The 131,813-nt window shown below is 38.9% G+C and overlaps 1 protein-coding gene across 2 annotated transcripts; it reads right to left on the bottom strand.

Moving 5' to 3' along the window:
- Window positions 1-34,373: 34,373 nt before the first annotated feature.
- Window positions 34,374-125,160, bottom strand: LOC119896029 (seizure protein 6 homolog). 2 transcript variants are annotated; one of them, XM_038709500.1, is made up of 18 exons: window positions 124,818-125,160; window positions 74,462-75,223; window positions 73,868-73,989; window positions 61,485-61,677; window positions 50,266-50,451; window positions 49,192-49,360; window positions 48,523-48,689; window positions 48,239-48,433; window positions 47,264-47,402; window positions 40,598-40,794; window positions 39,764-39,958; window positions 39,226-39,417; window positions 38,402-38,596; window positions 38,188-38,226; window positions 37,968-38,076; window positions 37,790-37,886; window positions 37,154-37,226; window positions 34,374-35,481 (listed from the first exon to the last, which is right to left on the bottom strand). In XM_038709500.1, the coding sequence occupies exons 1-17, from the start codon at window positions 124,900-124,902 to the stop codon at window positions 37,200-37,202; spliced, it is 3,069 nt and encodes a 1,022-aa protein (XP_038565428.1). In that variant the 5' UTR covers window positions 124,903-125,160; the 3' UTR covers window positions 34,374-35,481; window positions 37,154-37,199. The 2 variants fall into 2 exon arrangements, with proteins under 2 accessions (XP_038565428.1, XP_038565427.1); XM_038709499.1 differs by lacking the exons at window positions 34,374-35,481; window positions 37,154-37,226 and having other exon boundaries at window positions 37,237-37,886.
- Window positions 125,161-131,813: the final 6,653 nt, after the last annotated feature.

Raw genomic sequence — 131,813 nt, 5'->3', positions numbered from 1 at the left:
CCAAGCATTATTCCTCATTTTGTTTGAAAGGACAAGGATCACTAATGTTTATAATCTGTGGCGATAGACTGTCTCTTCTAGATGTTATCGCGCCGTGCTGGTGCACTGGTGAAGGAGATAGCGCCTTTCCCCACACAGGCTCCCAGCTCTGTTACTCCCTGATATACTGTATAAGCTCCCGACAGTATAACATTAAACGTGAGTGAAGGAGTTGCAAAATCTTTCTTGAACCAAAGAAATGGTTGTATGTCAGATTTTTTTTTTTGTATTGCACAGGCCACATCAAGAGCGCATAAATGCAAAATGTCAGTGCTTATCAGCTGATTGGCACTTTCTCTGTTGTTTTGTATGACAGCTGATTTCTTGGATAAAAAAGAACGTATTAAAACTTGTGGGCGGTGAGGATGTGTGTCAATGCCTCTGACAGGTTCTGTCCATTTTTAATTTAACTTTTGAAACAGCTACTGTGGGTCTAGCTCCAACAATTATTCAAATATAACTGATGAATCAATCAATCAATCAAATAAACATAAATATAGAAAGGAGGATAAGGGGTTTTGATTAATTGAACACCCCGTGTCCTATCTAAACAGTTTCCTAATTATTATTATTATTATTATTATTATTATTATTATTATTATTATTATTATTATTATTATTTAGTTTACAATACAATGTATTTATTTATAGATAGCAATGTATTTGTCATCTGGAGAAACTTGCAAAACTAAACATACTGCATGGTGAAAGAAAGACATACACATTTTTTAGAACCCAAATTCACTTGATATTTAGACATTTTTCTTGCATACAATTTGCTGCATAAACTCATAATTGTCAATGTCCTCATATATCCTAAAATATATTTTTTTAAATGCACCACAAGAATTTTATGGCAGTCTTGTCTGACTTGTCTAACTTTGAGCATGCTCTTTAAGCACCACGGACAGCACCACAAGGCACTCTTGAATACTTGCAGTACAAAAAAGAGTAAAACAGCGTGATAGTGTGAATAATATAATATATCAAGAAAAACATGTGTGACCTCACAACTTTCAGTGATTTAAAAAAAAAAATCAGGTTGAACATTTTCTCCTAACAATTACAGTTGCCAAACAACAGCTATACATTTATGTAGAATTTGATCGCTCCTGTAAATGAACTACCATTGAAAACAGAACTACAATGTATACAAATATTACTGTTGGGGATTTATTCCTTTCTTTTTGTATCATTTCTGAATTGGAAAGTATGTGTGGATGAGTGCAAAACCAGGTATTAAACCACAGAAACATAACACAACATATGTATGGAGGTCAAGAAATACATGTGAGACTACCATTAAGTAAAAAAGTAAGGTAGAGTAAATGCTTAAGACTTCTCGTGCATCTAATTTGGTTCCTCGAACCTGATCTCATTAGCTTAAATGTAACAGTGGATGACAGTGAAAAGACCAGAGAGCAAGGATCTCTGTGGTGTCCTACGTGCAAGTTGTGTGGATAAGTGTCTCCTTCTGAGTTTGTGTTTCTCCATTAGGGGTGTTGATTAGAAGCCAAGCCCAGTGAGCTGCCCCACCCCCCCTTTCACCACTCCATCACACAAGAGATCTCTGTGCAGCACTGGAATCTGGCAGGGCGCACGCTGTTTGTTTTGGAATGAAAAAAAGCATGTCATTAGTGTTTGTTAATTGCAGCTAATTGGCACTAATGAGATGACTAGGCCACCCACTGGGACCATTCATACAAATAATATGTAGAAAACAAAATGAATTACTAGATGCTAATTAAAGTCAATTAAAGCTGATTAGGCGGTGGTGGAATGGGAAAGTTGTAGACAGGAGGAAAATACCTGGCAACATGCAGGATGACATGACAAATACATCTGGCCACTCGCAGAGCTCCTTACTGTGGAACAGGAAGACCTATTCAGTCTCTATATGCTGAATGCAGCTTGACTGAAGTCTCCATTGTTCAATCAGAGTCTAACCTAAGGAAAGTGATAACATGATAACTGCCTAAAGAGCAGTCAGCTCTTTAGGCAGTCAGAAGTCAGCCCCACTTATTCACTCCTTCTATTATCCTGTCAGTTTAAGATGCACTTGGCTCCCCTTTTTACTCCCTTTAATGCCCTTCGCTACTGTTTGGTAGCTTGAGTTGTTATTTCTTGTTGAAAAAATTGCTGTATTTAGGTCAGCCTGACTGAACATTTCTAGTCCTCAGTTGGAGTAAAAGAAAAAAAAGAATCAGGGCAGCACTAAGGTTTCCTACTCAAGTGGCTTTCCAGGAAGTTATTAGCAGAAACATCTCTCTCAGCATGTGGCCCATTTAGAGTTTACATAGGTAATCTTCTTTGTATTATTATTTCAGTTTCAGAGCACTTGCTGAACAGAATTGTGCAATTTGAATTGTGCACTTCAGTGTGTCCACATAATTTAGGAGCACCTTAGCTGTTTACACACATTAGCTATAGCTTGTAAAGAAATAAAAAAAAATAATAAAATACAAAAAGAGGATCCATCATGCAGCCTCAAAACACATGAAAAAGTCTGATGTAGAAGAAACTTAAATTGAAAATTACATTTCCATTGCTTTGTTTTCTGGGTGGGACCATTGAAGGTTTTTCCAATAAAGAATGCCTAAAATGTCTTACTTTTGTACTTGTATTTTGTAATTCTGAGAGTTGCCTCTAATATTTAGTTTCCCCTCAATGACATATCAGAAACACTAAAATATAATAGCTATATCATCACAAACTACAGTCTCCAAACTAAAAGTTGAATTTACATTTACATTTTCAACATTTTTTATTTTTTTTAAAAATAAAATTATAACCTTCATGAAGGTAGGATTTATTGCAGGTTTGTTGCAGCAGACTGCATTGGTTTAACTAACAACTGTTGGTGTTAAGCACAGTTTAATATCCATTTCTGGTCAAGGAACACTCCACCCGTGCATTTTCTGCTCTCAGCCAACTGACCTCTTGCATTCATATTATTATTTTTTTTTTGAGTGCTGAGAAGTGGAACAGCTTGGCGTGACATTTGCAGTGCTCAGCATACAACACACAGCTACTGCTTGTACTTGACTACATTAGCATAACACAGGTAGCATAGAGAAATGCAAGGGATATACAGAGGTACTGTCAGAGGTACCAGTATGGGCTTGAAGAAAACAATTCTTCCTATTATTACTCAATAGCAGCAAAAGGTGAACATGGTGGTTAGGTTTAGAGGTAACAAAATGTACAGTCTGCCGGAAAAGAAGCTCTTCCACCCATAAGAACACATATTTCTAAAGCAGGAAAACCTATCACGGCAGGGCTGACAGCCGCAGAGTGAAGGGCAATCCATACTGATCACCTCTACATTGACCTGCCAAATCATATCAGGGATTTGTCTCATTCACACATGCATCTTTATCAGTTAGTAATGGTTTTCACTGGCACTGGTCATCAGTACTAACAGTGACACAGAAGGAGTGGGGATAGTTCTCCCAAAGTATATCCTATAGCCTCCCAGAGAGACAAGTCTATATTAAGTTAATGTAAAAACTCCCTTGTGTATAATCAAACAGCTATTGTGGAAACCAGTCAATTAATCAATTCTGCTGATCATGGGTGTTATCTGTTGGAATACAGAACACTATTAAAAATCCTTCTCCATTACTCAAATGGCCATTTCATGCCCAAAACTTGATTATCGAGAGCTGGTAAAATGATGGCAGCGTCTTGTGCAGCGAGTGGGACGGCGTTCAAGCAGCATCACATTGTTTGCATGAGTGAGTACGGGTGTGAGGAGTAGCAGGCAAGCAAGAGGAGACGCACAGAAGGGGAAACCTACCCCATATGAGGGGACAGAGGGTGATCTGCCTGAGGGGCCGTTCAGTGAGAGGGCCCAAGGGACAGAGTGCCGACGGCCCTGGTGATGATGGTGATTGATGCAGGCACAATTCAGACACCCCAGACGCTGTAGCAAATTAAAAGGCTATTTTGTAAAGTTGTAAAGGAGCAGAATGGCAAAGGGTAGCGAGGAGCCCCCCCCCCCCACACACACACACACCTCCTCTGCTCTGTCAAACCATCCGCTTCTGTTTGGTTTCCTTGGTGTCATCAGTCCCTTTGGGAGGAACGCTATTACAAGCCTTTCACTCTCACTCATACTAGATACACCGCTGCTTGTGCACATATGGGAGTGTGCATGAGTGTGAGAAAGAAGGGTAAATATGGATCCATGCACAAGGGAGAGACTGTAAAGCTATCTGTGAGTCAGTAGATGAAAGTCAACAAGCAAATATTGATGAAACATCCATGGGGATCTTGGAAGGAATATTTTAAAGTTCTCAAGTGACAAGCAGCAGTGCTTCCTCCCTCTTCTGCACATTAGTTCCCTATCTGTACATGATTAACAAATCATTTATACTCAATTTGAATTTAATTGACCTGGCTGACCTGAGGATGCACCCGTTGCCAGGTGTGTGTCCTGCCTGGGAGGGATGTGTGTGGGGAGAGGAGATAGAGAGACAGACTGTGTCAGGCCATAGGCAGAGCAGCCATCGGGGAGGACGACTCACATGCCAGAGGTCAAACTGGTGTCAAGTGGGGACTGAGGCCAGCTGAGCTGGCCTGGCCCATGCATTGTGCTCATCAACGCAGCTGCTGTCAGTTATCAGGAGTGTTTGCAAGGGGAGGAACAGTGGGCCAGGGGCGGGGGCGCAGGCTGTGTTGTTAGAAAGGAGCGTGCTTGTGTGTAACTTTGGGGGAAGTGGAGGGGCAGGGGATTGGGGGTTATTGGAGCTTGGGGGCATATGGTCCTACTACCCGAGGAAGGGCTCTTTTCCATGCAACACATGCCAAGTCTCTCACAAGCAGGTCACCTGCCTCACATCTTTAGGCTGCTGTAGTATGGGAGAAGTTTTAAATGTGGTCAGCATTTTTTTCTATAATATAAAATAAAACATTGAAACTATTAATTTAGAATAGAATAATGACAAAAACAAATAAATGAAAACATTTTATTGATTAATAATTACTATAATAATAATAATAATAATATAAACCCAACACAAAAGACTGATTTAAAAAAATGTGAATGAAAGTTTTCAATGTACAAGAAAGCCAAAAACCAGTGTACATCAGTTTAACATTTGTTAACTACACATTTATAATAATAATAACAAATAATAATAAAAGGAAAATGAATTAGGAGAGCAAAATAAACAAAATTAGATTAAATTAAATACATATTTTCAACACAGAAGACAATTTTGTAGTTCCTTCTGTTTGCTATCTGGTTATTATCATGTCCTATGTGCCAACTGTGCTCTCTGTCAGGGGTGATATATTTCAGGTTTGATTCTCAGACCTAGCAGCCCCCAGTGAGGTATAATCAGCCCTGCTGAAGTAAGGTCACGACTCGTGCTGGAATGGTTTGACTGGCCTATAGCAGCTTATCACTTGCTCCCACTCTGCCCAGCCCATCCACTGAATACTGACAACAAGGAGGGGGAGCCAACTGTATGAATCGATCTTTGCTCACACTGATATGTCCTGCTAAGAGGTCACCAAGGCTGGGTAATATGTACACTGGTGAGTCAATAGGAAAATATTAGCCAAACAGCTTAACAGAGAGGGAGTGAGGGGAACGCAGACGCTGCATGCATGAAAGGATAGATGTGTGCATGTGTCAGACATCCCAGTCTGCTTCCCCTGGTGCATCTGTCTGTCTCTGATCTCTGAGTTGTATGCAAGCAGGGGAGTTATAGATGCAGCATTAGAATAAGAGCGGACTGCAGGAGTGCTGCAGACAGACTGTGTCCTGATGCTGTCGCCCACCCTTGTCTTTTCAGCTGGGCCTTCTCATACTCAGCCTTTCATTCCAGCGGCTCTTTGGGACTGGGCTCGTCCCAATGCACTAAACAGATGGGCGTCTCACAAAGGCCCTGCTTCTTGGCAAGCTGGTGTCCTACATGGCTGATTACACCTAAATACCAAACCCAGAATTGATACAGTGGCTTATGTTCACATTGTGTGCAATGGGGTTACAGGGCAGTCAAAAAGCCCCAATAGATAATGTATGTTGAAACCTCTTTGTATTGTAGCAAAAAAGTATAAATACTACCTATGAGAAATGAGGGGTTTAGGAGCTGCAAGACATACAATATAGCACATACAATTTGCAACAAAAACTACAGCATGCACAGACATCAACAAGAGAAACCAACATGAACAATGTTCATATTTTAACAGAATAATCTCTTTTAGAAGATGCAGTAGATTTTTTTTCTTTGTTGTGTCAAGAATATAGGAGCTTCACATCTTCCACCCCAGACTGTATTACACCACAGTGCTGGTAACAGAGCAAGTATTGACTGGACACAGGCAATTTACAATTTTCTAGACGATTTTAGGTCACACCAATTACACAACAAAAAGGTAATGGAAATAAATTCTTACTGGGGTAGGATAAATCCAAATCAGGGTTGTTTCTTTAAATGCACATAGCCCCTATTCCACTCATCAACCACTCAATCAAAGCATCACATAGTCTCAAGTGAAATTACCAATAATCCTCCTTTGTACTAAAGTCACTCCATAGTTCCTCCATCCTTAACGCTATACCTGCCAAATTATCGCATGAATTGCATGGAGTCCATGGATTTGACCTAACTTTCTACTAATTATTAAACAGTTTATTTTTAATACACCAGTTGGTCTATAGTACAGCTAATTGTTATAAAATACATGTATTATGTAAAGGCACAAACATACACACAAGTTCCTCTGTAGTGGGCTGTGAGCAGTATTTGTTTCTCAAATCCATCCAATTCTCAAATCCAGTGTTTCCCTTCTTGATTTTATCTGCCTTCTAACTGATAGGAATGTTGTCACTGTGTGTGTGTCCATTCTCATCTGATATTGTGTATGTGTAGAGAACAGGAACAGAGAGAAGGGAGTGAGTACATGCCTGTAGCCAGACTATCTACATTTTTAATCAACATAAAAAACCAAACCAACAAACTGGGCTTCTTATCAGCAGCTGTGTCCTTTCCTTCCTCTCAGACTGTCCTCCCTTCCCTGTCTGGCCTCCCAGATATGCTAATCGCTATGTAAGAATATCCTGTCGGATAATTACCATACATTACTCTATGCTCATCTCTGGATTAATTCTTCATGTCCATAATCACATTTGGGCTTCTTTTCCAACCCAATGTTAAAGGTGAAACGTGGGTAAGTATAATTTATATTGCTTGAGCATTATACTATGGAATGTGTTGGCAATTCTTACCTCCAGGACATTGTCTGCAGACTGAGATGGCTGAATGAAGAGGATTATCTCTTCAGACATAAACTGTCCAGACTGCTGGATCTTAGAGAGTTGTAATTCCTGGCTGTTTTCAATGGTGGATATCCTTGCATTATCTTCTGTTATTTGATGGCTTTACATTCATTTGTATATTCATGTTTTTGCATTGATCCCAAACACAAAGCACAAAGCTACAATTTGCATAAAATAAAGCATTCTGCAATTTTTCATTTAATGAACAGATGAGCAATCAGAGGGCAAGACCAATATTTCAGTGCTGATATTCAATGTTATTCCACTTGTGTTATCACATCCATTTGGAAATCCTAGTTCTGACTTAAGTATCAGAGTAAAGTTGCTGTTGTCATCACAGAACACTGACGTTTAACAATTATAGACATTTAAATATGCTCTGAAAATGTGATACTTAAGGGGCCTCTGGTTGATAGACTGATCAATGCATTCTAGTCACATGATGCTACAACTGGAAACATCCCTGTATTGATAGCCCCACCCTTATTTTTATATCTCATTTGAATGTATTGAGTGGGCCATCTGTAAGCCATTTATCTACATCAAAAAGCCGTTAGAATAGCCATCTCCTCCCCCTGGCCGTGCCTCCAGCCCGGCCGCCACATACAAATCAACACATGCTTGCATATGTTGCTTGATGAAAGCAAACACACATATGACACAGACAAAATGCATGTGTGGATGATTTGTCCGATATGCCTCAAAAGCGTTGATGTATTATCTTATCACCATATTTTTTCACATCAAAGATTAATTTTTATCTTTCACCCTTTTACCGTTCTCTTTTAATCAGTGTCCGTTGAGTTCTTTCAGCTCTGTAACAGGGCTCGACATTCACTGTTCTTCATGGACATAGGAAGCTGTTTTAATACGATCCTCCTGACAACCAAATCCTATGTCTCTGTCTGCAGACCTTTCAACAAAGACCTGCTGTGCCGGTTGCACACATGACCCTCGTGAAAGAAACATAAAAGCACTATTACGAGAGTAATGACCAAATTTAACACTTTGCCACAGCACACCTGGGTTCCAGGCTAGGACTGTATATTTCCTCTGACAGTCCCAACATCTCTGCAGAGAGCAGCCAACCAGAACTTAACTGGCAGGGTCAATACCCTTGGAGAGAGAGAGAGGAGTACTTTAGAGACGGAGTGTATTTGTGAGTTCTCATTTGTGGCTGCATAAAGGCTCAAAGGGCACAGAGAAGGACTAACAGAGCTTTCTGATCATTCATACAACTCTGGAATGAGACAATAAAACACATACTTGGGGGAGTTGTCAGAAATTGGCCAGGTAAAGTTGATGGTTATCTCACCCTTACATTTTCTGTGTTTTATGCAAAAGGAGAAAGCCAGAGCTTTTTTAAGATCTTTTTAGATAAATGTGTAGTTCCATATTAATATGCATCAATCCAGAGTGGGAGAGCTTGATATTAAAACCTTTCTATTTTAAGCAAAAAGAGCTGGTTAATTGTCTGCGGATGTCAGTGAGCAGCAGTTGCTTTAACAGCCAGCATGGCCTGAGGCAGAGCCAGAAGCCTTCATTCAGCCTATGAGCTAATGTGCTAATCTGTTTTCTTCCAACATGCCCTAGGGTTATACACAGCATTATGGCCACAAAATAGACTTTTCCTTAAATTGCTTAATAGGTCACACAAAAGGGAGTGGCAGGAATAATAAAATGGAATTTTCCGACTACATTCACTACAGTTTTAAAGTGATAGTGTACTTTTATAGACTGCACTTATGCTTCACACCATGTGACTGTGTCTATCTGCTGTGAAACATTATCTTGTATGACAAAGCCAACAGCCATTATTTAAGGAAAACATGTATAAAAAAAAGCCAATATAAAACCAGAAATCAAGTGAGATCAAAACATGTAACTGATTTTACCCATCAGCCAGACACAGTTTGTAAAGCTGAACTGATATGCATCATAATATACTATTCACATTGCATTTGGTCGCACTTTGATCTGCCAGAGTACCAGAGTCAGCAGGGTAGTGGGTGATGAGAATCACGGGAGTGTGCAGAGAAAGTGCTAATGGTTTGACACAGTAGCGCTGATCACAGCTGTGAGTGTCTATCAAGGCCAGTGCTTCATGCCTCTTGACTAAGACATATGCTCTTAACAAAACACGTCTCAAACGTAGCTCTGGTGCCCTCACTGCTCTTTATTCAAACCTCCTACAGTCTTCTGGCTCACGTCCACACCCACCACACACATTGCCCTGCCAATACAGCAGCTACATGGCAGAGGGCAGGACTGGGATCTACAACAGCCCGGGATAGCCTGGGACAGCCTGGCATAATATAATATAGATCTCTTAGCCAAAACCATATAACACATTTTAAGTATCACGATATGTAACATTAACAAAGACAGGAAAACATTAGGGCCTTAAACAAAATATTTGAGAATTTATTCACTATGTTTTGAATCATTGTCCATTAATTGTTACACACATACATTGTTTCAATCAAGTAATCCTTTCCTTTCCTTTCCTTTATGTATGTTGATATGTTCATTTAGGTAAACTGCAAGACAACTCATTTTCACAATAAATTATTATTTTTATATATTATATTATAATAAATAAATATATTATATTAATAAATAATCAACCAAACTAATGGCTTCCTGTAGTGGCCTGGCATATTTTAACCGATGAGCTAATAAAAAGCAGCAATTTTCAATTGGTTTTGAAATTGTTTTCTTAACTTAAGACATAGGAGAATTTTCTCAAGGAATAAAGAGCTAATCGTTTAGTTTATCTGAAAAATTCAAAAGAACTGGAGATAGAAGGTTTTCTTTGGCCACTGACAATAATAAATGCATGATCTCAAATCACACTGATTGCCAGTCCTTATTGGTCATATGCTGTAAGTGACTCTACTCCACACTGCCAACACTGTTCCATTCCCATGCCAACTAATTGTCCAAACAACCTCGTCAATGCAGATGTTCCATTTGTCATGTCAATAAAGCTATTTGCAAGCAATTGATCAGTTGCAACCTCCCCGTTCCCGCAAGGGGCAAGTTAGAATTAAGGGACCAGAAGAAGGAGTGAGAATCACTGATTCTTCACATCTGACCCCAGATAATATCACAGGACCTGTGATCAGCTCTTCAGTGGCCTTGCTGCAGCACACCTATTGGTTCCTCTCCTTGGCGATAGTGAGAGATAAGAGAAGCCATGACACAAGACTCTCCCATCAGGAGTTGTCAGAGATCAGCATCAAAACCCTTGGGAGAAAGCAGGCTCTGATAGCAGGGTCGTTCCATTCTTTGGTATTTTCAACAGTACTACTTGGGACTGTGCCATTTTCTGGTCCTGCTCATGCACAAGGTAGGTAATGAAGCAGATCACTGCACTCCTGCTTACCCAGAATGCTTTTGGTTATCCCCACCTTGGGAGAAAACGAAGACGTATCTGTCAGTTGAACAAAGCTTTCCAGTTTTTTGCAAAGAAGAGGGAAAATCAATGGCTATCTCCAGTTTGTGGAGACACAATCAATTCTGTGTGGGTCTTATCCTCTCAATGGAGATGAGGGAACAATAACAGAATATGGTCATTTCAGGGTCACAGCAGACTTCGAGAGATGGCCTTTGGTTGAGGTGTTTGTGTTGGATCCTGAGTGTTGTGCTGTGTATTGATTTCACATCCTTTTCAACAGCCTGGTTTCCTTTACACAGAGAAGAGGCAAATCACCCCTTCATGGCTGCTTATCTTTTTCTCTCACTATCAACTCACTGTATTCTCTTTCGTTTGATAACATTAATCTGACAAGTGCTAAGAATGTTCCACAAGTATATATTGAACATATTTTCCATGGTTTCCCCCTTTTGAAGAGCTGAAAGTATGTTGAAGTCAAAGCATCACTGAACAGACTAATTTCACATTAGCTCTCATTATTTAAATTTAATACATAACTTCTTTGTAATTTGATAGCACACACACACACACACACACACACATATATATACATATATATACTAAAATAATTATCAAAAAATATATTTAATAATAAATAAATGTTTTTCATTCAAAAGGATACTAGATTAGGGGGAGACTTACAGTATAAACAGGATAAATTTGAGGTGCAAATTCATGGGAAGTAATTTTATCCTACAGAATTCTCCTACCGCACCAGAGTGTGCCGAATAGTGTGTAATAAATGTATTAGGCCAGAATCAGATAGTACAAAACTGTCTGATGTCATATGAAGAACATAATTTACAAAATAGGTGCGGTAAAAAATGTCATGATTATGACAAAGTATAAATCCCTCCTCACCAACACAGAGAATGAAAACACATAGGTGGATTTTGTATATTATAAGATTTCCATTTTAATCTCTATTAATCCCCTAAAATAATTCTTAATTCTATTTCTCACCCAGAGGATTAGGCTTCTTTATTTCACTCCGTCTGTTGTGTACCTCCTTTGATTTCATACACCTCTGCTTGCCTGCAACCAAATACTGTTCCTACCCATCATTCAATTTTTTTACTTTTGAACCCCAGATAATCCATGATTGGCATGGTACGGATCTCTGAAGTGTTACATCATGTGAACAAAGATTAGTCATATTCTTCATGTAAATTAAAACTTTGTTGCAGTGCATTTAATAATCCTCAATACAATAAAAACTAGTGTTGTTGCCCACAGTCAAATTTCCCCGGGTGGTGGAAAACGCATTGACAGGCAATGTATCACATCACACAGGGCTTTGCATCAGACATATTGCAGTCTGATGACCTTTGCCTCCACATCAGAGTCCATTCTGAGAAATGTGCTGGTCCAGAATCAGATATGACTAATGTGTGCACCACAGTTGAAAAGTCATTTGGAGGGAAAATCTATTTTACACCTGTGGCAGACACATTATCTACCCAGTAGTGGGGAATACAAGTGCTGACAGCCTCTTATCACTTTCATGTACTCTAAATTAAAGATATTTTTTCCATGAATATGGCAGCACACTTTGGTCAAAACCAACAGACCAATCTTTGACTCCAAAGATCACCACATCACATTGGAAACAACTTGCTCAGCCTGGACCTCATGGCCTACACCATCCATTACAGTGCATTTTATTTGGTCAGCAGCTGTTTCATTTGTCACAGTATATTTATCAAGGGGTCTCAATGTTAATGCTGGGGTCGGCAATTTATTTCAGAAGTTTTTGTTTGTAATATTTGTTATATTTGTTATAGTCTACATGTGCGCACTCTGCACTTGCACTCATTGCGCATAAAAAATGTGTTTTGGAGGAGAGGGTTTGGAGGGAGGCCTGAAGGAAACGGGTGGGATATTTAGTTGGATACTTTCAAAATCTAGCTATTTCTTGCTAGTTTCTCCAACGTTACCTACCCCAGTGCAATGAGTCCCTCTCTAATTGCTCATTTTGTGATTTGTCCAACACTTTCAAATGCACATGTTGTTTTCTCAAGAGGTGGTAAGCACTATCTTCAAATGGAGAATAAATCAACCTGTAGAGGATGTCGAGAATTAATGAGCTGAGGGACATTCTATAGAAAGATGGGAAATGAGAACTGGGACCATCTGTCAGTACTTGTGATGAATGGAAATGGACCTTACTTCTCCATTCTCAGCGATATAGTAGGCTTTTCTCTACCACCTTGGATGACATTTTCCTGATCAGTCATGTTTTGCACATTTGTGGCAAATTGCTCCATCAGACACTGCTAGCACCTGTCTGTCAGACAAAGGGAAAGCCTGATGTCTGACAGACAAGTGAGTGACAAGGACAAAACTAGAGGAGAAAACCAGAAGTAGTGGTGCGAAAGAAAAGAGGAGAGAAGAAAAGTCAGGGACTCCTTTGAACGTGAATTCCCCGGGGTGAAACAGTATCAGTCAATCTGGGGCTAATTCGTGTCAGAGTGTATATGCTATCTCCTTGAGAGGCCAACAGAGGGATGATAACATTCAGGTGTAAGATATAACACCAGTAAAGAGAACAGGACAAAGACACAATGTTTATTTGACTGATATCCATCTGATCTTGGACTAAATTCTTGCCATCTTTCTAACTCCCTATATGTTTGGAAGTGCCACTTTACTGTAAATGATTCACATCCCTTTTAAAATGCAAAAGTTTACAGTGGGGAGAACAAGTATTTGATACACTGCTGATTTTGCAGGTTTTCCTACTTACAAAGGTTGTAGAGGTCTGTAATTTTTATCATAGGTACACTTCAACTGTGAGAGACGGAATCTAAAACAAAAACCAAGAAAATCACATTGTATGATTTTTAAATAATTAATTTGCATTTTATTGCATGACATAAGTATTTAAAACATCAGAAAAGCAGAACTTAATATTTGGTATAGAAACTTTGTTTGCAATTACAGAGATCATACATTTCCTGTAGTTCTTGACCAGATTTGCACACACTGCAGCAGGGATTTAGGCCCACTCCTCCATACAGACCTTCTCCAGACCCTTCAGGGTTCGGGGCTGTCGCTGGGCAATACGGAGTTTCAGCTCTCTCCAAAGATTTTCTATTGCGTTCAGGTCTGGAGACTGGCTAGGCTCCTCCAGGACCTTGAGATGCTTCTTACGGAGCCACTCCTTAGTTGCCCAGGCTGTGTGTTTCGGGTCGTTGTCATGCTGGAAGACCCAGCCACGACCCATCTTCAATACTCTTACTGAGGGAAGGAGGTTGTTGGCCAAGATCTTGCGATACATGGCCCCATCTATCCTCCCCTCAATACGGTGCAGTCATCCTGTCCCCTTTGCAGAAAAGCATCCCCAAAGAATGATGTTTCCACCTCCATGCTTCACGGTTGGGATGGTGTTCTTGGGGTCATCCTTCTTCCTCCAAACATGGCGAGTGGAGTTTAGACCATAAAGCTCTATTTTTGTCTCATCAGACCACATGACCTTCTTCCATTCCTCCTCTGGATCATCCAGATGGTCATTGGCAAACTTCAGACGGCAAACTTCAGACTGTGGTCCCAGCTCTCTTCAGGTCATTGACCAGGTCCTGCCGTGTAGTTCTGGGCTGATCCCTCACCTTCCTCATGATCATTGATGCCCCACGAGGTGAGATCTTGCATTGAGCCACAGACCAAGGGAGATTGACCGACATCTTAAACTTATTCCATTTTCTAATAATTGCGCCAACAGTTGTTGTCTTCTCACCAAGCTGCTTGCCTATTGTCCTGTAGCCCATCCCAGCCTTGTGCAGGTCTACAATTTTACCCCTGATGTCCTTATATATGTCCTGATGTATATTATATATGGCCATTGTGGAGAGGTTGAAGTCTGTTTGATTGAGTGTGTGGACAGGTGTCTTTTATACAGGTAACGAGTTCAAACAGGTGCAGTTAATACAGGTAATGAGTGGAGAACAGGAGGGCTTCTTAAAGAAGAACTAACAGGTCTGTGAGAGCCGGAATTCTTACTGGTTGGTAGGTGATTAAATACTTAATTTTATGCAATAAAATGCAAATTAATTATTTAAAAATTATACAATGTGATTTTCTGGATTTTTGTTTTAGATTCCGTCTCTCACAGTTGAAGTGTACCTATGATAAAAATTACAGACCTCTACATGCTTTGTAAGTAGGAAAACCTGCAAAATCAGCAGTGTATCAAATACTTGTTCTCCCCACTGTACATCTAACTTTTACTACAAGCACCCTATTCACATCTATTCAGAAAAAGTCTGATAAACAAGTTCACAAAAAAAGTTTGCATATTTGAGGTTTAAGAGAGTTAAGGGAACTATTTATATTAATATAACATTTTCAGCAGCTAAAATAAGAAGAGCTGCTTAGAGATAAACCTGTCTCGCATTCAGAATAAAATGTTTAACTCCTAGTGAAGTGATAACATTGAACAACTGAATCATACAGGAGAACATTTGCTTTCATTTACATTATACTTAAATTGCAAGATAGATCCATGTAGTTAAATTATCTGTGAGAAAAAACATACACATGTTGTTTTGTAGGGTCTCTCAAATAATCAAAAAGTTCTATTTTCAGGAATATTAGCCCACTGTTCTATGGATTCCTATTTTTCACATCAAAGTCTGTATACAGGTCTTGCAAAGTACTACTGCACAAGTGAAAACAGTTGTATGAAGCCTGTTATGGCTCCAGGGAACACTGCACAAAGTCTGATACAGAGTGATACAAGTGACATCACAGCGTCGTTGGAGCTGAAGATTACAAGTTTAAAAAAGAAAATAATCTACAGACCTACAGGCAGCTGAGTTGCAATGTGGGTAACATACACTAAGAAGAATGCATGGAGAAAAAAAGACGGTAGCTCCGGTTCTGCACAATCGGTTTTAATCTCTTTTTTTAACTGCCCACTGTGAGTCTGACATGTTATAATGCAATGCTGAATCGGTGGAGTAGTCTTTTAATGAATGATGTTTGAACAAAATGGGACTCCTGTTGACCAAGCAACGGAATGACAGAGACCTGCCCGATCAACATCCCGGGTCACAATTTTGTTTTGTTATGCAGTTTAATGACTAATAAACAACCTTGTACATTGCACCTTAAATGGATTTGCTAAGATTTTATTTTATTTAGCTAATTCAGCTGAGATAAATGACTATGACTATGTTCTTAAGACTATTGTGTCAACTCTGAATTGCATAGCCTACTTTATGAAAATACTTTGACTAAGTCATCCAAACCTCGTTTAATGGACAACATAACCAAAATGAATAAATAAACAAATAAACACTGCACTTTTTTGTCATATTAAGTGATTGTATAAGATTGTAGTTAATGGAGATATGTTGATTTGAAATGTCACAATGTTTTCTGAAACCATATCCTTTTAAATGCGTCTACTTTCTTTATTTTTCATTTTGCAAATGCTGAACACTCAAAAAATACAAAGAAAACAATACAGTGATATTGAGAAAAAAAGAATTGGAGGAGGTGCATTGGGGTATCAGTCAGAGTCAGATGAGAAAGTAAAGCAGATGGTGAGGTTGAGGCTCTGTGTCAAGTACATAATGTGCCCTCGGGCCTGGGGAAGCAATGTCTAAATTAATATGATTTGTCCACCTTTGATATTTAAGAGGATTATACCTTATGTTCAAACACAGGGTTGTGAATAGCCTAGGATAAAAAGTGACACAGAGCAGAATAGAATTAACAGCTCCTGAAGGACTTCTTCATTCATTGTTAACTTCTTGCCTAATCCTTATTAGGATGTACAGGTCGGAGGGAGTTGGCCGTGGCTAAGGGGACATGTGCCCCTATTGTGTCTGATGGTTAATCATGCTGTCATGGCAGGGGGAGGGGAAAGCAAATGGGAAGAGCCTGAGGGATCAAGAAAGTGCATAAAGGCCCCCTGCTCTTTATGGGTGTTACCCAGTCTGGCTGAGCTCTGATCCTCCTCCATGGCATTAGGTATGAAGTGCAGAGCACAGGCACTGGCTCCCAGCATGTGCACATGAGGTTTATCACACGTGTTCACACACACACAGACCTGCAAATTACATACAGGCCTATTAAGGAAAAAAAAAACCCAGTGCTAATAGAACATGAGCAAAATTGGCATCATAAAACACTGATTTAGTTCCAGAAACCATTTAAAATCTTTCAGGCTCTGTGTGAACAGGGTCAAGGGGATGTTGGAATCAGCTCCTTTTCATTTGGTTCAGACTGGCAGTGTTTTTCAACAACATAACTGATCATTTGCAAAATTTGAAAGAGAAATAACAATATTTATTTTATATTTTAATATAGTTTTTAATTCGGATTAATGTTTTCTCTGCCATTCTATTAGCATTCTTTTCTACCCATTCAAGTGTTTTGGGATTTGTGTGTGTGTGTGTGTGTGTGTGTGTGCATGTGTGCAATGTGAGCGTGTCTACAAACTCAAGACAAGCCTCCTGATCCCCTTCTGATTTCTGTGACCTGTGACCTGACCTCCCAGCAGGGATCAACACCATGGAAACACAGTTTGGTCGTCCACTTCATTTATATGTTCACACTACAAGTGACTGACTATATGCCAACAAATAATTGTGTTTTATGACACTGTTGGTATTGTTTATTTGCTGTTCACTGAATAATAGCTTCATGTCAAACCATGAACACAGCTCAGATAAATCAGTATGTGGTAAAAGCTTTGACACAATTACCACTCTGCTCAGAGCAGAGCATCAATCAGTCTATCAGCATCTCTGATGAAAGTAAGCTACATAGACCTTTATCCTATTAATCTTGGAGCAAAATAGAGACGGAAGAGACAATTCTTTTCAGATATTCCTGTTCTAGACAAGTAACCTTGAGAGGGACGTGGGAAAGAATTTCTTCTTGATAACACTTGGCTTTTTAATGTGTGATATTAGATGTAATAACATATCTTTATTATTACAGCTTTTTATTCAATTCAATTTTATTCCTACAGTAATTGGTATATGGTAGCATGAGACATTTTTCCAACTGAGTCACACCCACTTCAAATCTCCCAGAGGAAAAACACAAACACAAAATCGGTCATGTGGAAAAAAAACAAAACAAAAAACCTGTTACCTTACCTTGGGCGAAAATGTTTAGTTTATGTAGGATCCAGTCACTCATAGCAAGAAGCTGATTTCTTTAAAATGAGAAGGATTAAGTTTCTATAACAGGACAAAAGAGCATTCCTCTGTCCGTGGTGCAAAAAACTTTACTGTCATAGGCTGATATTTAGTCGTACTTTCAGGATCAGGACAGCGCCAACATTATCTATATGAACAATTTATGAATATCTCTCTACTAGAATATTATGCATGAAGGTATTTATGATAACATAATGTGCATGTACATATGTCAAATACGTCACCTACAAATACATCCAGACATTTTCACCACAGAAATGAAGGAATAACAGTGAATTAGCAAGAATATGGATTAACAACAATGCATCATATTAAAGCATATTTATGTGGCTTTCTGCCACCTCTGTGTCAGTGTGATACAGCGCTGTCTAAAGACTGCAGCCCTGTGAGGCACTGTGCATCATGTGTTCTTCTCTCAGATAAGGAAACTGAGTAACAGGAATTATATGTGCTATTTGTATTCCTCAGGGTGTGCACCTTCCCCTCACCCCCACTCTCCCAAACATCAACATGCTTCCATCTAATGCCGCAGTGCACTAGTCTGACCCCAGCATGCTCACAGGGACACTGTGGCAATACTATCATGTAAATGAAGTTGGTCTCATTTTAAGTGCCTTTGGGAGATCAGTGGTTTATCAGAAACATGCCTGCCAGAGCAGCTCGATATTGTCCATTCACACCAATGCACAGAGCATGTGGGAGTCATATTCACAGCACAAAGGTCACCATTCATAAAAAGCAATTGAGGCTGTCGCTACCTATTGTTGTTGTCATGCTTAGAGGGTCTACTTTCTAATTCTTGATAATGATGAGAGGACACAATTTACATATCAAATCCTTCATATGTTTGTTCTGTTTTAAAGAACAATTTAGGAACTCCCTTCTAATATTCCTTTGTTCACTTTTGACATTTCCCATCCAAAAATAAAAATGCCACTAGTGTTTGAAGATTATGTACAGTTCATATGGGTAGGATTACAATGGAAAACAAATAGGTTTGGAAAAAGAAATCAACACTAGATTATTTATGAGATTGAATCCAGTTCAATATCTGCACTATCCTAATATGCCAAACAGTGCATGACATTGACAGCAATGTACTTTCTTGGTTATTCTTACGCCTGCAGAGCTCACCATCAAAATGTAATTAAATTATGAACTGAGACACAGTGGGCTCGTCACGCTTGTTTGTTTATCCATTACAAGAGGCAGGGAGCTTCCATTCTGTGAATAAGAAACAGGGCTGACCCAAGTGCTGTATGAAGCACACAAGGGCAGACAAATGAATTTAAACCTTTTGGTCTGGATGGAAAAGGCCCAAATAATAAGAAGGAAATTGTGTGATTTGCACAGAGAAGTGTACCTTCAGCCAGCCAGCAGTGAGAAATTGTTAACATAGGCAGAAGGAATTTCACAAAAGTTTTAACCCAATTCCATTTAAAAGAAATAGCAGCTGTTATTTTTTAAGTGCTCTGATTTTTTTCTGAAGATAAAAATACATGAAAATAACTAACCCTGACCCTTTCCAAACAAGCGACTGAGACTTTGACCCCTGAGTTGCTTTAAAAATGACCTTTTCCAAGACTGTTGCCATCACTCTTGCAACAATCCATTTTCCTGTTGCTGTCTTTTGTTCACCTGCTTGTGTACAGCTTTTGTCACGAGTGAAACACCGGCCTACTTTTGGTTTACACACACAAAACGGGAGGCACGTTATGTTTTAAGGGTGACATTTAATGCTCGTCGAGCAGCAATTCAGCCACATCCTTTCTTCAACAACTAATACAAGTTATAATGAGAGATGTTGTCATTCCCACTTAATATACTGTACGTCTCAAAAAAAAATAAATGGCATAATTGTAGTTGTTAGAGCAAATTATGACACTTGTGGGTAAACGTTCTGTAAACTGCCATTAGAGGTGAGGAGGCTTTCTGCACACTGTAAAACAGAACAGACAGCAGGTGGAGAGGCAACAGGCTTTAGCCACCACAATCTGCCATAATAACCCTCCCATTTACTGACACCTCCCATCTCCCATTCTTCTGTGTGATTGAAGTACTTTGACAGCTTCAGCACTTAGAAGGTCCACTTATGGTCCTATCTATATCAGGCACACATTTGTGTTCAAATTTGTTGTGTAGCATTATAAATGTTTTTTTTTTAATCTCCTGTCTCTTTCTATCCTGAAATAATCAAAATTAAAATATTAAAACAATAAAATTTAAAATCAAAATATTTTGTGGTTACACTTTGTTGTACACCTTAAAAGATGATTTAACATGAAGTATTTAACATGAAATATGCCAAGCTGTTGAAAACTACTTTGCACTGCATTTCTTATTATTGGTTAGTGCACACTATTCTTCCTTAAGTTATGGCTTAATATTCAACATAACGTTACAGACATGGGTTATGTGCTCAATCAGTTGTCGGGCAATCAGCAGAGACTCCAAGAAATGACTGCTCCCGACCAAGAAATAGACCAGGCCATAAATTCCCTTAAAACATACATTTTTGCACCTTGGTTTTTGTATGGATCAAACAAATGAGATATAACTATAATTTGTAAGCTTTACAGGTGCTTTTACTGCTAGCAGTTTTCAGCCTTTGTACTAAGCTAAGTTAGCCAGCTGCTAGCTGTAGCTTCATATTTAACATACAGACTTGCGAGTGATAGGAATCCTGTAATCTAACTCTTGAAAAGAAAGCAAGAGCGTTTCCCAAAATGTCAACCCCTGAAGTGGACATGTTCTATGCACATGAACCATACACAATCATAGGATGGATATCATACTGTTGAATTTCTCCTTAATTGACAGTAAGAGCTCTTCAGTTAAAGAGTCTTCCATTTTCGTGGTCACTCATCTCAGATATGGTACAATTAGAACAATTACACAAGCAAAGTGGCACTCTGTCTTCAGTGAGAAAAAGTGATAGGTGACCCTATGGCTGATTACCGTCTCCACTTCACACTAGCCATAATGAGAGTGGAGTGCATGGCTTACTAATGTTATGAACTCTAGCCGGACTTCTGATGCACTGGTATTCATTACTCTGTTGATGTTCTCTGATTTGATAATGATCCACTTGTGTCTGCCACAGAAACCCATCTTCTTAATCATCACGCAAAATGATTGTACATATAAATATTAAGGAACATGTTCAAAGCATTGTTCCTTCTGCTCTTATAGAAACAATCTAAATGATAATACTACAAGGCAAACTATAATTAGATCATATTTTGCCACAAACTATCAATATCTGTAATATTTCATGTTAAATATATAATGATAGTGTATGTTATGGTGTAAACAGTTTTAATAACACACACCTGACATCTATGCTGTCTAATTTGTCTGTAGCATTTAATGCGCTGAATCGCTCTGAAGTCTCTATGTATATCGGTGTGGTATAAGAAGTTGCAGCTTGCTGGTTTCAGTATTGAACGTTTTTCATCTCCAACCTTGACCTCAAATCTTCTGCTTCCAGCACCCCAGACTAAAACTTGCCATGCCTGGTTTGCAACAGTATTTACCCATTATTTTGTGACAGAGAATGGTTTCCCAACACAAAAAATTGTTCAGACAACACGACAATTAAATGAGTTGTTAAAAGAGTAAATCAAAAGGATAACAAGTGATCTTTTTGTCTTTATGCTGGCCACATTGAATTTTGTTATCTTCTTTTCTTTATTACTCTCTTGCAAGACTTCCCTTTATTGTAATCAGAGTACCAACACATTTTATGATAAATATTTTCAAAATGCTACAGTATCTGTCAACCTAAGGCATAGTTACATTTGCACAGAACTTCATGCTCATGCACTTATAAGCAGCATTCATCTGAGCAGTTTTGCAGCGTAGCAGCTGGCATTGAAAAATGGGTTTATGATGCTATATTATGTCTTAAAAACCTTTACAGGGTTGTTTTACTTGAAGAAGACAATTTGCACGTCAGCATCAGTACGCAGTATTTCAGTGATTACCTTGGTATATAAAACAATAAGCATATGTTTTGTCACTCTTTCACTGATTATCCAAGGAGAGTTAAAATCAAGGGCAACTGGACTCGCTTTAAGATTCTTGAAGACGTTCCGTCTCTCATCCAAGAGACTTCTTCAGTTCTGAGCAGCATCAGCACTGTGCTCTGTCTGATGGCTGGTCGTAGGAGGAGGAATTATCCATAGGCTTTAGAAATAGGATTGTTTGCTTGTTTAAGAAAACATATAATGCTTGCCCCCTTTCTCTGTAGTAGTCCCTACAACACAGATATAGTCCCACAACATGGATCTGGTTGCCCAAAGAATCCACTCTCCCCTTATGACAATATTCATAGCATAGCAAGCAAAAAAAATTTCTCCTAATCAGGGTCTTTTGGAAGCTGCTGTCACAGCTACAGAAGCATAGAGAGCTCAGCTGTAAAACCAAGGATCTTGGGAGATGCTCATGTTTTATCATTAGGGAAATACAGTCCATTATCAAAAGCCGAGAACACTGCAATTAACCCTCCAATCATTTATTCAGGCTCTATCTGTATGGGCCTCATACAGTACTTAATCCCCACATGTAGTTAAGCCTGGCATCATTAACTAGGCTTGTCAGGAATCTAATCTGGCTCATCATCTAGGCTTTAAAGTCCTTTCTCTTAGCCAAGTTGAACTAATAATTTTTTGATTCAAATAGTTATACCCGTGTGATCATGAACCAACAACCTATACAAGTCTCCATGAAACATCCATCCGTTGTCTATATTAGCTTATCCAGTGCAGTGTTTTGGGGGGATGGAGCTTAGCCCAGCTCATTGAACAAGAGACATTCATCTATAAATCATGGAAATTAACTGAAAGTTACATATGAGATTCTGTGGAAAATAATGCTTATTAGGTGCATCCATACTGGCCTTAAGTGAGATCTAACGACTCTGAGCTTACTTGACCTTATTGTTCCCATAGATTTAAATGGTTAAAAACTAGCTGCCACCTTTAATGCAAATGCAGACAATCAAACTTTGAGAAGCTAAATTAAGATAAGAAAGTACTGAATGTCAATATATCAAAATAAAAATACTAATAATTTATGTTACATAATTTTAGTATCAATTATAATACAATGTATGTGAAAAGTTCACATAAAAAAGGAGCGACAGTCAGAATCAATAACCAGAGTTAAGTAATATTTAGACATCACTTTCCAAATGCACGCATGCTAGGCTTTTTGTCTAACAGGCTGAAACAGTTACATTACATTGCTGCTTTACAAATGACTTTGGAATTGCATGTACACAGTGTGAAAGCTGGGATAAAGGATGACTAAGTATTCACAAATCAGGCCACTCCTCTTCAGGCATTGTGAATGTTACATTAATATGATGTCTAGCAAAACACTCAATATCCAGCAGCTGGCAGATTGTTACTACAAAATAGAAACAAAGAATTTCAGTCGTCCTCAGGAACAGGAAATATCAACACTTCTTTGATAGTGCACTCTAGATCTGTGAGATATTTATGTATTTTTAATTTAAACCTTTTTGTTAAATAAAGAATGACATTCTTTCGATGGAAATTTCCTTCAGCTTTCCCTCATATGTCTTCAGCCACAATTTAAACATAAAATGACTAATTATAGTATAATTTGAAAATTCATTTGCTGGTATGTGATTAATCAAGACACTTGTAAAATATAGTCCTGTAGTGCCTTCTGGTTAACATATTAAAGAACAGATTAATTTTTAATGTTTAATTATAAAAAGATCTCAAATGAAATATTTATGACTTTTAATGATCCAGGTAGTGATTTGGATTCTTATTTGCAGTTTGGATGCTTCTTCTACAGCTGCCTTTGATAAACAAAGATCTTGGTTGACAATTACACCTCTTCAATATATAACTCTTGTTTGGTAATTCTGAATCATTTATCAATAATTCAAATATCGTAAAAACATATTTTATTTCGTTGTTACACTAAGATGATCCTCGCCTGAAATTGGCCACAGAACAAGCACATCGCAGTGTGACTACTTTATGCTAATGGTTTAATGGTTTATGTAGAGCACTTGACAAATGAACCTGAACTTCAAACCAACAATGGTGTTATTAATGTTTAAATACCTGCTCAGCGCAGTCAGCATTAAAGTGACGTGTCCTCTTTGTTCATTTTTGTTCCTCGTCACCTGCGGTAAGGCCTCTCTAGTCAACAGAGATGAGATGTATTTGTTGAAATTTAAGATGTGTTGTGGGAAAAAATAAATATATAAGCCACTTTATTCGGTTGTGTGCTCCTGAAACAGGAGGTGAAGCACAGACATTTCTTTGGTTTTAAAGGCTTGCGCAGGATAATTGCTTTTTTCAATATCTTTTTTTGGTGATGGTTATGAGTCTCTCAGTGGATCCAAACAGAAATCATCAGGAAAAATGGCAGTGCCCAAGCTGTGCAAACTTGGTATTGTTTACTCCACCTTGAATTTCATGCATCCAAATTAGGCCATGTAAAAACAAACTTTACCTGGTGTCCCACAAATTCCAGATCAGTAATGTTTGATAATGATTATGCATCACCTTGCTGAGCCGAAATGCGGGAAGGAGGAGCGGGGAGGGACTGAAATCGATATAAACAGCACATTCTTCCCCTACATGGCGTAAAGAGATCTATTATGGAGAAATCATGATTTATGTCAATGGTAGGAGGGATGTCAGGTTGGGCAAGGGATGGAGGTACGAGCCAATAATGATTAATGCCCCCATTCACATGCCCACCCAGCCCCCCAGTACACTCTTCTGTAACCAGAGGTGAAGCTTTTCAGCACTTCTCTGCATTCACCCTCTCTTTATCTCACCACTGTGTTGGCTCTCTTCAGCATTGAAGAGACCTCACCCTGGTCCTCACCCTGGTCCAGTCTTGTGGTTCCACGCTCTCTTTTTGTCCGTCTTTTTTTTTTTTCCTAAATCAGATATAGGCCTCTCATCTTCTCTGTTGTGCTGCCCATCTGCTGTTGTCTATTCCATGTGATCTGTCTATGTGGAGACCAGTGCTACTCATCATGATGGATTCCAATGATCCAGTGCTTTAGGGAACAAGGAGCGAGGCAGTCACCTTTAAGCTGTGGCTGAGCAATCTGTCACTGTCAGACATCCCCCATACATGCAACATGGGCCAGACAGTGAACAAGAGGAAGAGGAGGGGATGAGGAAGAGAAATGGCCAAGACAGCATAGAGGAGAAGATCAAATGTACAAGATGGATATTTTTTTTAAAAACAAAAAAAACACGAATTGAGCAGGAGAAGCACAAATCCACTATTATCCGTTTTATTTTTTGTGGAATCTAAATATTTTGTGCAGTAGCAATTGAGACATGAAACATAAGTACATTTTGTAAATAAATCAGTGAGCTTGACATTTCTGGAGCTGATATTGATTTCATTTAGTTTAATTAGTTAGTATTGAGTTCTGCATCAATAAAATCTGATACAAGTGACAGCTTCATTCATGACAAAAGTGCGCTCAATCGGTCATCAATGAGAATTAGCATTAAACCATGCACCATGGTATCATTCATTGAAACGCATCATCAATAGTGATGTTGCACTGGAATGACTTTCTTTTATGAGAGCTATTTGGTATCTATTGAAAATGAGTGATGAACGTGGCCACCCTGACCTTTGCATGTTCTTTTAATTTGTGTTTCCTCCTAAAGTCCAAAGCAGGTAAGGTAAGCTGACAACTGTAGGACTGACCATAAGTGTGACTGAGTGATTGTCCATCCGTGTTAGACCAGTCAATCTCCGGGCTAACGCAGATAGACAATCACTCACTTTATTCCCAAGGAATCAAATGTATCTTAAACTCAACACGGCGTGTGCTTCGGCAAAATATCTGCTCTGCACACATTCAGCAGGTGTCTGTTGTGTATGTGTGGCAGGATCTTTTTCACCGCATGGTAGCAGGAGGGCAAGAGGCACCTAGTGTGTAATTGACAGTGACAGATAGCAGTCAGATGTGATTAGTTCCAGCTAGCAAAGCAGTCCATCGCTGTCCTTGCTGATAGATAAAAACAGGGAAGTGCAAAGGCAGCAGTGGAAGGAACCTAGTTGTTTGGACAGATTGCAAACACTCTAAATATCACAGACGGCATAGTCTATCTTTCCCAAAATGACTGAGATATTATTAAAGGTCTTAATTTCTTCCTCTATAAAAGAAAGTGCTACATTTCTTCAGTAGGTCACCTAAAAAGACCTTAATCTGCACCCAGTACCGGCTGAGCAGTAGGAGCTCATTTTGACCTAACACTACCTGTGCTTAACATTACATTATTTTCCACCAGCCATATGCTTTATATTACCTCCTGCAAAAGACCTTCTCGAATATACTAATGGTCTAATTTCTATATTTAGATAACCACATTTTTACTTTTCCCAACTATGAATTTACATATAAAACTGCCCCGGTTGATTGGGAAATAACTGCAATAAAATCTACTTAACATGCTGAGGTGCATGAGTAAATAAGACATCCCCGGCCACCCGCCCACTCAGATACCTCACTGCTCTTTTAAGCTTCTAGCAAACAGGATTGTCCGCTGCACATTTACATATAGGATGGATAAGCTATGATATCCCAACGCACCTGCATACTGTGTTTAAAAGGTTAGTCAAATTAGCTTATACCTATCACATAATAGAAAATTTCATTTATTTGGACAAGTACAAGAATCTTTTTTTTCTTATACCCTGCTAGAAAAGATAGAAAATGTTCTGAATCATGTTTTACTGCTTTGTTTTCAAAAACAGCAAAAAAAATGTTAAGCTAAAGACCTTAAGTAACTGCTACCCCCTGATGCTTTATAACATTTCATACAGTATCAAACTATCTAAAGGTATTAGTGATGCAAGCTGCATGTAGCTTAGTTCTAATATTAATGAAAGCAGTATTTAGCCTATGGCTACAGTTTAAGGATAAAGCTATACACATCATCTTTTCAGATTATAAGTTAGTTAACATGCTGTAAAGATTAGAGTTGTATGTTTCATGTGGACTGGTGTAGACTGAACAATAGCAGAGATACTGGTCCACAAACAGCTGCCAAAATGTCTCTGCTGGGCAGGAACATGATCTAAATACTAATCAAACATCATTTACAGCTGGCTTTATTTGAGGCTCCTGAGAGACTGTCCCATCCTGCTTCTTCGCCATGGTAACCAGGGATTCATTTCAAAGGTGTCATGCTGCATTATCATCTCACCAGCTCATCCACTCCCCTCCGCCCTCTGGCTCGCTTGCTTTTGTCCCTTCTCTGTTCAGACCCTTCAATCTCAAACCTTCCCAGCATCCTGGAAGGAAAATTTCTCCTATCTTGCTGTAGCTCAGATAATATACCAGTGTTATCTATCTGCCTTGCACATACACAGACACTTTCAGGTGCACATGCACACATACTACATATCCAACCATCATGGCGCCGATTCAAACAGACCAGCATGTAATGTTGCCAGCACATTTAAGTAACAAGGGCCACCTGCCATGCAAGGTGGTAACCTGATGATCTGCTCATTGTCTTGCCCAAGGACACTTCAACATGTAAACAAGAGGAGCTGAGGATCGAACCACCTGCAATTAGACGACAACCTGCTCTACCTCCTTAGCCACAGCCGCCCCTGTCAAGCCCACTTCTACGTGGTTCTCCACCCTCCTCCCTTGCTGCTCCATTGTCATCATTCATCCCTTTACCCATCCATTCATCCTTGCACTCATCCTGTTATTCCCTCCTACACTCAGTTTTGTGCACACCTCTCCCATCTCTCCTCCATGCTTCAGATCTACCATCTGGGGCAACAAAAGGGCTGACGCCTGAGAGACAGATTCCCAACACTGAGTCATTCTCTTTTTTCATCGTCACAATCATTTATCCTCCCTCTACATCCAGTCAACAGCTACATGCTAAAATTACATTGTTTAACCTTTAATCATCAAGTGGCAAATGTCTTGGCCAGTAAACAAAGCCGCTTTACATGTAGAAGTGCAAGGAGTGTCTTGCCTTTGCTGCATTCCACTGGTCAAAACATCTCAGGCTGCATCTGATCAGCCTTTCTGACAGCAGAAAGAGGTAAAGGTATTACTCTGAAATGGAAGAGAAATTATATCAATGCTGAAGTAGACGTGTGTAGATGTTTCACACCCTCAATAACCAGTGGAAAAACATTCAAGACTCAAAGAGTGGTCTTCAACTTCCTTTCTAGCCTTAATGGCAGTGAATTAAAATATCTTAAAGCATACACAAACAATATTCACTAAGATATTTAAAGACAGCGTGAACTTAATGTCTTTTGGCAGGAAATATAAAAAGGCACTGACAAATCATGTGAATCTAGATATCCTCTGAAACAGCGTTTCAGTTTAGAATATCTAGTGAGTCATTCGTTTATGAACCAAAAGCAATTTGATGTGCAATTCAAATAAACACAAGGGCTGAAAATGTATTTACCTCACTGTCTGAGATCAACTGTGCCAGTAGGTGTCTAGAGGTTGGAGATGGAAGCTAATTCAAGCACTTCTTTGTTTACATGAGTCTCAGTGATCTGGGGGCATTAGGGAAGCCCTGACCCCCTACATATGTGGGAGAGTGAGATTTGGCATCTTGCCACATCAAGCAACACCAGAGGTGTGCAGGGGGGTTACCCTTTGTTTTGTGCAAAATGGCTTCCTCAGGCTGCACTTTGTCATAACAAAGACAGTGAGCACTGTCTGTGCGATATGACATGGCGTCCTTCCTCATCAGCCATCGCTCCGTGGGGACTAGAACAAATACAGTACAATTGCAACCTGGAGAATTTTCTAACATGAAAACTAGCAATGAAGAAAAGAAGAAGAAGAAACGGAAGAATAAATGGAAGTAGAAGAAGAAGAAGAAGAAGAAGAAATACATTATTTAATATGGAAAGATTGAAAAGAAATCACTAAATCACTTGCAGTTTTGTCTTTCATGCTTGGACTCAATATTACACTTAATGTCAGTACTGAAACTGTGAAATTACCTACTGAGTTGTGGAAACACTTGCTAAACTCAAATTATTATTCAAATGAGGTTGAATTTCACATGTCTGTGATTCCTAAATAATCTTTATTTATGACTATATTTATTACAAATATGTATTCAATGAAAAAATATAACTGCAATTATTAGCTGACTAGTATTTGGAATGAAAAGTGTTCCATAAACTCCACTCAAGGTTTGTAGGTGTAAAAACAAGACAATAGTATTGTAAATATCAGTATTTTACTTTATTTTACTTCTAATAGCTAAGGTGCACAGGCAAACCTATGGTAAAAAAAAAAAAAAAAGTTGTGTGGTGGCCCATATACTGTAGGTTCTATGGGAACAAAGGTCAGGCTTCTGACGGTCACAGCCTCAGTGGGGCAACCAACCCTGACACCAATCCTCATTTCTCCTGCATCTGGTGCTACCTTACAGGAGAGGCAGTTTTAACCTGTCCAGGTCACAGAGTCCATATTTATCATATTCTACTGGCTTAATGGCATATTTATCAGATTAATAGGATCATGCTTTATGGAAGGAGAGCTGTCTGTCAATCTTGGCTAAAACACAGAAGTAAAAAATGACAGAAGCCTCAGCGTGAACCATCAAAGCCCTGATGCATCTTATTAAACCTCAAATACAGAAACAGACAGAAAGAGAATATTTATACTTTTTTTCATCCCCCCCCAACCTAAAAGGGATAAAAAGAAAGCTACTTTTACTAATCTCCTATATGGTAAGACAGGTGGAAAGGAATAGCCAGTAAATGCAACACTTTCATCTGACAATGATTGTGCCAGTGCATCATTGTGCAAAATGTTCACACAGCTAGTAAAAACACATGCTTGTTTGCTAATTTAACACTGAAACTAATTCATTTGAAAATGCATTCCTATTTTTTTTATGACAAACCACTGTATTGTCTTTCTACAAAGTTGTTCACCCATGTGTTTTACTGGGCACACTGTACACTGCCACTCAGTGTACAGTGTGCCCAGTGCTCAGTGCATACTGTACACTATAACTATTTTAATAGGCCATTACATTAAACTGTCTCTCATAATATGTATCCCACAGCCCCATGCTAAGCGTACTGTGTGCCCAGGGGCTGCTGACACAGAGAGGAGGTCTAATGGTCCTGTATTAGTGGGTTAATTGCCATGTCCTGGTCTCCACTGGATTGTGAGTAGGGTGTTTTAGTTTAATTGTGAACCATCCTGTCCTGTAACCCCCCACACCAAGAGGCCTGGCACTGGTGCATGGAGGGAGTATTAAGTCTTGGAGATGGTCTTCATGATCCCTCTTGGACAACTGAGATGGTAGTAGACTGCCACCTGCTGGCACCATGGTTAAAACAACCCTACAATAGAGTCCACACAAAATTGTGATTCAGATCTGACAGATTTAGAATGAATTCGGACACAGTATGTTGCCTACCATCACCTTTCACTGTGGTTTATCAGTTGCTGCATGCACATACAGTATATTAGGCCAGTGTTATAAAGTGCAACTAGAGACACTTTGGAGTTTCTTGTTCTCCACCTCCACCTCCCTACTCCTCCTCCCTCTACCTCCTCCACCTTCTTCTTCTCCACCTCCTCCTCCTCCTCACTTCTCCTCCTCCACCCTACTCCTGCTCCCTCTCCGCCTACTCCTCATCTTTCTCCTATCCCATCTCCTCTTTCAACTTCTACTGTTCCTCTTCCTTCACCTCTTCCTCCTCTCCATACTGCTCTTCCTCATCTTCCTTATCTTCCTCCTTCTGCTCTCTGGTGTCCTCTACCTCTTCCTTCATATCTTTCTGGATCCATTGTTCCAAAACTGGATGAACTGACTCTGGCCCTTTAACAGTTTTTTTTACAACTGCACAGTTTTCAAAACTATGTCTCCTTTTTTTCAAAACTCTACACACAATTCCCCAAACTGCCACACAAAATGCAATATGACTCATATGTCCTTCAAAATGAAACACCGCATTCAAAATGCCATAAGCACATCCCAAAATGAAGATGGGAAACATTTTTTTCATAATAGTAAATTATTGGATATACCATTTACACACTGTTGTTCTAAATCTTTTGTCTTTCATAGGCTTATGTGTACATTTCCATACAATGCTCTTGAGTGAAAGTAATCTGCTAAGAGGTGCTGAAAAGTACACTGTAAACACAAATGCATGTTGAAACAGAAAATATTTATTTAGCAAAACATTACGGTTGCAACAGCAGCAAAGTGTACAATATATACACATCATACAAGAAAAGGAAAACATAAATGCAAACTAAAAGTATAATTTATTGCTAAAAATTAAAACATATTTTACAATAGTGTACTGCTGAAATAACCATTAGATTGTTGCAACCTGTTCTACTTTCTGAAGGTTCAAATTATGGATGCCAATGTAAAGTGACTCAAGTTGGGCTGGACACTCAGGCCAGCTTCTCTCATTGTCAACCTGTGGTTGATCACATGATCAATAAGTGTGGCCAATCTCATGTGACTGACCACATGGTTCTCCTTCCTTCTCTTCTTTGCCATCATCCTCTTCCAAGTCCTCCTCCTCCTCTTCCAACTCTTCCTTCTTGAACTTGTCCTTGTTGTCGTCCCCTGCCTCTCCCTCCTACTCCCCTTACTCTCTGTCCATTGTTGGCATCCATTGTTGAAAACAGGTAATCTGACCTTTGACCTATTTATAGTGCTACTGTATACTAAAGCAATGATTGGTTAGTGATCACTCAAGCAGTTAATGTTTGCACATGTGAGGAGTGTGTGACCTGTTGAATAAGAGTAGCATTTGGATTGGTTGTGTTTTAAAAAGGAAAGCAAGTCACTTCCTGTTAGATTTTTGTGTCTTAGTAGAATTATGTGTAGTATTTTTTAAAAAAGGTGAAAATTGAGTGAAGGGCTGAGAAATAGCTTATGGCTTTGGATATTTGAGGTGAGGTTTTGCTCTTTGAGAGCGAGGTTTCAAAAATCATGTGACATATAAAGATTTTGTGTGTAAGCAGTTGTAAAAAACTGTATCTATCTATTGAAGGTTCTGATTGGTGTGTTATCAATTTTGACTCCTTGTGTTTCCACCTGGGTAGTTTTCTTAATGACCACATGGTGTAGGCAATGAGAAATCAAGGGATTTGTGTGTGTGGGTGTGCTTTTTGAAAAATGTCATGGTTTTGAAATTTTAGTTCAACAGCCTGCTTATAGTGTTTAAGCAAGTGAGAAAAACTGTAATAAGCAGATGCCATCTAACGTCCTGCCACAGAGGGAAATGTTGAACCTATTTCCAGTAGCAAAACTTAAGATGTTAATCCAAAAACCTTAAAACTAGCCAGTCATGGTGTTGGTTTCATCAGAAGCTTTTTCTTGAATTGTTTGCTCTTGTTATTCATGCTATTAGATGTTTTGTAATAATATCGGCATTGTGATTGGCTGTTGCATAAATTTAATGTAAAAAAAAGTTCAAATTGTTACTTATTTTTACTATATATTTACATGCAGCCTTTTAGTTCATTAAAAAAAGATTGCTAATTTGATCACTTCTTGAATCACAAACCTAACAGACTAACAGGGTTTAAACCACAATAATTACTAGTTAACCCTGAAACAATATGAAGCTTTATAATATATTTATATTACCCCTCAGTGGTATTCTTCATTTCTGTGATAGCAGACTATTGTTCTTTCAGTGTTTAATATGTGGACAAGGAGAACAAGCTAACACATAGATCCTCAGTTGTGGTCCTTTTTGTCAACCTTCACTGACTGCACAGGAAATTTACATTTTAATGGCTCAAACTGCTCAATGCCGCCTGTATCAGAGTGAAAGCTCAGCTGAAACCACGGGTGACTGCCCCCAAACAACTCACTGAGACAAACCAGCTCCCACATAAACACCGGCACAAAAACAAAAACCTTGACAATGTCATAAAAGCTTTTGGCTGCACTTCATATTATCAATAATTTTATTAGATATCATTTACTATTATGCAAATTAAAAGAGGCCCAGTGTCTTTGGTAGAATATTCTGGCAGGACAGCTAAAGCCCCTTCAGATTAGTCATCGTAACCTGTACCTACTGTCGCCATATGTGACAGTAGGTACAACAGAAATATGGTAGAATGTGGATTGAAAGTCATTGTCACGTGACATAATATACGCAGAGAATCCTCTGATGTGTTAATTATACTTTTCATTTACCTGACACTTTCAGATTTTCTTCATCTTAGTCCCTTTAATCAAACAACCAAAAACCTCATGTAAATCAAACTAGTGAACATGCCAAAAGCTATTAACCCCAATAAATTCCGTAATTCTCATTTGCCCCCCCCAGCAATTGGAGAGTTGGATTCGTTATTTAAGACTTTCCATACAGTTGATGTGATTTTATAATGCAGCGATGTTGAAGACAATAAACCTACTCAAATGTCTTCATTACCAGCCTTCCTCCTCTCTCCATGTGTAATTTAACTTCTAGTGTTTTATTTTTGTATGTCAAACACTAAACACATGAGCCGAGATTAATTGGATACACTGTATGATATAATGCACCAGTACAAGTTGAATGAGAATTATAGTGCAAGCAAAGGTTTGGAAATATGAACTTGTATGTGCGCCTCATGTCCTATTTGTTATATCATGCTGCCATCTTGAGGTAAACAGCTGTATGACAAATTTTATTTGGTGCCCCCTCCCATATTGTTTACACACTATTTGCTATATGTTTATAAATTAACATGTATGCTTCAATTACAAAGAGATAATTGGTTTAAGTAGTTTATGACAGAAATTCATAATGGTCCTGGTGTTTATGCTGCTGCTTCTAGCGCTTTACCAAGTCAAAGGGATTTCCTGATAATTTGAAATCTATCCATTCACCCTGCTGCACCTAGGATAGAAATCAACGGTGTTAGATAATTTTTGGATTTCTGGTCGCCTTTTTCACAGCAGACATTTTGACTTTGTCATGATAGGGGAAGCACATGTGTCACGTATAAATTTAACAGTGGTTCTGTTTAGTTCAGGAGTTCCAGTAAGCCATGACAGTGTGACAGTGAGCCAGCATGTATTACAGGACCCTGAAACCAAAGCAGATAAATGGAATACAGCCATCATTAATTTCATAATTTAAACCTGTAATTTTTCCCACTGTGACCTGTCAATATGTCCTTAGTGACAAAGGAATACTATCACAAATCAACTCTACCTTGTCAGGATGCAATTATCAGGCTTTTAAACTTACCTGTAAAGGTAATTCATGCAATATGAACCACTGTTTACATTTAGGTTTTTCAGATGTAATACTTATTTTAATTTGTTTGTTTGTAAGAAAAAATGCCCATGAACACTCATCAACAATATGGTATCAATTCAATTACTCACAATGAATGAGTCAATGACAATACTTTAACCAACAATTACTTTTATTATTAATCAGAGGATTATAGATATTGAATGTGATTTGGTTTTTCAGGGATGCGGTTGTACCAGCTATGGTACTGAAAGAAAGATTTGTTAGAGTATAAAGGATATGCACAAAGGATGTGAGGTCTATATACAAATTTAACACAAACACATGCACCTCAACAATGTGACCCAAAGTAAAAACCTGTTACAGAAGGGTCTATTTTGCACACTGTAAGATTTTAATTGTTGATTTGCAATGCAAGAACCAATCAATTGATGCTTGATTCAGCAGCCTGCATCAGTAACTTAACTAACTCATGTGTTTACTGTATGTTATCACTGGGTTTTATCTCAGGGTCTGCTAATGCTGAGGTGTAACCACATACACAAATTAACAAATTGCTACTTATCCTTTGAGGCAGACTGTACAGTGTGACATAAGAACAGAAAAGTATGCATAGCTGATGGGTCCCATATGAAAACATGTATCTGAGAAATCCTCTGAGGCTATATGCATTTGGAACCACAAATCAGCTAGTAGGAAAATATCTGGCATCATCTGTTTTTGTTTCTTGAAGTGAAACTTTATGATGGAAAAGACTTAATGTCAGGCCTACATATGCGAAATAATAGTTAAACAAAAGATTCTGTTCACATGTGATTTCTCAGGTTATAGTCAGTTGTGAGGCACTCATATTTGACAGGCAGTTTATTTACAAATAGCAGACCCATACACACAAAGAAAAGAAAATTTCCAAAGAATGCTGGGTAAAGGGGAATTTATGTTCAGGAGATTTCAACAATCAAAGCATCATTTCCCTCATTCTTGGCGTAAAGAGCATCAAAAAGTACTCAAAACATCGGTCATCAGCAATTTACTTTATAAAAATATCACCATGGAGATCCACAGATTCACAGATTTGACCGTGGAAAGAAAGACAGATTTACAGTAATCCACACAAAGGAAAAATGGAAAGAAATAATTTGGGAACACAATGGTCGGAGGAAAAGATGAGCAGTGCAGACAGAGTCCCAAAAGGCAAAGCTTGAGCAATTCTTGCTTTACGGTCTCTAAATGGACACCTCTTTACCTTTTCACTTGTCCTGTAAAGACCAGACAAATACATCTGTTAAACTGAATCATAATGATAGAGAATAGTACAATTTGAGATACAAATAAACATTTAAAATACAGTAAAATGAACTTTGCACTTTTGAAACTTTGGAAAAATGTAATAATGTACCACTATATAGTGCTGGCATAATAAGATTTATTATAAAAGAAATACTGTTTATCAGTATTGTCTTGCACATTTCAAATGTAGTTATTATAATTGAGGTTCAGGAACAAGACCACGCTTCTCTCTCTCACTAATCCAACCACCTGTGCTTCACTCATTTCATCCACCTGTGGCTCTCTCATCCAATCACTTGCACATATATATAAAAGCCCCTTTCAATGGGCAGCACTGTGGCCAGTGGACAGCAATGTGGCCTCACAGCAAGAAGGTCCTGGGTTCAGAACTCGGTCATCCCAGGACTTTCTGTGTGGACTTTGCATGTTCTCCCCGAATTTGTGTGGTCTCTGGTTTCCTCCCACCAATGACACCCATGCTGAAATTCATAATTCTGCCAAAGTAATTGTTCATAAAGCAAGACGCTTATAGAGACGTGCCCCCACCCTGAGTCTCTATCCAAGGGTTCCTAGCCGCTCTGGCCAGCACGAACCTGATCAGCCCCCTTCATCCCTCCCCTCTCGACTTCGCCATCCTTCCCTTCCTGAACCTTTGCGCTAACCTAAATAAACTCCCTGTTGTACCTCAATTTCCATGGTCTTAGTTAGTGAATAAACCTAAATTGAGAAAATATACAGTGAAATACCAACGTTCAGTATGACAAACATGACACAAACAGAAAAAATATATCATGAGAAGATATATTGTTGGATATGTTACTTTACAGTGGACACCTGTTAATTGCTCTAAACGTTTATGATCAAAAGCGCAATCTTTAATATATTCACAAATGATAAACAGCAATTTAATTAATGACTACTGCTGGACAAAGTTATCATCTGAAGTTACAACTATTTTAAGTATTTAAAAAAAATAACTAATGGATAAGATGTTTTTCTCTGATTCATACCAATTGAAAGATTTTATCTGATCCGGTTCTGACCATTATTTTTTCCAATTATTCCTTAACTTTTCTACATTTATTTATTTGTTGGCCACTTCAGTTATTTTGTCAATCTTTTCTTAAGAAACAAGCACATAACCAGATAACAAAATACTGACTTACATACACTAAAGCAAAGTACTGCTACTATATACTTTAAAAACACTGTTAACAAAATATGCATATGATGTAGACGTTACAATCACACATATACAGTTGTTATTGTACCCAACATTATACATGTTACTGAAATGTTAGAATGACAGAAATGCAACATTTAGAAAAAGTCAAACTCTTGAATAAATATTTTACTTTAATTTAGGGGTAAACAAACAAGAGGCTACGTGTCAACTGCACCAACACTGTGTTTCAAATTGTCACCAACCAGTAGTTGTGTATACGTGATCAGTAAAAGAAGAGAAGTAGATGAAAAAGGAGAGCGATTGGGTCCTTTGTAGAAAACTATGTCTACAAAGCACCAACTCAAGCAGTGAAACCAGATCAGAATGTGTGGCTGGCTGGGAGAGGTAGTCATAATAGCAGAAGTGTCATGTGACAGTGAGTGAGATGTGCTTTCAGCACTAGAGGGAGATCTCACCTCATAGTTCTTCAGCAGTAACAGCCAAAGTAGACAGTGACAGGGTTTAGTATCTAGAATGAGACTGCCAGTGCTGTAGGAGCAGGAAGAAGAAGACAGTTGGCTCTATATATATATATCTTTGTGATTACTCAGTCAGTTGGAAACCATTAGCACAGATACAATTAAAGCCACAAAACAGCTTTTTAAAGTAAAATAACTGTGATTGACCCATCCATCCAATAATACTGTTGTATGTTGTAATGTGCATTTACACACTATGTGTGATTGCAGCATAAAACATGATGACATGACATTTATATGTAGTGGAAAGGAGATGACATCACCACAATGTGAATAATGTAAAGTCTGACACGTCACTCTCACTCCTCCATGTAGATGAAGTATGGAAATCTAGGATGCAAAATGACCTCTAACCACAGAGTGAGAGGAGGAAACGTGTCCTTTCTTCTTCAGCTAAGACCATGACCACTAGCTCTCATTGATGATTACAGTGATGCAAGATGAGGTGGATGGTGCCCTCTGCTGATGAAACATGAGATGACGGCAGGATGACAGCCAGATGGGAAAGGATCAGGACAGCACACTGGTGTTCTGTGAATCCACGTCTTGCATGCTCATGACATCTGTACTTACTCCGCTCTCATATATAGGGTTGTCGAAAGCTGACTCTTCTGTCATGTTGTCGTACGGTGGCGAGGATGTTGGCATTCTGATAGCCTTCCCTTGGAGTCTGAGTATAGAAATGGGGAACATCGTGTAAAGGCTACTTGGATTCCAAATAAAACAAATACGGTTTTGAGTTATTACTTACTTTGCAAAGTAGACATAAATCCCGAGGACAACCACCAAGATGATCGCAGTTGGAATAAAAACTGCAAGAGTAATATTGGTTCCCTCCATGCTATAATCCATATTAACAACTACAATGGGGGAAACACAAAATAGATGAGATTTATAGGAAATATGCACAAAAGATAAATATTAATAATATTAATATATTGGCACTGCAATGTTTGAAAAAGACAACTCACCATCTAGCCTGCGTTCGTTTACATACTGATTTGTGGAAGCTACAAAGACACAATTGCAGCTTAGTACAGTGCATATATTAAACTTATGTCCAAAATAAGTACAGAGTCTGCATTCACAAACAGCAGCAAAATCAATAGCACATTATATAGTCTAGGTCGCATTTTATTTCTGTATGTTGATGAAACCTCAAAAGGTTTTGTGGGCATGGTTTACCTCTGCAGGCGGGGGGAGTGCTATTCCACTGTGATGGGTGTCCGGGGATACAGTATATGGTGGCCCCGCCCTGCAGCTCGTAGCCCGAGTGGCAGGAGAAGGTCAAAATCTCTCCTGCTTGATAAAAGGCCTTTTCAGAGCTCTGCACACTGGTGGAGGCAGCGCCAGGGTTCCTGCATGGCTCGTACTTTTCAGCTGGGAGGCAGGACAAAATTGTACGTCACAAAAATATTATATTTGTCTTTTTCAACAGTAGACAGTAACACAGACATTCATATTAGCACACGTGAAAAACAACAGGCACGTAAAAGGCAAGATAGGCCTTATATTTTGTACTTTATGGAAGTATAGATAAAGGCCCTAACTATAATGAAATTACAGGGACATGCTGTAGAAAAGAAATCTAGCAAAATTAAAATAGACACCTTAAAGATCTTGTATCTTGTATTGAATTAGTACATACGCACATGTTTTAAAATTCAGAGGATATCTGTCACAAAGTATCTGTCAAAACTTTACATAAAGTCGAGGCAAGCTGAAATTAATTAAAATTTAGAAACATGCTTCTTGAGTTCTTTGTCATAATGGCAGTGTGACATCATCAGTATCTACTTTTTTCTCCGTAGTTCTCCAAATGTGGCTACTGCAGAAGTGCAGAAGGACTTAATAACCCTCGTTGAACTTTTGAAGGCCATTGACAAAGAATAAATAATTCACTATACGTTGATTAGTTGTGGCTCGTCATCATAGAAACATTACAGTGTGTGTGCGTGTTAAGTATGTTTGCATGTTTAATATATGTGTTTCTGACTCCTGCGACTTACGGAAACACTTGGGCAGCCTCTCACTCCACTTGGGTGTGGCTGAATCTCGGTTGTAGCAGGTGAGGAGGCTGCTGCCAGACAGGATGTAGCCTTTATTACAGATAAACTGCACTGTCGATCCAACGGTGAAGCGGCTGCCTGTGAACACTTTATGACTGTGCTCCACATTTCCAGGGTCTTGACATGTCATAACTGGTGCATCACAAAAACAAATGACGATGATTATTTATCATTGTCATTAGTGGTAGTATAGTTGACTAATAAAAATTTATTTTTAACGGGGAAAGTAATTATACCCGTCTTAAGCCCACATAAGATAATTAAGCACTATTTACAGTATAGACAAGGATTTTTGAAGTACACCCCAAAACTGGAGATTGGCAGTTTAAAAAAAAAGGATCAACACTGATGCAGCAGATTTAGAGAAGGAGCCACGACAGGCTTTAAACAACCTTTTACACATTTGCAATAGCACTCCCTGAGACCTGTAAACAGACTTTGATGTATAAAATACTAGATTTTGTGTGCTTCCTCTCACCTTCCTCACATCTCGGCACATCACCGCTCCAAGTAAGATCCCACTGGCACATGAGGATCTCAGAGCCTACCAGCTCATATCCAGGGTAACACTGGTAGGTGATGACTGTGCCGTGGATGAGGTCAGGGTGGGAAGTGCTTTTCCAGCCATTGGTGATCTCTGGCAGCTCAGAGCAGGTGTCGTTCCTCGGCACCTCTGTTGGTGTTGCATTGTGTTGGCAGGAGAGGAGACACAAAATAGGAAATGGAAAACTTAGACAATGGTACTGGGAATACAGAAATACTTAAATAATTCCACATTTTCTTGTGTAATGAATGTTACATTTTCATTCTTTATATGGGATCAAGATTGTAAAGTTAGACAAGGAAAACACTGCATTAATATGCAACATCCTCCTCTGCAGGGAATGAATACAACCTCAAAATTGTCTGTTTTGTGTGTACTATACAGCTGCAGTTTGGGAGGACAATGTAAATAGAGGCTTGCAATGTTTGCTGGGAGGAACATAGCAAATGGTTTGGCGCCCGTCAATCTGAGCCTCCCTAACTGCCACATACATGGCCAAGAACACAAAGCACTGGGCGAAAACAGCTGATGTTGAAGTGTACCCTATTATTGTGTTTCTATGTTTGTCGCTATCTAATCCTGTGCACCTGGGATAAGTCAGAAGACAGACAGAGGCACAGCACGGAAGGAAGGAAAAATTTTCTTTTTCAGTTACCTGCTGGGTTCTAGGTATGAGAACATTTTAAATTCCACACTTGTTACCATTTTTTGGTTTCCGTCTGTCTTGCAATTTTACTGAAAAAGAACAAAACAAAACCACAGTCCTACCAAAGAAGTGGACAACAAAGCCATTGTTGTAGCCATAGATGTTGGTGGCAGGATCTGACTGAAATTGAATAGTGACATCAGCCATGGAGGTATAGAGCTTGAAATGTGGTCGTGTGCCGCTGTATTGGCCCAGTATGTTCGCTGTAAGGTCATCGCCATCATAGAAGGTCAGCAGGTCATTCTTACCAACATGGAGACTGGAACAGACAATAGAAAAGTGGTTACAGTTGCATTTCTTCCTAATGAATATACAGAATGCCCCATATCTGTGGTTATGTGGCCTGTTTACTGTGTTTTTTGCTCAGAGCCTCAGAAAACTTAAGTGACTGGTATCCTCCTCGGCTGATGAAACCAAAAGCTGATGACATAAGGCGATGTCAGCAGTACTTTTTAAATTATTTCTTATTAATTCTGTTTATATTGGATGGATCTGATGTGAAGTAAACATTAAATAATTCATGATGTCTGTCTCTGCGCAAACCCCCACCCCCCAAACACACACACACACACACACACACATATTACTCACATGAATATGTAGTGTAAATCTTCAAATATGAGCATAATATAAAATGATACTTTAGGTCACTACACCTATACAAAAAAGCTGCAATACATGGCAACCAGGATTAAAGAAAAAGAATGAGGACGAATGGCCACTACATAACTAAAATAATTAATAAAATAATATAATAAATAAATATCCAATAAATTATCTAAACATCTAAATGCTCATATAGAATTGAATATGAGGTAGCCGATCCATAGTTCGACAGAATCTCCGCTGTTATTGATTAACGTAAGAATGCATTAACCTTTTCCATTTGGAGATTTATATGTCCTTGCTGCCCTTTATACAGCGTCAGTAAAGCTTGACATTTATTCATACACAGGGGATGGGGAATGGTGAAAAAAATGACAAGCCACAGAAGATGTAGTTCCCTGCTGATATAATAAGCAGGGTAAACTAGTTGCTCTTTGTGTGCCTTGAGGTGGGTGTCAAAATAGAAATGCAGATTGACTGTATGATTGTTTTGTGTTAATATTCACAAGCTCTGCTGAACAGAACTTAAGGAGCAATTATTTTGTAGCTATGAATCACCTGTCCCCTGCATTAGCTCTCCACCACCATTTACTGTGCATGATCAAGCAATCAATCAAGGGCACAAACTATTTTCAGGAAACCAGTGTTTTCCCAAAATACTACAGATAATAAACCTCCCAGCTTTTCTCTATTCCTTTTGCTTTAACACAAATTACAAGCTGCACTGCCTGAAAATCGTATCCCCAACTCCTCTCACAGCTGTAGTTGTAATCACACCTTGTTCTCAAATCATCTGTCATTACCTTGTCCTGTATTTACTCTCTTTGTCACTGACTTTGTCAAAAAAATACTTCAAACATCCATATGTCCTTATTCTAGGAACCGACAAAATAAAAAAAATCATACTGTAAAAATCTGACGTAAAAAGTAGAAAAACAAATCCTGCCTGTGTTTGTTGTATATCCACATTAACCAATAATTTACTGTATATAATTAGAACCACAAGGTGTATGTTCATGGACTACCAGTTGAGGCAAAACTTTAAGACAAAAACATCATCAGAATGACTAGATTTTACTCTCTGCTTGTGCAATGTCCTGGTGCTGAAATGAAAACTAAATTCCAGCCTCTGCTGATGGACACAAATAATAGATGCTAGCTGCATGAATGAGAGTGAAATGAGGTGCTGAGTGACAAGGTACTCCCCCTAGTTAGTTGGACAGCTATAGGGACAATTTACACCTCCATGTTCTCTAACAATCAGCAGCTGTGGGTAGAAGTGACAGGAATGACAATGCCAGTTTCCATTTCCAAGATGCCACAAGAACACTTCATGCATATATGGAAATGGGGCCTCTCAAAATGACATTTGTTAAAGTGTGCAAAAAAGAGAGAAGGAAATCAACAAAATAAACTAATGATATTTTCACACTATAGGCTCCTACATTTGTGGTTACTATATGAATAAGATGCACCCTGCACATAGGCAATGGGGATTTTGATTAGCAGTCGGAGTAATAGTGTCACAATAAAACGGGGGTGTCTATTTGAAGTCCGCAGAGGATCACCACAGGCAAATTGTTTGCATCTTTTTCTATCACCACATCTCTCACTTCATTTCTATTCAAGCTCTATCCTCCACCTGCTGCTCGTGTCAACAAGGCTGTCCACATTATTGTTGCACTGTCTTTCACCTTATCTCCTCCTAGAGGTCTCCCTGCATTCAGACTACCCTAGAAGAAGAGTTGACAATCCAACCGAGTGATTACCTCCAGTCTCTGCATTTTGTCCAACTCAACACAAAAATATAGCACTTGCTGCTCCCCACAGGTTTAGCAACTCTCTAGAGGGTCTCTACATGGCTCTAGTTTTTAAATTCACTACTTTTCCTCCACACTGGTGTGTCTTATCAACACCACAACCCATATTCTTTAGCTTGTTTCACTAATCGGTATGGTGATTAAGCGCAATAGAGTTGTTGCTGATCTTCCTTTCCTGATAACCGTATACAACGAACATGTTGCACTTGATGGTAAAATCTGATTTCAGTCTTTTTTATCTTTCAAAAGTCAAAGCAGCTCAAGATTGAGCCTGTACTTCTCCGTTTCTCATCTTCATCATGGAGAGATCACTTAGAGGTAAAATCTGTCTTCACACTTTCAGCTGAGGCCTTGGTCTTGGGCATCTGTAAAATATTTTTGCTGTGCCATCCCACAAACATCTGCAACATCAAAACTAAATTCTGCTTTTTCTGTCTGACTGGCTAAGACAGACTTATACCCACCTTAAAATCAACTTTACAAGATAGATCTTCTTTGGGGGATAAAAAACTTGCATCTGCAGTAGTCATTTCACAACTGATGACAAGTCAAGAACAACAAGTATTTTGGTCTGATGGACAAGATGCAAGGCCAATACTGCAACTATATTTATAGTCAACTGCATTGGCAAATCGCACGCTTTTGTACTTGATACACTGCAAACTTTCCTCATGCCTGCGTTCTAAACAGTCTCCCCTGACGCTCTAACTCATCAAGAATGCGGGAGTCAACCTTGGTTTAAAATTTCCCCACTGACCTCATCCATTCAGTCACTCCACTGTTTGCTTGAAGTGTTTTCAAAATCCTGGTGACAATACAGAATGCCAAACACACAGTACCTTCAGTCCAGACTTACACAGCACTCTGTGGTTAATCACTACAGGGCGCTCAGCTGCCTTCTCTGTAGCAACCTGGCAATTGCTCCACCCAAATGTCATCCCACCTGGCTCCTTTTAATGGTTTCCCCTCCAGATAGGGAAGCAGCCACTCCTTGCCTGGTGTTGCAGATTTTAAATTAAATATATATCCTTCATCAACGTTGCTTGGGTGTTTGCATAGTTCCAGCGGTCTGTTTGAAAAAGGACTTTTAGAGAATTTCTGCAAACTCCTCTGCATGCCAATGGCACCAGCTCAATACTGCAGACAAGGGGATGGCAGCTGTGTTTTGTACAAGCTTCTAGGCATTTTGTCACCTTCACTGACCTGTCAAGTCAAGTCCAAGGAACCTGGCAAATCTCCAGTAACTCAAACAGAATGGAAATTGCTTTCAATGTCAAGCTTTCAAAAGGCAGCTTATTACATCTTCTCGTAGACATATTTGACATTTGAATTGTTGCGCTCAGCGAAAAAAAGGTTCTCTTTTGAAATAAAAATAACCTTTTAGTTTCCAGCTATACATAACCCCAGCACAAGGGGACTTGCAGGTAACATGTAATGCTCAGAGTATCCACAAGAGGACTCTATAAACCCAGAATGCCCTATCTAAGGCTCCGATTCTGCTCAGTAAATTGACACAAACGTAATTACCACTGTAACAGACTTCCTTCACCATGTTGAAATGTAAAAGACATTTCTAGATACACTACAATCTGAATGCTAAAATTTACATGTGAACAATTTAACCTTTTTTGTGTTCCACAGGTGGAGATATCAACTGTAACCTCTCCTCTCTTGCTCGAGCCATGCTCCATGCTAATTACCAAAGCGCCAACCCTCCTGTTTGGCCTAAATTAATTAATCAGTCCTCATTATGCACACTGCTAGTCTGTAATTGCCAGCACAGGCACAGTGATGAATGATAATACAGAAAACATTCTCATTATCGTGGAAAAGTGTGTGCCCACCCTCATAATGAAACAGCTCTCATCTACAAGAGCCTATTGTCACTTCAACATGCATCACACGAGCATACAAAAACACTTTTAACAAAAATTACATTTTGACCGCGCCTTTTGGAATGCTATTCTCAAGATGAGCGGATCAGACATGAAGGTAATGTGGGAGAAAGGGGGGGATTCTACGGGAATCAGACAAGCTGTGGGTTTCTACTGCCATGAAGGCCATGCATGACTAACCTTGAGATAAACCAGAGCTGGCCACAGCAACATTCATTTGCAGCGAGTGGCCTCATGTGGCTCGGATTAAAACAAACAACTGGTGCAATTTTAGAAAGAGATCTCTGAATGAAAATCAGTTTACCTCAAATCAAACTTGTTTACTTGGTAGAAAAAATCCTCTCTGATCTTTTTTACCCTAGGTGCACTGGTTGACTTTCAACATCAGACATTAATCACTGAGCCTTAATCTCCAACTAAAGAACAGGTAGGCAAGCGGGGTCACACAAACCCATGTGTGGTATTCAGACACTGTGTATTATCGGTATCTTCTGAAGCTATAATTCCCTTTTGATCTGTGGATCATATTTGAGTGATGGTTCACATCTCAGTTGCTGTAAGCCTGAGCGATAATGTTTGGGGCATTATGTGCATTGAGAAAATGCAGCGGCATACAAAACTGAGTCCTTACAAAAAAACATCCACACTTCCATCAAACTCTCTGTTGACTCTCTGCCACAGCTGTGAGGGAATCCCTGGAGCTATTCTAATCAGTATATGTTACTGAATTCAGCAACATCTAAAAATATTGTCATGCAATGCAAATGTTTGCAATTATAATCTGTTGTCAAAATGACAAATCTAATATTATTCTAATATATATTGGTTGAAATTATATGCGTACAATTCTCAATCTTTTCAGTGAAAACATAGTGACATAGTGAGAATTATGATTGTTGACTGTGACCACGCTGATCACTGGGGGCAGTGCAGCTTCTGCCCAAATTGTGTCCAGATTGAGGTAAATAGCAAATACTGTTTTCTTGTGTTTATTGCGGTGTCATCAATGGTTTGTAGAATACACAGAACACAAGATGATTCATTGCCCCAAAAAACATTGTTGAATCACCACACAGACGAGTCTCAGATCTCGTTCCACAAAGATTGCACATCATATTGACTTTTTGTTACATGCCCATTATCTTATTCAATGAAAAAAGTTTCATTAATTTTTTACACATTGCTCATGTCCACACAAAGATGTGTATAATTAAAAATCTTTTTCACTTTAATGGAAAAGATATTTGTGCAGATTGTTGAAAGTGGGTTTTTCCTGTCTTTTTATTGCCCAAAAGAACTAGGTAATGCAACTCAAAAATATCTAACAATACTGATGCTTTTTCTCAGCGGTCTACTACTGTGGATTACAATACGTCTGCACATGATCCAGACCTCATGTCATAATCAGACCTTGTAATTTTTTCAACTGTTCAGAAACATATATTCATTCTTACAGCTAGAGTGAATGAATGGTGAATCGAGAAAACCAAACACAAAAACTGAAGGGTGCAAATACAAGCATAAATGGCCACCATGACCAATAGCTAACAATAGCTTCTTCTGTTTGAGATTTGTCAGTGACTCTGTTTTTCTCTAACCTCAGGCACTATTCCCGCTGGTTTAATTTGAACCACTCTGCACCCTCTTGTGTGCAAGTGCTTCAGGCAATAACAGTAGTTTTTGTGCTTTCTTCAGGATGCATGTTCATGTAAATATTGTGGGAATCACTCAAATCAGCAAACAGATGAATATATATAAGATAAGCAGACACAGATGCAGATTCTCGTGCATAGACTTAAATAGTTTAGTTTTTAAAGAAACATTAACTGTAAGAAAACAAAGCAATGTGATTATTCATTTAAGAGCAGTAACGTGGATAAAAAAGTAGGGTTGTATGTGTGGGGGGGTGGGGTTTAGTAAGTCGTATACAGCAAGAGTGATGGATGAAGGAGAAATGGAGTGTGCCTCTGTCTATTTTGACATCTGTGTGCATGTGTGTTGAATGAATGTTGAATTACAGTTGGGAAAGCTGGATAAGTGGCTCAGAGTAGTTCTCTGCCAGAGCATATTCATTTCAAAGCCAACTCTAAGACACACACCAGGGAAGTGGGAGCAGGGAGGCTTACTGGCTAATCTGGTCAGAGAGCGAGCTGGAAGCTACACAGAATTCTTAATGTAACGAATAGGGAAAAAAATCTAATTAGTGACTGCAACCACAGAAACGCTTCCCCATGTGCATTTCATAGTGTGTCCGTGCGAGTGTGAGAAAAGATGAGAAAGAAACTCAGAGCATGTGTGTCTGTGTCTGGAGATGGAGATGGAGTGTTTAACATCTCGAGGTCAATCTGACCTCCTCTCTAACCGCCTTGTGTGATTTCTAGTCTTACACCTGAGTGCAGTCTCTTACACTTGTATGTCAAGCATGATCCTCTTGTCCTCTTCCACATGGATACCCCAGATGCAGTCCTGTCCCTTGTCATAGGCCTCGGGCCAATTAGGAGACAACACCACACCAGCAGAGTCTGTGATTTCACCGCTGCACACAGCTTCAACACACAAACACCTCAGGTTAACACTGAGAAACAAATATAGACACTGATTTCTGGACCCAGAGAATTTGGATGGTAATCAATTTAACATAAATTTAAAAAAGCAAAGGAAATATCAATCTTGGTTAAAGAAAATCTATGTTGATACATGAACTACTATGTGACTTCATAGAATGAAACTCTGGTTTTGATGTTTAATAAAACACAGCTGAAATCGAGTGCGCAGGCTCCTTGAGATGAACCTCGTAAAACTGCACACTACCACTGAACCGCTTGGTGACCATGACCCACAGAAGCAGAAATTAAATTTTCTCATATCTAGCTTTACTAGAGTGCTTTTCAATTTCACTGTGTGGCAGAATGATCATGCAGGCAACAAAGCCCGTGTGTAAGGTCAGTGTGTTGTGTGGGGGAACAGTGTGAGAGAGGGAGAAGGAATGGGGTCTGGGGTAACTACAGTATTTAGTATGGTGCATAGTCTGTGCAGTGTGTTCATCTTAGGCAAACTCTTGTATGTCTATTTAATCTTAAGCATTTCTAAAATCTGCCCTGCAAGCACACATGTCAAAGTAAATCATTGTTACAACTTTAAGAGGAAATTTATCATGGATCAGAGGAAAGCAGCTTAGGAAGATATAGTTAACAGCCAGAGGTCTTTAATATTTGAATAAAAAGACTTCACTTACTCCTCCAATGATCAAGCAGACAATGAAATCCTTGGGTCCTTAGGTTAAGTCATATCTTCGTCTCTGTGCTGCTGCTGGAGCAGCAGCACATATTTTAAAATTTTATGTCGCACAATTACTCGAGCGGAAACAAGTCTCTTGACTCACCCCTACAAGCTGGCTCAGTCTCATTCCACTGTGGGTTTTGTGCGTCCACGCACTCAATCACTACGGAACCTTGCTCCAGCGTGTAGCCGGGGTCACATGAGAATTCAACCACTGCGCCCACACTGTAGGTGGAGTCACTGCTGCTGAAGTTGCCGTACTTCACAAAAGGCTCATAGCACATACCTTTTGCAAAAGCTGTGGACACAAAAACACACATTATCAGTCATAAGCGACGAGGTACAGCACGCATTTAGCAAACTCTGCAAACTGCGTGGTTAACCTGCCTTCAAATCTGATGGCTGCACCAGTGGAGGTCATTGTGCCATCCGTGGTGAACTCTATGAACAAGTAACGTCCAGTACTGAGCACACCCTCATTGGGCAAATACTCAACCTCATAGGAGTCATACACAGGGGGAGAGTCTATGTTGTTGCCATTCTTAATCAGCAGCCTAAAAACACACAAACACAGATTAAATAGCCTTGAAAGGTAAGAGAAGCATACAAAGGAAGTTACAAGCTATGTGAGTGCTGCTCACTGTTCCAGTTGTGACTGTAATAAGTTTGTGATAACATTCTCCACCACTCGGTAATGAGGTGAATGGCCATGTGTGACAATAGCCATGTGGATCAGTAGTTAGTGAAAAAAAATGTAATGCAATCTCTGTTTCCTACCTCTCACTACCCTCTGTAGTCCCTTCAATTCATTCGCTTGATAGAACATTGTTAAAAGATTATAATGATAAAAGGTCCTTTCAAATTCTTTTGTCACTCCCTAAAGATTTTGGTTATTTATAGCCTTTGAGGGTTTTAATGTTCTATCCACAGGCATACTGTTTCCAGAAAATGAGTTTTAAGCTCAGTGCCATCTATTAGCTGAAGACACCCACACACACACACAAATTTGCACACGCTCAATGTGTGCATTGAATTTAGCAGTGTGCATAACCTCACCTGTCATCGTCCTCTGCCAGAGCCACCTTCTCAAAGTGAATGTGAAGCCGCTGGCCTTCAGGGGCCTCCAGGACCCAGTGGCATGTCAGATTGTTGCTGTAGTTGCCAGGGAAACCAGGAGAGATGATACGACCATAGGTGGCATTTTTTATCATTCCCCCACAGGATGCTATATGACAAAAAAAGATAGACAGAGAAAAGAGAGGAAAAAGACAAAGAGTTGGAGGGTAGGACTAGACGAGAAAAATAATGATACCGACTATGGCAGGGGGTTTGGGAGAAAAGTCCCTGTCTGAGCATGGACTGCATCGATATCCAGTGGACTGTGGCTGGACTACACTAGACAGCTCACCTGGGTCTAGGAGTATGTGACTGTGTGTGATGGACTTGTAAAGAGAACAGCAAAACAGCAGCTGTAACACAATCAGTTCAGAGCAGCTGCAGGCAGGCACGGAGAAAGGCTGAAACTGGCAGATGAGTCTTTAGCAGCAGGGGAAGGATAGTTATGCGGCCCAGTTCTAATTAAGGCAGCCAGGTCCAGTGGCCTTGTTTTGCCCTGTCTCCAAAGAATAGCTCCCTGTGCTGCTAATCACGTACAAACACACTCATTTGGCCTCCAAGTGTAACTAATCAACTCAGTAGGAGACAACCTGGTGAAAGCTTCCGTTAATCAAAATAACTTGTATTCTAGAGGAAAGCTGGGGAGAAAAGGACTTACAATATACCTCCAATTTTTTATTTATTTTGCATCATTTTAATTTTAAAAACTTTTGAAATAATATTGCACAATAAGTTTATGGGAAAACATTTGGACACATTTTATTACAAGTGCAAGTTTAGTTTAGAAGTCTGCCCCCAAGCCAGTGTTAACTACTAGGTAGTTGTTAAGGTAATTGAGCAAAAAATAAATAAACTGAAGGCATTAGAGCTACAGTTATAGAAATTTGTTTTGTGTTGTTACATTTTGAGTGGTTGTGTTGTTGCAGTCCAATAAGAGGGGCTACCTAAATGCCCTGAACTGCTCCTAACTTTTGAAAGCCAGCGTGTGTCTGGCAAAGAACCAATTTGTCTTACCCACACATCGGGGCTCCTTCCCACTCCAGTAAGGTGTGGTTGCATTGCGACAGGTAAGCATTTTGGGACCTTGCAACTTGTAGCCAGTGAAACAGCGGAAAAAGGCTTCTCCACCAGCATGGAGGTGCGTCACAGAAACTTCTCCACCAGCAGGCTCTTTGGGAAAAGCACAGCTCAGGACAAAGGCTGGAAAGGAAAGAAATAGAGACAAAGAGGTAGAAAGTAGCCAGTTTAGTCTACTATAGTATGAGGGAGAAAATGTTTTTTATGTGATATTTATGGCATCTCTGTTCCTGACGGACCTAAAAATCATCTAAAACTGAAATGTATTATTTGAAAAGAACTGTATGAATGGATACTCAGTGACTTACTTTAGAGGAGGACGAATGTGCTAATTTGGTTCTGCTAATGTAATGTCAAAAATGATCAAATGCGCAATTGACATCTGTGGTCTGTCCAGTGTGTGACACCCAAGATCTCGGAGAGTAGTGACAGTTTAAAAACTTACGTTATAATGCAATGCAATTATAATCAACACAGTTAATCATTTTGCTAATTACCAGCTCTGTAATGAAAGTGCAAATGACTAAATGTATGTCCGACAAATAAACAGTTTATTAAGAGACCTGCATGGTCTAACTCCATTTTTATCACAATTTTAAATATTCTTTCAGCGTCCTTACGCTTGGAGGGAGAATTTCAATGTGAAAATGTGATCAATGTTTGATTCTGAACAGAAGTCCAATTTTCACCAAAACAAACAGCCAACAATGTTAACTGGCTCCACAACATAATCCTCTGCCCTGCATTGTGCATAACCCCTGCTGTTTTGTTGCATTGTTGACCATGTTGTTTCTCCTCCAAACCAGAAACTGAGTACCCATACACATTTAGATGTAAAGGGTGGGGGGGGGGGGACAAATTGTTTTTCCATTATTTCTGTAAATAAACAATGTTTAACTCTGTCTCTGCCTTCCAATTTCACACACAAAGACATACACACACACACACACACAAAATTAGAGATGCTTTATAACCAACCTTCAACAATGTTTATAAACACTACATTTCCTAATTAATTGCAGTTTACCCGTTTATGCAGTATGCTAATGTACAGAGACATGTTTGCAGAACTACAGTCATTAACATCTCCAGGGGGATGCGGTGTAGAGCCACTGCAAATGCTTTGACAAATGGAAATGTTGCTGATCAGTTCAACATCATAGTGGACCCGTAATGTGATTGCTGGAAGAGGAATTGCCTCTGCAGTGGTTGTCGAAGAGTTCCAGCAGGGCAAGATCAATGTTCCTGGACTTGCTTTGCATTGTTGTCCTGTCTCTGTTTTTAAATGAATGGTGTAGGATGGGATAGAGTTCACATGGATAATGGAGCGAGCTAACCAAGTCTGTAATAGAAGCTATTAAAAAGCCTTCTCTTCCTGTCTAACAACCACACTGTTCTACCTCATTAGTGTAGGCAGTTTAATGACCAAACTAAAAACTTTTAAACTTCTGGAAATGTGTGGACAACAACACAGGCAACATAATTGGACCTACGATGGCTTGTGTTACAATAACAGTGTGATTGTGCACCAGCAAAATTACAGACAACTTCAAAAAGCTGCAACTTTACTCAAACTTAGCAAGTTGCACGTCATGTTTCAGCTTAATGGAGTGTATGCAAATCCTAAATAAGAGTTAATAGAAGGAGAAAATAACAAGAAAAAGGACATAGCTGAAGACCTGTCTACATTGAAATTGTATTTGCAGCCTTAAAAGCAATTATGATAATAATCAGGCATGGCCCATGTAGTGTAAACACCTTAATCTACTTATGTTAATACGATTAAGGTTATTTGGTGTTTGCAGAATTAAGACATGGACTACAGCAATTTTCAGCTGCATTGTTAAAGGGTTGTTTGGTGTGAGCCTGTCTACAGAAATGTACTTAGATGTTACCTATTTCTATTTTTTCTTACATCCAGCTTTTTTGCTATTAAACTGAACATAACAGAACTGTATTGTCTATCACTCAACATGCACTTCGACAGGCACGAATCAAAGAGGTAGAAATGGCAACATCATCGTCAGTGTTTGTTAAGGAAAATTAAAAGTCACAACAAAATTTTGTTAGATGGTTTAAAACACGACGGACCCAATCTAAATTGCCCTGATAAAGTAAACACAAATTGTTAAAAAGATTTGCACACAGGCTCTATGACAAAGGAGCTAAAGGCTCGGCTTCTTAACATCATTAGTTTAGAGCTGGAGCAGTGGCCACATGTAAAAAGCAAAAGCTGACACTTGGACAAGCTTGTTGGTCCACACCCACATGAATACTTTAATATATTTGGGTTCTGAGGTCTTTGCATGCACAGATGCAGAGCAAGTGGAAGTTAAACAGCACAAAATAGATTAGACACTCGGCAGCAGGTTGGATTTGAAGTGCTTTCAGCCAGTCGTTTGTAGATGAAAACAACACTTTAGTGATGTTTCTGACATTGCCTTGAAGGGAAATTGGTTATTCAAAAATATTATTCTATCAGTGTTTGAACTCAAACTCGAGGGAAAACAGCCCTAAATGCATAATGGCCATAAAGGCTTGTGAAACTGCCCCCATGTACCATGTTTTAATCTACTGACTTGGATTTTTCTTTTACACAAGCCACTGGTTTCCACCATAATGAAACAGGCCTTTCTTTTGCAGTAAATCAGTGAGCAGGGACGAGGTACACTGCCCCTGGGTCATCCATTCAATTCACAGTTTATCACTAGCTCCAATGAACCTAGTTATTGCCATTATCATAGCAGCATTTACATCCCCATTGAGCATGCAGTGGGAGAGCCAGAGGCAAAAATTGTGGAGCCAATTCCTGAAGTATTAAATTACGTGCTTCCTCCATTCCAGTAGATGTGGTGCTGGGCCATAAAGTCTGATTGTTTTGCCATTACAAATAATAGTTCCACAGTGCAGACACCCAGGAAGATTAGCTGATGGTACTGTAGGGCTGCAGGAAACAGATGTGGAGCTTATGTCTTTAGTTATTGTTTCCTTGTAGAGGAGAAGAAACAGTCACATTGGTAATATTAAGGTAAAGCTTCAGTTTCACAACAATTATAGACTATGGATTCAGCTTTTGCAGAGAGACAAAAAGTGTCCACCACAGATAAGAAGTTGCAATGTTCACCAGTAAAACGTTTATGTTTTCTGAATCACTGATAGCACAAACAATGTGATGGAAAAGTATATTTCATATACCCAAAATCGTTCATTATTATTTAGGTTAATAGTCATCTTAGAAATGCGCAGCAACCTGGCTATCATCACAATCCAGAAGGCCAGTTTACCTAAACGGACAGATTCATTATATTGCGACCAAGAGCGATTTTAGGAGGCTTGTGTCTGAACAGAGGTAGGTTTTATAACTGTGTTATTTGGAACCTGTAGTGATTTTTGTGGAAAATAATGGACTGCCACGTCCTGTTGATTGCTGTGTGCTTTCGTGCCTAGCAAGTTTCATCTTTTGTATAGGGCTTTACTCTACCTGATACTGTGTGCGAAGCCAATAATGCTGCTTTGATGTGACAAAAAGTCCAGCAACACAACTGCAAGTATACTGTCAGTTCCCGTGTGATAAAGTGGTAGTTTTACCACAGTAATTAGGATTTGTGTATTTTTACCTGTGGTTGCCACTGCATGCAGAATCAATAGCTATAGTTATCTGGAACAAAATCCAGGGCCATGACAGTTAAATGCGAGTTCACTGCTGAGTACTGTTTGATAAAGTGTTGTCTAGCCACATCAACCAGGACCTTATATACCTTTCTCTGTGTGCTTTTTTCTCTTTCTCTCTTTCTTTAGTAACATCCACACACACACGTTGTCCCAGCCGCCATTTTGCTTGCTCTTCCCCCCTCTAATGTTAGTATTCTTTATTAATAATTCTGTAATATTATTAACTCAATTCATGGTATTAAATATATTTGATGCTTGCTAATAACCAAACCTGTCACTAGACTCCAAAACAATGTAGTATGGTGTGTGTGTCTGTGAGAATGTGTGTGTGTGTTTGTGTATGTGCCCGACACGGTGTGTAAAAACTGTGCTGCTCTCTTTGCTGTAATATGTATGTTTGTGGCTGCAGCTGCTGTAGAGTTTATATTGTTTATGCAATGCTGTATTTGGTGATGTTCCATTCTGCTGTTAAAGTGACCCACGACAGTATCCGTAGCTCTTTTATTTATTGTTGGTTATTTGTGATTGTCTGAGTTTTGTCTCTTTTCAGGTTAATTGTAGTGAGGCTTTACAGAGGAAGGCTGTTGTTTAATAATTTAAAATCATTCCCTTCAACTGAAGGATATTTTTCTATATATCTTTACTGTAAATAGTTTCTATTTCAAATGCAAAACAGAAACTTTCAATTGTTCAATGTCTCCCAGTTAAATGTTGGGTGTTGCTGGGGTTCAAACAGTTAATAAAACTAAGTTTAGTTAAAAATCTAAATAAAAAAAGGAGAGATAAAAAGTGCTGTAGGACCTATGTATTAAATCAATTTGATGCTTTAAAGGCAAAACAATTGAAATGCTAATGAATATTAGATTAGAAAAAACAACAGTAAATTCCTGTATAAACCACACCCACTTCCAGTCTTATAACTGAATACAGATACAGAGACAGATCATTTTGTTGGTTGAACAGAATGACATTTCAGTACACCCACAATGGTTAGTGATACATATACAGTCATTTATATAATTTACTGTCTGTATTTACTGTCCTAGTGGAAAAACTTGGTGTGGAAATGATGCATCACCAAACTGCATCCCCATATTTCTTTCAAAATTACACTTTTCAGATGAAGGAGGGCATCACAGGTCAAAACAAGGAGACATTACTGATGGCAGTGTTGTAAGGTCCCTTTAACATCACTTATAGGTGACACGTATGGGTACTTTGTTTAATATTGTTTTAAAATAAGTGTCCATAAAAAAATGAGAGTGAGGGAAAAAATAGATAAAAGCTTTTGCGATTTAAATGGCATAGTTTGAAGTTAGAACATTATTTTTTATGTGTAGCTTGTCATAACCAATACACAATCATAAGGCATCTGAGCTGGGCTAAATGTTTTTTTCACTTTATTTTTGTCATTTCACAGTACTTGTTCACAAGAGTTCAAGCGGAACACATCCTGTCTTGTTTTGTTTCTATTTCTCTCTCTTATCTGGGTAACAGCACTGAATTGGTCGTGCCTTTTTTGAATATGAAGTATTTCTGTTTATATTGCATCCTGTCCTTTCTCACCTATCTGAAATTCAAGTATTTTATGACAGCAAATATGGATGAATCTGCATTTTGGATCCAATAATGAGTTACGGTTTCTTCTGCCCTCTGTCAACGTCAACTATCAGCTTTCGGAAATCATTTAAAGAAAGTAAACTTTACTGAAAGAGCGCTTGGTGTGACTCCTGCATTCACTCACACACTCCTCCCATTAATGAGCCTTGTTCTGCTGTGTGCACATTTTTCATTTGCTGGAGTACTTCAAATTGAGAATGCTGCTCTTCAACCAATAATGGACAAATATTGTTGACTAGGGCACAATAGATGAGGCCAGGAAGCCAGTAATAGTAAGTTATCCACTGTATTTGGACAAACAAACAAAATGCATTTCAATTTAGGCTGGCACTGTTGTATTTCAAGTGTTGCCCGAATCCTTTCAGCTGGAATGAGATCACACTTGGCAAGGTGAGAGCAAGAGATAATGAAATGGGTTTACAGAAAATGCAACACAAATAATGAATGTTGTGTCGGTTGTTATTGTCATATTTAATGACAGTATATTTGGAGAATATTATCCACCTGATGTTACAACAGAGAGTAAAATATGTTTCCAAGGAGAGAAAACCCTGCGTAACTAGTCATCTCTCACTTGCTGTTTTAGTGCACTAAGATGACAGCAGTCTAGTAGTTAGCAGGTAACTTGTGCACTGGCACTGTATCCAAGCCTCATGTCCTGGCTGTGCACCAAAGCATTACCTTTTACAGAAAGATCAATAGTGTTGTCTCTGGGAAAGTGATTCAGTTGTAAAAAGTCAGACCATAGTTCTTCCATGATATGGCCTATTGATATTTATGTGGTTGGGTTAAAAACTCAATTTTAATGGTCATTTACTCAATAAAGGCTATTAAAGAGAAATAACTTTGGACTGGAGGCTGCATCTCATGAATGCTACTGAGACGTTGTGGCAAATGGTGGATCACTGCCAGTTGCATAGGTCCTCTGGCCACCTCACTTGTCAACCCAGCTTATTAGATAAAGCCAATCAATAACTCCTGTTAAAACATCACTGCCATTGGCAATGCCATTGAATATACTCTATTCCCAAAACCCTGAAATGATAACTCAAGCTCACCTATAGCGATGGCAATCATTTCATCAACTAAATAACAAAAAGGTTAAAGTTAAAGTCCATCATAAAATAGGTTCAATTTAAAATGAAGAAACTGCCAAATAGGGAGCAAAATGGACCTTGGGTTGTCTACATTTGCATGTGCAGTGTTACATTCAGTTTTTATTCACAATGCTCCTGCATACAAATGATTTTCCTTTTTAAATAAATGACAAGATTTCTTGACCTATCTGCTGAAAAACCCAACTCAGATAATATATTTTACTGGTAGAATTATACTCTTACCGAAAAAACTCTTTTGCATGTCAGCGCTGTAATTAACCCATCATTATGCTTTCAGAGTATTGGTAGAGATTTCAGGTTCTTGTTCTGTATTTAGTTTGCTCATCTGGCTGCTAACACTTTAAGTTGAATCTTGAATGTGTCCCCAAAATTTGATATTGATACTCCCTCCTAAGTAATAACTTTGACTCCGCTCATTAATAAAAGTCCTTAGTAAACCTGCGTCATGTTTTCATCTATATATGGACTTTACCATTGCAATAAACCAACTTTGTAGAAATCCACAGTTTATTGTTCTTTTTTTCTGTGTGAAAATGAAATAAGATAGATTATAGAAAATAATAAATAAATATAATTACATGTATTAGGGTTTTTGGATTCATGGAGCCAAATAACTAGCAAATTGCAAATCTGTGAGAAAGGAAGAAACACTATAAGCTAAACAGTTTAATGTTTTATTTCACCAGCAAACAATATTGATTGTTTGTATATACAGTAAGGTTGTTTACACTCAGGATGTATTGATTTTTATATATGTTAGCTGCAGTGGCTTTCTCCAGACATTATTGTTGAATGGACAATGCATGTTCTATGTGGATCTCTGTGTGTGTGTGTGTGTGTGTACTGAGGAAAAGATAAGGGTGTACAAAGAAAGTGGTATGCCTCTTTCCTATCCCACACCTACTTCCCACTCCACATATATTAACAGTAACACACACATATAATCATGTTCCTTGTGTCAGGCTCACTGCTGATGTTATAGAGGCATCCATCACTCTGCCATCGCAGGCACAGCGAATGCTGTAGCAGATATTAATTACCCTGAGCTAAGATCCACCTCTCCACAGTTCTGTCTTCTTCTCCACGCTTGTCCAATCACATTTCTCACATCCCATTATAAAGGACAAGGTGATACTCTGCTTACCAAGGAGAGGGACACAAATTGAAATATCTCCAATATGTCTATCCTTCCAGAAATCTGCTCCTTGCATTTTTTCTCATTAGTGTAAATTTGTCCCAATCAACAAAAAGGTCATTTGGTGGACAACAAACCCCACACATCCATGATCCATCCGTCAAGGTTGTCTATGTGAAAGTGTTTTATAATGGTTTTAACAAATTATATCATAAAATGCCTAGGAATATTTACTTAAGCATCTGATTCAACAGGATCCGGCACTAAATTAGAAAGTTTTGAGGTGTTGTGTCAAGCTGAGTCCATATTAAGATGAGGCCTTGTATTGAGAATAAAGTTAGACACAGAGTAACCCAGGGCACCCCTGAGAGGATTGATCTTCACATGGTCAGTTGTCAATGGATATGTTTACATGCACATGATTTTTCCCGGCTATGAGTTTTATACTGGTTCTAATAATATTCAAGATAGGATATAACATAAGACCCCATGGTTATTTAAGGCTCTCTATCCAACAAATGAAAAACATATGGCTTTATATCCAATTCGTAAACTGTATTAAACATAAATGCCTAGATTAGTCTCAATTTCACGTCTGTAGATCAGCTCAGGACATCCTTAGTTTCACTTTACTTTTAGGGTGTAGATCAGAGCGCGAACTATGGGGGAGCCAGAAGGAGTTTAGCTCCTAGTAATAAGACATGAGTTCCCCTAAAAACATGATTTGTCTCTAAAATGTTGACAATATGCTTTTTTGCCATTTTTTGCTATTTTCCTGTATCATCATGGATCATGCATAAAATCAGGAGCTTCATTCAGCCAGAGCTGCAGAGGGAACGATCATCAAGCGGACACGCTGGCCCTGTATGCTTCAGCGCCTGGTACACACTTTGGGCCGCATGGACCGGCGCGCTGTGGACGCTTGGTGATCGTTCCCTCGGGCTGGGTGAATTTTACGCATCATCCCACATCTCACGGAGAAAAGAAAGGTCAGGTCGAAACAGTGTAGAGAGTGCCGTAGATGTTCCTAATTGTAGCAAAATGGCTACATATTATAGAATAAATAAATGAATGAATAAATAATAATAATAATAATAATAATAAATAATAATATAATAATATAATAATAATAATAATAATAATAATAATGCTTATTATTATATTATAATAATAATAAGCATGTAGGCCCCAGGCTTACAGCTATGAATGGTTCAGCAGTCAGTCCCCCCCTGGAAAAAAAGAGTGAGCTATAGTTTCTGTCATCATCACTTTGATTATCATATCAATTGATTAACAAGTACGTGACTGGTGCACCTGCCCACATACATGCACAAAATCCTGGTTATGAGTCCAGGAGATGTTTGCATGGAACATAAGAAACCACTTGGTTATTCATGGTTCTTACGAAGTGATGATGATTGTGACCAAATGCTGCATGGGTCACAAAATAAGCAGCAGTTTAAATTAATAATATCACAGGATCAGCACCCTGTGTAGTGTCCTCATGATTCAACCTGCAGACCCCTCGCAGCATCTGGTGCATTGTGAAGTACGACCATTGGGTTTTATTTAACAGTGAATGTGGATTATATGGATAGGTGAATAGGCAATTTTTAACAATATGTTCATAAGAATCAAATAAATAGTACAGTGTGTTTCATTTCATACAAACTTAGGCTAACTAAAAGGTACTGGAATGCAAAGGGGAAAAGTGAATGAGAAATGTAGACCTACTGACAGTGTCAGTCTTCCATCTATTTGTCACAATCTGTCCCCATCTATGCATCACCCTGTATGATCTGTACTGACCCCTCACTGTCATCATTCAGCCTGACCGCACACTAATATTCATGCACCCAACAGTGATGGGCTGATTTATCTCACATCAGCAACACTGTTTTGATGATCGCTTTCATTTTGCCAACTGATGAAAGTGCTACAGTAATGTGGCGAAATGAATGTTTTGTCCAGCTTCCACCATCAACTCAAATCGATGGGGCATGTAATTGGTGGCCACTTTGTGTGATTGCTAAGATAAACAGACATTGTTGCGGACATGGAAGATCAATGTCACACACAAAACAAGTGGAGAGAGGGAGGAATGTATGTCCCATCATGTTCACCAACAACTATCTCTGCTGACAGATGTTGCTGCTGAAACTATTTGATCACATTTAATTGTTTAAATCTCTGCAAATGCCAGTGGTGTAAATCCAGCTACTGCCCATACAGCCAATGGGAAGGCGTGACATTGCAGGGTCTCTGAAACTAGTCTACCAAATCGAAGCCCAGAGCAGCGTTTCTGTGTCTGCGCTTTCATCACTACCAGCTTCAGGTGTGCTTGAAGCTGCTTAGATTTTGACAGGTATACGTCCTGCATGTCTGACTCCTAAAATCCTAAAAGAAGCTCACTATCGATGCACCCTATTTTTTCCTTCATTATGCTAATGTTAAATTAAGAAGAACAAATCTGTGTAGAAATCATAGAAATCTTGCTTTCTGTGCGAGCTCCTATACAAACACTTACACACGGCACAAAGTCAGTGGTCAGCAGAGCAGAGGTGCTCGGGCAGAGAGGCCGTGCTGGAGACAATGAAGATTAACGAGTTGGTGACAGCTACGCTCGCAATAAAACCTTCACGAGTAAAAAGTCAATACTTATTCAATACACCTGTTCAACAAACATGTGAGCCTGTACATAGTGTATATAGTATACGGTATATGGAATATATAGTGACTTTGCTGTTGTAAACATTACTGTTGCTGCTCTAGAAACAACATTTAGTTATATTTAAAATATTCAGTTCTGATCCTGTTTTAAAAACAGTTACATTAACATCTAGTAACATTAGTCTTGATTATGTGTCAATTTATGTGTTAATTGTTGTTGGACAAGAGAGGAGAGGTGAGCAGAGCAGGAGAGTAGTAGGAGAACACATTTTTGGAAACTGAATAAACAGCATCATCAAAAAAAATAATCACTAGATCTCAGCATTCTTGGTCATTTTAAGTAATTTTAATAAGATATGTTTTATGTAGCACTCAACCACCACCACACACTCACACACAAACACTTTTCCACCACTGGCAAAGGCCAATTGAATTCAGTGGTCACAAAACTACTGGATGTGTTTATTCCAATGGTATGCTAACTTCTTCCTGGACTTGTGATTGACATGCACGTAACTGTTAAAATACAGTAAGCTCAACAGTCACTGTTTGGAACAGAGCATTTTATGAGAAAATACACCATGAGGAGGACGTGAGGATGACGTGAGGATAAGAGTACATTCCTGTACTGACGGTTCTTCTCTCCCTATCTTGTTGGGTGATAGCTGCAATGTGATAAGAAGCGAAGCAGAAGAACCCCTTACATTTCTGTAAATAAAGGTTGTCTCACAACCCAAATGACGCTACCGACCAAATTCAACAACTGCAGAGAACAAATACAATGACGAGAGATGTTTGCATCTAGCAGTTTTTTCCCAATATGACACGTACATGTTTAATGTTCAAGCAATTTGAATCCATTGAGAGCAAGGCTGAGCAGTTGTTTGATCGATGTACAGTTTGAATAATGTGACAGCAGAGTTAGCATGGTACTGGCTCACCTTGGTAATGCAGCAGGAGGAATCCGGAGTTGTGCTGTTGGTCACTATGAAATCGTATGGATATCTGGTTGCTCCAGCTGCGTAGAACAAGGCCCCTCATCAAGACTGACTCATTGGCAAGGATGAAGGCTTCCTGGCCACCCGTATCCTCCACTGTCACCTGCTCTCCCTCCAACACACTCACATTTAGCACCTGCCGAGAAATACGACCACGGCATACAATTACACACAGTCCTTTATTACTGTGTCTCTGTGCATCATGTATGATGTCAGGCTAGCAAACAGTTCACTTACTGACTTACCCTTTGCAAAGGTTTTTTGTAAACTGAAACATTGCACAAAGAATTATCAAAAGCAAAAGTCAGTGCTTTGTATTTTTAGCACTGAGTGAGCAGATTTATTTCTGTCCACTCTTAACAAAGACCAATAGGCGGAATTCATAGACTTTTAACTAGACCATTAATGAACATGAAAAAATCACATTGCACACAAACCTGGTGACTCTCACACCAGGTGGGATCTTAATTCAGCAACACCACTGTTTTATTTCCATTTAACGCCAAGTCTAATGACGTTGCTGTGAAAAACTCGCTCACTTGCTGTGTTAGCTTGCTTAGTTGTCTACCAACACAGGGATATGTTTGGTTTAGTGCATTTCTTTGTTAACCTGCTCCCGGATTGTAGACATGTTTTTTGAGTAATTGTAGAATCTGTCCGGGTCATTCCACGCATGATTTGTTGCACGATCGACTCATCCCCTTTCTGTTTTCTCCTTGTGCCTGTAAGCTACTCTGACAGCAGTGCTTTATGTCTTCAACAGGTTTGAACAGCATCTGCAGCTAAATCTGGTGAAAGAACCTCAGGAGGATTGCATGTAGTTAAACTGCCTGGATAATGGAGTACTGCACGTTTTGGGGCAGCGTCTGATTCATCCTCCACAGAACCATAAAAAGAGGTATGGTAATTCAACAGCAAATCATGATTATTATTGTGTATTATAAAATTAAAAAGCCTTCACCTTCACTTGGGTTTTTCATGGCAATCTTAAATAATGTCATGGTTGTATATATTTTTATTAAAGCTAATCCAGGATTGAATCGTTTTTATCGAGGCTAAACCCTTTATCGACTTATTTAGGTGGTTTGTTTTGAGGGGTGTCTTTTTAATTGCACTGCAAAAAGGAGGCTTTCAATAACATGTTAAAAAGAACTAATCACTCAAAAATGAAATCCAAACAACGAAAATGTAAGATTAGCCAGATAAATTAAATGTTTTCTAAATTAATAGCTAAATGTTTTGTGTGTCATAAAAAAAGAGAGCAGAGATAAAAATCAACTACATGATATTGATCAGAGCTTAATGAATCTGAAAATTTTAAAGAAACTTGCACCCAGATCCAAAATGGACCGAGCTCCTGTCTTGAAAGGTAAGTGCACCATCAAAGCAAATTCACCCACATCCATTACCAGCTCTAAGTGAAATTCATAGCATGTTCTGAAAGCTAATGCTGTCATAGGTAGTGGGCTCAGGTCTCAGGTTTGCCATGAGGCAAAAAAAAGGGTTGCCCTCCACAGGCTGATGTCCCTGAAGTAATGTGTGTGCAGGAGTGTTAGTGCAACAGCCTGGAAAAGCTGAGACAGTGGGCCAGATGAGCACACTGCACAACAGCAGCAGGAAAATGAATTTGGTCAGGTTGGCTAACTATCACTCAGTCAAAGAGGACCTGACAATGAGTGCAGGGAGGCTAATGGACACTCTGAGACTGAGCTTAAAGGTGACTTCTTCCTGAATGATCCATGAGGTCAGCCACTTTGATTGATTTGAGTCTTATCACAACACCACTCTGGAGGTTTTCAGACTAACTGGGAACACAGAGAAAAAACAGTATATCGAAATAGTCAAACAACAGATGTTCCCATGTTTTTTTGTGTGTGTTACAAAATCAATTTGTATGTTTAAATTACAAAAAATGTGCATCTTAGTCATTGCAGGAGCCTGTGCAGTGAGTAATAAGGGAATGTCACATGGTTTTAGAATCCCTGTTTCTGTTTCTCAAGGGCAACGGCAATGACAAAGCCTTAGGCACAGTTCTTTTTTTCCCCACTTCTGCCTTTTTGTCTCAGAGTTACTATGGAAGGCTTGAATGTTTTGCAAATCAGGTTACTTCGGCTACTTGCTCATCTTATAACTTCATAATTCACTCCAAAGTGCAGCACAGTAATTCTCCTTCAGTGTAAGACACATACTCATATATTCAAGGAATAAGACTGAAATGCAGACAATGTGGAATTGCCGTTCCGCTAACCGTCAGATTAATTTGATTGTCTCACATTGTCCACAACCGTGGAGACTCTAAATTACAGATTTAAATTTAGCTCTCAATTACAACCATGATTGATTGTGTTGTGAATTTATTGTTGATTGTTTGCATTACAGTCTTGTAAAAAGTAGTTTAAACATTTCAAGGAAAAGGACATGTACATTTTCGCACCTACAGTGATGAAAGTCAGGTTGTATTTATTGGGGATAAAGTGAAGACCAGAGCTTGTAATTTCCTTCATCTCAATTCAGAAATTATTATTCTATCATTATTTTTCTGATGCCTTTGCCATTTTGTAAAGGTGGTGAGTCCATGAGGGATGACTGACACTCTATATATGTTAAAGCATGTGTATACATTATGTTCTTAACATACACCCCAGGAAGGGTAGCTTTGGGATCCAAATAAACAATAAATAAACAATACATGTTTCAGTCAATCAAAGTTTCAATCTCTCCCCAGATAAATCAGGCAAGACATCAAATGTCCTTCTGCTAAAGCCCTCAGTGGAATTGGTGGAAATCCTAGCTCAATTCATCCTCCCCTGTAATCTGTGGCTCAATGATGGCTGTTAAGTTCTTGAACAGCTCTCATTTAGCCCATCAGTACTGAATGATGTCCATGAAGCCGTGATGTCCATTGCTTTGTGGATGACACGCAGTGTTATGTTGAATGTGTAATTCAACAATTGTAGTAGTCTATCACTGTCATGAAATTGAATTATGATAAAAATGAAGATTAATCTGACATCATACTAATTGGACCAGCAATTTCTATCAGCTATTTTAACAACAAGCTAACTTATGTTGGCTCCCTGTTATACATACATACATTCGTACAGACAGACACAAATACTGTACATAAATTTATTTAGTCGTACATTCATTTAAACAAACATACATTCATACATATGTACAGACAGACATACAGAAATAAATACAGACAAACATACATACAAGCCACAATGCAGACTGAAATCCTCTGCTGCTATTCCCAGGTCTAGGCTACAAATCAGAGACAGGGCCTTTGTGGTCAGGGCCCCTCTCTGGAACAATCTACCAGAGGAGATCAGGCTTGTAGAGTCTGTTCTTGGTTTTGTCTCACTTCTAACTGTCAATCACATTTCTATAAAAAAGCTTTCATTTTGTGATGCGTAATTTATTTTCCCATTATTTGTATATTGACTTGTTTATGTTTTATTTATTGATTTTAAACCACTGTGTGATGCGTAATTTATTTTTCCTTTATTTGTTTATTGACTTGTTTATTCATTGCTGTAAACCACTGTATGTGATACCAACTTTTATTATCCATTATTATTATTATTATTATTATTATTATTATTATTATTATTATACAACCATACACACATACCTCTACCCATTGAGATCAGTCTACATCTTTAAATTAATCACTTACTAAGACAGTCTTTTATGAAAGACTGTGAATATTTTATATATTTCATCTAACCAGATTGTTGAGAATATTTCTTAAGGGGCTTTGTTGATGTAACAGGGAAAGGTAAGACAGGTCGAGCTTAGAATAATGTAGCTGACCCCCAAGTTCTTTCTGACATTCTAGCTTTAGGTATTTCTCTCATGTACTTATTCTTGTCAGGGAGACAACGATAGACTGATTAGTTAGAGATTAGTCAGTAGCTCAGGTGTCAGGCTAGCAGATAACAGTGTTCTCTGGAAATCTAACAAGGTTGAGTCCTACAAGAATGTTTACAAGAACTCACTGGCTCCACAGATTAGAGTACAACTCATGGATAGTGATAGATTCCAATATGACGGAGCATTGGAGTCTACATACAGTATCAGATAGATTAATTGTTCTAGGTTAAGGTCAGCTAAGGATGACCTAATAATGAAACCTACAGGAACTGGGGGAAGAAAGAAACATAAAAGAGACCAAAAGATGTTCAGATTTGGTGTTGGCATCGCTTGCGTTCACACGTGGGCCAAGTCTCATTAAACTTTGTTGTGTAAAACTTCATCAGTCTCCGAAAACATTCTTCAATGTACCTGACAGCTGGCTTGCAATAATTCTTCAACAGTTGTGTTTGAGTATCCTTAATAATTAATGTGACTATATGATTACATTCATTTTGTCTGTTACAATTAATTATCTATTTATTTTTATGTTAATTATTAAATTGTATTTAGAATTTTCTCTGTAAAGCACTTTGTTCTTTTCCTTGGAGAGCACTTTATTAAGAAAAGCGCTATACAAATAAAGTTTATCATATTTTATAAATTTAGATTTATAGTTACTTCTTTACAACATTTTGTAACAAATTTGCACTATTTCTATCAGTGATGGAAAGATACTTTTTCTTTACAATTATATTCATACTGATGTGAAAAAAACTGTCAAAATTATTAACAGCTGACGCTGTGAGACAATCCAATACAACAACGGCACAAACTACATCAAAGTTATTTATTATTATTATTTCTTTAATAAACATCACATTGCACATGTGTTTATGGCATTGTGTCCATCTGCTGTGTGGTACACACTCTGATACATTGCAATGCGAGCTATAATCAAATTCACTGAGGTCAAACAGATTGTGGATCTGTGACCACTCGGTTTAAATATAACAGGCAGGCTCAAGAAGGACAGGTGAGCAGATAGGGGACAGTGAACATTTGGACCCATAGATAGTTTGGCCCCAGAGGGCCCTATCATCTGTCATCTACCCTGGGACCTGTCAGTGCAGCCAGCAACAGCTGTACAGCCTCAATTATGAATCATTGGCCATGTCAGGAGACATCAGACTACCGTATCTTCACCAGTGCTGCAGCCAAATGCCCAGAGGGACTTCTTTCTCACTGTCTCTCTCTCTCACACTCACACACACACACACACACACATACATGTAGATCCACACATAGATGTTCCTCTGGACTGTAATGAGAGCAGGCTTATTGTAACTCCTAGCTGGAATCTCTGCCTCAGCAGACACATTTGTGGGACTGGGGATTTGGCTGACCAAGCACACTTCTGCACCAACCACAACATTATCAGAGGATGCCATCTAAATATTGTGCTATTCCATTTTGAGAATTGTGATGAGAGAAGAAAGAATGTATGGTTAGTGTTTTTTTAAATCCATTTTATCAAAGGAATGCTCCAAACAAAGCAAGAAATATGACTGTCCTTTTGGTAGATGCACTTTGACTTCAAGCGTTTCTTTGTTCCAATAAAATCTTTCCTGAGCTCAATCAGAAGGAGGGGACTAGAGGAGAGAGGGTCATCTCTCTCCTCTGGCCACTGTCTTTTCAATCAAACCACTATAATGAACAGACCAGCCTGCAAGGCCACAACACAATGGACAGGCCTAGAACTGCACATGAAATACAAAGGATCGGGGGGGAAATCTCTAAAATAAAGGTTTCAAAGGATAACAATATTTGCAGGATGGAATGACTTGGTCTTGCTGTTTACCATGACCTTTGTAGAACAGGGAGCGTCCAGTGCGTCTGCAGTGTCAAACTATGAGGGAGAACAGTGAGCAGAGGTGAAGATCCATCTTATCACATCCAAACAGAAAGCAGCCTGGCATAGCTTTTAATCTGTGACTGTAGTGTCACTGCTGGTATCTGGCGGTTAGTTCCACACAAGAGATAAACAAAATAATCTAGCATGCAATTAAGGAGTTGCAGTCTTTTTTTAAGGGAAAAACTCTTAAAAGATACACTTTGGGCAAGAAAAATATTTCTCCTGGTGCTTTGATATTGAAAACCTGTCAAACAAATTAGACTTTTTACACATGGCATGTAATCGTTACTCACTCATTTATTAATTTATCCCTAAGTACACACAGTGAATTAACTGTCCACAGAGGCTGGCTCTCATAGATAATTTACTGTTGAAAACATCTGGTGGTGCTCTACAATGAACATTTACACTGACTCACAGGAGCCATTGCTGATGCAGAAATAGGCAGTACGTAATCAAAATGATCCCACTATACATGGAAAGTAAATGACCCTGCTGCTGGGAGCAATAAATCAACAGCTATTGGACTCACCAGCTGCAGTGTCATCATTACTATATAAAACTCACTGGCCTATGCAGTGGAGAACACTGGTAGTATACCTCATCGTCCCATATCTAAGGCTCACATAATCTTGGTACACCACATCCAGTTGGTGTTTTTGTGTATCTCCTGATAAATTCATACAAAAAAGAGTTCTTCCAGTGCTCATTATATGAAAAATGTTATCTTAATTGAACATTCACCTCTAAATAAAACAGCCAAGGCCATTTCCTCTTTGCCCTGCTGTCTAAAACAATGAATCCTTGAAAAGCTGAATGTTAATGAGAATGTGCCAGAGCTGGTGGCTGAATACAATGCTAACTCGCTCATTGTCACTTATGGCACATTTAAGTTGGCCCATTTATGCTTCGGAGACCACCAAATGTCTCCACCATATAGTGATCACCTTCTCAAACATGTTTTTTGCCCAGAAGCTAACAGTAAAGCAGACATTAAGACCCTCAGCATTTGAAACACATGTGTGAGGAGATTCTTGCTTTTCTGATAAATCAGCCTCGCTTTCTGCTGCGCCTCTTGGGCCTTGAAATCTCTGTCTATTTGCTGCAGTGTGCATTTTTGCATAGATTTAAATTCATGCATTGCTGATTACTCTTCATATTTTCTACCCTGCATCTTTACTCTCCCGTCCTCATCATGACGCAAAACGAGTTGGAGAGAACATAGCCTCCTGCCAGACAGAGTCTACTCGCTTTATGACAGCGAGCTGGGTGAAGGAGCAATTAGTGTCACCTGAAAACATTCCTCTCGGGATAGCTAGTCCCCATGAAAACTCATTTCAGCAAAGCCTCGACACCCTAAAAAGCTCATCAAGATCAAACTGGGCTTCTTTATGTCCTGCCCCAAAGCACAACATGATGAAGGCTTCCCTCTGCCTCATCTCAAGTTGATTAAAAGCAGCAAGTCTTGACCTCCATTACTCAGTCAGGCTCAGTTTCACTGCGACATATCAGCGACATGTTTGGGTCACTTGTGCTGCTGGGGACCAGAATTTTAGAATGGTCAAAACATGTACATTACCTTATTAAAACACCCCTTTCAGTATAGGTCAGATGTGAAGAGGAAGGATAACAGGCATCATTGTATTTTAAAGTGTCAAAACTTGCTTGTGGTGGAAATTTCATAATACTTGTGGCCCTCTCATTTGATGAGAGCACTAGCGGTCACTGAACACCAACAAAACAAATTTAATTCCCCCTCTCTTCAGCCACACTTGGCCAGGGTCAATGCCATGTGCATTTTGCTTCTTCTAAGACGCACTGGAATTAAAAATGAGAGTGCAGGGATCAATATGGCAATTCACCCAGCACTGAGAGGAGACTGTGTGTCAAGCATTGGTGCTGCTTATTAACATGAGTATTGATTGGAGTCAGAGGAGCGTGGTCGCCGAGGCAGCATCAAATACCAATCGTTAACCCTCAAGTCAGGGTTAGCTATAAACACGTTGCATGCTCTCTAACATCTCAATCCTTAAAGGGGCTCCACCTCGACAATATCCCAGCCTTAGGTGTAACTCGTTAGCATATGCAGCCTTGAGTTCATTAGTTATTTTGCTTTGTTTAGAATTGTCTGAAACAAGATTCACTCATGTGAAGATGAAAAACAGTAATTTTCCCCACGGAGACTCAAGGCCTTTGTCTGATATTTATAAGCTTTAATTAATGAAACAAACAAAGAAAAAGTTTTGTGTTCTCTTTCTCTTGGTTGGAAATTTTATATTTCAAATTGACTTTAGCTGTAAAGGCTAGCTTCTAATCTTGCAGCCTACCATCTTTGTTACAGTATTATGTTACCTTATTATTGATCTCTTGCTTTAACATTTGACTATCACTAGTTGTTTTAACCAACATAATCAAGGAGAATAAACTAAAAGGTATTAATAAGAAAAAGCAATGAATAGAAGTCAAGCTTGTTGTGTTAGTTAATTCCTGTGTCCTGTTCATTTATTACCACAAGAATTAAAACTGATTGAGACAAGGTAGAGGAGATAGACAAATAGCAACACTGATAAATGAGAGGAGGGTGAAAACAGAAAAAAAGGTAAACAGGTTGATAGAGTTGGGAGAGGGATGGAGAAGAGAAAAAATGAGATATACAGTATTGACCGAATCTCACCATGTCCTTGAATGATTCTGCTTTAAACCTGTCAGAAAATGGAAACACTCCCCCAATCAGGCTTTGTGGCTGTGGGAGAAATTGGCCACATCTGTGCTCCTAACCCCTGAAATGTATCAACCCCTCTCAGTCCTCCCCACACAATACATTCTTTTTTAGCAAGCAAGCAGAGATGTGGCTGCCATGAAACACAGCTGACACTACCTGTGCTGAGGCTCAGATGGTAACTCTTTGAGACCCAGGCAGGTAGATCAGTGAGCAGAGAAGACGGGAAAATCAGAGTGGGACAGATGGCCTGGAAAGAGCTGATAGCTAGCTAACCCACTGGATTTATTTGATCAAATAAAAAAGCTCCAAAACAGATTTTAAGCACTTTAATGCCACAGCCCAGTTCTGGAAAACCTCCATCTGTCCTCTACTAAAACCTTATTGCCGGAGTGACTGCAGAGAAGAGGAGGAGACAGATATAGAGGACAGAAATAAGATGTGATATAAGAAATAAGATATTGCCAATTCCTTGGCAAAAACCTTCATTTAGAGTGAGGGGATTATGTGGAAGAAACACATTCAGATACTTTATCTTCATCCCATCATTGCTTATTTACAGGTAAATATCTCAAAATTGAATGACACAGAAACACAGTTTTGAAATGGTCGTCAAACTATCTAATAATCCATCATACCCAAACCAACTTAAGTGGATGGTCAGATTTATTCTTTACATTTTGTATTTAAGCCTGCCTACAGTTTATTTGAAGGGCATGAAAATTGTTTCAACTGAACCGTGAAAAAAAGCCTTCCTCCAAATTACAGTAACCCACTCAGGCTTTAAAGTTATTTATTTTTGCCAAGCTATACAGTATTAGTAATATAGTATAATAGCTAGGAATGACAAAAATCTCTATTTTCCATCTTAACTCATAACTCATAGTTTGCACTCTACCTGTTCAAATGCCCTGCACATATTTTACATATTTAGTTATTAAATACTTGAATACTTAAAGAGGTCATATTATGCTTTTTGGCTTTTCCCCTCTCTTTTTGTGCATATAATAGGTTTGCAAAGTGAAAAAGCCCAAAGTCCGCTCCAAAGGAAGTTCCCATCTCTTACAGAAAACACTGCTCTGAACTGCCTGAAGACAGCTCGTTTGTAGTCCAGCCTTTCCTTCCCTTTTCTTGTGATGTCACAGCTAAATGCGCATCATAATACTCGCCTAGCGGCTAGTCAGACACGCCCTCAAAAACACCAGTGGAAAAATACACTGAGCTGCAGCACACCATGACCTCCGCCTGCTGCCTCTCCTCTCCCTTACAAACATTAGCTACCCTCCAGGCAGTCAATGGACATAAAGTTGTTACCGTGATGCAGAGACAGAGCTCAGGTAAACTTTATGGATGAAAGATACATTTGTTACAAATTACAGCCAAACCGAAGCCGTGTTTATCGGCTTTTCAGGACCCACCCTACTCTGCTTCTGATTGGCTAGTAGTCCTTAACGGTACTGTGCATGTGCAACTCCGAACAAAGATCTTGTGGAGATTAGAAAATGAAACCATGTAGACCTGTTCTGGCACAACCCCTAAATAAAATGATGAACCTGAAAATGAGCATAATATGACCACTTTAAATAAATGTGCAGTTTGCACAAAAGTGCACTTTTTAAAAATATATACTCTCAGCAATTAGTACACTATTGGGTTATCTATGAGACGCTGAAAATTGGTGATACATCAGCCTCCTAATATTCATGCAATTATTCTGCAAATAAATCGGAATGCGTCCAGAATCACCAGATGGGGTAATGCATTATATGCTGTTAGCTGTGGCAGAGGGGTTGAACAGTCAGGCTGAGGGCAGTAAATTCTCCTGATACATTTTTCATCCTCCCTCTCCTGCAAGCTGCCAGACTGCTGAAAGGAGTATTGACTAAACACAGAAAAGGTCTGATCTTGCTTATTTATTCCCCACCAATCTCTGGTGGAAATCAGAGGGGTCTCTGTGTGCTGGAAATGACACTGTGTGTTGTGAATTATACTTTACTCACCCATAGTTATATTACATTACATAAATATTTATTATACAATCACTGCATCTGTTCGTCAGAGTTTTTTCCCTCACATAATTTTCTTCGCTTTGCCCTTGCAAACTACTGGTCTATCGTGCTATAATGATGACTCACTTCCGTAACGGCGGACGGCTGCCACAACAAGAACATACGTATACTTATGTATATTTCTGTGTTTGTGTTTCTTTCAAATGCCGGAAAGAAATCCATGTACAGAATCCATTCAACTGTCCATAATCTGACCAGAGGTATACCAAAGGTATTATAAAGTGTGGCTGACAGGACAGAATGCTTGCAGCAAAGGGAATTGCAGCATCTTACTGACTACCTCTTAATCTCACAATATTGGTATCATTGCAGCTGTCCTGCTCCAACTTTCAGATTTGAATGTCTGCTTTATCTGTGTATTTTTGCATATGTGGATCTCTGTGTGTGTGTGTGTGTGTGTGTGTGTGTGTTTGTGTGTGTTTGTGTGTGTCTCCTTCATTCCTTTAAAAACCTTGGAACCTGGAAACGCCTCCAGGCAGAGGAGCTTCACACATTGCTGATGAGAAGGTATGACACATACTTTATTTAAATTTCTGTCCTTTCATTTTCAGTCAGTTTATGTCTTCGCTAGGAACAGAGATGGCTCCTCATTCTCTTCAGCCGTGCCAAGCAATTGTCTGTATAGTTTGCCATCAGATCACTATCAGTTTAGCTGTAGGGGGGATGGAGTCAGGCGCCACATCTGTTCACATTGTGGTGCTGAAACACATGGCTTCCTCCTGTTTCTTTATCAGGCCTGGTAGATGTGTGAGAATAAATATTATAATATACATTTTCCCTTTATAGCCTATATATTGCAATTTTTAGAGTCTCCAGAGATATTTTCTGCCAAATGTATTTGAGAAGCAGTGGCAGTTGAGAGCTGATATATCAAATGTGGTGAAATGCATGTGTGTGTGTGTGTGTGTGTGCATGCACATGTGCAGGTAAGTGTGCCTGTGCTTATAAGTGGTTCGAGATTTACTTAAGTTACCCAACGGAAGCTTTCAGAGAAAAACACATTCTCAAACATATACTCTGTCAAGACTTATCTTAGCCCTCCAGAGGCAGCAAGACAAAGCTCACATATTTTAAAGTCTCCAGTGAGTAAATGAGGCGTTTGAGGAATTGCAAATGCCAGGGAACACACACACTGACAGTTAATTTTTATAACCTTTTGTGAAAAGACTTACAAAGCAAACATTCAACCTGAGACAGACCCCATCACTTGTGCCCCCATCCACCCACTCACCCCAGCAATATTATGCCGGTCCATCAACCCACACAAGACCAGGGAATACAGCTAAGACTAAACCAAACTTTATCAGTGCTTTTTAACTGGTTGAATGAAATCCTTTTCTGCAACATTATTTTTCTTACAGCAGTGTTATCAAGTATAAAACAACACAGTTCATGTTAAAATGGCTAAAATCAATATTTTTAGATTAACAATGGATCACATGGCTATTTGGACGTGAATTGGGTCATTCATAGTGACAAACCCACAGACAAATGTCACCAGAGTCTGCAGTTCCTCTCAGGTCTATTGAGCTTTATAGTGTCTTTCAGGTGATTGTTTTCGTTTTATGGCCCACTACTTTACTGTTTTGGTTCAGTCTCATGGATTTTATCAGCATCATTTCCAGATGCAGACAGCTGTTGAAAAAGCTCTGATAAACCCGTTGTATTAATGTGGACTGCAGTTTTGAACTCCATCACTTTATCAGGAGTTGTATATTGTAGGTGCTAATAAGAGACAACATGATGGTTAGCCTTTAGCACTGACCTGAACCTCAATCCCATATCCAAGGTAAACAGTAACCAAGTAGTTACACTCCACTCCAGAGTCAAGTTGCTGCAGGATTTCGATGTTACCCTCAGGGTCAGTGGAATTCAGACTGCATGGCTCTGTGGGAGACAGAAAAAAAGACAAGTGATTCACTTTTTCCCGGACCACTGATCTTTCTGACAGCCCACCTGTGTCTCCATGGCCCCATAACCCTCTAACTATCTCTCCAGATTTCCTCTCCAACACTGCTCATTTGGGCCTTCAGCCCTCAGTGGCCAGCGGAAAGGACAGGCAGGACACATCAGGGAAAATCAGATTGTTTTTGACACATGAGCAACTCTGTTGTCCCTGGTGGAGAGATGAATAGCGGTGTGCAGCATGCAAAATGAACAGAAGTGATATTGATGTGATGACCTGATGCTTAATTATCTTGTCCTCTGGGATGGATGTGTTAAATGTTAGGGGGAAGGTACTCTGAATTTGGAATTTTCATCTGGGAAGTTATTTGGATGCTGCTGCTATTTATGTCACAAAGTCGAATGTTCTGCTCAGTACATCTTTGAAAGTCAGAGAAAACATGAGCATGCCTACCTGCTGTTTGCATGGTGGTGATGGTGGTAGTTGTGATAATGGTTGTGGACGTCGTGGTGGTACCCTCTTCTCGGGATGCTGAAGTTAGGTCAGGGAGTGGATGATCAGGGTTGGCCTTGTTTTTCAGTGCTGTTTCCCTAGCTTCCCCTTTCTCCCTCCTCATTGAGGAGTAAGCAAGAGTTGCTTCTGCAGGAAAAGCACTCCAACTTTGAGGCCGACTTCTCTGTGAGGATAGGGATGCCACTAGGTTGTTTTCACTGACTGAACCTCTATTATTTTGTGTCACGTAAGTGGTGAGAGAGTCTGTTGTCGGCTCTACCTTGTCTGCCCCCCCAGTCTTCTCCTTAGAGGACTTCTTTTGAAAAAGAGACATGGGCGGTCTTGGTGTTGTGGGAGAAAATGTGGTCAGTGGGGAGGTGGCAGCCGCAGTGGCTGTAGTGGCAATGTCTGAGAAGGCTGGCGCATCCTCATGGGGCACCAGCTGAGTGACAGGGTCACCTGCATCTGAGGCAGACAAAGAGCCTGGAATGGTAGAATATGCAGCCACAGAGCCATCCCTCCTAAAAAAGTGCTGGTCGCCCTGGAACTCCCTTGTAAGAAGGTGCTCATGAAGCAGCAGGCCCTTAAGGACATGCTGGTGGTTGGCTATGTTCATTGCAGAGACAGTGGTGACAGAGTGGACTTCGCTCTCTGTGTCCTGTGTTGATGAGTCCCTGTCTGGACCCAGCGTCCTCTTACTGATGCCGTTGCTTTCCTTTGGACCTAAGAGTAAAAGAAAAAAGAGAATATGGTTGTGTTTGGCAAGCTACAAAAGCAACATACAGTACACAAGAGCAGTATGTCTTGCTGACAGTTTCATTATAGAATCATCACGTCTGCCAGCCTATAATCTGCCAAAATGATGCCTAATGAGGTGAGACTGCCCTCTTGTATAATTCTTCCACACATATTTTGTTGTTATTTAAATCAGTTCATTATGCACATGTATGCGTACACGTGTGTGTGTGAGTTGACATATGTAGGTCACTACAAAAAATGCACAGTACTGCATGATTTGATAGTTTTGTATATTATGTACTGTAAAAAACATCCAGTTTATTTTCTTTTTTTTTTCTTTTTTTTTTTTTTTTAAACCTGTCCTGCCCAGCAGCCTGGTATAGAGTATAATGACCTGGATACCATATTGTGCCAGACAGATTTTACTTTAACAGTATAGAGTATAGTATTAAAATACTCCTTTGTCTGTTTTATTATTTATTTAATTATGTATTGATTTGTCACCGGGCCGGACAGAGGGGCAGACACGGGGATGGGGGGGCACAAACACACAGCACATAGAAAGGACAACACCTGTAAGAGAAGGGGGATAGAAGGTGGGGACAACAGGGAAAAGCTGTGGGAAACACCAATTGCAGAAAGCAACGAAACCTGCAATAGAAAAGAGAGGGGGGCTTGGGGAGGAGAAAAACAACAACAAACAAACAAACACAAACAAAAACAAACAATAAAAATAATAATAATAGTAAAAGACAACCAGCCGAACAGCAGCTATAAACAGCTGACATATTAAGGCAACTACGAGAACAATGAAAACAAGAAACAGTCACACACACTAAATAAGCAACACAGCCACGAGAGCTGGAATAATAAATAATTTAAATAAGTAACTGAAAGAAAAGCATCAGGAATAATTCTACCAGGGACAACCTAAATTTGTTTGTGTCTGTGTGCGTGTGGGTGAATGTGTCTGTATGTGTGTGTGTGTACATGTGTGTGCGCATAAGCCTGTTAAAGAATGTAGTTGTTAGTGAGAGTGGGGCGCCACAACTGTAACAGGCAGGCAAGAACCCCAGTAGCCAATAGGGGTGGGAGAAAGAAAAAGAATAAATCAAATAAAAAAAAAACAAAGACTCCCAGACGCACCGCGATGCAAACGCAGAAGACCCCGACCCAAATGCCAGTTGACAACGTAATGCCGGCGCGCACACAACATAGACCAGTGCTCCCCCCCAACCCAGCACCCCCCCGCGCAGCAAACAACCAAAATGCCCAAATGCCACGCAATCATCAACACCAATGCACAAGTGACGAGAACGACGAGAATATTGGATCTTTTCATTCACTATTTGACACACTGTATTGTACTTGTCATTGAACCTAGCATGAAGGACATTCTTTTAAGGTTCCTGATTAATACTGACAGTGGTGAAAAGCAGTTTGCAGAACACCAGTTTATTATCAAAGACAAATTCCACAATCACACCCCGCAGGCAATGGAATCTCAGAGCGGAGAAACACTGAGCAGAAAATTTAGTTACTTGTAGGATAAAAAAGGTTTAAAAACACATATTTTTCTAAGGCATTCCTCAGTAGGCTAGTATTCTTATTCCCTTTTTTTTTCAATCTCACTCACACACCACTCAAATACACTCAGGCATTGTCATGCACTCAACGAATAGTCAGTAAAACACATCTCAGTGGATGAATGAACCTGTGGGTGTAAACTACAAGTATATATATATTCATATATCCAGGTTTAAAAGATTAAAATACATCGGTATAATAACAAGTAAACTAAAACAAATGAAAACAACAAATAATAATTCCTTTATATATCAAATTTGACAAGAAATTTGGATGCACTGTCAGGAATTGTTCCTTTTTCCATACTAATTATTATGGTCCACAACAACTGACACCATAAAGTTAATGTGATAAATGATTTCAAGTCACAGAAGACACTTGCTGCGACACGTTTAAATATAGAACCTTTATATGAAATTTTACAGTGTAAAACCCAAAATAGAAAATGTTGTCTGCAGTGACTTTGCCATTTTGGCAATGACACTACTAATCCATTTAAAAAACAGACTGAGCTCCAGTTTTAATGATACAACGATATAAACACAGTTAGAATTTAGAAAGATGCATGCATTTAATAATGTGTTAAACAATAACTTAACATATCAACAAAAAATAATAAAGTAATTCCACCTCTGGGAAGAACACAACACAAACCTGATTATTGAATTAAAGACTGGAAGGATTAAAGAGCGCATATTGGCAACACATGTCTTATCAGCTTTAATCATTGTGTAAAATCATTTAAAGTAAAAGAGGCACCCATTTACCCTTAATATTCTGCTCTCAGCAACAGATCCTTCTTCACCTAATGTGACTTAAATATAAAGTCCAATATCCATCCATCCATCCATCCATCCATTGTCATCAGCATATTTTTTTAACAGCTCAATATTGGACGGACCAGTGATTTATGTAACCAGCAGATGATTGCACCATGAGTCCAAAAGTGCCAAATTAACCCCATTATCTGCTACATTTTCCTCACATCAGTTGTTTAGGGAAATCTGATGAATCGACGCTTTCTACCTCTGCAAATCCTCCAGATAGTGTAAACGTTAGAAAAGATGAACCTCTATGCATGTTCTTAGTGGTGTGACATGATGATCAAATGTTCTCCTGCTGCTTAGTTATACATGCTCACATGACAACAAAGATTTTTGCCTCATTTATGAAGCTTTACGTGGAAAGAGTTTTCTTCCAGTTTTGGAAGTCTACTGCTGACTTGCTGTTTTAAGCTTTGTTGGCTGGACTCCTTTCTATCTTGTTAAGATAGAGGTGGAAAAACTGAATTTCTTTGGGTACTGCTGGACATAAAAATAAAACATCTATCATCCTTTTAGGATGGTGAGATGAGCTGACTAAATATACCACAGCTGACTGTGAATTCCTGCTTTCATTTTGGCATCAATGAAATCTTAATTTTTCTTTTTGTACGTACTTCCAACATTTCACCGTGCATCATTACTCAGTGCAGCTGCACATAGCCAATTCGCAGATATAGAAAAACACTAAACACATATCTTTACCTAAAGTTAGCAATATTAGCATAAAGTAATTACATGGGTGTTCTGTATTTAATAAATTAAAGCAGCTATGAAAACTGAAAACAATGAAGGACTTCAAATAATCCTCTTATGTGTCTACATGAAACAATGTCGTCTGCTGACACCTTAATTAGCTGGCATTCAGGGTGACAGTTTTGTGAGGCAGAAAAGCTGCCAGCACACATTTCATGCTTATAGATGATGTTGTTGACACAGGCAGCAAATGAGTGAGATTTCCTCGTGGGGAGTTTTTATTAGCTACAGCACTCCAAGAGGATGAAGGAGCCTCAGCTGGAAGTCAAGACAAATGTGAGATTCATTTTTACACAGTCTGTAGATGATGTATGGGTCCATTTCAACTGTCTTGTAAAATACAGTAGCATGTCATGTCATTTTAAAATGCTTTTCAAGTCAGGTTTGTTTGACATTTCCTTATAAATGATTGTGCCTTGAAATTCCCTATCAGATTATCAGAAAAAAACAACCTCTGTCTGAATTGTATCACACATCTGCTGCTTGACAGTTCATGGTGAGTTTCACAGCCAGTCTATAGTTTACACCTGTTTAATCCCCATGTGATCAGTTCTTAACATCTGATTAAATTATAAAGCTTGCACATTCTACAATTGACTGGTTAATTTTGGGTGTATTGATTACATGCACCAGTTGCTTTTCCTGCATGTGAAATAGATGCTTAAATCTCCTTGTCAGGAGGCAAACGTTCATGCTGGAAAACTGACTTTGTCTTTATTGATTCTATAAGGATCCCCTAAACAGGAAACATACATTTAGGTTTTAAATGAGAAATGGTGTCAGAATAACATTAACTGAGCCACAAGAGAAGCTCTGCTTTGCTCATAAAACGTAAATGTAAATGTAACATTTTGCTGATGCAGAGTAGTTTTACCCTCATCCAGCATGCTAATAAAAGTTTGATCAGCCTATTCAAGCGGAAGAGTAAACAATTTTGTTACAAAGCCTCTCCCAGGCTGAGAGAACTGTCACATGGTTTTACATTTTACTGGCATACGCGACAACACCACATTTATCTTTCTTGGCGACAGAAGCAAGACCTTTTTGATGTTCTAAGATGGAGGAGAAACATTTCCTTGTAGCCTTATTCTGTCACAACAAGAGCAGCGAAAGTTACACTATAAAGGCAAACTAAGCATATTTGACATGTCTCACAACTAGCTAGAATAAAAGTGCAAAGGGAGGTCTTTATGTATGATTGAAGTAAATAAGGCTGCCCCCTACTTAGTATAAAAATCTCCAACACACATATACTACATGGTAAAGCTGGGGAATAATCCTTAGCCAAGATCATTGTTACTGCTGTATTGAACTGGTAACTGAACCCTGCCTCTTATTTTCTTGTATTTGTCTCCCTCTTTGTCTCGATCTGTGTTGGTCAGCTTCTGATCATACATTTGCTGCCCTTCAGTCAGAATATCGAGTGAAAGTGGAGAGTGAGAATGGGGAACTGGGTTAAACCAGAGTTTCTCATACACAGATCAATACAGGATCAATGTGTACAGGTTGAAGACCTCACTGTGGTGATTACAGAGTAGCTACTGCTACCATGCTGTTCTCATCTTTGAAGCTTAATCGGGTGTTTCAGAGAACAGAACTGAAATCTGAATATTAAATGTAATTATTAGAGTATTAGTGTAATGTAAACCAGTAAAGACAAAACAGGAAATAACCAATTACACAGTCTCTTTTTCATGCAAGTTCCTTGGCTGCAAATATGTGTGCACATATGAGCACTTCCCTTTATATGGCGATCTATTAATCTTAATTAATTAATAGACTTATGTGAAATGCCTTACATCTCAGCTAATGATGATCCTGAAACGAAAGAGGAAATAAAGATATTTACACAAACATAAGAACAACAGCATCTTAAAAATGCATCTAGGTTGGGAAAATGCATGGTACTCAATACACAAACTATATGATTGTGGAGCATGTCAATAAAATTGGATAATTTTAAAATGTAAATTTGCATAACATGTGAAGGCTAATAGAACATTTTGAAAATTATTTATGAAACATAGCTTTTTGCCAGGGTCTTGATCGGGAGTGGCATCTGATTGGCCAACCCTGATGCCTCCCCCTACCTGAACTCAATCAATTAATTAATCAATCATTCAACCAATAAATCCATCCATCAATTAAACTTCATTTGTATGGCACCTTTCATACAGGTTAGTGCAATTCAAAGTGCTTTGAGATGACTCACAAGGGATAATAACATTACAAATATAAACGGTCAGACAATTTGAGACTAATGCGCAACAGAAATAAAAATTAATAAAAATAAAATGAACATTTTGTAATAAATAACATAAAAAAATAAAAATAGAGATAAAAGACAATTACAAATAAAATAGACATGAGGGAGTAAAACTTTTTAAAACAGGCAGGCATTTACCTTGTCACTGTTTAACGATTTACAAGTGACATAACAGGCTGTTTATTGTTGGATGATGACATTATATTCACCAGTACGTCATGTTAGGCTTGTTGATTGTTTTACAGTATGATAACTTTGTACCTTTAACACATGTCCTTGGCATACACAGCGACCCATTTATTCTGTTGCTGTCGTTGAAAAAATTATTCCTTCTTTCAAATATGACCTCTAGTACATTAATTCCATATTGTGCTAAAAAAAAAAACATGCTAAGTTGTAAGATCAAATCCAGCTTCTGTTAAGTGTTACATAGCCAACAATTCCCATACATTCCACTTGGGACAAACAGGCAGGCCACTAGCATATGTTTATAACACAAAGAGCCTTTCCTAAAATAGCTCTTTTTATACTGTTATCAAAAATAAAATACATTTTTTGTTTAGCAACAAGCTATAATGTAATGCCAAAGCTGAAATTATGTTCATTTGATTTGTTATCCAGCCATTTATTGTATAAGTTGACAAAATTACAATGTTTGCCAGACCATGATTCTCTATATAGAAACACAGGCAGGTCCTGTTCTCACCTGTTTCCATCCAGAGTTAGAAAATCACACTCTACTGCCCGCCAATTTAAATTTATTGTGCTTGAAGGACTCCAATCAGGTATAGATGTACGGTAATGTGCTGGCATAACCAGTCTACTGTCAGAACAAAGTGATCGTGATGTGCTCTGTCAGGTTCACAGAATGGGCGCTATCATATTTAACCCTTCACACAGGCAATGAATAATCACCAAGAGATGATAGGTGTTCACACTTGTGAAAGTTGTGCTGTGTATTGTGCTGTGCTACTAGTGGTCAAAAAGGTTTCGCTATAGGCTGAGTGCAAGTGACAGCAGACATAGCAGACATAGGAGTTGATGTGAAATGTAATATAGCTTGTTACATTGCCTTGAATTTAAACTGAATTTACTGCTCCAGATCCAACAGCTAAAGTAGATACCATGCTGCACACTCAATAGGTTATGCGTGTAACTACATTACATCACACCGCAATGAAGATGGCTAATTAGAGCTAATTCATAAATTAGAGGTGGTAATTACCATGACAGAATGAGATTGCTGTTATCTTATTCTGAGCAGTGGCACAAATACAATAAAATACCATTTTTTGTCCTTAAGGACATTTAGTGAAATGTTTCTTTTGTGTGCACATTTAGGAGAGCACATTTAGGATATGTCAGGGTCTCAGAGGAAACCAGAGGTCTTGTGAAGAATGTTCACCTGTTACTAAAGAAACTGATTGTGTTTTTATGCTCCGTCACATCTAGCTACCTAGTGTCACACCAACCTTGATGTAAACGTTCAACACTGTTTTAAAACTGAAGCTAAACATGCAGCCATTGTTATCAGATATGTAGTTACTGATGTAGAAAAATCTGACTTGACAGTAAAAAATGATCTTAACAAGCCTGAATGGTTCATTTGAACTAGTCTGAGGTCAAGCGTGTTGAGTTGTCATGAAAATGAATACACCTTCTGTATACTGAATACACCTTCTGTAAAGGCATTTTCTTACCCTTTAAATATTGTACAGGGCACCCAGCCACATTAACACATGTTTAAAAAGGTGTAGTACTCTAAATATATAAAAAAAAATATCTTGCTGGATAAAGAATGAACTGGAACAGGATGGTCTGCCATGGGATCAAGTTTTCATTCATCCCATGTGCAGTAAATACTCTTAATTGTAATATTATAAACAGCCTTTTAGTTTCTCACACATCGTAGCATTTTATTTTTATCTTAATTCTTCTAGCTGCTGTTTTTTACTGCTTTTATACACTTCATTTTTTTCTGAATTGCGTGCGTATAGTACCAGCACTTGTAACTTATTTTGTTTTTATTGTGTTTATGTTTCATGTTTTTGTGTTTTATGCTGCCTTGCTGTAAAAAGATTGCGTTCTAGTGGGACAATACAGATATAAACTGAATTGAACATCTCAACTCCTCATCTGTTTTCCTAATGAATGCATTAGAGAAGGCAAATATGGTTTGCAGAAGACTTCTAAAACTACAAAGCATGTTTGTAGTCCTATGGCTCATCTCTACTGACCAGATTATAATAAAGGACATCTAGCCATCCTGATTATGTTGACATTTACAGTAGAGGTACAAGTCCTTTGCACTGATATTCCATTATTTGTGACAATCTCTAAAATGACAGAGTAAGCAGTCATTGGGGAATCCTCCTCAAGACAGCCTGCTCTTCTAGTTGCATATCAATAGAGTCATCAACGAACACTCAATGCATGGAGAGAGAGAGCTAACAAGATGGGACAAGCCACACTTGAGGCAGGTTGCTGATTGACATCAATCTCCTTATATCCAGGGGCTTTATTTCCTTATTATTACAGAGAGCCACTAGACAAGCAAATCAATAAGCAGCTTCCGCTGGGCTCACATACGAGGCCTTCAGATCACTCTACATGACTCCTTTTAGGGTTCTCAATGGAGGTTTACACTCATGAATTCATTCACCTACGGTGAAAATTTCCTGGTAGTTTTGCAGTATGTGCACATTCTATACTTGTTTGTATAAAGCGATAAGGGAAGACTATAGGAAGTAAAGCGGTGAAACTGATAATGGATTTTTTTAATTAACTTAATGAATTGATCATATAATTTGATTTGTGTGTGTAACAGGTGCACAAAAGTGGAAATATTTAAAATATTTAAAGAGGTGGTATTATGCTCATTTTCAGGTTCAAAATCTTAATTAGGGGTTGTACCAGAACAGGTTTACATGGTTTAATTTACAAAAAACACCATATTTTTCTCATACTGCACATTGCTGCAGCTCCTCTTTTCAACCTATGTGTTGTACACTCCGCTCTTGAGCTACAGAGTGATGCATCTTACTTGTACAAAATAAAATATAACATTTTCTGTAGCTGCCCTCTCTCTGTCTGGTGCACGCAGTGATGATGCAGTGAATAGTGAATATTCTCTCTGACCAATCAACAGTCTGTCGTGTTTAATTTAATTTATTTTTTAATTTATTTGTTTATTTGACAGGGACAGTGCTCATTAATTAACAGTAAAATAACTGTAAATGAGCCAGAGTTAGCTCAACAGGCTAATTTTCATCTGTTGTCCCTGGCCAGTTATTATGAAGGCAACCTAAAATGAAGATTTAAAATGACATAAAATGACTTATTACAGTCCACATGTAATAACAATATAAACAAAATAGTAATAAGACAGATACAACACACAACAATAAGTAACAAACAACATATCAGCACACAACATAGGCAAAACATAATGAGAGATTAAAAAGACTATCAAAAGACAATCTGAAAACAAGCAACAAATCTCAGTAGGCAATCAGTAGTCTAATGTGCACATATCTGATTATCAATTAGCCAGTTCTTAAGCTGACCAGTAAAAGAACGATAAGTATTTGCTTCTCTTATCAGCATTGGCAATAGATTCCATTGTTTAGATGCTGTTACAGAGAACGCTGACTGACTAAAAGCACTTTTTCGAGTGGGAATGATACAAACCCCTCTTGTGATACCTCTGGTGACATGAGTGCCTGCTCTCTGCATAACAAATCTCTTCAGTGGAGGTGGGGCAGTGCTATGCAATATCTTATAAACTAGACAAAGGTTACTATAAGTGATCAAGTTTTCCCAACTCAGAAGTCTATAGGTATTTAAGATTTGACAGGTGTGAAAACTATTAGGTTTCTGAACTAAAACTTTGATAGTATGTTTATAAAGACTTTCGAGTGACTTCATTGTGGATTTGTTAGTCTGTGTCCAGCTTGTCAAACAATATGTAAAATGCGGGATAATCATGGCATTCATATATATCATAGCAGTTTCAAAGCTGAGTGATTCTTTAGATTGAAATCTAAAATTACTTAAATTAAATCTAACTCGTTTGCACATACTTTTTACATGAGCTCTAAAAGAGAGATTCGAATCAATCCAGACACCCAGATACTTGTATTCAGTCACAACTTGCAAATTTTGACCTGATATTATTATGTCTGGGTCGGGAGTGCTACATGGTCGCTTTGAAAAGAACATGCTAACTGTTTTACAAACATTTAACGTAAGACATGATCTGTCAAACCATGTTGTGATATAGTTCATTGCACTGGTCAGTTTTGAAGCAGCTTGCTGCTTTGTGCTGCTGTGTACATAAATAACAGCATCATCAGCATATAACTGGATTTCTACATCGAGACAAACCAAGGGCAAATCATTAACATAAAGACTGAACAACAGTGGCCCAAGTATAGATCCTTGCGGAACACTAGTATTATTTGTATAAGCAGTGGATTTATGATTTTGAACCTTTACATAATTTGTTCTTCCCTTTAGATATGAATCAATCCAGTTAATGGTATCATTGGAAAAATTAAAAGAAATTAATTTGTTAATAAGTATTACATGATTCACAATGTTGAAGGCCTTTTTAAGGTCCAGATTGCCCCCACAGTACCACCCATATCCATCATGGATTTAATGTTTTCCAGAAAGGGTAGCAGTCTCTGTTGAATGGTGAGCTCTAAAACCAAATTGCATAGGATGCAGGCTAAAGTCACTGTTGTTGTAATATGCTCCCAAATTTGTTTAATATTACCTCTAGACTCATGAATAATACTAATAAAAAAGTTTGCTTTAGCCTTTCTTAATTCTCGAGTAACCCTGTTACGTAACATTGTAAACTTTTGTCTATCAATTTGCAATTTAAACTTCAGAAAATGTTTTAGTACACGATCTCGCTCCTTCATCAGTTTCAGTAAGTCTGTACTCAACCATGGTAGACAGTTCTTTTTACTCTTTTTCTTACCTAGGGATGTCTTTGTGAACTTTTGTGCTATGCTCTGAATTGTGTTTATAAATCTCTCGCTGTCTTCCTCTAAATTCCTCCCAGCTATAAATTCATTCCAATTTGTTTTATTTACAGCCATGTGGAAATTCTCAAGTTCACTTTTAGGAATTCTAGGATGCTGAGAATGAAATTTATTTGTCCTAAATCTATAATTTGTAAGCTTTCCTGAGAATAAAATCAGGTTATGGTCAGTTAATCCAGTAATGAGGTTATATGTCACATAACATTTTAGTATCCCTCGGCTCGCTTGGAACCTCGACAGAGGTGAGGTGATACGAAAAAAAGTATCTGGACACAGGTACAGGTACAACATTTCTACAATGGAAAATCAAACAAAGGCGAGTCGAGCCAAGTCGAGCTGGTACTGTGCAGTGGAAAAGGGGCTTAACTAAAATCAAAGGGCCTCCGCTCAGACTAGCTTGGTTTGAGGGCGTGCCTGACCCTGCTAGCCGCTTGGCAAGCTTTATGATGCGTTTTCATTGTGACGTCACAGTGAAGGAAGGGAAACGGCTGGACTACAAACGAGCTGTTTTCAAGCGGTTCAGAGCAGAGCTTTCTGTGGGAGATGGGAACTCCCTTTGGACTGGCTTTTTCACTTTGCAAACCTATTACATGCACATAAAAGAGATATAACTCAATAAAGGAGAGAGGAAAAGCCAAAAAGCATAATACCAAATCTTTAAAGTTTAAAAAAAAAACAAAGCTAACAGGAAGGAAATGAATTAGTTAGCACTGGAAGAATACGCCTTTCAAAAACAAACAAAAAACAAAAGGTCACAATTTCATTCTATTCACTGTCATTTCCAGTCAAAAACAAGAATAGCACATCCATGAATGTGCAGATATTCCAATTTCAAAGTATCACATTTTCTTTTTGCTGTCTGTCTGGTCTTTCAGTCGTGGGGATAACAGCATATTGAGATGAGACACACTCTTATCCTCCATCTGCCCTTTGACTTCATTGAGCGGAACCATAACTTTTCCCTTTCATTTATTACGGCCTGCCTGTGTTCCGGTTCATTGAGCATTGTCCTTCAGACAGGCTTTAAACAAACTGTGTCTTAATGGTGCTAGGAAGCTTATAAGACCTGACCTTTGAGTTGGAGCAGAATAAAAACAGTGCCACCCAGCACCGCTATTTGCATGAAATCTACTGTAAAGCACTAAAGCTGCAGGGGGTAAATCAGCCAACCTTAAACAAATCTGAAGTCTATGGTCTCTAAGGACTGAATTCTTTTTACTTAATCAATCAACTTAATCAATTTGCATTCCCCATGCCACAGTTATCCTTATCTGGTCTTCTTCTGTGCATTCTTTGCTTTTCACCTTTTATATTGTGTTTTTAGTTCCAGAGAATGAAGGAATGTCTTGTTCTACAAATGCCTGATATTAAAATTACATCTTTTTCTGTAATCATGGCAGAATCTGTGTCAGATATAGATGTCGGATCCTTCTTGACTTTCAATTTACCAATGTGCTGCATCATAGAAAATACTGGGAGGAATATCTCTTTTCACACTTCGTTTCCTCCCATTAGAGTAATTTATCTTTTCATTTTCTTCTCATTTATTCCATGGTGGAGTCAATTAAGAACAGAACTGTGGGTGAAACAAGATCTACAACTTTAAAATCTGTAGTGGATTAGGATATTGTGGGGTATGTTCCCAATGTGTTTTAACAGGAATTTTGAAGTAGTTCAACTTCTGGTTTAAAAAATATACATTTCATAACTACAGGTTTAGCACTGCAATAATAAAACACCAGTATATGGGGGGGGGGGGGGGGGGGGGGTGCACCTAAGTAATCATGCTATACTTTAAAGAGTATTCTCTTACAGTGCAGGTTGTACATCTGGCTCTCCTCCTGACAGCACACACAGACATTAGCAGTGAATTTAAAAGCTACTTGATTGATGTCACACTCTCCGCCCTTCTTCAAATGATTTCCCCCATAACAATTCCATCAGCTCAAGGAAAATACTACTAAAGGACCACACTAGTACTTTTCATCCTTATCTGTGTACTTGTCATAGACTGACATGCCTATGTATGCTATTACACTTGTCAATACTCTGTATCTCCTAGGGAGGCTCTTGTTATAACACTGAATCAGTCACAGACAGAAGCAAGAAAGACTCATTTCAGTCTCAAGAACTCCTTAATTTTCTTTATCAGACAACAAAGACCATCTGAAACTAGGAAAATTGGAGTGCCAACAAGACACATCGAGGATCGTCTTTGTTTTTTTCCATGTTTTAGCAATACGTTAGCAACAAATAGAGTGCTCTTGTGTTCATGTGTATAAAGCTATTTTGAAAAGAACTGAGCACTGTCAATGGTCAGTGCAAGAATGGCAGTATTTGGCGAAGACATAGAGATAAGGTTAAAAGTCGGTTAGGTGGGCGTGGCACTATTTCAGAATTTGAATACAGGGAATCCATATTTCTAAAAGAATTACTTCATGGTAGCATCCGTAATATCTTTTGTGCAGAATAAATCCAGCATCAAGCCATAAAATTGTTTCCCTAGAGTCTTGCAAACTGGAAATCTGTCGCCTCAGTCTTCTTCTCTGTGGCAGTCCTCTCCTGCAGAGTTACCTTCCCCACCTCCTGGCATACGCAGTGAAACAGACACCGTCTCTGAGTCTATTTAAGTCCAGACTAAAGATCCAGTACATTTTACCTTGTGCCTTCTCACCTGGCCAGCTGTTGAATTAAGTCTATCCCTTTTAAAGTGTGATATACAGCACCACTTCTGTGATCTGTGCTGCCTGGTGCACTCACACATGCAGTACACTCACAGTTGGATAGTACAGACACACAGACACAGACTCTATACCCTGTTTTAACACAACTCTGTAGTTCCCTTGTATATCCATCCAATATCCACACTCACACAAGACAATATGTATACTGAATTGTATCTCATTACTCAACAGGATATTCTTTAGTCAGTGATATCCCATGAGAGGACAAGGCAAGCCATTAAAATAATCATGCTGAGTCATGTTTCAGGATGATATTAGAGACAGCGCTTTATGTCTGAAAATGGCGGAACATCTGGTGTGATATCTTAAATTGTGGTTTTAGTTTTACAATCTCTTGCTTGAGGCTGCTTATTTCCTCATGTTGCCATAAGGAGCTTGTTAGGTAATCATGACATGAATATTATATTTCATCAGTGTTTTCTGAGATGGCTGCAATGTTATCCGACACAGAGCAAGTCTATGGTTTACAGGGAATCAGCTAATAATTTAATCTACAAAGTGATGTTGTGCATGATGACTGCGTGTGTGAATGTGAATGTCCATGGATAGTAGGGACAAGGTGAGTTCACTGTAATAGTGCTGGAAAGGAGAGCAGAAGTAATCTTATTCACTTGTGAACCTTGACCTTTATGTATTTACAGGATTGGTTCGACGGTGGTGGATGAGCAGACTTTCAGACAACAATCACTTTGGCACTTACATCTGCCAGAATCAGGGCAATGTGAACATTATATTTTCTGCGCACTCTGCTGAAGCAAGCAAGCAAGCAAAATACAGTATAATTGGTCAAAGGGACAAGAAAAGAAGAGAAAAGTCAGAAGGAGCAGAGAGACAATGTGTTTGAAATTGTTGGATGTTTTTGACACTTGATGGTTGAATCTCTTTTAGAGCAAGATAGGTAGGTAGAAAGACCCACCATTAGGTTATTATTCCTCAAAGGTGTTATTTTCTTCCCTCTAAAAATAACAGACACATACTGGAAAATCGAATCTAAGTGGAGTGACCATTAGGACTGCAGGCTTATTTCATTCACTAGAATGTTCAGCCCTTGCAAATATTTCTTTCCTGGTGGATACCTGGTACTAACTAACCTGGTAGAAAACTGATGTCTGTCATGAACCTTTTCACTTTACACTTTTTGTTTCCTTTTCTACTAACCGCTGTGGCAGGGCATTCAATTGTAGCAATAGTAGTAGAATTGCACTTATAAATCCCTTTTTTAAACAATGAAAAAACAATTAAAGTATTTGAAAATGTAATCGATTACAGCAACTCTTGTCACCTTCCAACTGCATAAAATCTCAGCAGTTTCACAAGAACGTTTTTTTCAAAGCAATCTTGAAACAAGAAACAGAATATAAAACACAAACAATAATAAGCTAAATCCTGGAGGGAGTGATGAGAAAGAACAAGAAAGAGAGAGAAAGATGTCTTCGAGCAGAGGCATTTTAATATGCTGGCTGCATGTAATGTTGAAATTAGTTTTATGAGTTTTGGCAGGGGGATGCCAGAGAGCAAAGCCAGGTGAGGGCCTGTGAGTATACACAAGTCTGAAAACATAAATGCTGTAAACCAAAACACAAGCTGCCTATTGGGAGGTGAGGGGAAACAATATTAACACTGACAGTGATGGATGATGCTGCTTCCTGTAGAGGTCTGATAGATACAGGGCCCTTTAAAGCAGAGAAGCACAATGTTCTAGTCTAAAAGGTGCATTCCTGTGTTTCGCATACATAGGTTAAACCTGCATTTGTAAGGAAAAAGTGTACAATACCAATGTGCTTTTTTGCATAAAGATAGATCAGTTTGTTCTGAGCTTTTTTATTTATTTTTGCCATCTAGACTGTTACAATAAATTTTGGATATGCCTAAAAGCATGTTAATACTGTACAGCACTTGCAGCACTTGCATTGCCTTGCAAGCCTCATTGCTAATAAGCAATCAGCTTGCATATCTGGTATTCTCGTATGCTTCCTGCGGGTTTATTTTGAGCTTGGAAAATGTGTGCACCAAACACATGGAGCTATCTAGAAAACATTGTCAAGTTTGACACTCTCACTACCCCTGGACAATTTGAGATGATGATCTCAAACCAGTTCACCTCAGTGTGCTATTGTTTTCACATTGTCCTCTTTTGAATATTTTAACTCTACGTATTTCTCTGTATCTTGACTTTATTGCAATTGAGAACAAAACTTCAGTGATCTCTGAGGCTTAAATGAAGGTATGTAAGTTAGAACTGTATATTAGCTGTTGCTTCCCACCACCTTCACCTCCTGCTGCTGATGGTTTTTAATTAAAACCACGCTACACTTGAAACAGTAAACATGCTTTTTTAAAATTTGGATTCTTTAGAACTCATTGTCAAAGTAGTAAATTACTCCCAAAAAATGTATTTAAGACGCATAACCTGCAATTTACTTTGCTAGAAACAGTGTGGGAATCAGTGTGAACAGCCCTCCAAAATTGTCTTCTGCTGCACACTCTGGAGCTCAAATTGATGTTACTCTTCACCACAACAGTTCTATTCAATATATCAGTCAGCCACTTGTGGTGTTTAAAGCAATCCCTTTCATGTTCTAACCACATGTAGCTTAAATGTGTTTTTACAGCATGGGAAAAGGTTAAAGGAAGATAAGGCCCTGGAGGATCAAATATGACATGAAATTGTCAATGATAATAATAAGAAATATGATGACTCTGACCTTTGTTGTCCTGTTTTTGTTGCTAAATGGATTATGCCGTTTTACGCACATTTTTGAAGTAATTGCAGTATTCTTTATAGTATTCAGCCAATCCTCACCATAAAAATGTCCATATAGGGCGATTACACAGCACCTCATTATAACCCATAAATTATTGTTCATTGTTAAGCAACCTCTAGTGGCAGTATGACTGTAACAAAGGATATATTGTCATTGGGAAAATTGGCAAGCAACCTATTTTGTCATTCAGTTATGAGGACGTAATTGTAAGACCATAATTCTACACTATAACCAATGACGCTGACCAATGGAGGCTTCTGTCATTAACTATAACTTAATAATTCTGTCTCCTATGTGGCACAGTAATCATTCTATACATATATCAAGTACTATATCAAGGACTGGTGAAATACAAACACATATATAAAACTTGGAATGGAAATTGCTTAATATTTGAAGTAAAAAAAATACCTGTGATCACATAAAAAGTAAGTCACTATGGTACAACTCTGATTAATAAAAGAAAAAAATGTATCATATTGACTTGTAATACTGTGGTTACTCCTGTGTCTTTAAATCAATCAACCACTTTGCAGTCGGAGGGTGCTTTACCTCAGAATAGCTATTCCAGAAGTTGCTTTAAATAACAGCAAAATCACAGCTTCTTAACAGCTTACTGCTTTAATAAACTGTGACTGAGAGAGCAGTGTTATCACGAAAGATTGAGGGACTGCAAATATTCTGCTCTGTTCTTATTTAAACTGTTCACAAAAAAAGGAGTGCTGGTGCAGGAGCAGGATATTATGAAGTGCAATAAATTACCACACCAGGCAATTGTAAAACATCAGTAGAACCAATAACGTTGAAGCACTGGCAGATGGTAAAAACAAAACCCAGATGATGAATAAGTGTCTTGGGAAACAGCTTCTATTCTTTGGAAACAAACTTTCCATTAGCATTGCTGATTCCATGTGTCCAATCCCAAAAACTCCACTGCACTAAAGTTGCAAAGTTGTTTTCCATTGGCTTGTGTGTCATGAAAAGAATCATCACAGTTTATAAACTTTTTATTTTATATTTTTTTTTCAGTGCTTTATAGCTTCACCAAAATTGGATTTCAAGCATGGCTACCCTAAGAGGATCTACAAACACATGTGGTGCAAGAGCAAATCTGTGTGGAAGAGAGTGAAAAAATAAAAGAGTCAAAATTAAAGTGGTTTAGGCTGAATGGATTTAAGGTGCTGGAAAAGAAATTTTAGCGCCCAGTTATTCATCCTTCTTATATCACTGTTGATATGCATTTTTAATGGTTTGTCTGTTCCAGCTCAGCAGAAATCTTGAGGCATTCATCACTCATACCTGTTTCATGCAGCTAAACTGTTGTGTGGGTAGCATTAAATTGTTGCATCATTAATCCAGCTCTATTAATTATAGATCCCTGCAAGCAACACTATTGTATAGCTGCTGAAAAAACACAAGACGTCAGTATGCTTCAGAAAGCGTCCGAAACCCTCTTTCCCCCATAACCTTTCCAACTTCACAATTAAGAGGTTAAAGGTAATCCGATAAGCATGATGAGCAATGCACACTTCACGTGTGATTTCACACTTCACACATGATTCATCATGTCTCACCACTTTCTATGATGGCAGGGATTTTGCCCCACCTGCCCCTGTGGTTATTTGGAACAGGCAAAAACACTTTTATAAAATATAAATTCTTAGACATGTTTGGCCGGCACTAACCAAGTTAAAGCATACTGAGCCCTTAACTAATTTGCATGTATCCAGGGAGAGAATACTTGGACAACCATAAACAATGTCAAATGACTGACAGAGAGGATGTGAAAGGTTATCAACTACACTTATATATTATATTATATTATATATATATATATATATATTATATACAGTTGATACATATTAGTCCTTAAAGCCCCTAAAAACCTGGTTATAGAAAAGCATTACTCTAAAAATGCAAATGTCGATGACTAAATAGAGGTAGGTGGCAAAATCTGTGGTTAGTGGTGATAATGGCAAGTGTATGTTAATAATACATGTCTGAGAGTTGTGTTTGAAAAAAAACGTGTATCGACCACTGGGGGAAGCAAGCACATCTTGAGCTGCTGCTTTGTCACAAATGTAACAGCAGAAAACACCGTAGTTCTCGTAGCTGAACAAACAAAAGTCTTCTGGCTCAGCGTGTTTGTCTGACTTCATCACTGTTTAATCTGCCCACCTACAGGGCTCATCTGCCAAACATCAAAGCAGCATCACTGATGGCCAAATAGTTTTTTTAGATTCGCTGAGAGTTTATGATCTAACTAATATGGTTACGGTGTTGCAGGGTTTTGACATAATTTTTGGGCCTACATGGAACCCTCCACACAGGCTTTGGTCAGCTTCACTGTTCGATCTCTGGCTTTCCCTTGCCGTTTACAAATACCCAAAGAAAATTTTAGCTTAGTGTCTATTAATGGCATGACATAGTTTAAAAGAAGAACACAAAAGAAGCTGCAGCTACAGCTCTTTATACTCTATACAGGGGCCCCGCCAAGTTATGTGCTATGCTCATACTGAAAGTAGCATGTGTCTATTGATGTAAATATGCTGTATTTCCATGTGAGACACTAGATGATTGATCAGATGCCATCTGGACTAAACTGAACTGAAAGAACTCTAGACACAGCATTGATTGGTAGGTGAGCAGTGATCCATACCTAGCTGACGTCGCTCTAACAATGAGGGAAACACATCCGCTCATTCCCCGCTTTCATGTCTCTTTTGTATGCTCCTCTTTGAACCCTGTCAAGAATCTTGCATAGCTCCTTAAGGTCTCTGAAGACAGCAGGTGGTCACAACACCCACGCCAGCACTAACCCTTGTACCATTGCACATAAGAGACATACATCAAAGCTGATACTCACATCTGCAGCTGTTTGTTTATTCCATAGCAACGCAGCAAGATGGGAGATGAACAGTTCTTGATTTTAGCATGCTGGAAACATTAGTTCCCTTCAGCATAAACACACACAAGTCCTACTTTCAACTCCTGCACCGTGATCATCTGTGTTGTGTTATTGTTATGCTGCAAAATCAAACGTGTCAGCTACAAAACTGCACTGTAGTGCAAAACTAGAGGGTCTGATTTGCCAAAAATAAACATTGTTCGTTGACATGTAATCCCTTTGTCAACTGGGTAGCCTTTCAAGAATTTCATACTCTCCAGCATAACTTCAGGTTTGTTGTGGTTCCTTTCCAGATAGTGAATCTGTCCACCAGGAGCAGTAAGTCAGATGGAGAGCATCTTGCTGTGACAAATTCAGTGTGATGTTCGCTTAGCTGCTCAATAACTTTTATGTTTGACCAGTTTTGCTATCATTTGCTTGCTACTGCTGTTTGACGCAACACTGCACTGTCATCGACATCGACTGTTCATCTACAGTTTGTTGAAATTGAGTTCAAGCTCGGATAGATTTGACTGGAAAACAGCATTCCCTAGAAGTTTGTGGCCACATGACAACAACAACATGGAATGCATTTCAAACCTTACTTCTCACTCAGATCTGTTGACATTTGAAGTTTAACAAAAATGTTCAGACAGTAGCAAGACCTAAAAAAATTTGAAATGACTTTCTGTCCACATATAAAAATGAAAAACCTTATCAGCGCAGATCTCTGGCAGGTTTCATAAACATGACCCAAAAACCTCTCCCTTATCTGTTTTCAAAGTGATGTGGACTGACAGTAGCAGTAACATGTATGAAGCAAGGTGAATAATTCAGTGTATTTTTTAAAAGGACAAAATACTAGGGGAGAGTGACAACTTGTCAGTGGGAGATAAACTGGGCAAATGATAAGAGATTAAGAAAATAAAAGTGTACTAGCAGACAACCCAGTGCTATCCACTTTGCTGCTGCGTACTTTTATGTGTTTATAGCTTTACCCTTCCTCTTTTTTACCCTTTTGTTGTTGCGTGTGTTAAAAAGAAACACACAGATTTCTGCCCACAAATTCCTCTATTGCTGTTTGTTACAGCACAGGGATTTCTAGTTCAAAAGGGGAGAGAGGTGAAGAGATGTTTAATGGTGACTAACATTGGCTGCTAATGCCTCTGGCCACAATGTGACTCAGTTTAGCTCCAGTCAAAGTGAACTCTGACCAAGTGTGTCCAACACGGCAGCCATGCACGGGTCTGAAGGGGAGTAAAACGGACATGACAGGAGGGAAACGGTGCAGAGCGTACCTAAGGGAGTGGCCAAGAGGCAGGTTCTGCTATGATTTGACAGTTTATGGTCAGTGCATTTATCACAAATGTCATCCTTCATCACTGCTGGGTGGTACCACATAATATGCATATACAGTTTGAAATACACAGTAAAGGTCTCGATAAAGACATTGTTGAAATGAAAAGTGCTGGAGATGGAGGGAGTATTTGACGATATTTTTTTGTAGACAAAGTAACAAAGTGCAGTCCAAAACCAATGTATTTGCCAGTGATGAAAAGCAGTGAATTTTGTAAATCTATCGGAATGCTATTCTAATATGAGTCGTTTTTCTTCATGTAACAAGAATATTTCTGTGCAATCCAGACTTTAGAAAGCATCCTATTCATAACCCAAGTGAAGTGTTGTGTGGTGATTTGTTTGGGAATCCTGCATGGTGTGAAAAGTTGTATAAACAAAGTGTCAATGCAAAATGATTCTGCGCTTCTGTGTTAACGTTAAAGGGGCTATATGTAGTTTTTCTACTAAAATTGATCCTTTTTTTATTGCCTGTGTGTGAAGGGGTTGTAATCTGACATTAAAATGATCCACTTGCCGGGTTTGTCTATTAACTCTGAAGGCAAGTATTCCTATTCCTATCTGAAGGCTCCGGTTCGGATTTTCAGCGAAATCCAGTGACTGACACCTGCATGCGCACTCCAGAGGCTCTTGCTTTGTCTACTGACTTTGCACTCTGCAGCAACGACACTGCAACTTACGACATGGAGTCTGCTAAAACTAAGAAACGACCTGCTCCCAGCACAACACAGACTCCAACACAAACTCCACATAAGGATAAAAAAAAAGTTTTATCTGCTGAAGCTCGTCAGGCCTAATGTGAATCGGATCGACTTCAGACGAAAACACGGATCAACATTGCCAGGGCTTTTGAATCATGGAGAAACCTCCGCTTTGTTTTGGGTATAAAAACAGACCCGGAGTTGGCTTTCATCCTATTGGACAGGTATGCTAACATTACTACAAAGCATGTAAAACATATTTTGATTTTGTGCTTCAGTTAGCTCAAGTTAGATAGCGTTAGCTCGCTGGCTAACGCTGAGCAGTTGCTAATTTTGTCCGGTGCAAAGTTATATCGCTTTCACATTACTTCACCAACTAATGCAACCCACGTTACTTTCCTCTGTACCACTGTTATGTCAAAGTGTCAAAGCCTGCAAGAAATGATGTAATGGTAAAAAGTACTATGCCAATGTGCCAATATTGGTACTGCACCAATATGTCGGTGTCTCACTGCGCTGAATGAAAGGTACGGCACCGGTGTTGATCCGCCTCTGAGATTATAACATTAACGTTGAAGTAACAGAGCCTGAACATGTCTGAGTGAAAAGCATGCTGGTGTTCCTGCGTTTATTGCAGGATTTCTGTATGAAAGCGTTTGTGTTTCGGATTCTGCTCGCTCATGAGTTCAAGCGAGCACGCCCCTGGTTGCAGTCTTAAAACCGCACCGCTAGTGGCCACTGGGAACTACATAATGCCCCTTTATGGTCACTTCACTGATTGTTTTCTTCAGGTCATCTTCCGGCTTAGTGATCTTTTTCAGTGTATGCTATTTCACTGACTGAACGTCTCCAACCATATGTTAGCCCCTCCCCCCCCGCCCTTAGGATTTAAAAGGGCAAGAAAATGCATGATTTATCATATTGGATTTAAATGTTTTATTAATCCATAAACAGATTAAGTTGGATATTGGTATAATCAGATATTCTGACTTAAATCCACTGCCTTGGTTTTAAATTGAGTTGTAAGGGGGTTTGAAGTGATGCCACTGCAATTCAATTGTGCGTTCCACAGTCACAGTGCACTAGAGCCCAGTAGGCAAAAATATATGTTATTAATGTCAAAATGCCAGGGTTATAAATAAAAAGTAAATTTGAAAAGCACCTACTGTTAGGAAATGATCTCTGGCATGACGTGAAGCACATTAGTGCATGAGGTACTAATTAAGTAAGGAGTCATCTCAAGAGCCTGTATTATGAAAGAGCTATTATCTTGAGGATCAAATAATTTCTGTCTTTGAATTTCTTTTTGAATTCCATGGAGGCAGCACTTTTCAGAATGGATACATAACATTTTCGAACAAAACCCTTAAATTAACAGTGATACCAGCCGGTAGTTCATTTCATCCATTTGGAGTGTGAGACAGTTAGACTTAAATTTACTGTGGAACAATTATTTATGCTGCTTTTAACTTGATCATATGTTAAAAGGGTCTCTCCTGCATTTTTTATAACATGTCTTATTTCTGTGAAATATAATAAATGTTAAATTCATGGACTGTATCACAAAATTAATTTTTCATATGTATTTTCCAGTAGATATTTATTAGTACTGTATGTACATACATTTACCAGGAAGTGGAGCAGTAAACGCTTACTGTCCCAAAGTAAATCTGGTAAATGTGTACATTTGCTGGTTAATCAGAGTGGGAAACGGTCATCACAGTAGTGCAAGGTTAAGCGGTCTGTAGCACCATGGAAAATACAACCCTGGTCTAATCCCTTAAATCCTGGCAGAACTACCAGCACAGGGAAAACATTCTAGCCAGCATTACTAGAAACAGATACTATGTGATACATATTTTCTCATTGTTAAACGTTTAATTAGCTCAGCCTGCTGTGAAAAAAACGTTCTTGTTTGGTTGCCTGATATTTGTCCCATGTTTGGTAAGAATTAATAAAATGGAAATATAATTGTATTTAAATTATTATATGGCCTCAACTGTTCTGGAGATGAGGAAACATTTCAAGTGAATTTTCAATTAATTTCTGTGTGATTGCAAAATTGAGTGCTCAGTTTTTAATATTATTTTCACAAGTCAAGTATAAAGCCAGTCTTCAAAAGGCCTGAGGTCTTAGTGGCACCAGCAGCCTGTGACTTAAATACTTAAATAAGAAAGAGTCAGTTTAGTGCTTGATACAGCATCAGCTGTCGTCACTATACACAGTTTGCCAGCACCTTCACAAGGCTCCAGTTACCTGTCTGCTGTGTCCCGAAGGGAGGTGAATAAGCAAGCGGTCCGACACATCAGTGTGTCAGTGCTGCGAGCGGTGCCAACCACAAGGTTATAAGGACAGCAACCTCTATGTACAGCTGTTCGCAGAGAGGTTATGCTAATTCTGATCTTAATTGACTCTGAAAGAGTTGTTCATTTTTATAGCAACAAATCATCTTTCATTATTATTAACATAGTTTCATTACTTCTCCTGGGAAAAAATAAAAATATAACAAAAGCAAAGATTGAGGCTGACTTACAGGAGAGCCTGAGAGCATCAGACCTTGTCACCCTTATTTTAATATTCTAGATCCAAAACAAACACATACACACATTCCTCTCACCCTAAGGCAATCATTTGAGGTAGATGGTTTTTTTAAAAGGAAAAAGAAAAGAAAAAGAAAATTAAAAATTAACATGCAAATGTGCCACATTGACTGGAGGGATGATGAATCTAAATTAAATATAAATAAGCAAAGGTCTGTAGGTGTTCAAAGAAAAAAAAAAGGTTAACTAAGCCTAAAGTCTGCTAGGTTCATATTTATTAATTAACAGTCAATCAAACAGGAAGAATACAATACAGATTTATATATGCTACACCAATACATCTGAGATATTTTCTCTAATGAAAGAAATGTTTTTTATTCAGTTGATTACTTAAACCTGCCTGTGGAACATCTGCCATTGAATTTGACAATTTTCTGTGGCACTTTCCTAAGCCAGACAACTAGCCACTCACTCCACTACACTAGATTCTTCAGTCAATGCTCTATGCCATGCCATATCCATCAAGCTTAGTGGATGAGGGACATGTCGCACAGCACCAGAGTGCTTTTCAACTACCTGTGAGAAGGTTCATCCAGGGAGCAGAAGCACCACAAACCACTGTTCAAATTTCTAACTACAGTAATAAAATAAAAAGATTTTTAATAAATTAAATTGTTGTTCACCGGGCTCAGAGCAATTCATTTACTGCCAAATACTATATTATTGTTAAACTGGGCAGCCAGGCAGCCTCATTTCTACTCTTTTACATGCTGCGGAGTGGGATACAGCGGCAGCCATGACCTGCCAAATTGCCTGGAAAGTGGTCTTCTTATCAGCTGGGATTTTATGTCAGCATGTGTAGTGCAATAGCTACATTTACAGATAAAGCAATCTATCTCTCTCTGTCTGATGGCTGAGGACAGAGAGTTTAGGTCATGTTGCTGTTATAGCAAAGAGGTAACTGATGGAGCGATGACCCTACGACGTCACAGAGATTGGCACAGACAGAGTTTTATGGCCCAGAAAAGGTCACTGAAGCCATAAACAAAATCGGGTGCCGACGGAGCGGACAAAGTTGTTGATTAAAACTCCAGAATTTTGCTCATAACTCCGTGGTGAACTTATAAATGAGACAGAGATTCATTGAACAATCGCACCATCAGTGTAACTCAGAAACAAAGGGCAGTTCAATAAGGTGATAAAGCGGATAAACAGCTGACATTTGAGGCAACAAGTAGCAAAAACAGAACAAAAAAGACATAATTAAACAGACAGGAACGATGGCACCATTTCATACCATCTGAAATACGGTCCATTGCACAGCTTGTGAAACAGGATAGATTACTGTCATCAAAGATCTTTCAAAGTGCAGACAGCTGAGCTTCACTGAGTTGGCAGCATTGCCTTCTGACAGATTTAGATAAGAAACTGATCGCTTTGCAGTATTTTTTCGACTGTAGTCATTCTGAAGCAACTGTCTGAGAACCAATCGGGATCCCATCTATAACAAAGACTTTCACTTTAGATATGGGTGTGTAACTAATGAGAGTAAAACAAGAATGTCTGTCCAGAGAGCTCATGTTCCTCATCCAGAGGCAGCAAATGGATTTAATTTAGCAAACTGAGATGCAGCAGAGGAATATCATTTTTGTTGTATGGTAATATGTGTGTGAATAAGAAAAGAAATTATGTTGGCAATAAAAGTCAAGGTCTTTCTACAGTTCTATCTATTATGTCCAGTATGAGTGTTAAACATCTGGTTAAGTGTCTTTATCAGATGAAGACACCCTTTTCCCTGAGAATATAAAGATGATTGATTGATGAAGACCATCCATAAATCATGCACGTGTCTCTGTTATTCCAGTGCAGTGAACTCCAAATGGAAGGAGTCACAAATTTGGTTTAGGAAAATTGTGAAAGTGAATTATTAAGCTGTTTGTCAGACATTGGCAACAGAATTTGCAATGACTTTGCATACTGCTGATGCTGCAAAGAGATGCACAATGGTATTTTATTCCATTTGTGATTGAGTGCAATTGTCAAGCTATGAGCTGTAGTGTCATAAAATACATGTTTATTGAGCAAGACAGCCAGACAGGCGTAGTTTGTAGGATCAGCTCCAGACAGCATCAGCAGAAGACCGCCTGACTCAATCGAAAGAGAACAATTTTCAACAAATTTGGATTGGATTAAGAAATGATTGATTAAATACACAGATTAACCCACGTGTGTTTTGTTTTTTTCACTCGCAACATTCCTAACTTATAAACCTTCAATAAATCAGTGTGATTCAGTGAACTTTCTGTGTTTGAACTGTCATGTTGAGAATATATCTTACACAACCTTTTTCAGACATCAGTCATTCTCTGCCACTATTTTGAAAACAATGGAAAACTGGGATTTCTTTTCAGATAATACCATACACCAGCGTAACCATGATCTGTAAAGAAATATTCCAAGCCATACCGTCAGTGGCAATCTGTAGTTTTATTTTCTCAAAAAGGCCCTTTGATCTTCCTGCTTATCGTCCACTTATGTGCGAAGTACTGTTATCAGGCCTGAAATACATTGTAATTCAATAAAACTATTGAGAGGGACAAAGGAACCATGAGCTAGTAAGACAGGCAGCCAGCGATGTTTGTAGGAGAAGATGGCAGGACAAACCCTGGCCATCCAGCAGAATTTTAATTACTGCAGGCAGCAGCACTTCTCGCAGACTAATCTCCTCCACAGTAGGATTTATAGGCATTACTGATGCTGACAAAGTGATTGCTCAGTGAGAGATAAAACATTATAAAATAAAGCATGAAAATGGATATGAATAACACTTCCTCCTCAAGGCAAGGTTGTTTTAATGTTTGTTTCACTAAACTGAATTGCTTATTAACAGACTGTTATGGATTATTACATTTTGAAGAGTTTGTTTGTGCATGTGTGCGTTTGTGTGTGTGTGTGTGTGTGTGTGTGTGTGTGTGTGTGTGTGTGTGTGTGTGTGTGTGTGTGTGTGTGGTTGTAAAGGCTTAATAAAAAAATTGGATAAAATTTGACGGAAATTTTTTTTATTACACTGAACTCTAATTATTAAGCAGTTTTGTTCTAAGCAAAATGGAATAGAGGTCTTTCACTGGAACTTAAGTATCACAAGTGTGGTTTTCCTCCGCAGCAAAGGTTAATGCTATTTTAAGGGCAATGTGTGGGAAGTGGTAATGATGAATTCTACACTTGCAGTTAGGACATTCCCCTCACTCCTCCTTTTCCCTTCCCCTTTCCCCTTCCTGACATTTCTATTATTGAGAAACAGCAACTCAAGGATAGCACACTACTGCTGCGGCACTATATCCGCTCCGACTTAATCCTTTTGGCATTTCACTAGCTTGCTCTCTTTCCTCACACACGCCAAACTATTCAATCAGAATCCACTTTGGATGGGATTACCATGCTAAGGGTTAGTTGAAAGTTTTGGCAGGGCCTTATCAATGGTTATGATGCATAGCAATTTTTCTCTTATTTCCCTTTGGCTGTGAAATGGAACGTCAGTTGATTGTGCTTGGTGAGTGTGAACAGGGATTGATGAGAGGTCTGAATCTGCAGAGAGAAAACCTAATGAACAAATAAATCAAACATCTCTCTGAGATTGAGCCGGTGTCTCACCGCCTGGATCGCAAAGTCACACCACATCAGACTTGCTAAAGAAGATGATCAACGCCACTAATTGAATTGCAGTATACACACGTACAGTGCAGTATGCCCCACCCCCGAACAACCGGAGCTATCACCTCAGTGGGTATTGCCTTTAATTTCACAGCCTGAAGTTAATTTCACAGCCTGCAATCTCCATATGTTTATCTACAGAAATGTAATTTTTGTTATTAGTGACAGTCCTTTGGCCACATGCTCAAGTGCTCACACACACACACACACACACACACACACCATGAACAAGAGACACATTCCCGCGGAAGGCATATGCTGAATAAACACACATACACCCACAAGGTTTAAGTGTGAGAGCAAACATCTTGTATAAATTCATTGCGAACTCTATTGTTCTGGAATGCATTCATTCGGCTGATGTAGGAAATTACTGGCTGATATTAAAAAGAACAGTCTGAGAAAAGTAAGTTATTTCAAAAAGAAGGACACTGATGACTTTGGATTGACATTAAGTATTGAAAAAGGTCCTATGAGCAGCAAAAGGATATTGTGACTTTGTGTTGAGCAATTACGTGGGTTGGTGTAACGCTGATACAGCTGAACACAGTATTATCCTTTAATGGAGAGCTGATGGGCTGAAGCAGAACTCTCAAGGTATGATTAATGCTTTAAATAAAGCTTTCCATATATCAATGTAGATGTTTCCTTTCATTTCCAACATCACAACTAGTGGTTTGTCTACAGGGAGTTTTGCTGCCAATCTTGTAAATGGTGAGGATGGAGATCATTACTGGAAAAATCAGAATGTATTCGTGTGTGATCAAAATAAAAGCAAGGGCCCCACTGGAGGCTTGTCTGCCTAAAAATAGAAACAAAACATCAGCTCACAAATCCTGTGAACTAAACGCAGTGATAGAAATCCAATAGAACTGGTTTCAGAGCACTCCACAGTTAACCATCCAACTGTATCTACCACTGTGGTACCTGCAGAAAACTTTCCAGTAATACAGATAAAGAAATGTTTTTGCACATGCAAAGTTGAGTTATTTTCTCTAAAATGCATTTAATTTCTATCATGAGTCACACCAGGTTGTTCCCTGAACTGATTTGCGGATCTGTTTATGTGGCTTTCTCAAAATTAAGTGCTTTACTTAAAAGTATGAAAAGCGCACTGATACACTGCTTGGTTCACAGCAGTTGTAGTGACTTAATATGGAATCAAGTCCAGATTTCCGCTCCAATTCATCACCAGAAGTGATACAAGTATAATCATGTTTTTGCAGGGACTGCTAGCACAAGATGTTTATGTTTACTTGGTCTCACAGTACCCTACAATCACAAAGTTATAAAGTTGGATAAATTGAAGAATTTGTAAGCTGATGCTAATCACCGACAAGCTTTAAGATTTTTTTCAATGTACCAGGCATGACTCGATTCCCCCATTCTTATATCTTACACTGTAAGTTTCCTTGGTTGAAACTCATCTGTGGTTGCAGTTATGTGTAACATGGACAGACTGATCTCAGGGCATAGAAAAACGATTAGGTGTTATGCCTGTCTGGCTATGCCTTCAGCATACAGTACTCTTGAGGTTGTTCGCTGCTTACACATTTTGTATGTGGTTCAGAAAACATCACAACAAGTCTCATGTGGAATTTGGAACCTGTAGGACAGGGATTTAGATGTGTCGCCAACCAGCCTATGCGATTATTGAGAAACTGCGTGAGAGCTCAGCACACCAGCATGAAGAATGAGATTTGTAATGTAGAGATGTGGACTCAATACAACAACAAAAAAAATGTGGGAATGCCCACTGGACTCCTTCCCCAAGCTTACACATGATAAGCTGCAACCATCGTGTCTTGAGCTGCCAAGTTGGTGTGTAACACAGCCTCATCTGGCCAGGGCAGTGGGCTATGGCATTTCACCCTCCTGCCAAGAGCATCCTTCTTCTATCTTTTCTCTCCAAAGCCCCCGTGGCCTGGGCGAGCACCGTCAGCATGCAGCAGTCAGCTGAGGCTGATTGAATTAACTGACACAAAATGGATTCTACTTACTCAACCTGCTGGACAGATGAATGCATCACTGACATCCGTTGAATCCAGGCAATGCGAGAATGTGTCTGATACAGACTTCCACTAGTAAATAGGGCTGCGGTGGCCCAGACAGCTATTAGAATAAACACATTCTCAGGGCTTTATCAAATACAACTGGGACTGTAAACGCAACCCTCAACCATGGCACAGAGTTCTCCAAGGCTCCGCCAAAGGTTTTTTGTTTGTGCACTGCATCAAAGGCAGGGTTGGTTGTTCGACGTAAATTTATTTGTTTACTAGCAATGGAGCAGTGGTAGCCTAAGGATAAAGAAGCAGGATTGTGACTGGAGGTTGCCTGGAAAGTCTGGGTTAAGGAAATTAATTAGAAGCACTTTCCTGTGGTGGTTGCAGCAGGCGAGCCCTCAAGCATGAGTGAACGCAATTGAATACAATCCTCCTTTCCCCACAACTATTGCCTCAAGGATATAAATGAACGTGAGCTATAAGTCAGCATATGTGGTGAAATAAAATGTAAACTTCCTGTGAAACCCACAACAATAACATCAGCCATTAGTTCCATTAATATGATGCTGGGGTGCACTGAGCAGAATTACACTGTGATCAATATACTCATGAGCACTAACAGATGTTTACACCAGTATTGCTGTTCCATTTGTTGCACTGAAGACCACATGGTAAAACATACATACAGTCAGGGATGTGCAGTATCTATAGTTTATACAGGGTTAATAAAAATAGCTTCATATTTTGTAGCAAAATAATTCAGTGTTCTGTATTTTGTAGTTTAAAATACTTTGTGGGAAGTCTGTGTGATGACATCTCAAGACAGAAAGTGTAGCATAAATTACTACAATTTTTAAGAGTTCCTGTTAATTTTTGGTGTTCGTATTAGAATTCTAAGCTAAATCATCTACCCATTTATGAAATGTTCCTCCTAACCATTTAACGAGTGGCAGCCCTCACAGTTAACGTTAGATTGCTACTCTCAGCTTTTGTTAAGTTTTTGTCAGCTTAAACAAAAAAAAGTGTTTCAGAGTTGTATAACATTACTTTATAATGCCACAAGATGTAACTTTTTACACACCTGTATACACGTGTGCCTTAGTGTTATTAACAACACTGTGCTGCAATGCCACACAGCAGGTTATCAGCCCATCCACCACTCGTGTCTGTTGTAGCTCAGATGATGAAAAGTAGGCCCTTCATTACCAAACATTAACTAACTAACTAAAAAATTATAATTATGGGTTATTTGCAAACTGTTAGTTAAAAATTAAACTGTTTGTTACTTTAAAACTAACCTTCATCTGGGTGATCACAGGGATATAGATTTACATATCACTCATTAGGCAAAGAAAAACTGTTGCTCTCTCTCTTCTATTGAACCCTTCAGAGGACCCTTTGGTGCTCCCTGTTTGAGAATCACTGACCTTGAAGCCTCAGCTGTATGTAACTGAACAAACTAATCACTTTTCCATCGCTTAATTTAGTTTCTCGGTCTCCACAATGAGACAGAGAAGAAACCCACATTTGGAACATCCCCGAGGATGGGCATGAGATCAGCTTCAGGGATTGACTGTGTGATTCCCTTCAGCCCTTGAGGCTGGCTTTGAGAGCCACTAGGCAGGTTTCAAGGGCTCTCATTACCGACACGTACATGTAAAGCTTCTTACTGCTGCCTGAAGCTGTCTGCAGAAGAACCCTAAATTGAGCGCTGTAGCGAGGATGATGGATAGCCTTGTCGGGGATACAGATGGCTCCTGTGGGGGGTCCGGCTCCCCTTTGGGACAAGTCAGCTGAGCTGAGGACCACATGTTGACAGCCAGAACCTCTTTGCAGTGTAAGATACTGTAAAGCACCACAGAACCATCTATAACTGACCGTGTTGCACTAGTGCTACACAATCAATAAAGCAGTCAAGAGTAACACTAACAGCTCCAACATGCATGTAATTCATTCTTGACTGCTGTGTCATGAGTACAGTACTGTTAATGAATAATATAAATAATATTGGACATAAAAATGCAACACTTATATCATGATGGTTATATCAGTTTTAAGAAGAAACTATTAACAAATTATTCATGCATTTGTTAATAATTGATGAATTAATTTGATTGAACTAATTTACAATTAGTGGCTTAAATTTTATTAAATGCATTTTTAAATGATTATAACTTGCTGGTCTATTACTGTTTATGTCATTAATAAACCATTAAAAATATGTATGCATAAGCATATACTGTATAAGCACACACACTATATATGTATGTGCTGTGCTATGTAAGAATTTCTTACATACTTTTGAAAGCATTTTTAGATGCATCAAGTCAAGTTATTGCAACTGCAAAGGAAGAACAAGTAGTTAGTGTGGGTGCAATTAATATAACCAAAATCAAAACTCCTGAAAGACTAAGTACGTCTTAAGCTTCCTAAGAATAACTGATGTACCAAGTCCAACCTTAGGAGTCCTACTGAATGCACTGCCACATCCGCACAGTGTATGTCAGCAACATAAATAAAAGTGAGCAAGTGCAGGCTGCTGGTGGTGCTATAGAACAGGACGATCTGCGCTGTATGTCACTCTGACAGAGAGGGCAGCAGGGTTATGGGTGATGGAGTGCACTTGTGTGAATATGGGCTTCAGGGTCACATGTCTTTGTGTCCTGCTATTTGAATAGGCCTTGCCCTCCTGCTCCTGCTGGCCCTAGCTCTCCTGTTGGTACAGGTATAGCTAATCACAGACTGTGGCATTGGGTCCGTGCAGTCAGCCCTGAATAAAACATGGAACGAAAAATGTAATCAAGAGAGGGCATCTGCGGCTGTCTCAGGCTGCTGGTACCAACACTCCAGCTATTCACCACATGTGTCCTCATACTAATGACAAGCCTAAAAGGAGGCATAGGGCAACCTCTTTTCATAATCAAAGTGTTTTTATTCATGACATGTCTATTAATTAGTTTGGAATAGTCGACACCATGTGCTCAGGAGAATTTAAATTGGCTGAAGAGGATTTGCCCTTTCTCTGTTGAGCCAATGATTTCTTGGCAAGTCTTTATAAACAGGGAGGGACAAAGTGAGGGAGAGGAAGAGACAAGGAGATAGAAAGGGTGTGTGTGCCTTTCTGTCTGTCTTTCTTACTCTGTCTGTGACCTGTAGATCCTTTAAATCACCGGGGCAGCAAAATTGAAACTATCAGTGTTGTTTGTCTGTAAAATGCATCTAAACTAGGTGTGTATCTTAGTGAGAATAAATATTAAAAATAAAAATAATAACCCTGACGAAGAAATACCTGTTTTGTGTTTGATTTGGCACAAAAGCTTGAAAAATTAACTTAGAAATCAATAAAATGGATTGATAACCTTTTCAATTCGGGTTACATTTTGCCAAGGAGCGACAGAGAGAGGGCCTCTTATTGGTTGTGAATGACTGTAAGAGGAATAAAGAATGTAACTAAAAATTTTATTTTCTCTAATAAACATATTTACATATATAAATGTGATGATGATAACATGTAACAACACCCACGTCTTAAGAGACAACTGCTTTTCAAACCTTATTGTTAGGATTGCGTGATTTCTTTCAAAACCCTGCACCTGTGGCTCCCATGTATTATTTCTCTGTAAGAACTAGCATGACTTAGATAATTAAATGCATTCTCTTATGGCTTGATCCTCTGTGTCTCATATCACCGGAAAATTAAGCTATTAACTCCCGTTTATGTCTCCTGCCGTTAAGACTGCACTTCAACTTCTTCTCTTCTATGACAACCTTACACAATAGCACGTATCTGCTTTCATTCAAACTGCTAATCAACAACACTCCACAATTCAGAACCACAACAATTGCACCTCATACACAACCTGTCTCTGATACAGTTAACAAGCACGCGTGCAGCATTGACACTTGTCAAGACATAATCAGCAGTGATGTTTTAGTCATGGAGAAGGATGGAACAGGAGGCAAATTGTTTGCTAATTCTCATTTCACACTCCCAATGTGAAATCAGCCAGGCACACAGAGCACCGGTTCCTCTACATGCACAATGGTCTGGCTCACTGCGTAATACCAAATTATCTTTCCCCTGGCTTAATTATTCATTAGGCAAACATAATTAATTTAAGAAGCTTCTCTCACAGGAAGTGTTTCAAATAAAGGCCAGAAGGACAGCTTTCTGCTTAATCATTAACTGAACACAGAACACAGCCAAGAACCTGCAAGGGTCTGACTGCTTTATTGAATGTAATCTCAATCTGTGCCAAACGTTTTTTTTTTTTTTTTTTTACAGCGCTAAAAAGTTGAGGCCTCATGAAAAAATGCACTGCAACATTTTTATTGGTTCAGCTGATACAGCTAGAAGTACATTTAAATTTAAAGCTCTTAAACTGTAATTTAGTGTCAGTGTGTGCAATTTTAATTTCCTCGATAACATGGTTGACAAACAAATCTGCAAACTCCGCTTACTTTTGATAATCCTTTTGATCCCTCGCATCATTTTGCAGGCCCTACTTTGTCTCACAGTATCTGATGGGCCCAAGATGCATGTGTGACAAAGTGGGATGTGAGACCCAGACAGAAGGATTTTCCTCTGCGGCTCTTCTTAGCCAATCCATCTCCCAGCCTACACATTTACCGGAAAACAACCCTAATTACACAGACTGAGTACACAGGCACACACGCACAAACTTTGCCCTCTCTTCTCCTCCTTTATCTTCCCTTCCTTTGCTCAATGTTCCCGACTCTAACGGAAGCATCTCGGAGAGAAGGCACAGGCTTTGATCTATGTTCTCCGTGATTCTGAGCTTTCAGATCAAGGGGCGGTTTGTCTTCAAGCTCACCAAATCCTCAGACGGCCCGAGACAAAGAGCAAACATACTGAAGTGTCTTTCCAGATCCATTTGCGTAATGACAGAGCTGTCTGTTAAGAGTGTGTGTGTTCGTGCATTGACCCTTTTCTTTGTTTTTCGTGGAGGATTATTATTAATATTATTATTATTATTATTATTATTCCACTCTGTTATTCAGCCTTATGATGAGCAGTCTAAATTGAAGGACTGAGACTTCCCAGCCAGTTTTTGCCATTGTCGGTATTCACCTTATTTGAAGTGAAGTTTCTCCGTGTTATTTCTCTCTCCAAGGGAACAATCCTTACTCATATTACCATGGAAACAACAAGACTTTTTTTTCCCCCTGAAGATCTATTAAAACACTTCTATTCTGAGAATCTATTCACGAGTCAATGAAAAGGGTGAATATGACACCTCTGTGCCTCATCTGTCAATTTTAAAGGCTCTAAATCAAGCAGTAACCAAGGTGATAGGGACTGTTTTGGAGGAAATAAGGAAAAATGTCATTTCTAATCAAGTGTCCAAAAGGGGGGTTTTGTTTCCTTGAGTATATAGATTTACAGAGTCTAAAGTTTTGGTAGCTGCAGTCAGTACACTGAGAAAACAAAAAAAGCTATAGAGCATTCTGAGATGTTTCACCGTGTGGCTCTATGCAGTTACAGGTATGTATTTGTTTTATTTTTTGAAGAGATAACAGCTGAAAATGTCAATCATATTCTGAAGCCCCCCCCCCCCCCCCCCCCCCCTTCCCGCCAAAAAAAAGAGCAAATAGAGAAAGCAGTTTTTTCTTTGTATGTTATTGTACATTGGACAGGCAAAGAGTCTCTCCCTAGATTTTGTTATTAAATCAGTGACTATGAGGACAAAAATGCCAAACATCAACTTAATAACAAGATTCCTCTGACCAATCAGTTAAGGAAGTAATACTCTTTTTAACACTAGAACCGCCAACGGGTCAAATTTACCTGCGGCTGGTTTTTGATTGTATTTATCTTTGTTTCAATATAATATTCAAGCCCCCCAGTCTCTGACTTTTCCTAAAAGTGCGTTATGTAGCACCCCCTATTGTTAAAAAATGTCAAGATAAAGCCAGATTTAAAAAATGGGCATTTATACCTATAAGCGCCAGCGGGTAAAATTTACCCCTATACAGAATACAGTCATATACATACAGTCAATATAGTCATTTTAGCGCTGTTCATGTCGTGCGTTTAGATAAACATTCTATGTTGCTATTACCCACTACAGGCAATACACTTGCTCAGCACAGTGAGTGAAGGAGAGTCTGACGGTGGGGGCTGAGCGATGTTTCCTGAGTTGATTCTGCATCTGACGGGTCATTATCTGACAGCGATCCAATTGAATGAAGTAAACATGCATAAAAGCCGCTGCTCATAGGTTTTGTGTAGGCTACATGATCATCAAAACTAATGCGGCAGTAGCCTAGTTTTTCCCTGCGATAGAGGTGTGTTCTGCGGTCCCTTCAAGAGAGCGTGCGGCTCCCTTCTGTGCTTTTTGAGCGGCTATAACTTTTCCAGTGCTATGTATTTTTTAGTAAAAGTGATCATTATACATTTTTCTGCTGGGTAAAAATCTACTATGAATTTTAGAATTGATAATAATCATTTCTTTCGAATAAATAGCCTACTTTTATTTGGACTTTTAAACTTTCGTAGCTATGTGTTACTCTCTGGATGCCCGATGGAGTCCTAACAAACAAGCAGAACAGTAAGAACTAGCCGACATTATGAGACTATTATTATTACCGCCTATAAAACACTACAACAGTCAGTCTTTTTTGAAAATTGTATGCTGCATTTAAATTCAAGCTGTGTTTAGAATATAACTAGGCTATAACATCTATAACTGCGGCGAGTGGATGACATCAAAAGAGCCGCCGCGAGTGAATGTGCCCTTCACAGTGAAGACAATGAATAGAATAGAATAAACTTTCTGTAAATGCCTGAAATATGGGGATGGTGTTTATAGGAAATGTACAGCCAGTGTGCTAAATGTTTCCCAAAGTGTGTTGGAGCAACATGTAGCAGAAATAATCACAAAATCACTGCATTTTTATATAAGGTAAATTTTACCCGCTATGGCGGTTAAAGGTATACAACGAACCCTGGCGGTTCTAGTGTTAATAATGAACAATCATTCAATTTGATATGTTAAGTTATGTTTGAATAAAATTTAACAAAATACAAAAGTAGTCTGATCATATCTGAAGGAGCTTATTACTCTGGGTTAAAGCCAATGAAAATAATCAAAATAAATCTGTGGCTTATGATAAGGTCATTAAAGAACTTAACTTTGTTGATAACATTTAAAAAATAAATATGCAACAGCAATTTAATATAATAATGTTTATTTTTCAGACAATGGATTATACAGTATATTGCATTTTGCTAGTTGCAGAGTTTTTCTTCTAGCGACAAATTGTTTCTGAAACTGTGACCATCTAGTCCCTGAAGATTCACCCTTTTTTGCAGGCGGTGGAATGTAAAGACAAATGAGTGGAAAACACATTTTGCAAACCTTTAGAATTGGTTTGATCTTGTGCCCTTTTGCCTTGTGCTGTGAAATTAAATGTGAGCTTGCAAATCCCATTGGATTATAGGGTGATAAATCCTGTTGGCTTGAAACCTTTTTCTTATCTCTACTTCCATTTACAGTTTAGCACAGTCCATAGTTAACTTTTTCAGAGTTTAAGAGGTTAAAAAATGGAGGGGGGTGGATCACAGAGCACCCTCACAAATGGCAAGGGATACTGAGACAGAGGGTGCACAGAGAGACAATAAAAGGAAGGGCAGCAGAATAAAATGACTCCAAAATCACAGCAGACGTTTAATCCAATTTCCTTGGCAGTTGGAGCTGTGTAAAAATCACATAGCTGTTTGTCTCCTACAAAAGCTGTAAGGATGTCTATGTGCCATCTAAATAGGCAATCCCAAAACAACAAAATCAGAATTGATCAACAATCTAACAAGAGAGAGACAGATTCGAATAGAATCTATTGCAGCCAAAAGAATCAACATGCCTGAGTAAAAACAGGGTCAACTGTGAGGAATAAAGCAATCTTCTTCAGTTTTTAATTGACGTGTTGTATTGTCTTGGCTCATATGTAGGTTAAATTGTGGATGATCATCATTATCAGACTATTTTTTACAGTTTTTTCCCTCATGTTTGTGTAGTATTTTGGTATTAAATCCCTCAATATCTTGTCTAAAACTATCATTCTGTCTGAGACAATATGATAGATATAGAAAATATCACATCATAAATGGACCTTATACATCTGATTTAGCTCCTTGGAAGTCATGCCATGTATAGTGTTTGTATTCTCTCCATGCTACTAAAACATTAAACACACTATAGGCTGACTTACACTACTTAAACAATGTTACTGGGAGCTTCTGCTTCCCTCCTGTCTCTGCATTACCTTTTATCACTACCTCAACGCAGAGCCAGGGCTTCTGGAGCGGGGCCAGGGAGCATCCCTACAGCCTCTCAGCAGAAACAGCTTTGTCAAACTCAGTTAGCCGCCTCCGAGGGGAAACACCTCTTTCCACAGTAATACTCCAGCTATTCACATCATGCCGCTGCCTCAGCCACCTCATCAATCCACACAGCAACAAAGGTAAACAGCCTCACACCTTCCAAACACAGGCCGGTGCTGCTTTGTTGACACAGTGTATGTGCAAACCGCCTGCACAGAGGGTGAGCGACTCACAGGACAGAGCTTCATTTACAGAAGGTAATTGCACTGGAACCAAGTGGTACACTTTTGTGATGAGATTTTTCCCAGCTTTACTAAAACCTTGTCTAGATTTGTTTACTCGCCAGATGGAACTATTTTGTGTTTAGCTGAACTTATTGTATGTTCCTGTCAAACATGTCACCTTCAAAGAGGAACGGTCACTGTTATTGAGCGGCTATTTAGCGATTTGGTACGCCTAGGCATGAAATCACATGACACTTGTCTGGGCAGGATCATTTAAGAAGCTCTGAATGAAAAAACTGATCAATATTAACATTTTCAGTTTTGAGCCCTGTTGGATCCCATGTGCGCTCACGGTTTTGTTGGGGCACTCTGGTTAAAAGCATCGACCAAATGGTGTATCTAATTTTTTCCCTAATATAAATAGAAGGGGAGAAGATTCCACTCTACTTTGCTTTCATTTCTCTCCCCGTCTCTATAATTGCACTCTCACTTTTGCACCCTCCTTGTCAAATTGTTTATAACCTGCTACCTTAGTCGAGCCGAGGGGCAATTCTTGACGTGAAGACACAGGATATACCCTCACAGTTGTGATCTCATTGAAAATGTTCTACTTCTCCCAATGTGAAATCAACAACTTTTATGCTATACTATGAACGTGTACGTGGGAAAAATCAGGAACACGGTTTTGAAAACAATCGATGGCCAAAAAAAAGTGTCACCCCGTGTGCAGAGATAATAAGAGACAGACACTGCATACTGCAGTCTAAACCCACTCATTATTTCAACAGCTGTCCTCTCGCATCGCATTGCAAATTCACTTTTAGTTATTTTGTCCTGATGAAAAACAAAACAGGATGTAGCAGAACATTGCATGCAACAAAGCAATAGAAATGGTCAAAACTCAAGAAGCGAGAGTAGTTGGTACCAGCATGAACGAAATGCCCCCAGATGATCTTTCACAGAATATTTTCTCTCCTTCTCCCAAGGCTGCTTGCTGATAAACATCTGGTTTTTTGTTCCTGCAGAACAGGCTCCGCTAAAAGAAACCAGAGATGTGTTTATGATGGTACTCATGTTGATAATGAAAAAAAAAAACAACAACAATACAGGAGGCCAGCTTAGAGCTCATCTGTTGGAAAGGATAAATTGGAGTGTGTTTCCTTTGGTTGTATTCAGACTGCCTCTTATGAATACAATATACACACTATTAAGGGCAGACATTAGTTTATCAGGGCAAGGAAAACGTGCTAATGTCGATATTCTATCTATATATAATGGTTAGCATTGCTGCCTCACAGCTAGTAGTATCTCGGTTTGTTTTTCTTTGTAGATTCTGCCCTAGACTCCGTATGCTGGGATGGACTGAAATATATAGTCTTGCTATAGAATTTGCCTTTTACAGCTCATCATGCTTGCCCTACTGCAGTGAAGAGACTGATCCAAGATTGACCCAAAAATGACAGTGTTGGGTTTCTCAAGAGAAACCAAAGTTAGATCAGTTTATTGTTGTCTTGAAATTAAATGAATAATTACCTAATTAGGTTACATGATTAAAGATGGTTTCAGATAAAGCAATAAGTATCATCGTTTTACCTCACTCATATGAAATAGTGATGTGATTAGCGATTATCCATTACATTTGACACAAATATCACCATTAGGTTTGTTGATGCGTGTTTAAATTTATTAGCAGCAAAGGGAAAAATTGATTATTGGTTATGGTTCAGCTAGCAGATATTTCCACCAGAGGTTAAACCGATGTCATGGTTACGTCTGTGCCTATTCCCTCTCCTCCATCTTCTTTCTCTGCTTCTGTCTCTTTCTTTGTACTTGTGTTCATCATGTCACTGGGGCAAAATAACTTCACGCACTCACATTATGGGGACTCTCCTACTGTGCAGCAAAAAGCTGGTCTCCACAAGGCAAACCGTTACATTTTAAAGGCTTGGCTTTAAGTAAATTGTTGGAAAATACACTTATTTTCTTTCTAGCTGACAGATGAAAATATCTATCCCACTCTTATGTCTGTATGCTAAATATGATGTGAGAGTCAGTGGAGGTTCGCTTAGTTTAGCATAAACAGGACGTAACACTACATTACATTTCTGCTTGGTGTCTAACTTCTCCTCTAATTCTTAGCAAGAAAGTGAATATACGTATTTCTCAAAATGTCAAACCACGCAATAACCTTGTTATGGCATTGATGATGTTTACATGGCTAAAACACACTGTCACAGTGGCAGAATAGGGATGATATAAATCATTAGGTCTATTCCCACCCATTCCTAAATACTTCAATTTACCGTGAACATACTGTGTAAAAGGCCTTGTACAGTGTTTGGCAAGGATCAGCCCCTTCCGTCAGGATTTCTTTTCTCTGTTTGCCTTCGTAATTCAGATTTAATCCTTTAAAGCAAACACAGCCGGCCTTCATGGACTGAATATAAGCTCCTCCCCCAAACTGCAGATTGAAGTTTAAGAACCGATTTCTGGTTTAAATGCAAAGTCCAAAAAGGATTTTCTTTTAGTCTATATGTTTTTGACTCAGAGGAAGTGAGACAACTTTTTCATCAGTTACATGAAGAGAGAACGGGGTTTAAAAATGAGCCGCAGTAATCGTTTGCTGAAGGACTGATGAGAGATTTCAGTGAAGTATAATGCTTGAGTAATAATATATTTAGATCATTTAAAATATATTAGATTATGCTCTATGAATGTGTAGGCCTTCAGCAAATCAGCCAGGAACAACCAGAAGGCAACCGGGAGGTGCGACTTAACAAAAGACAATATATGTACACACACATACACCTGTAAATACACACTGCGGACTGTGTTTATCTTTTCAAGCAATGATATTGGCCTTGCATTTAAACCAAAATGACCACAAACATAAACAGTTAAAGAGGGGAGATTTGTATCTTAATGTCTGCCAGATGTTTTCAATAAAGTGAAATTCCCGTAATATAAATGCTATTAGAATGGTAATTAACTAATTAGTTCACAATGACAATGCTATTATGTTTATGTTTAGCAGGTATAATGTTTACCATGTTCACAATCGTCGTCTGGCATGTTAGCATACTAACACATTAAACATTAGTTTAAACACAAAGTATAGCTGAGGCAGATATCAATTTTGCAGGTTTTGGCTAATAAACCAGTAGTGCTGGAGAAAATGGTAACAGTGATGGTGGTTTAATGGCGATCCATCCAATAGTTCCTAAGACATTTCCCTTTAAAAAAAAAACAATTTAAAAAATTCAGGGGATCAGAACAGTCAGCAGGTCGCATCCTCTGGGGACCATAAATTATCTGTACCAACAGACATTATGCCCCTGTCAGAGGTATTGTTTTTGCATTCAAATTTTTTCTTCCATCAGCAGGAAGCTACTAAACAACATGTCACCATCTATTTCACACATGACCTTAAAGAAATGTCAGAAATGCTCAGACTAGCTTTTACCACTAAAAGCTATAGTCCAGCAATCAATGACGTGCACAGTCTAACGGAGCTCCAGCTGTTCCCTCCTAAGTAATCCATTCTTAAGGGCGAGTATTCTTTTTAAAAGCTGCTCACTACTTTGACAGATGAGAATGGCCACTACGAGCTGGCTCTCCATCACCAGGAGAGAAGACAAGTCTTGTAACTGACAGACAATTGCCAGACCACCCGCCCGTTGCTTAGACTGTCAATGTTTTCGATATTTTGAAGATGGCGGTCGATGTTAGAACCTCTAAATTATACACAAGGTCCTCTGGGACAACACTTTGATACATCTTACTACAGAGAACGAGGCTCATGGGTACATAGCAGCTGTGTGTGTATTGTCTGGAGTGAAGACGTCAGATGTACCAAATGCTTGGAAATGGATGTATGCCTGTGATACTTGATTGTGATTCAAACTTAGTTCAGTGGGATGTTATTTTCACTGCAAGGATTCAATGTTTTCGGTGATCGTGTGATCAGCTTGTCATTGAATCATACATCTGGAAATGCAATCAAGACAGATGTGAAAGCACAGTGCAGTGAGTGAAAACCAGACAAGCTGCAGCTACTACTAAATGCAATGACTTTCCTCAATGTCCTGCACACTTTCTTTGCTTGTGTTTGTCTTTGACTATTTTCAATTACTCATGGAGCTACTATCCCCTTCCTTGATCTATCCACAACATTGTTATCTTTCTCTGCTACTTATAATATGTTTACTCATCCTGATGAATTCAATTACATCTTTTCAGAGGAAATTACTGTGGGGGTGGCTCAGCCTGCCAGAGGTCAGCACTAACTGTGAATACTAAAACTACTCCCCCAAACACATTACACAGCCTATTACCTGCTGCTTTTCACACAACACTCTCCGACCCTACATAAGCCTTTCCACTACCACAGATGAAATGCTTTCGAGATGGAATGTGGCGTGGAGAAGAGGGGAAGAGAGCTGGAGCTGTCCCCAAGCCTAATCGTTTCAGAGAGCCATCCCCACTTCAGCCGCAAAACACGCCAGTCCTGATTAAGGAGGTGTGTACATGGCCAGGCAGAGCATGAAAGGTGCGGAAAGGAGGCTTGGCCTGGGGGAGGCTAACCAAGCCAACTCTTTTTTTCAGTGGACGACTAGTAGGATCAATAAAACCAACGGCAAAGCAGGCAGAAGTAAGCCAGCAATGTACTGCCTTGACAAAGTGGTAGACATCGCTTCATTTGGGGTTTTGCTAGAGGGGTACTTTTCACTTGGAATAAATTAAATGTGTACCCCCCCCCCCGTTATTGCCAGGCACAGTTTCAGGCACAGTCCATTGCCCTCCCAGCTGGAAGTCATGCCCCAGTCCCCCGCTTTGAGAGGGAGATTTCATAAGTGGAGCAGCTCCGGGTGCCTGCTTCCGATCCAGAGGAAATGTTTCTCCTTTGCTGAGGATACATGTTGACAATTTCATTGTAGACCTGTAAATCTCTGAAGAGATTATTACGTTGAGACAAAACACAGGCTATTCGAGAAACCTTTCACATAATTATCCAAACGCAATAACCCATTTCAGGCCTATCCAAACTGTCAAACAGATTACACAAACAGGAATGCTATCAGGGAAAAGGCCAATTTTCTCTCTCTCCGTTGTTAGATTTTTAAAATGCTTTACTGTACTATGTACTAACCTTTTTCTGTGCCCCCCAAAGTAAAGTAAAGCATCGTTATACAAAACTAACACATGGCTACTAAATGCTTGGCACGGAATTCACAATTACTTCCTTAATAATAAGCCAGAAAAATATTTTTAATCATCATATTCAGAGCTCATTTACGTTAATATTCACACACATGTGTCAAATACCATATAGATAGACTAGATGCTAAGCTAACCAGTAAGCATATGATGGTATATTGTAATAGCCTATTGTAATGTCTTTATTTCTTATTCAAGATCATCCAGTAACAACGTCCACTCACACTGGAATTCAAGCTAATTCGACCTGAAGCTAAACCTACCCAAGATTAATTTTTTAATAGTACATTAACATGTCAGAACAATTTAGAAAGACTTGCCCCAGTGGGAATTTGTGGCATCAACACTGTATCTCAACATCAACAATCCCCCTAGAAACAATGCCGCACCACTTAGTTCCACTAACATTTATGCAAAGTGGATAAAGGGCGCAAACTAAAATATTTTATTTACTAATCAACTTATACTAAGTCGATGTGAAAATTTGTAAATGATGGCTCCAAAGCTGAAGCTGAATACAATACAAGCTGATTAGCTAGCATGTTGCTCCTGTGTCAGCTTTCCGTTGGCCAGGTAAATACTCAGAGCTAACATGCCACTCAAAATCTCAAGCCAATAGGACATGTCTGTTGTCAAATGATGCTCTTTACTCCTGTATCATGGGACTGCCATTTCATTCAGGTGTTTTCAGGGTAAATTCTGACACCTGAAGTTAAGTTAATTGTTGCTTTGGGGCATCAGATGAACAAGTTTAGATTCTTTGAGCACATGACGGCCGATGGGTTCAGGGATTGCATTTCATTATTTAGTTATTTTTTTTGCATTTCAGCATAAGCCTACATGCGCTGTTCACCTGCCTGCACCCAAAGTCAGCTCCAGCGTGATTGGTCAATAGATGAGAGCAACAAATCCAGGCATTTTACCCCTGTGTAATGCCCCTGTCCCTTTTTGGGTGAAAGCAGCCCCTCTAATTTGACTGGTGGTAAATGCACATTCTGAGGTCTTTGTCAGTTTAATAGCATAAAATAAGCAAAATGTATTGCTTTTTACAATCAGCGTGGTTATATAGAAAAAATTAAGAAATAGGCGTTGATGAGTTTCCTTTCTTAAGTGTCAAACTGTCATGTTGTCCATCTTTACATACATTCAATATATCAAAAATCTCAAGTTAAATAAAGGTTAAATAAATAAAAATAAAAAGTCTAGACTGAAATTTACCTGGGATAATATTAACATTAACGTGCAACAAAAAACAAGTAATTATTTTGCTTAAAACTCACTAATATCATTAAATATTGTTGCTGTATTCTGTGTAAATGGGAATTAAACAGTGGCACTTTACTATATTTAATATGAGCACTGCTATAGTGCTATGGTTACTAAAAGCAGAACACCATAGCACTGTAGCAATGCTGTAATTGCCTGCAGGGTACATTTGTTGATGGTGTTAATGTTATTTTATTCAAAGGTTTAAAAAAATATAATGTATGTACAAATTAGTGATAGCATGCAGAAATATGCAGTATGCTAAGAGGGCATTTTGTTAGGAAAAAAGAAAAACAAAGGCTAATTTATCTTCTTTATACATGAGAACAGAATAAGTTTAGTTATTTACTTGGTTTACCCAAAACAAGGACACAATATATTCAATTACTCTGGGGCAAATTAAGGCCAACCACATCTCAGAGTCTGCCCCAACATACTGAAACTCAAAATGTTTCACTATTCATACAACATGGCTGATTGCTCTCATATTAAAGCTGATGCTGCATTTTGACCATACAGTAACAATATGGGGAAAACAATTAAACCATTTGTCAAGTAACTTTATGTTCTCCACATTTGAATTTTTACATGAACTGCTGATTTAGCTGCAGTACATCCTAATTTAATGAAACATCAATCAATGACACATGGCTTTATTTTAGGTATTGGGTAAAACCAAAATCTGTTGGAGAACCATTCCAAGCAAAACAATGTTGAAATCCCTAAAGATCCTTGCAAAAATAATCTTTTCTTTTGACAAATAAGGATCCACACTTCTGAGGAAGAAAATATATGAGGCAATGACTCAAATTAGGATGCACAGAACATTCTCACAGAGTGAGAGAGGCATTTGCACATGAAGAGTTGAAAATGAGTCGCATTCAGCCAAGCTGTGAGCTCCACCTAGGAGGCAGTGAAAGAGACCGAGACAGGCACAGAGAGGGGCTGAGGCAGCCAGGCGCCAAGCCTTGAAGAGGGGCATTCTGGCATAATGACTCTCATTTACCATTGACAGGCCTTGGGAAAGTTAAACTAATTATGACAGCACACAGATGCTGAATAGCCCTTGATGAAGTTAATCACTGGCAATCCAACAAACAGGTGTTGAATGATTTCTGTTACCTCCCCTGGAATTATAGGATGTTCAGATTTTTCCAGTGCACCACTCAAAGCAACAATCTATCCTAAATATGCAATTTTATTCTAGCTCTAGTGCTGTAACTTGTAATGTTAGTGAGGCAAACTGGGAGATTTACTCTTGAGTTACACATAAAATGCCTCTTTGAAACATGAAATTAATTTTATTCCACTGTGGTAACAGGTGTCAATACAAAAGCGGGCCAACGGAAATGTTCACCCTCTCTATGAGTCAAGTATCTCAGTCACTGTCAATGATGCAGTTTCAATAGGCACCTCTTCCAATAATAACCTCAAATCAAGACCAATACAGCATGATCGGTCCTATGCAGGGTCACAGGGTCACGTACTTGATTACATTTTAGTGTCATGGACTTAAACATGGTGAGATAAATGTTGGTATCTGTGTGAACTGGGTGCTAAAATGTTGTTTTATACGTTCTAAATTGCAATATGTCGCAATAATAAATAATAGATATAGCCAGATTGTCAATCGACTGATGTTTTATCCAGTATGAGATATGACAAATAATCTTATGGTCTTAAACAACAAAGATTTGAAGAATCCACAGTACACATTCCTGAAATCAATATTGGCATGTCAAGGAGAGATGTGTCACCCAGAAGATCATAACTTATTTAATGAGCTTTAGGATGAATAAAACATCCCTTTCCCCAACTCCCAGATTGCAACAGATCATTGTTAACAGGCAGAGATAATGTGTAAGCATAAAGAGAATAGGCTCAGCTATGTCATTAAATTGTGTAAATCTTCAAGTGCCGCACCAAACAAAAAGTCTCTGCACTGAATGGACGCATGATTAGCTATGAAATATCTGTCAGGATTTTATTAAACGCACTAATTTGAATACTTTTACAAAATGCAACTATTGAACTGCTTTGTGAAGAACGAATTGGGAACAAGTGTAAAATCATTGTGAGTATATCAGTAAATGCAGATTGATTACACTTCAGGGGTTAGGGATGCTTTTACACCGGAATTTCTTGTAGGAACCGGGAAGACATATTAGATGTGCACAGTGTGTGTTCCTTTAACATTTCTGATATTGAGTCTGACTTGACCCAGTGCTCTAAAAGTAATGGCAGTTAAAATGCTAGTGTAAATTTGACTGATACCTTATAAGACAAGTTCAAGCTGTTCCCTTCAGGTTGTCTATCCAAGTTAATGTTCATAACAAGCTCTGTCACAGTGTCCCTCTGGGTTTGCATAGAGATAATTAAAGGCCTGTAGCGTATGACTTGTTGCAGTTTGGTAATCACATTCTTAAAAACACTGTTGCTGGTTGCAGAGGATGGGCAGCTCCAGTTATCACACAACACATACCTCTCTCATTCACACAAAAATTCCCATGATTTCATTTTAATTAGCTAGTAAGCTCTGTTTTTATTTTACCATTATTGTTAATCTTTAACTAATATTAATTAGTTTTAATATGAGGCTAACACACAGACATACATATCTACGAATCACAAACCACTTAACTTGTACGTTTTTGGGATGTCAATGAAAACCAAAACAGAAATGTAAATGTAAGAAAAATCACGCAAACTCCACACAGAACTACTGAGTCAATCTGCCATTTCCACAAAACCCAAAAGTAAAGGCTGGAGGAGATGAAAGTGCCTCATGAAAAGCATGGGACAGATTTAGGGGCTGTCCATTTTATTTTTCTTGATGTTTTTGCAGTTAAAGGTGTACATAAAGAAGTGAGAGGTTCTGATTCAGAATATTAATGATCCTCCATCAAACAGGGGCTTTCCTCTCTCTCTCTCTCTCTTTCTCTCTCTCACTACAAACAACCTCTTCTCATTTATGTGAAAAAAGTTAAAAGGATCAAAGGCTAGACCAATTAATTTGCAAAGCAACTATTATTTGTTACAATTATGGACATGCCTACTGTCCAATTTGCATGACAAGTGACCCTAACAGCAATTATTAAGCATTACATTTATTTCCGATAATGACATTTTCTTTACACAATATCGTGTATGTGCACAAGGCAGATGGAAAAATAATGGCACAGCGTTCCAAAGTGTTGTTAAATGTCTCTGTTCCTGTGCTCATGGCAGTGAAATAGATGGTGTTTGTGTTCCCTGCTATGTAACAGACTGGAGCAAGTTCACAACAACAGGCTGTGCCACAAATGAGAGATTAAGACCTCACTCTATCCTGTGCATGTCTATGCATCCAAAACTTCACAACCATGAGGATTAAAAATTGAAATGGTCCACCTTGGAGAATGTACTAAGACGTAAACATTTGCTGGCTAAGCAAAAGCAGAGAATTCACTAATGGAAGCTGTTAAATTTTATTTTGCTCTAAAAATAGTGAACTGTGCATTTTTCCTCCCCCTAGAGTGTTGAGCACTGAGCGAACAGTGCAGGTGTGTTCTTGGGATATGTGCAATTGAAACACTCAAAAATTCATACATCTACTACTAAAGCACTATACAGTGTTCCACTGCTGAGTGTGTGTGTTTACTCAAACAAGTTAATTACACATTACACATTTTAACAATATAAAATGTTTTCTGATGGTGTTAGGCTATTTCACAAAAAAGTTGATTTGCCCTTTGCTTATGTAAGGTTCTGAAACTGTATTGAAGAGATGCAGCACCTTTCCTCTACTAGTAATTCATTCAGCAGATGTTTTGTTTATAGTGTACAATATTGTTTCAGGCACTGGTCCAGGATTGCACCTCGGGTTTGGATGGCCTGATATGTAATGACTGAAACAGCCCAAGCAATGTGAATTCATTTTCGCAATTAGTGTATTGTTTAGTAATAAACTTGTCCCTCATAAATATGTTCATTTTCAACGTGAATCAGACAGCTTTCATAAAAGGTTTCATAAAAAGAGAATGTAAAAAAGCATTCAGTTTACTGTCATTTTTTCAACCTAATGATAAAGTACTGATATTATGTAATGCTGATGATGTGTGTTCTCTGTCATAGAAAAATTGTTACATTTTTTTAAAAAATGTTCCTATATATGCAATACTGTTCAGATAAATAAGTACATATTGTAAATATTAATTAATGATTCCTTTGCTGAGACTTTACAGAGGGTACAGATTGCATGATATTTTGTTCGCCTTATTTACCAGTCAAACTGTATCTGCATGCACTACCTTGGAGGTGGCTCAAAACTATGTCCAACGGCTTGACAAAAAGGAAATATTGATCACCACAAAAATGGGGGGTTTTAGAAAAACTGTGCAGACAAGTTGAAACACAGGTAGACCAACCACAAGCATATTTATAAAGATAAAGAGAGGGCACACGCACAATAGAGAAATAATTAGGACAAGGCCACTGTGCATGAATCCTTCCACGGGCACTCAGCTGTGTCAAACAGCTTGGTCAATAATCTTCAGCAATTCCTGAGGATTAGAGTCTTATTACCGAGCACCGTCTGTCACACAGACCTCAGTGCCCAGACGAGGACCAGGCACTTCCTGATTGTTTACTCCAGGTTTTAACAAATAAATCCTAATCACATTAAGTTGAATGTGGTTCAGAATAGTATTTAGTTTGTGAATGTCTTATGAAGTGTCATTTTCCACATGGGTTGTTTTAATGCTATATATGTGGCCAAAAGTGTGTGTGTGTGTGTGTGTGTGTGTGTGTGTGTGTGTGTGTGTGTACTGAAGCCAGAGCAACCTAAAGAGGTTCTGTAAGTTGTGACAGTAAACCCTTATGTAACAGCCTGTTAAACACATTTACCCAGTGGCAAAATGTGAGGATCTATAACTTCTAGTTAGCTAAACTCTGTGTGCAGGATGGAGCCACACTGAAACTGATTTTCATTTATTTGCTGCTTGCTTCTTATTTAGTATTCAAGTCTGTATAATAGCTAGGCTAGTAGTGTGGGATGTGTGCAGATAAATAATCGGAGTATTTTAGTAATCTGTAACTTTTAAAATAGCAATACTGATGTTTCTTTAGCTTGACTGTGAAGATTTTAAGTTGTAAACCTAATATCAAAACAAAACAAAAAAATAATTCTGTGAGTATGCCACTGTTCTCACACCTCCACATACACACTTGTAGATCTGACAGTGGTGGACCTGGTGTCATTGCCGAGCCCTCAGCTCTATACCTTCGCTTCTTATAGTTTAACACAAGGAAGTACACGGAACAATCCCCACAAAGTACGTGCAAGACCCAAGTTCTTACCTTGTCCATGTATTTTGCCTACGGCAGCAGCAAGAAACAAAACCGCGAGGAGGGTCTTGAATTGACAGCCTTGTCTCATACACATGTCTACTAAAGTCGAGGTCGCTCTTCGCGTAGCTACAGAACACGTCCTTGTGTTGAAAAAGAATACTTCCAAGGCTTAAAAAAAAAACGCGCACAAGCGATAATTTTAACGGCTGCAAATCGCAAACTGAGCCGTGCTGCTTGCTGCTGCACTTCCTGTATAATTCGCAGAGTGAAGACAGTCGAGGATTATCAAATGAGATACGGAGGTCCCTTTTTAATTTGGACGCTCGCTAAGCGGATCCCTGGCTGTGTGAGCAGTCGGCACATGGAGAGAAAAGGCAGCCGAGGCATCAGCACCACGGACAGCTCCTAGCGTCAGCTGATGGAACAACCTCCTCGAAGTTAGTTGGGGGAGTTCAAAGGCTGTACCCTCTGCATTTTCTTTCAATTTCATATATAATCTTTGAGTTATTTTTAGCCGTGTGTGTGTGTGTGTGTGTGTGTGTGTTTTCTTATTAAGCATTTATCAACTATTTTTATCAACATGATCAGGATTAAATTAACCAAAAAGGTGTCACGTTTTAGGTATATCAGTCAGTGCTGTTCTGGCTCACTTATGATAAGCACCAACAATCTCTGTCATCAAAAGAAATTATAGATTTTAATTTAAAAACTCTTTACTCTATCTGTGAGGAGCGTAGTATTTCCAAGCAGTTTTGCTTCCAAGTTCAGTTTGAACATGAGGCATAGATGAAGTTAAAATATTCTGGACCTAACATTATTATAGATGTATTTAGATCAGAAATACATAGCAGAGATAATGGCATATTTTATAAATAATTCTGTATAGTGGAACTCCCCTCTGCCAAGACGACCAGCCCACCTTTTCACTTCCCACAATGAGTACGGTATTTTATCATTTGTGATAAAGGACAGGGCACTGTGAGACACACTTTAAGGTGGAGGGAGAGGCATGCATACAACATCACAGACTGAACAATAATCTTCCGGCAAGCAAAAGCAAAACACTTTTTGTCCAGAAATTCAAAATTGCCAGTCAGGTGTTCCATGTGGAAATTAAAAGTGAGTCTGTTATCTAACCAGATACCTAAAAAAAAATAATAATAATAATATTTGTATGTCATTGTCCATACCAACATTATGTTGCATTGCTTTTCATTTCTGATCCTAAATTTAGCATACACTATTCTGACTAGATTTTAGCCCACATGAGTCAGGGTTGCAGCTGAGTGAATTTGTTTAGTCCCATTCCCAACAAAGCTTGGACCCTGCTGTGCATGATGAGCCCTGAGGAGAGATGTTCCTCAGGTGATGGAAATAATCACTCAGTGGTCTGTGTCTCAGGGCTGCATCTGCTCACCAGTGATGTATGTCTGCACAGTGCTTTCAGGAGAGCTCTACTAAAATGAATGAAGTGTGGTTCCTAAATTGGTTACTGCCGGCATCCCATAATTAGTAAACGCGATATTTGCTCAGTGTAGCAGCGAGGGCCAAAACCGTGACAAAGATGTGACGAATAATGACCAAATCCTGGATTTAGTCTGCTGTGTAGGCAGAAAGTTAATGACCTGACGCACGATCAAGACACCAAACTCCTACAAGCTCAATGGGCTCATATTGTGTGGCAGGGTTGACCTCTGTATTCAGTAAAGAGCAATAACATATGACATCATTGTAACAGCAGTTAATCAGATTAATGTAAGCCACCATGGAGTCTCTTAGTCAGAAAAGTAACTGCTACAAACTGTTCTCACATTATTAGTCTATTATTCATCAATTTGTATTTTGTTTTGATAAGTGCTCTATAAATAAAGTTTATTATTATTATTAGTAGTAGTAGTAGTATATTAGTATTAATCTGACAATGTGAAATTTCAGAAATAAGTAGTTAGGTATGCTTATTGGAATATTCATTCCCCTTATGACACCCAAATCATCAAAAAGTGTGAGCAGATAGTATCTACTATGCTTATCACTACGTCCCTTTGAGTTATCTAGGTCATATTAGCTTGTTATATCAAACGAGGCCAGGAATTAATATAGTCAGTAAAATAATTGCTCACATTCTGTTCATCCAGTCAGCAAGGTCTACGGAAGTGATGCATGAACAATAATGGGTACAATTCAGTAATAGTTCACAGTCTACAGGAAGAAATAAGCAACAAAATATACTACTTTTCAGGATGGTTTTCTTTGCTGTTGTTTTGCACTCTGTCACCTTAATAGAAGAAGATACAGCGTGTTGACGTGCAGTTGGTTACAGAAACAGAGCAAAACAGCGTCAAAATAAAAGCAATTAAAAGGCGTGAATAGAGATGGGAGGTGGGAGTGGGGAATAAAGGCAAGAGAATCAGAGTCAGACTTTACTGAAGACGTTAAAATAGTATGAGTAAGCAGGTGCTATTTCGAAACGAGACCACTCGTCCTAAAAATAAAAAGTGTACAGTGGCGCTGTAAAATGTACACCTGTTCTCTGAGTTCCAAATGTGCAGCATCCCACCATATGTGTGATGTGTTATCATCAGTTCTTGGATGAATCTCCCACTTTCCTATCACACCTCTAGCCCTTAAGACTCAACTGCCTTGGAATAACTGAAATCTTGTTTCAAAAATGTCATATGTGTCATTGTCAATAGACCAGCTGATTTTGAACTCCCCTTCATTCCCTCTGTCTCCTATTTTATGTTGACTTTTCTGTCAGGTTTTATTTGACTTTGTCTCACTTTGCCTCCCTACTGTCCCCTCTGTCACTGCACCAAAGTCTCTGTTTTTCTTCTAAATTTATCTCTCTGCCCCCCCCCCCCCCTCCCACTACATCCCCAAGCATGGGACACTTCTTGCATCACTCCTGTACTCCCTCTGGCCTTACTCAGAAACGGCTCTAATAGTGCAACTTTCCCTTTAGTGAAGCTCGGTGGAGCCATAAAGCAGCCCTCAGGTCTAGTTGGCAGCCAGATGGTTGTAGCCGAGCTTTCATTCTGCTAATGGGTAGGGGGGCAGAGCAGTTAATGAAAATCAGACGCTTGAAATGAAATGACCAATGTACCAAGGTAATGAGGCACACATCAGCAGCAAGCCTTTACATGCATTAAGGTAATCTTAGATGACAGGATTATGTAAAAAACATCTTATGATGACTGTTCATTAGCTAGCTAAGAACAGGCAGATTTTTTTACACAGCATGTTCGGCTAGCAAACACACTCCAACTGACTCACAGCACTGTCTGTGATATTTAGATTGACTGGCTTTGCTAAGTGCTTCATCCAAGCAAGGCTGTGTGCCAAATGCTATCAATGAGTCTCTACCCACGTCACATTACAACCTACAAATTACAGCTCATATTACAGTCATGGACAGCAGCAATATCACAGTCACAGGACATGCATGCAGGGCTAATCATCGTGCATTACATTCATAGTGCAGAACCGTGGCCTCTTTCACTCAGCAATCGCAATTAGAGCACTAAACCAAAATCTATTCACTGTTCACTGTTATTTACTGCTTTTGCCATGCATTAGGCTATAGTATATGCCACTTAGACTTCAGCTGTTAGATTGGAGGGACAGGGTTTGAAACTAAGCATTAATATCAGAGTTGCAGTAGAAGACAAGAAATATCCCTTAATCAGTACAGATAGTACAGTTAGCAACAAATGATTTCCTTATCTAATGCAACTCAACAATATGAAAACAGACATGGTTTTTTGGGAGTCTTAAAAACATATGTATAATTACTCCTGAAGTGCCACAAACAGTCTTAATTAGTTAACTGTAGTAAACATTCAAAGAAGTCTGATCACAGAGAACAGAACATCTGGTGTTATTGTGCATTTTGTCTGTGCAAGATTGTCAGGTGTATTGATTTATGGCGGGTACATGTGTTTTGGATTTTCGAAAGCCATTTTCTACTCCAGAACACTATTTAAAGAAACAGATAACAGACATTTCACAATATTAAAAAGATTGTTTTCATATATTTTCACATATGCTGATATTGGATTTTTTCTTTTAATGTTGATATTATTTACATGCATTAGCAAATGTTTTGAGGTTCATGTCAGTGTCGTCACTTGGCTGGTGTCTTTTTATTTAACCATAAGCACAAGGCTTGATTTCACAGAAAAATGCTGGGAAATATCTGAGATTGTATTTACCATGGAATAGATAACAGGGTGCTGAAAATCTCCCTTCTGTTTCTTTATGTTTTTCACTTATTGTTATGTGCAATTCCCAACAAATATGTATATCCTGTCTATAATGTAGTCATTTGCTGTTTTAGTCATTTGATGGATGTAGTTGTTGACACGACTTAAGTGTTATCTGCAAATACAATTGATTTGATTTTAATGACCAGCTCTTTTACCACAATCTTTAAAACTCTACCTCAGAATGTGTTAACAGACAGAACAGGCTGAGAGTCTGTGTAATCCATATCCCTGATGAGGAGAGGCAGGATAATACAAGCCTTTCTTTTGATGCCTCCTCATCGACCTGACATTTCAAGATTAAAATATTTTTTAAATAATTGACCAAATCAATGATTTCAACTTATTTGTGTGTATCAGTTATGGCATTGCCATAACTGATACACACTATTATGCTTTATATGTGTTACATACACCCATATATTGTCATCCCTGTTGGTGAAGCTGCAACACTGTTAAATCTATGATGTTACAGCCGAGAATTGTATTTGTGTGTCATCTTTAATTTGTTGTTTTTGTTATAGTCTTATCCTCTCTATTGTATGGTCTTTGCTACAGCACAAACCAATTTCCCAATAAACATCAAGTTTCTTCTTTACTTGCCCATGCATGTATAGCATATATAGTTCTGTGTAATTTGCAGCATTGTGTCTCCCTTCTTCTCCTCCCTTCCCCCTGTTGTTGTGCACTTCCTCCTGGTAAGGCCCAGCTAATTGCAAATTCCTCATTACCATGTATTGGAAAATAGCTCCCTCTGAGCAAGTCAACTGCGCAGTAGACAGTTTTTCAAAGCTTTCTGTACACATTCATTTTCTGCAGGGAAAAAAAGGGGGTGGGTTTACAAGCTCCTCCTGACCTTCGACCTCAAATTATGAATTTCACAAACTGCTTCACGGATTTGTAACTGTTGAGTACAAGAGCGTTGGGAGACAGTCTGTAGGAGGAAACATTCCTCTTAGCTGCCCATTTTCTTGTTTCCACAGCAAACTGTGTGTGAGCATTGTGGATAGTTATTGTGCTCACTCTGCTCAGCCTAGAGTCCCAACAGTGGGAATAGAGTGGATGTGACCCCAAAGACTGAGCAGCATCTGTTAACCCCCTGATCATTGCTTCTATCTGACGGCTAGGCTGAAGCAACGTCTGCCCGTTCAAGCGGGACCCTGCCAATAGATTCAGCAGACTATGGTAATGAGCCCGAAAGGATTCCCAAGCTCAGGGCTGTCACTTTGATGGCTCCAAAATTAACACTAGCGCTAGAAATTCTCAACACCTGCTGTAATAACATTCAAGATAGAAGGAATGTGTCAGTAATACAGGTACAAGAAAATTAATGTAACCCCTCTTGTCAAATGTAATTAGTACCATAGTGGCACAGATATGGTGCAATTACTGTTTTGAAAGGGTGAAGCAAGAAATTACTGCTGCAGTGAGAAACTCTATTTTGCCCTGATATCAGTATTCCGTGTGCCTTTGCAGAGGCATATGTCAGGATGGAGTTTTCTGCCCATAGAGTGCTAGAAGGGTTTGTATACTACATTAAACCATTCATTTACACAGCAACACACACACACACACAAAGGCCGAAAAAACACTGCACACACAAGAACACACAGAACATTACCATTTTCTCTTACAGACAAACCTTTCATGGAGTGTTTGACATGTTGTCCCATACTTTTGCATCCACATCTCTGTTCACCATTTCTTCTCTCCAGCTCGCTGTGAACCCCTCCCTCTCCTTGACCTTCTATTTTCATTAGTCAGAGTGTGTCTCATGCCCCTGAGCATGCTGATAGTGCACCGCTCCAAGGCTGCATTTATCAAGATGATAAAGCACTTTCAGACAACAGCCAAGTATCTCAAGGCTAGCGGCCGTGGTACCTGACAAGTGACAACAAGTCACACAAACAGCTCCTCCTCCATCCCCACGCTCTCCCCCTCCCGCTCTCATTTGGCCATATACCATGCCTAGTTGGTCACAGGTTGTTGCCTTATGTCACACGAGCCCCTAATGAGAAGTTAAGTGTAGATGAAGGCGGGTGACTGCACAAAACAAACAGATCTGCCCCCGCCTACGCGTGCATACACACTTTCCCTCCACACAAAAACTGCTCACAGCACACAGATGTCCATTGCACTGTGTGTATGGGTTCAGCAACATCCTGTTAACCATGCAGGCCCTGAGTCACAGAAATGCAAGTCGTGCCACTTCAGCTTCAGCTTTCATCTTTGCCCGCCATTCACCTCACTTTCCTCAATTCAATGGCTGTTTTCCACTCTCAGCCATAAAGGTTGCTGTCTGCCTTGAGAGAGCAGGGCTTCCAAATCAGTGTCGAGCTCCCAGACGCTAACTGATAACTGAGATGACGCGGAAGTTATGTTGTTCCCTTCAAAAGGTATTAGCGATTGCTCTAATGGCGAGGCAGTGGGCAAATTTGACAATTGCTTTCTTGCTAGCCTTTTGTAGTCACCATTAAATTTCATTCATTTGATCGTTATTTTTATATTAAAACACATGTTCAATTAGAATTAAAAAGAGCATTGTTCAGGAAGAGTCATTTTTAATGAAAAGGCTCAAAACAGCAGAACACTTTATTGCCAGAGTTTGATTTCTTTTGTTCCATGCAGCTAAAATGTGCTCCTTGCTCTGCCTTTCTCTCTCTTGCATTCTCTCTCTCTCTCACACACAAACAGACACACAAACACACACATCCCACATAAGTGACAGGAACTGTTTGACTTA

The sequence above is a fragment of the Micropterus salmoides genome, unplaced genomic scaffold (assembly GCF_014851395.1).
Source record: "Micropterus salmoides isolate LMB-PRFRI ecotype aquatic unplaced genomic scaffold, ASM1485139v1 Ms_hic_scaffold_9, whole genome shotgun sequence".
Lineage (NCBI taxonomy): Eukaryota > Metazoa > Chordata > Actinopteri > Centrarchiformes > Centrarchidae > Micropterus > Micropterus salmoides.
Note: the sequence above shows the minus strand (reverse complement) of the source record. Positions and strands in the feature narration are given on the sequence as shown.

Excerpts from the sequence above, each read along its gene's own strand:
- LOC119896029 (XM_038709499.1), bottom strand. The coding sequence starts at position 124,902 with ATGTGTATGAGACAAGGCTGTCAATTCAAGACCCTCCTCGCGGTTTTG. Across the intron at positions 39,959-40,597 it reads CTTTGTTGTCCACTTCTTTG|AGGTGCCGAGGAACGACACC; the intron begins GTAGGACTGTGG and ends CAACACCAACAG. Across the intron at positions 38,597-39,225 it reads GAGGCTGCCCAAGTGTTTCC|CTGAAAAGTACGAGCCATGC; the intron begins GTAAGTCGCAGG and ends CCTGCCTCCCAG.